This window comes from Equus caballus, chromosome 8, assembly GCF_041296265.1.
Source record: "Equus caballus isolate H_3958 breed thoroughbred chromosome 8, TB-T2T, whole genome shotgun sequence".
Classification (NCBI taxonomy): Eukaryota; Metazoa; Chordata; class Mammalia; order Perissodactyla; family Equidae; genus Equus; species Equus caballus.
This window is the reverse complement of record NC_091691.1, coordinates 7392072-7534309: the sequence shown is the minus strand read 5'-3', so window position 1 is coordinate 7534309 and position 142238 is coordinate 7392072. Positions and strand designations below refer to the sequence as shown.

General features: G+C 48.5%; 2 protein-coding genes and 5 long non-coding RNA genes across 25 annotated transcripts; 4 read left to right on the top strand and 3 right to left on the bottom strand.

Annotated features, from left to right (window-relative positions):
- Positions 1–23547: 23547 nt before the first annotated feature.
- On the bottom strand, positions 23548–28346 carry LOC111774605 (uncharacterized). Of its 2 annotated transcripts, none has more exons than XR_011441735.1 (5): positions 28264–28346; positions 26929–27170; positions 26160–26345; positions 24781–25766; positions 23548–24074 (listed from the first exon to the last, which is right to left on the bottom strand). It is a non-coding gene; the product is annotated as an uncharacterized lncRNA (long non-coding RNA). The 2 variants fall into 2 exon arrangements; XR_002809639.2 differs by having other exon boundaries at positions 23576–24074; positions 24781–24943.
- On the top strand, positions 28199–31416 carry LOC111774606 (uncharacterized). 2 transcript variants are annotated; one of them, XR_011441738.1, is made up of 3 exons: positions 28199–28554; positions 29213–29387; positions 31244–31416. It is a non-coding gene; the product is annotated as an uncharacterized lncRNA (long non-coding RNA). The 2 variants fall into 2 exon arrangements; XR_002809641.2 differs by having other exon boundaries at positions 28254–28554; positions 29213–29415; positions 31244–31381.
- A 2676-nt stretch (positions 31417–34092) lies between these two features.
- LOC102147456 (uncharacterized) lies at positions 34093–73743 on the bottom strand. 14 transcript variants are annotated; one of them, XR_011441727.1, is made up of 6 exons: positions 73322–73743; positions 72024–72249; positions 71269–71460; positions 70795–70955; positions 35905–35988; positions 34093–34681 (listed from the first exon to the last, which is right to left on the bottom strand). It is a non-coding gene; the product is annotated as an uncharacterized lncRNA (long non-coding RNA). The 14 variants fall into 14 exon arrangements; XR_011441726.1 differs by having other exon boundaries at positions 34093–34629; XR_011441734.1 differs by having other exon boundaries at positions 34093–34629; positions 72911–73407.
- Positions 73445–83592, top strand: LOC138925489 (uncharacterized). Its single transcript, XR_011441736.1, has 3 exons — positions 73445–73566; positions 82790–82964; positions 83464–83592. It is a non-coding gene; the product is annotated as an uncharacterized lncRNA (long non-coding RNA).
- On the bottom strand, positions 80469–84801 carry LOC138925490 (uncharacterized). Its single transcript, XR_011441737.1, has 2 exons — positions 84249–84801; positions 80469–81844 (listed from the first exon to the last, which is right to left on the bottom strand). It is a non-coding gene; the product is annotated as an uncharacterized lncRNA (long non-coding RNA).
- Positions 84802–109360: 24559 nt separating this feature from the next.
- TCN2 (transcobalamin 2) lies at positions 109361–130635 on the top strand. Of its 4 annotated transcripts, none has more exons than XM_001494787.5 (10): positions 109361–109489; positions 109840–109997; positions 113409–113601; positions 114402–114562; positions 115581–115742; positions 116999–117171; positions 117305–117491; positions 118371–118542; positions 121254–121369; positions 130056–130635. In XM_001494787.5, the coding sequence occupies exons 2-10, from the start codon at positions 109934–109936 to the stop codon at positions 130115–130117; spliced, it is 1290 nt and encodes a 429-aa protein (XP_001494837.1). In that variant the 5' UTR covers positions 109361–109489; positions 109840–109933; the 3' UTR covers positions 130118–130635. The 4 variants fall into 4 exon arrangements, with proteins under 4 accessions (XP_001494837.1, XP_014597534.1, XP_070132316.1 ...); XM_014742048.3 differs by having other exon boundaries at positions 118344–118542; XM_070276215.1 differs by having other exon boundaries at positions 109382–109489; positions 109747–109997.
- A 4202-nt stretch (positions 130636–134837) lies between these two features.
- SLC35E4 (solute carrier family 35 member E4) lies at positions 134838–141608 on the top strand. The gene is made up of 2 exons (XM_001497797.5): positions 134838–136173; positions 140630–141608. The coding sequence occupies exons 1-2, from the start codon at positions 135555–135557 to the stop codon at positions 141061–141063; spliced, it is 1053 nt and encodes a 350-aa protein (XP_001497847.1). The 5' UTR covers positions 134838–135554; the 3' UTR covers positions 141064–141608.
- Positions 141609–142238: the final 630 nt, after the last annotated feature.

The window sequence follows — 142238 nt, the reverse complement described above, 5'->3', positions numbered from 1 at the left end:
ACATCAGTTAGCTATTGCTGCCTAACAAACTACCCAAAGCAATAAACAATTACGACAGTAAGCAATTATTCTGCTCACTGTCTACAGGTCAGCTGGTGGTTCTTCTGGCCTCAGCAGGGCTCACTTACATGTCTGAGTGCAGCCAGAGTCAGAGAGGTGGCTTTGCTTTCTGAGCTGGGCTGAGCTCTCTCACATATATGGGATCCACTGGCCATGGGAGAATCTGGGATGGCCTTGGCTGACCTGACTGGGCTCTCCTCCGCGAGGTCTCTCGTCCTCTAGCAGACTCACCTGGGCTGATTCTCACGGTGGCTGAGCAAGGTTTGAAACCAGAGAGTAGGAATCATCTAGTCCTCTTGACCCCAGAGCTGGGAGCCATCACAGTTACTTCCAGCATATTCTATAGGCCAAAACCAGGGACAGGGCCAGCCCAGATTCCGGGGCTCTTAGGGAAACAGACTCCACTCCTTAATGGGAGCAGCTGCAGAGTGACGTGGGAAAAGGAGTGCGTCCAGGGAAGGGCAGAGAACCGGGGCCATTTCTGCACCTGTTTATCACACACAGCTCTGAAGTCAGGAGTTAGGAAGGCCCCCCCCCCATCAGGCTTTGCCTGGTAAGAATCCCCAGCTAGCAAACATCCAGAAAAGGCCTTGGCCCTCTCTGCAGGTGTCCCCAGCCTCTCCCTCCGCTGTATTTGCATATTTCGATTGGTTCCCCTACTTATCATACATCCCAGCCTTTCTTGTCGCCAGCCCCTGGAGAGATTAAAATCCTATGGTACTGCCTGGAAATATGATATTCCCGGAGGCGGGAACCTGATTTGCCCTAATTTTGCATAACTAACTTATCAAGACACCTGGGCTGGCTGCTGCTCTCCTCAGGGACTCTCTGGGTTCCCTCAAACTGCCCATGAGTCCCTGCTCCCCTCCTCGCGGGGGAAGGGAGGCTATGTCGATGGAAGAGCCAGTGTGAGTCCCGCCCCAGCGTGGCTGTCCCATGTGAGAATTCACTGCTCCTCGAAACAGCCCTGCCCTGAGGATGGTATGCTTCCCACGTTACACACGAGCTGATGGAGGCACGGAGAGGCGGTCACGTGCCCAGGGACACACATGTGGAAAGTTCCAGAACCCAAATTAATGGTTGCTTATTTATTTAGGGGGCCATACCTGGGCAGAGGCCAAAGAAATTGTGGCTTAAAGCCACTGCAGGATCCTTTCTCTGGGCAAGGCAGCCTCCTCAGTTGATGTGTTTTGACCAGGTTGTCTCTCCTACCGCCTGTCACCATGGCTGGAGCCCCCCATGAATCATTCCTTTCATTGGATATTTCTTTTTCTGCCACCATCACCCAAAATTTAGCACCAGGCAAGGAGACCCTGTTAAAATACAAATACTGTGGATCTACAATTAGTTAAAAGCACAGGTTCTGGAGCCTCCTTCCAGACCTTTTACAACTGACTCTTTAGGAAGGAGGCCCAGGAATCTGCATTTGGATATGCTCCTCCCTAAATTATTCTAACGTACGAGACACTGACTACACCCTGCATGGAAAAAAACCCACATTGTTGTTAAGCGAAAAAACCATGTCGTGTAAAGCCTGACCCCAGATTGATAATGAAAAGAAATCTGGAAAAAAAAGTCTGGAAGAAGATGGGAACGGTGGGGAGTTTCCCCTCAGAGCAGGTTACAGAACTGGATCACGGTTCTCTGTCCTGCCTGAGCATTGTGCACTGAGCCTGTGCTCCCTTGACATCAGAAAAAGCAATAAGGATCTTCCGGTGCAAATATCCTTGAAAGAGAGAGAGGGCATTCGCAGCTGGACAGCAATGCTGAAGAGAGATTTCTGGCCCTTGCAGCTGGCCGAGCACAAAGCCTGGTGGGAAAATGGCTTTCGTCCGGGCACCACGGGGAGCAACGAGGGAGGGGTGACCGTCTCAGCGGTGGGAGGCCCCAAATCCAGGTCTGCTGTTTCCATGACCTGTCAACTTGATTCTCTCCCAGATATTGTGGCCGGCCACAATGAAGGCCCCAATTCTTCATTCCTCCCTGTGCCCCGTCCTTGACCGTGTGACCTCAGTGCTCTCCCTCCCTGAACTGGCTCAACCATGTAACCTGCTTTAGCCAATGAGATCTTAGCACACACACACTCAAATTCCCCAGGACCCTGTACCCACACCAAAGCTTGTGCATAACAGAAATAATTCATTGAACTATAGACCAGGAATCCTGCTCAGCGCTTCAATCCTCACAAGATAGTGCAGTGCGAAGCATTATAAGGAGATAAAATAGAACAAAAGATAGTTCTAGAAAAAAGCCACAGTGTAGGCAAAAGACAAAATCCATACTATATTTGAATAATGTCCATAGTAAAGAGCTCTCATAAATTGACAAGAAAGATGACAAATGACCAATAGAAAAATGAGCAAAGGATAAGAATTCAAAGAAGAAATCTGAGTGGCTCATCAAAAAATATAGGCAAAGATGCTTAAAGTCTCTAGAAGTTAGAGAAATGCAAATTAAAGTAACAATGAAATACCACTTTAGGGGCTGGCCCGGTGGCACAGCGGTTAAGTGCACACGTTCCGCTTCTCCCTGGCTCGGGGTTCGCCAGTTCGGATCCAGGGTGTGGACACGGCACCACTTGGCACACCATGCTGTGGCAGGCATACCACATATAAAGTAGAGGAAGATGGGCATGGATGTTAGCTCAGGGCCAGTCTTCCTCAGCAAAAAGAGGAGGATTGGCAGCAGTTAGCTCAGGGCTAATCTTCCTCAAAAAGAAAGAAAGAAACACCACTTTATATCCATTGAACTGGCAAAAATTAAGAAGAGCTGAAAGACCTCCTGCTGGCAGAGATGAGGGGAGAGGAAACTCCCACGAAGGGCTGGTAGACGATGAGAAATTGGCCCAGGAAGTGATCTGCTTCCCCAAGTTAACTAATATAGTTAATGTCAGTCATCCTTCACATCCGGGTGGGTTGAGCTCTGAAGCCTATGCTCTCAACCACTGAAGAAATGAAGGAACTCAGTGACCTCATCTAGAGGTTTCCAAGCCTTTGTTCTATTTTTAGTTAAAGCAGCAGAAGCCTCTCTTCAAAGAACATCTTACAGAAACCCCATTCCCATGAAAGAAATAACAGAAGAGCTGGTGCGCTTGAAGCCGGGGCGGGGGTTCCAGTCTCTGCTCCTGGGCCCCTTTCTCATTACAGAGCCGAGGGATCTCTAGAGCTCCAGGAAGCAGTTTGAAAACAATTGGCCAAGCCCAACCCCTCCAACTAAACAGCCCAGAGAGGGCAGGAACTGCTTGAGGTCGCACAGCTCATCATGGCAGAGATGGGACTAGGCCCGGGGTCCTCTCGCCATCAGAACAGCACTCGCTCTGCTGTGTGACTCTCAAAGTTCTTAAAAATCCTAACTGACAGAATCATCCTCATGCTGATCATTCACTTCTAAGCGTCCAGCATCTTCTAAGTGTCCAGCAATGTGCACACATCCTGTCCACTGCTCAGAACAAACAGGAGGTAACTGAGACTTAGAGAGGGGACGAGACACACCCGACGTCCCAAAGCTGAAAAGCAGCAGAGACAGGATTTGAACCCGGGTCTGTCCGAATTCAAAACGGAAGTGCTTTCCACTGTACCAGACTGCCCCAGGGAAAGCAGCTGCTGGCTTGGAGAGTGGAGGGATGGGAGAGCCAGGCAGCGGCATGTATGTCCCCCACCCCCCGTCATGTGGTGCTCTCTGGCAGGATCTTCACCATGTTCTCTCTCTTGGGGTATCAGCTCTCAACCTCCTCAGCGCCCAGCACTGACCATGGTGTAAGCTCAACATCTGTTATTTGCTGACTGCACAGTCTCAGATGTCAGCCATCAGTCACCTATGGGGAGAGAGGCTGGAGGCAGAGAGTCCTGGGTTCACAATCTAATTCAGCCAGTTCCCAGCTGTGTGACCCTAGACAAATTAACCGACTTCTCTGTGCCTGCTCCTTTATAGATAAACCAGCGTTCTACAATAAGAGTGCTGCATTGATTAGGATGCTTTGGGATGCTGATAACAGAAACCGCAACCTATACTGGCTGAAACACCGAGGAAATCTGTTACACTACATAACAGGAAGTCCAAGGACAGAGTGGCCTCCAGGGTCAGAGACTTAGCAGCTCAATGATGTCAGCGAGGATGTAGGTCCTCTCATCTTTCCACTCTGCCATTGTCAGAGTTAGCTTCATCTTCTATCTTCTGGCACGTAGTGAGATGGCAGTTGTCACATCTGCACAGACTACAAGCGATGGAGAAGTGACCATCCCCTCCTGTAGTTCCTTCTCCGTCATGGGGAGAAGGTTCTCAAAAGCCACTAACAGATTTTCTCCCCTTCTCATTGGGCAGAACTGGGTTACATGCTAACCCCTAAACCAGTTCTTGCAAGGGAACAGTACTGCTGGCATTCGCTTTTGCCAGCCATCTGCAGTGTGGTGGCTGAGGGGAAGCCGACTGCCTACCTTGAAAAGACGCACTGACTGAGGATCTGGCGTGCTCGATGGTCAGCACGGTGGAACTTCTGCTTCCCTCAACGTTCAATCCCCAGCCCCTAGGACGCGCAGACACTCAGCAACGAGTGAGTGAAGGAACAACTGAGCGAACGAAGGAAGGAAAGAGGCATTTCTTTCCTCTCTCTACTTTCTCCTTTGCCCAACTCCATCATCTCGTGATGACCTCAATGCCCAAATGAAGCCACAAAACATGGTGTATCTGGAACAAATTAGGAAATAATTTGAACTCTCTGGAAAGCGCTACTGAAGAAATCAGAGGGTCTGGGCCAGGCACAAGTTGTCTATATCCAAAAATACTCATCAACTCCTCACCAGGCTCCCCTGGGTGAGAGTGGACACCATGGGACTGACTTGTGGATTTTGTTGTTAGTGTCATTGTTGCTGCTATCGTTTGAAGTGAATTGTTCCTGGTATTGAGATGATTTGGGGAGCCTTGTTTATCAACATGATTAATAATAGCCATTGGCATCCAGAATAAACAGCCAACCTGGTTTTGGCAGTGAAACAATCAAAAATTTCAGCCAGAAGAAATTCAGTGGGTGGTGTCGGCCACTGATAATTGGACTTTCCGCGGTCACTATCCAACATGGGGGCTGTTTCGTTATTTTCCCTCACATGGACCCACAGTGGAGGTGGGAGAGTGGCTGTCTTCGCACTCCAGCAGTAAATAAGGCTTTCCCTGGGAACGCATGCTGGAGGCTACCGATCAGGTCCTCACTGGAATGAAACATCCAGCGTCCTTGTGGCAATTTCCCCATCCCTAAGGCGCTCTGTGACTGGAGACAATCAAAGGAAGGGGCCTAAACCTGTTTCTCCATGAGGTCACCTTCTCTGAGGTCCCTTCCCCAAGCCCCTCCTCTGGGTTGTCTCCTATGAAAGCCCATTTCACTGGCTGTTCTAGATGGAGGTCTGTCTTTCCCACAGGCCGACAGATTTCCCAAGGACAGAGACCATCTGTTGCTCATTTTATATCACTTCTCAGGCCTACACACAGCACAATACCAGGCACTGGGTAGACAATCTATTGGCAAGTGATGCCTTTAATATCGTAGAGCACTTTTTGGTTTATCAAGAGCTTGCCAGTCAGCTCTAGGGTTGAGTGCTGGACCTCACCCCCCCCTTTCTCGCCCCGTGACTGGGGAAGTTGCTCACCTCTCTGGGTACCTGCCGGATAATATTGTTGGAGGATTCCAGGAGATTATCCAGGGAAAGCAACTAGCAGAGTGCCTGGCTCAGAGTCAGCACTCAAGAAATGCAACCTACTCACAGGACTGTTGTCATCTGTCACTCTAGATTTTGGGATAACAGACGATGATTACTCCAGATTCTAGGAGTCAGAAAACTTCTCTCTTAGGACCAGAAAGCAAATATTGTAAGTTTTGTGGGCCATGTGCTGTCTGTTGCACTACTCAACTGTGTTTTTCTAGCGTGAAAGCAGCCATAGACAATGTGTAAATGACTGAGTGTGGCTGCGTGTCAATAAAACTTTATTTAGATAAACTGGCAGTGGTCCACATTTGGACCAGGGGCTGTAGTTCACTGGTCTGTGCCCTAGGAAATCAGAGGAAACCACAGATGGAATGTCCATTGTATCTTTCCAGGACGGCAGTTCCTCAGCTTGGAGCTCATGCTGTTTACATCAGTTGTCAGAGTCACTGCAAAAGGAGAGCTGGGGCAAAGGAGGGAGCATTCCTGACTTGCCAAGTGGAGGAAGAAGTCATAATGCATTGAAACATGGGCTTTGCATTCAGACAGACTTGTGTCCAGAACCCAACTCCATCACCTGCTGTGTGTGACTTTGGGCAAGGGGCTCCTCTCTGTTCAAGCCTCAATTTCCTCATTTATAAGATGCATATAATACCAACCCTCATTTCGCAGAGTTTGGGGAGGATAAATCACATCAAGTGCTTAGCTATCTCGCCAGAATTGGTAGGAGCATCTTCAAAATGCCAAAGGGAGTGTTGACTTGACAAGCCTCCAACGAGTTTATTTGGGAACGGCCCAAAGAATTGCAATCCAGGATGTGCATGCTATGGCAAACCAGAGGCAACAAGCAAAAAGGGGAGCTGCTTTTATAGAGAAAAAGGGGGAGTGGGAAGGGGCTGTTCTAAAGGAAAAGTCCACTGGGGGAAAATAACAGTTCAGGGCAGGAGTGGTTTCTCATTGGCTGAGCTGTTGCTGGGTGCGAGAGAAATCTTCCTTCAGTAGTAAAGCAGTTTTCCTTCCTGTCCAACGTGCAAGAATCCATCTCTTCCTGTTTGGTGTAATTGATTATGTGCGATAGGGCGTGAGAGCTCCCCCTACAGGCCTTCCCGACTCCAATTTAGTTACGGTTTGCTTTATAAAATCCACAGGAGCATTATTACCTAGACCCTGGGCGCAGGAAGGAAAAAAATTGAAATGGAAAATGCTCACCTTCTATTAGCTTCTAGTACATGGAAATTCTCAGCAAGACCTCGTAAGCTGTTTAGCTTTCGGCAAGGCTGACATTTGGGGCATGATAAGCTTGGTGTTGCTTGTGGCTAAGAAGCTTTTTGTACAGGACACTGAGGGTCTCAGTGTGGCAATCCCACACCTCTAATCCCACCCCAAACAGGTGCAGGCAGAGGATGGGGTATGAAGCATAGAATTAAGATGCAGGCACCTCTGGGACTCCAGGGCCCAACCTTCACCGGGGGCTGGGTACCCAGATCCCCCTAGTGTGGTGAGAGATGTAGATGGAAGCCTCATGGGTGGATATTGTTCTCCTAATGACAAAGCAGACAAAAATTCAGGGAGAAAAGCATGGATTGACAGTGGCAAGTAAGAGGATTTAAAAAGACGTGGGGGTGAAGAGGTAGAGAATTTACTAGGCATCACTTCATTCCTTCCCCACCATCCCCGACGCCCTGAGGATCAAAGGCGAGTCAGACAGGGATCTAGCCAAGTTCAGACAGGGATGTAAGTCATAGGCACAGGTCACCTTAATACCAGGCAGACAACAAAACACAACACAAGAGAGCAGCTCAGAAAACAGAGCATTCACTTACAGCAGAGCTTAAAGTTCTGAGGAAGCTCTGGGAAGCTTGTGCAAAATGATGTCCAGGACACTGAAACAGAACAACCTACTCTGAGGGCAAAAAACACATGGATGGAGAAAAATAAGAAGCAATCCTATGAATGTGAAATGAGTTTGCTGACATCATCTTATTCCACTTTTCAAAATTGAAATGGCCTTAGCATGTTTGTGACTAGAAAAGGATGCTACAAAAAAATAGCTGTAAATATTCCACTGTGCGGCTCTAGTGTAATTTACTCAATCAGTCTCATTGGTCGGACATTTGGATTATTTTCAACTATTCACAATTATAACTGACCGTATCATGAATATGTATATTTGTACTTGTCCAATTTTTGCCTTAGGATAAACTCCTAGGAGTGAAATAGTTGGATCAAAGCGGATGTACGTTTCAAGGTTTTCAATATACACTGCAAGATTTCACTACCTGGACCTATTCATACACTGAGGCATGAGAGTGGCCATGAATCCACAATGGCCTGATTACATATTAGCATTCTTCTTAATCTGCTGGCTCTGTGGGGCCATGCCACAGAACCTCATGAGCCACACAATATCAACTTGTCTGTCACCATTCTCTTATTTTCCTCCTTCCACTGAGCTCTGGGGCTCAGATGAAAATGTCCATGCCACACCTGGAAGTGTCCCTGGACTCTCAGTCTCTCCTAGTGACCGAGTGAAAGCAGCCAGCTTATCAGCCCAGCCTGAAAGCAACATCTGCTTTGTCCCTCCCAGGTCAGGTACCGTGTTGAGGAGGCCTGTGTCATGGTGGAGGGAAGACCTGGCCTTTAAGAACAATATTTTATTCCTGCCCCTGGCACATACTGGCATTTCTGCAACTGTGTCTATGTTTTCCCCTCATGCAGGTCACTTAGGGCCCTCGAGATGGAGCTCTGTTATGAGTGTCCCGTCACTCTGGGCACACCTGTCACATCCCGACCATTTGTGAGTCGATGTTTCCACAGCTGGAGGTGGCAGGATGCTGGGAAGCCCTGGGATCCTGGGAGAAGGCTTCGGATGGTGTTCAACACAGAACACGTGTGCAATTTCTAGTTCCAAGTCTCCCTATGCATTGAGTAAACCAGGCTCATTAAGGAGGAAAAGTGAAGCACAGAGAAGGGGAGACACCTGCCTGGGGTCACACAGCAAATCACTCCGCTTACAAGCCTTACGACCCTAAGCCCCTGTCAGACCTCGCTGCCTCCCCCACAGCAAACTCCTGGTTCTGAATCTCAGCACGCTGTGGGTCTCATGCAGAGGGTTGTTCATGACGTTGCACTACCACGTTTTTAAGTCCAGATGGTTCCAGTTGCAAGGGTCTACAGGCCGTAAACTGTCATCCTCACAAGTGAAGGCTCTCTCGCGGTAATGATGTAATCTATCTGCAGAAAAAGCCCCCCAGTCAGGCTGTCCCCAGAGCAGTCACCCCCAGAAGGCCCAGGCGGGGTAGGGAGTGTTCCTGAAGATTCTGTGCAGAGTACCTTTCCTTCGCCTGTGTTCTCCAGCACGTGAGGGCCTGATGTGTCTGAGATCAGGAACCAGAGCTCTGTAGCCATTTCATCTCGTATGTCTCCTCCCCAAGCAGAACTGCAGGCACGCCCCCGGCCCCCTCTGAGCCCTTGCGCAGCCATTTCTGCCCCTGGGAATGCCCTTCCCTACTTCTGGCTTCAAGACCAGCTTAGGGCTGTGGGGGCAAATCTTGCCTCTGAGGTTTTCTAACTCTGACTCAGGACGAGCCACTTCACCTGACAGATAATTTATTTCCTCGTCTCTAAAATGGTGTCAGTAACAGATCCGGCCTCATGGGACTGTTATAAAAAATAAGCAAAATAGCCCTCACGGGCTGAGGTCGAGGATGTTTTGGCCGTAACAAAAACCAACTCAGATCAGCTGACGCTAAATCAAGGGGGGCGAGGATTGACTCAAAATGGGTATAAATGTAATCTTAGATTTAAGAGTGCAAAAAGTCACATCACATTTACATTTCCAAGTGATTGCCCAAGACACCCCCGCAACAGGAAGACCAACCTTTTCCTGTAAAGGCCCACCCGCACCCTCACCCACGCTGACCCTGCTGGAGTGGTTCATGGATCCCTGGCGTAGGGTGTTGACGTAGTGGCTTCCGCAGCAGAGTGAAGGCTGGAGTCCCGACAGGGCACCGCCGCTGGTGTGCTTTGCTGACACACGGACTGCTGTGAAGATGCTGCTGACATGGCAGCAGTGCTGCGGGTCCAGACTCCTCCATGGACCACTGCCTGATGTCAGAGAGCACTGCCCACCCCCAGGTGCCAAGCTGAGCCCCCAAATCCCAGGGCTCAGCTCAGCCTTTTCAGTTACATTCCACTTCCCAAGAATCCGGAGTAAGTTCCATGAGGACAGGAACCGTGTCTGTCTTATTTAGCACTGTGTGGCCAGCATGCAAAACAAGGGCCTGGCACACAGCAGCCATTATATGTTGAATGGATGGATAAACAGATGGACGGATGAATAGATAGATGGCTGTGTGGATGAATGAATGGACAGACAGATGGATGAATATACGGATTAATGAATGGATGGATGGGTAGAGGATGGTGAGGATGGTGGGAAGGAAAGAAAAAAGTAAGAAAAGATGATGCAAGGAAGGAAAGACAGACAAATCATGGTGTGAAATAGGACCCCCAAAGGTTAGGAAATTTTATGAGTGAACACCCTTGGTAATTTAGCATTTTAAAACAGCTAGATATATTATCTTTTTTAAATAGAAAAAGTAAGTCAACATCTTAAAAATCATAGTCTAGGAACTTGTTGATTCAACACGTATTTGCCATCTTCACATTGCATTATGTAATGATCATAATCATACATGTAATTATAAAGGACACAATCTCTAGGTACATGGATGTGATTTTTATTGATGCCTCTGGAAAAGAACTGGATCAAAAGTCACGGGAAAGGGAGTGAGAACAAACATTGATTGAGTATCCACTAAGTGTCAAGTAGTTTTATTAAAGCATTACCCTGTCAGGTCTTCTCAACTCTGCGTTTATAAATACTGTACATCTTTGTCAGGGCACACATTTAGCGACATACTAATTCTTTCATCGTTAAACAATTCTAGTTTTTATTTCTTAAAAATTGCCGAACTATAAAGCTTGATATTTGGTGTGGTACTCCTTCGGTTATATACTCTAAGCATTTTGCGAAAATCAGAAATTGCCTCATTTTTTTTTATTATGGTAAGAACATTTAACATGTGGTGGACCCTCTTAAACAAGTTTTAAGTCCATACTACAGTACTGTGAACTATAGGCACAATGTTGTAAGCAGCCTTCTAGAACTTACTCGTCTTGTATAACCGAAACTTTATGCCTGTTCAACAGCAACTCCCACTTCCCCTCCCCCAGCTCCTGGCAATCACCATGCTACTACTCTCTGTTTCCATAAGTTTGACATTTTTTCCCCCTTTTTTTCAGTTTCATTTGGGGTATGATTGACAAATAAAATTGTTAGCTATTTACAACGTGATGATTGGATACATTGTGAAAGGATTCCCCTCAAGTTAATTAACACATCCATCACCTCACCTGTTTACCTTTTTTTTTGGTGAGAACACTTAAGTACTACTCTCTAGTAAATTTCAATTACACAATGCAGTGTTATCAAATATAACGATTTTAACCATTTTAGATACCTCATATAAGTGGAATTATGCAATATTTGTCCTTCGGTAGCTGGCTTATTTCACTTAGCAATTTCATCTAGCAATCCCACTTGTGGGTACATATCCAAAAGAATCGAAAGGAGAAAAAAGAAAGAATCAGAGATCTCTGCACCCCCGTGTCGGCTGCAGCATCATTCACAACAGCTAAGACATGGAAACGACTTCCTGTCCATCCACAAGTGAATGGATAAAGAAAATGTGGGATATACATGCCATGGAGTATTATTCAGCCTGAAAAGAGAAAGATATCTTGCCATATGCGACAACACGAAGACATTGATTTTAAAAGTGACACTGGACTTCTGGTTGGGCCAAGATGGAGTGAGCCCCACACAACCTCTCTCTCTCAGATGACAGATGAAACTCTGCTCAGAGGACAGAAAGTATGTCCTTGAGAACTCTAAGAAGTGAACACTACCAGGCAGAGGGGGACTGGAGCCCCCTGTAATGGGGTGAGGAGGGGCCTGTTCACCAGGGCAGGGGTCGCCCAGCAGCCTCCGACAGTGAAAACTCTGGGACCAACCCCTTATTTCCAAACCAACTAGTGGGAAAGGGGGCCTTGTGTGTCAGGAGGGAGGGGTCACCCCCCTTTGTTTGGTTTGTCTCTCCCCAGCTTCAGAGTCTCCCCTGCAGCTTCAGTGACGGCAGAGGCACCGAAAGCCCCGAGAACGTCCCCGTGTCTCTGGACAAGGCAGCAGGCGCAGAGACTCCCGGGGTCTGAAGGGTGTGGATAAATCCCTGTCCTTTCTTCTGTCTTTTCTCTGTCTGTTTCACCCAAAAGGTCAACTGAGTCATGTGGGTCTGCATGACATCACGGAGTGAAAACACTCTGAGGAACATGTCAGAGGAGGAGCCCTGAAGCCTGAGAGTGTGGGAGGACCCCGAGGAGGAGGGAGCTGGAGAAGGGACTATTTACGTCTGCGGAGGAACAACAGGAGTCCTGGGATCACCTGAGCCGCATGCACAGAACAGACCAAAGAGGCAGAGCCGAGGCCTGGAGGACAGAGCTGCCACACGCACCCACTCACTGCCCAGACCCACCCCGAGGGGGACGTCACCGTGTGGACACAAACAGCACAGTGATGCCATGACAACTGCCCTGAGACGGGAACAGCTGCCGACAGAAGGCAAGCACAACATGCAGCTCGACCTTCCCTGTATCGATGGCTTCACTGAACAGAAAAAGAACAACGAGCCATCTCCAGAGGATTTTAATAGGAACCAGAGTCTCACAACATAAGGAACAAACTGTCCAGGATACCACCCAAATCACACAACAAAACAGACAACTAGGAAAATCTGTCCAATTCTCAAGGGAAAAGACAATTAACAGATCCAGTCCAGAAATAACCCGCATGCGGGAACGATCGGACAGAGCCTTCATTATAACGATGCTCTAGAGGGAAAAGAAAAAACTCTTGAAACCAACGGAAAGAAACACGTTCTCAGCAGAGAAACAAAAACTGCGGAAAAGAAGCAAAATGGAAATTTTAGAACTTAACATATCCAAAATGAAAAATGCACTGAGTGAGCTCAATAACAGTATGGAGAAAACAGAGGAAGGAGTCAGAAAACTTACATATCAATAGAAATGGCAAATCTGAAGAATAAAGATAAAAAAGACTGAACAAAATTAAGAGACCCTCAGAGATGTGTGAAATAATGTCACAAGTTCTAACTTGCGAGCCACAGCAGAGTCTGAAGGTGAAAGAGGTTGGGGCTGAAGAAAACATTGGAGGAAAAGAATGGTTGCAAACTTCACAAATTTATGAAACACAGATCTAAGCTCAGAAAGCTACATCCTGACATGGAATCAATCTCATAAAAAGCAAAGAAAAGAAAAATCTTGAAAGCAGTCAGGGAAAAGGATATGTCATATATAAGAGAATATCAATTTGATGCGCTTGATTATTCCTCAGAAAACACAAAGGCCAGAAGAGAATGGAATCGCATCTTTAAAGTTCAGAAAGAAAAGATCACCCCAGGACATGACAGGAAGCAAACATATCCTTCAGGAGCAAAAGCCAAAAACCCAAACCAAGAGAAAGGCTGATGGAGATGAGAGAAAACTAGGAGAATTCATCACTTGACAACTGGCTATAAAATACTATAGGAAAGAAACTTCTGCAGGCTGAGATAAAACAACACAAGAGAGAAGCTGGGAATTTCAGGAACAAAGGAAGAGCTACAGAAATGGTCATCTCTGGATAAATGTGGGGGCCTATTTTTCTCTTCTTAAATTATTTAATATATGTATGATTTTTGAATGAAAAAAGGACAGCACAGGCTCAGAGGGTGGTGTTCAAGTCATATAAAGGTGACCCATACAACAACCATAACAGAGTAGAAGGTAAAGAATCCATATGGCTGTAAGGCTTATGACTGGTAGAATGTGAAGTCGTCTTAGACTGTTAAACAATTCATACACACAGCGTTATTCCCAGGACAACTAAAAATCCTTACAAACTCACTCAAGAAATATTGGAAAACCTCCATAGTCCTATATTAGGAAATTTGAATAAGGCAGCAAAAACATTCACACATAGGTTTTGTGAGAACCTAAGTTGTCATTTCTCTAGGTTAACTGCCTAGGAGTCAGTTTGTTGGGTCATACGTTAAGGAGGTCCTGCCCCATGTCCTTGCGTGTCCTCTGCGCACATGCCCTTCCCTCCATGCTTCCCTCACACATTTCAAAGCTGTATCCTAGCAACAGGCCAAATGGTGTGCACTTCACCTTTGGCTTCGTAGGCAGCTGAAGGAGAAAGCTCTGAGTCCAGCTCTCTTGTGAGGGACAGACCTCACCCAGGTGTTCTAAGGCCAGGTACTGGGGGCCAGAACCTACCAAGAGGGCTCGGCCACATCCAGCCTGCTCACCGCACCCACCAACTTCCCTTGGCCAGCTGGGGTCACCCAGCTGTCCATGCCCCTGGGTCAACTCACAGGCCATCTTACAAATATCCAGTGACTTTGCATCCTTGCCCTGGCATAGCAACTCCCAGACCATATGCCATGATCCGGCCCACCCCGTGCTCCTTTCTGGGGTCCTTACCTCCACCTGCAGGCCTGGCCACCAGAAGAAGGCCATGCTGTTTACTCACGCCACCTAGATGTCCTGCAGCTCAGCATCTGCAGTGAGCACAGCCACTCTCTGTGTGGTCCAGGAGCAGGAGACACCCCCATGCGGCCCACAAAACCCAGGCATGCCCAAGACTCCTGCAAAGACAAGGTCATGTCAAGGGCCCTGGGAGAGAGCAGGAAAGAGATGGCCAAGCAGGAGGAAGAACTCAGAGTCACAGAGAGGCAGGACTATCATGGAAGGGACCTGACGACACTAGGGGTACACCTTCCTCACTTAGACCCCTGGGGGTCCAGGAGGACTCTGTTCCTTCGTGCCCAGGCCTGGGCCTCTGCAGAGAAATCTCCATGCCACGAGCTCAGAAGACAGATCCTATTAGAAATCCCAGACATCTTGTATGAGCTCCTGCCACAAAGGAAATCCCATTAGGAGCTCACACAGCTCCACCCTAGGGTCCCCGCCAGGGCAGAGGAGGAGGGGTCCAGCCGCATCCCACACGAGGCTGCCCCAGAGGTCCTCAAGGAAAGTGAGCGAGAGGGCCCTCAGTCTCCCTCTGCGGCTTCAGTGCTTTCCCGGGGGAAGATCCAGCGTGGAAAGGACGCAGAGACAACAACAGGGCGGAAACAAACCCGGAGGAACAAGGCACCCACATCTGACAGTTCCAGGCCCCGAAAACCCAAGATTCCTCTGCTGCCACACAGGCGAGGGGACTCTCTGAGGCTGCCACCACTACCTGAGTTGGGTTTTCAGGTCACTGCGGAAGACCTAGACTCAGAGAAAGCAGCAGCAATACGGTACACCAACAGAGCACTGCGGGGTGAGAGTGAGGCCCTCCGGGACGGTGGCCCCACACAGCCGTCCTGTTCTGTCCCCCTGCCTGCTGCTGAGACTGCTCCTCCCCCAGCTGGCCCGCCAGCCCCCAGCATGACTCCACAGCCGGAGAGACGCAGGGAGACCCAGGACTCCCCGGGCCCAGCGGGCATCCTGGAATCTGCTGCAGTGGCCACTTCTGCCATCTATGTGGCTCCAGCACCTCCAGAGTGGAGTTGCCCCCACCCACCTGTATACACTCTCCTGTGTCCACCCCACAGAGGCCCCTCCCATCACTGATCCTAGTGCCCCTCCCTCTACTGGCCTGCTAATCACTTCTGCTCTCAGTTCCAGCCCCTCAACCAGCACATGTGCAGGCCTGGCTCCCCAGCCAGCTTCTGACACTGAGGTTATTCCCATGGATGCCACTCTACCTTCTCAGCTCTGCTCTTGGAGCCTCTCCCTGGCTCCACTGGGAGCTTCACCCCATCTGTCCAGGTGCTTGAGATGCTCCCCAGTGAGAGCATGGCCTCAGTCACAGTCACCACCAGCCTGCCTGCACTGAGATTCTGCAGCCCTACCCCAACTCTGAAACTTCCTGTGAACCCTGGAGCCACTGCCCAGCCCGTGTTTGGGGCCCCTGATGGGCTGCAGCATGAAGCCACTACCTTCCACAGCTCTCTCCAGTACGAAACACTGGGAGCTCCAGCCCTAGCCTGGGCCCCAACCTCTGCTCCAGGCCAGGGCAGCACCACACAGGCAGCTCTTGGGGGGTTAGGACCCACACCTTCCAGCTTGGGCACCCACAGCAGCACCTGGCCACCCTTTGCTGCCACCCAGCTGTATTCCCCTCTGGCACAGCCACAGCCTCTAGCTTTGCAGCTGCCACCTACATGCCCAGCACTGTGACCAATGCTGGGCCCCACATCTGGTAGCACTGCTTAACATTTGGGGGCACAAGCCTAGCCCCCTGCAGGTTTGGGGTTTCGGCAGCATCTATGGGCTTTGGGAGCAGAGAGGCTGCCTCAGGTCTGAGCTGTTCCTTTGGAGCACTCAGCATTACAGCACAGACAAGCGGGGCCCCAAGTACCACACACCTCTATGGGGGAAGCTTGGGCCTGAACACCTGGGGCACCCCTCACCATAGCGCCCCCATGCTGACCACAGGATCCAGCACTAAGAAGCCTGGTTTGGAGGCCTAATTGCCCCTTCCTTAAGTCACATCCCTGGGGACCCTCCCAGGCAGAGCCACCTTACCTCCAGCCAAGGGCCCAGCCCCTGTGCCATCAAGGCTGCCTTTACGAGCATGTCCGTCTCCACCTCCATTCCTAGCAGCCCTGCCTCTGTGGTGGGCACAGCGAGGAGCAGCCTTGCCATCAGCGCCCCTATATCACCTGTCCAGGGCTTGGTTGCACAGAAAACCATTGGGCCTTCAACCAAGTTATATTCCTCCAGGTTCGAATCTATGCCCTTGGGGTCTAAAAGGTGAAAACTAGCCCGAGTGAACTGCTTCCTCAAGACGCAGCCAGTGTCTACTTCCTCCCAGCCTGGACCTCATTTGTGCCTCGTTTAGATCTGAAATGCAAGTCTAGACCTGAGCTCTGTGATCCCGGAGCAAAGTGGGCACCAGAGACACAGCGTTCCACCCCCACCCCCTGCCCTGCAGTTTTCCCCAAAGGTGGGTGGTCAGAGGCTGTTGTCCATCCCAGGGGGTCAGAGCCCTCAGGACAGTAGACAGAGGTGCCTGGCAGGTTTCCCTCCAGTCTTGGAGCAGGAAGGACACCCCCTGCTGCCTACAGTGGACCATTCCCCTCTCCCCATTTTCCTCCCGGAACCCTTGTGTCTTCCCCATAACTTACAATAAAGCCTGTCTTTGTTCCTTTGCGTAATTCCCATGTGCCTGTGCTCTGGAGATCAAGTGGAAAAGCACTGACTGTGTGAGAGGTGACAGGAGAGGACAGACCTAACTGTTTACAGGTTCCCGTGGCCCAGCTAACGGGGTGTGGAGAGGACACAACTTGATGGCTACAAGGACTGACCCTTGAATATTAAAGGTGTCTATTGAGTTGAAACATTGCAGCTCAGGATAAAATGGGCCCAGGAGAGGGGTCGACAGGGAGGCTCATCCTCGTCAGTTGGTTGGAATGGCTGCTTCCCCCCGAGCTCTCTGACTCGGAGTGGCTGAATCATCCTTAGTGGACACCAGGAATCAACATGTTTAGTCTTTTCTAATGTAGCAAGTTCTTTTGGGACTTTTTTTCTTTTAAAGTCCTAGACAAATCACCTACATACATGGCTAACCTACACTGTATGGACCTGACATCAAAGCTTCTGGGCCGGGGCAAACAAGGAAAGCCTTAATTCTAGGGTGGGACATGTCCCTGAGCAATTTGTGACATCTTGCTTTTAAAAAGCAGGAGGACTCCCTGAAGACATCTCTTCCCTTCTCCAAAAACAGGGATGAAAGGGAAGTATTTGTAGAGGAAACAAGCTACAATTAGTTCATTTTAGTTACAAAGATTAAAAGACTTCTAGTTTGTGGTCCAATATCTATGGGGCTTAGAGATCATCACTCCTGTCATCACAACAAGAGAAAAGCTGAACAAACTGAAAGCAATTCTTCTTAAATCCATTGAATCCAAGAGAACTGAGGTCACAGGGCAAATTATCACCATCAAAATTGTAGAGACAGGTGATTACAGAGAATCACAGCTGAACAGAGCAGAGGCTTCTGCTTGGGCCAGGACCTGGGCAGCAAAACTTAAACTGTAGCTGGTGAACTTCTAGAGACTCAGTGCGGACAAGCCCAAAAGTTAAAAACTCCAGGGGCCCCAGTCTTATGGGGCCTCCACACCTTCATGAGTTTTACCTCCAGTAGCCCCACCACATTCTCAGGGTGAAGATTAAAGAACACTCCTTCACGCTTCCAGCAGAGAGAGAAGAAAACTAACCATTTGGAAACACACCCAGAGCAGCCTGTTCTCCTGGAGAGAGCCTTCCCTCAAGGAAACTGTTTTACCTTGGCTTCTACCAGAGCATCACTGGCCTGGGGAAAGGAAATACCCTAATCTAGTCCCTCCAACTTTCCATGGGGAGGAAGGGAAATACCCAACTCCTGCTCCCTCGAGCAGTCTCTCACCTAATGAGAAAAAAATCTGAGAAGCACTTGTACAGGTCAAATCCCAGGGATTCAGGCTCCCTAAAAGCCTGAGATCCAATCATGGAACAACAAAACACTTCTCCTTTCCCCACACCCTCCCATGGCATCAACAGGGCTCCTGGATCAAAACAGGATTTCAACTAAAAGAACTTCCAGTCTCAGACCCAGTTGAAGAAGAAGTATCAAGGGAAACCCAGAGAGAACAGGGCAGAGAAAATACACAACACAAACCCTGCAAAAATCAAAGGACCCCAGAGGACACAAGAGCTTCTGACACCTGTGGTGAATAGCAAACAGCAAACATGGCTTAACTCCTAGAACATGAAAAACTCACATTAGGGCCGCCCCAGTGACACAGTGGTTAAGTTCGCATGTTCCGCTTCAGCAGCCCGGGGTTTGCCAGTTTGGATCCCAGGTGCGGACCTACACACTGCTTCTCAAGCCATGCTGTGGCAGCTGTCCCACACATAAAGTAGAGGACGATGGGCACGGGTGTTAGCTCAGGGCCAGTCTTCCTCAGCACAAGAGGAGGATTGGTGGCAGATGTTAGCTCAGGGTTAATCTTCCTCAAAAAATAAAAAATAAAAACTCACAAGAAAGGCCTATTTACCTCAGTTGTTTATACTCAGTACATCACATCCATCTTTCAACTAAACATACAAGCCATACTAAAAGGCAAACCCCCCACAGTTTGAAGAGACAGAGCAAGCATCAGAACTGGGCTGCGATATGACAGAGATTTTGGAATTATTAGACTGGGAATTTAAAATAAGTATAATTAATATGCTAAGGGTTCCAATGGAAAAAGTGGACAACATGCAAGAACTGACGGCCAGCGTAAGCAGAGAGATGAAAAGTCTAAGAAAGAATCAAAAGAAAATGGTAGAAGTAAAAAATATTGTAACAGAAATGGAGAATGCTTTTGATGAACTTGTGAACAGACTGGACAAGACTGAGCAGAGAATCAAGCAAGACTGAGCTTGAAGATATGTCAAGGGAAACTTCTCAAACTAAAAAACAAGAGAAAAAAGACTGAAGAAAATAGAAAACAATATCTAAGAACTTTGGGACAATTACAAAAGGTGTAACATCTGGGTAAAGAGAATGTAAGAGTAAGGGAGGAAGGAAGGAGCAGAAGAAATACTTGAAATAATAATGAATGAAAACTTGTATTTAACATACATCAAACCACAGATCTGGGAATCTCAGAGAACACCAAGCAGGATAAATACCAAGTGATCAACACCTTTGTATATCATATTCAAACTTCAGAAACTCAAACACAAAGATAAAACCTTGAAAAAAGACAAAGGGGAAAAAATCATACCCATAGAGAACAAGTACAAGAATTATATGGTATTTTTCCTTAGAAACCATGCAAGCAAGAAGAGAGTAGAGTGAGATATTTAAAGTGTTCAAAGAAAAAAACCCCACTGACCTAGAATTCTGTACCCATTAAATTCCTCCTTAAAAGTGAAGGGAAAATAAAAACTTTCCAAGATAAACAAAAACTGAATTTGTTTCCAGTAGTCCTGCCTTGCAAGAAAGAAGCTCTTCAGAGAAGGAAAATGCTGTAAGTCAGAAACTTAGGTCTAATAAAGAAAGGAAGAATGTAGAGAAGAAATAAATGAGGTAAAATAAAATATTAGGCTTTTATTTTTCTTATTCTTAATTGATCTAACCAATTCATTTTGTTCAAAATAATATTTGCAAAGATACATTTGGTGATAATAGTTGATGGATAAGTGAGATGTACGAGAGCCATTATATAAGGGAGGGAGGGAGGAATTAGGAAGACAGTGTTATAAGGAAAGTGTGCTAACCATGAAGAAACACAGCATTATTCCCAAGTGAACTGAGGTTAGTTGTAAATTTATATTGTAAACTCTAGGGAAACCATCTAAAAACTTTAAACAAGAAATATAACTGATACGCTAAAAGAGGAGCTCAGATGCAATGTTCACCAAATAGACCACATTCTGGGTAAAAAAAAAAAAAAAAAAAAAAACCCAGACTCAACAAATTTAAAACAATAGAAATCATAAAAAGTATGTTGTAGGACAAAAAAGGACTTTAACGTAAAAAACAAAAATAGAAAGATAGCTGGAAAATCTCCAAATATTTGGAGATTAAACAACACATGGATCTGTGGAAATTAATAAAAGAAACCTTAACTAATTTGGAGTTGGGAAGGCCGGTAGGGGGAGCTGCCCTGCCCTATCACACAGTCTCAATTACCCCAAACAGGAAGGGGCATACCCTGGAAGCTTTGAGACAAGAAAACTACTTTACTGCTGAAGGAAGATTTCTCTCCCCACCCAGCAACAGCCCAGCCAATCAGAAATGCCGCAGCTCAGCCAATGAGAAACCACTGCTGCCTTGAACTGTTACTTTCCCCCATTAGAACTTCCTTTAGAACAGCCGCCACCGATTCCCTCTTTTTCTCTATAAAAGCAGCTCCCCTACCGCCTTGTTTTCTGGATTTGCCTATGATTCGCCAAAGCATGGACTTCCCGAATTGCAATTCTTTTGGTTATTCCCCAATAAATTAATTCTGAGGGTAAAATAACTGGTGAATTTGCCTTTTAAGTCGACAGATCAAAAAAAGAAGTTTCAAGAGACGTGCCAAATATTTTCCACTAAATGAAATTGAATATACAACTTATCAAAACGTGTGGAATGCAGTGAAAGCAGTACCTGGAGGGAAGTTTATAGCATTGAATGCACAGATTATAAAAAAGAAAGATCTGAAACAATAACCTAAGCTAAAGAAAGAAGAGCAATGTAAGCCTAAAGCAAACAGAAGGAAATAATAAAAATTACAGCAGAAATTAATGACGTTAAAAATGGGAAATCGATAGAGAAATCAATAAACCCAAAACTAATTCTTTGAAAAGACCAAAAAAAAAAAAAAAAAAAAAAAAAAAAGGATAAACCTCTAGCCAGGATAACTGGAAAAAAAAAGAGAGAGAGAGAGAGAAACACAAATTACTAACACCAGAAATGAGAGAGAGGCTATGATTACTGATCCCCTGAACATTCAAAGAATAATAAAGAAATATTTGAACACAGGAATATCTTCCCTGATGAATTTTTTTGGATTTATAGCAAATCTTGAAATGAACTAACTCAATTCTTTCTCTACACCTTTAACATCTGGCCAAAATGTTAAAATGTTGGCCAAAATATAACCAAAATGTTAATGAGGATATGATTTAGTGTCTAAATCATTTCCAAATAGTAAGATTCTATTATGCATAAATTAGACATCACTAAAATGCAAACTTTGGGGATTCAAAGGACACCATTAAGAATGTGAAAAGATAATCTACAATATAGAGAAAAATTTGCAACTCATATATCAGAAAGAAACATATCTAGAATACAGAAATAACTATAAAAATTTAGCTATAAAAGGACAAATAACCCACTTAAAAAATGGGCAAATAAGCTGTATAGACATTTCTCCAAAGAAGATATACAAATAGCCATTAAACACAGGAAAAAATGTCAACATCATTAGCCACCAGAGAAATACAAATCAAAACCACAATGAGATATCATTTCCCACCCATAGGATGGCTATAGTAAAAAAGACAGATGGTAAGTATTGGTAAGGATGTGGTAAGCTGGAACCCTCACACACTGCTGGCAGGAATGTAAAATGGTGCAGTAACTTTAGAAAAATGTCTTGCAGATATTCAAATAGTGAAACAGTTACCACATGACCCAAAAATTCCACTCCCAGGTGTACACCCAAACGAAACGAAAGCACGTGTCCACACAAAAACTTGTACATGAATGTTCATAGCAGCAATATTCATAAGAGCCAAGAAGTGGAAACAACCCAAATACCCATCAACTGAAGAATGGAGAAATACATTGTGCCACAGCCATCAATGGAATATTATTCAGCAATCAAAAAGAAATGAAGTGCTGACACATGCTGCAACATGGATGGGCCTTTGAAAACACTATGCTCAGTGAAAGAAGCCAGACATAAAAGGACACACATTGTATGATTCCATTTACAGGGAATGTTCAAAATAGGCTAGCCCATAGAAGCAGAAAGTGAATTTGTGTTTGCCTCCACCTTAGGGGTTAGGGGAAATAGGACTGTCTCGTAATAAGGAAGATGTTTCTTTTGGAGGGATGATGGAAAGCTCCTAAAATTGACTATGGTGATGTTGCACAATTCTGTAAATATAATAATAATAAAAAATACTGAATTGCACACCTTAAGGTGTGACTTGTATTGTACGTGAACCATATCTCACTAAAGCTGTTATGATGATTAAAAAACTGAATTGTTGGGGCTGGCCCCGTGGCCGAGTGGTTAAGTTCGCGCGCTCCGCTGCAGGCGGCCCAGTGTTTCGTTGGTTCGAATCCTGGGCGCGGACATGGCACTGCTCATCAGACCACGTTGAGGCAGCGTCCCACATGCCACAACTAGAAGGACCCACAACGAAGAATACACAACTATGTACCGGGGGGCTTTGGGGAGAAAAAGGAAAAAATAAAAATCTTTAAAAAAAACCTGCATTGTTCATCCTTAAAGTAGAAAGTAATCTCCAGAAGGGAGGACAGAATCTTGTTCACTCGCTCGAAAGGATTTGAATTAGGGCAATGAAAATGCAGAGGGATTCTGTTAGTTAACCCTCTAGGTACTAGAACATCCTGAAATATTCATGGGAATTTCCACACTTTAATTAAAAAAAGAAAAAAGGTGGGGCCAGCCCTGTGGCTGAGTGGTTAAGTTCATCTGCTCCACTTCCATGGCCTGGGGTTCGCTGGTTTGGATCCTGGGCGTGGACCAACACACCGCTCATCAAGCCATGCTGTGGCGGCGTCCCACATAGAAGACCAAGAAGAACTAGAACTATGATATACAACTATGTACTGGGGCTTTGGGGAGACAAAAAGAGGAAGACTGGCAACAGATGTCAGCTCAGGGCCAATCTTCCTCACCAAAAAGCATACCTTTAAAAAAAAAAAGGCACCTAAAGTTTGAAAAAAACATATTCACAAGTGTCAGGAAAGAATGACCATCATTCAGGGGGAGGGGAACGCAAGGAAGTCATCAAATGGAAAACAAGTATAAGAGTTTAGATCACATGGATCTGCACCCTGAATATGAAAGTGGACCCACATTTAGTATTGCTCCACCCCCAAAGATGACATTGAAAGCCAAACAGCCCCATTAACAATATCTCTTTCAAAAGCATCGGTTTGTGAAAAACTATTAATAAATATTTTGTAGTCATGAAGAAATGAATCTTCCAGATTCCCAGTTTTAAAACTAAACGTTTCTGAAGATTCCACTTCATAGGCGTTGGAGGGACTCACCTCCTCGTGGTTGGAGTGGATTCCAGAAATAACAGATGCTGTCAGGATAAAACTGGAAAGAATCCAACAGTGGTTTGTTTTTCACACGTTGGGGTCTCTCATTTAAGCCACGTGATCTGGTTTTGCCCTTACCATTTCACTGGAACACACCTGACTGCTCGATCCAGCAGAAACCTCCCACTCTTTCAGTTGACCTCTGACTTGTGACCCTTCACCAATTCTTTCTTCACACCTACTTGCTTCAGTGACGCCTCATTCCCCTGGATTTTCTACCTCCTATCCGACCTCTGGTTCTCGGCCTCCTGTGTAGGCACCTCTGCCCTGCCCGTCCTCACACTTTGACCACCAGTGTTTTGAAAAGGCTGTATGTTGACTCTCTACAAAAGACATAAATGTGGATCAGCACAACCAGCAGGCAAAGTAACGAAGGATCATGAAAAATTCAATACAGCGTGAGGTGATATTTCAGGGCTTGCGTCTATTAAAATTCATCAGGCTTTAAGGTACCTTTCATGAGTGATCAAAAAAAAATACAAAGGCATTTCGGATTTGTCAAAAAGGTGTGTACCTCTTCTTGATGTAAACCTTTGTCGCCCTCTTCAGTTCACATGACCATCACCAACCACAATACACTCCCCTGGGTTCACAGTGCTCACCAGGGCCAAGGTGGCCGAGGTGCTGGTGCCACAGAAATCCTGGCTACTTAAGCAGGGGACATCTCCAACTTCTGCCTCCCCTACTTCTGTCCTGGGCAGGTCAGGAGGACCCCACCCCAGCCCAGCCTAGGGGCTCTCAGGTGGCTGTCATGACCTAGTCAAGGTTTTAAGGACTTTGGGAGCCTAGGATCACCAAGTACAAATGCATAAAGAAGGGACCCTCTATAAACATTATGACCCTATCGAGGAACATCCTTGACACTAAAAAGGAAGGATGTTGTTTCCACAATAAAGGACAGACCATCCCACAGAACAGCATTTGCCAAGCTGCCCCTGACATGTGTGTGTACACAACATAGAAATCACATTCACCTCCACCTTTCTGAGGGGTTTCCTCCTCTCTAAATGGAGATGATGAGAAACTTACCTCCCAGGGGTGTGGTGAGAATTCAACACGGAGAAACTGTTGAATCCAGCCCCAGCACAGAGTGAGAGGGAAGAAGTGTCAGCTGCTGGATTCTCACACACACGCCTCCTCCTGTCCTTGATCTGCTCACTGCCCTCCATCAGGGAAGACTGCACGGGCCAGCCTGGAACAGAGCCTGGCTGTGGGAACCAGGTCTTGGAGAGCCCCAGTGGGCACACTGGGTCACAAGGCAGGGGTATGGCCCTGCATCTGCCACCAGGGGCCCCACGGCTTCATTTGTCCAAGGCAGCTGGGGTCAATTCTGCCCACCCACCTGAGCACTGACCTGCTTCATACCAAGCACAGCGCTGGGCGGCCATGGTCGGGAGCAAGACAGCTCCTGCCACCCAGGAACGTCAGACCCAGGGAAGGGAGAAACCATGATGGCCTCGGATAACCAGTGATCACTGATCTAGAGCTTCTCATAGAGGTTTAAATAGAAATATAAAGAAGCAGGGCATTTGAAACATAGTCAACAGAAACTGGAAAAAAAAAAAAAAGAAATCATCTAGCTAAATGAGCATGGGGGAAGCATCTGCTTGTGGAAATTTTGGCAGGACGCTCATGAGCTGTGAAGGCTGCCGGCTGACTGTGTAGCAGAGGCAGCAGAACAGAGCCACTGTGTGAGGGAACCAAGCGCAGTGGCGGGAAAACTCCACCCAGAGCGGGGCTGTCACTACCAGTCCCTCAAATTACCTGTTGTAGAATCTGACCGTCACCCAACATCTCCCCTGAAGGGTCATTTTATTCACGGAGACCCATGTGAGCAGCACGTGCTTTGAGCTCTGGAACAGCAAGATGTCAACTGGCCCACACCTCTCAGGACCCGGCCTTGGTCCTGATGTCAACTAGGATGCCCACCTTGATCTGCCTAAAGCCCATAGTGACGGTAGCAGTGGAGGTGAAACCTTTAATGATGGGGCAGGAGATGAAGTCCAGCAGGAGCCCTGGGCAGCCAAGAGGGAATACTGAGTTGGTCACAGCTCTGTCTGGTTCCAGAGGACATGGGTGGATGTGGGCTGGGAGAAGTCGTGTGGGTGGGACTGGGGCTAAGGACTGGTGGTGACACGCCCTCTTTGGGCTGGTTTGGAGAGCAGGAAACGCATGCTAGGTTCTGAGGCTCTGGGCATTTCTCCAAGTGTCCTGGCATCTAAGCAGGATAGGGGAGGGCTGAGGGCATGCCCCTCACAACATACACACACACACACACACAGCACTTGGTATGCAAAGAAGGAAATGCTAACAGCAGGGGCATCCCCAGGAGGCAGGGGCCTCGGAACCCCACAAAGAGCAGAAGTGCAGCCCACCTCCCCCACAGCAGGAAGGTCCGAGAGACTCACCCAAGCACAGGAACCCCATGGCTAACTGCACGCAGCCCCACAGGAAGGCAGCAGCTCAGCACAATGGGGCTCATGGGAAGCGTAGGAGACCAGGAGGGACATGATGGCCGTGGGACCCAGTCACACGCCAGGAGGCGACCAGGAAGAAATACATGAAGCACCCGTGAAGGCAGAGTAGAGGTTGTACTGTCGGGGAGAGAGAGTGATGAGCACCCAGGAGGCAGGCAGCACGCCCTTGGTGTCCCTGATGTAGACGTCTGAGCACAGGGGTCTGTGTGTCCACTGTGTACTGTGACCACACCAGCGCACACGGGCAGGGTAACTGCTCACCCTCTGTTATCCACGGGTGTGACCTGCTATGATCAGGGGACCTCTTTTCTACCCACACCCACAGGGGCCTGAGGTGCTACCTGTGGGAGAACAAAGACCTGTGTGCTTCTGTGTGGGTCTGCGAGCCTGAGGAAGTGTTCTTAGGGCTACAGTGAGTCACCCTGGTGGCCCCATCACACAATCCAGAACTAGCCTAGTGCATGAGTGTGACAAGTATGACAAGAGTAGCTACAGGGGTCTGTGTCCACCCAAAGGCAGTCACATGCTCTCGATTGTAAACCAAGGCTTCCTGGTTCCCTTGGGGCTGGATCCCTGGGTGCCCCACTGTCTGGAGGGGATACTGTGAATTTCTGCTCTGCTTCTGGGTAGTCGCTGAGGCCCAGAGAGGGGTCAGGGCCTGGGGAGGGGATGCAGCCAGCAGCAGGGGCAGACATCTCACCTGGGGTGGGAGTCAGGCCACCTCAGCACAGGCCAGTGCCTGGGGGATGACCTGGACACTAACAGAGCCTGAGGATGAAGTCCATCTTCAGCCACTGAAGGGAGGAGTCGGGCAGCCAGGCCAGGATGGGCAGCCTCCTCTGCACAGCCACAGGGGGCAGCATTGGGTTTGTGAGGCCATGAAGACACCTGAGGGCCTGGCCTGACCCACCACCTCCACAGAAGAAGTCACGCAGGGTGGGCCTGGGGGCAACACAGACCAGCAGTCAGGGTCCGGGCTTCAGAGAACCCAGCAATGGGGGGGGGGGGGGGGGGTGAGGGGGAGGTGCAGGGACATCAGGAGATGCACAATATGTTTCCCCTCCAGGAGGTCTTAGCAAGATGGGTTAAATCACTACCCCACCCCCCAGAGTTAGCCAACAACCTGTGCAGAGTGGGCCTCAACTAGAGCTGGAGTTAATGAGTTAATGCCCTACCCCACACTGCTCTCCCTGAATCGCACCTGCCCAAACCCTAGGGGCCTTCTCTCCCTCCATCAGTGCTTGCCAGGAAAAATATGATAAAGGATTTCTCAAGAACAAGTCTAAACAGAGAAGTCTAAACTCATTAGACTCGAGGTTTCTCCTCCCTGGAGAATCTGTTTGCTTTTTTTTTCCTCCTCAGCAAATTTAAGGGGAAGCAGTGCAGAAAGCAGGGTCCAGGGGGCACCCTCATCTGGATGGCCGGGTGTGTGTGTCGGGGGACTGGAGGCCCTGAGGGTCCCGGGGCTTTCTAAGCGCACACCGCGGGGGTGCTCCACCCTCTGAAGGGGAAGCAGCGCTGGAGGGCGGTGTCTCTCATCCTGAGGCCGCGCCTTACCCCAGCTCCCACCTGTGGCATTCACATCCCGAGAGGAGCCCCAGGGGTTCTAGCTGGTTCTGGGAGAATTTCATAAGCACCTCAGTTAATTCAGGGTGCGCAGCACCTTCTAGGATCCTGGCACCCCCTGCGCTGCAGTCGGCCCCAGGTCACCCCTCAGGCCCAGCCCTGGAGAGACTACTCCTGGCAGAACCCAGCCCCACCCCGAAGCCGCTTGCCCCGAATCCTCCTAGGGTCTAAGGGTGGGGACACCACGCCGGCTAACGGTCTGCGGCGGGCCGGCTCCAGCAAGGCCTGGGTCCGAGGTACCGGGTGGGGACGAGCTGCGTGGAGAATGGGGGTCCTCGCGGGAGCGCCCGACCTTCACACCCCGCGGCGCCCCCGGCATCGGCCTCCCCGCCGCCACCCTTCGCGTCCTCAGCAGCCCTCCCGCCCCGGGCCCCAACCCCCCGCCGCCCGCCAACCGCCGCTGACTCACCTGGAGCAACAGCCCCCGGCGTCTTAAGACAGCCGTGGCCGGGCGCACCGAACCTCAGGAGGCGGGGCGAGGGCGGGGCCTGCGCAAACCTGGCCGCGGGGCGGGGCCAGGGCCGAGAGCAGCCTCCGGGCGTCACCTGTGGCCGGCCTGCTAGGCGCGGCGGGCCCTCGGGATCGTGCTGCTGATCCTCGGTGAATGCCACCAGCCCACCCGCCGCCACCCTTGGCACCACCCCTCCACCGCCGCCGTTTCTCGCCCCCAGAAGCGGCCCCAGGTCCCTCTTCACCAGCGGTCAGTGCTAACCCCAGCGTGCCCTGCAGCCCCCACTGCTATTCCCTCCTGGTCTCCCCTCTCTGCTACCCCCAGACTCTTCGTGGTCGGCTTCTTGGAGAGGGAGGCAGGGGCAGCCTCGCCCACCGCGGAATCTACAAGGGTCGGCCTCAGCATTCAGCACCCTACTTGTGCCCTCGGCTCTGAACCTGCACCCCTACTGGTGCCCAGGGCAGCCAGGGCTAACCTTGCAGACCCCCAGCTTGGCAGGTTGGACTTTCCAGAACTCAGGGATCCACAGATCCCAGAGCGGATGCTGGACGAGGGGCTAGTGCCCTAGTCCCAAGAGACCAGCCAGGATCAGGCTCAGGAAAGATCTGAATGACAGCTGGTATTATTTTGGTAGTGGTGGTGGCTATTTCACTGGTAACCGTCCCCCAACCCCACCCCCGCCCCCGCAGCGCCAGAGAGTCATTCTCTATCTTTAAAAGGAATAAGTCATATGTCAAGAGGTGTACATTTTCAGCCCTGGGGGACCACTGGGGAGGAATACAGCAGAGACATAAAGTCACACCGCTGCTACTCAATAGGCAACCCCTACCACATTTTCAAAATGGAAACACTTGCTCAGTCCTTTGCACAACATGTGAAGTAGAACTTTCTTCTCCACACTCTACAGTTGCTGCATTGCTCCAGCAGTGTCAGGGCATCTATGGTATTTGCTCCAATTACCATGGAAACCCAATTTCCAATCCAGAAAATCCAAGACTGTAAAGTCCAGGAATTAAGAGTGCCGGAGTCCCGCCCCGGCTGAGTCCAGGTTCCTGAGGGATGGATGGCGTCGGCGCAATGAGGTGAAAATAAAGAGGACGTGAGACTTGGGTTGGTGTTAGCAAGTCCCACTTTACTGTGCACAAGTGTCGTTTATATATTTTTCAGGATTAGTACAGAAATAGTTCTACAAATATTCTCAGAGAGATAAGGAAGTAAAAAACGAGCACAAGAATATTTATTAGCATTCTATTCTATATAGCATAAGGTTAATGGTAGTCTTCTCCGCAATTAACTAGTGTTTGTTGTCTCTAAGCTAAAAGAGACAGGTACCTAGGCATCGGTTGTAATTCATGGTAAAGTTAAATCAAAGAGAGAAGGTCCAGGCCTCCGGACAGGACAGCAGTCCGTCTGGTTGCATCCTGGTGGAGCCATCCCTGCCTCCCTCAATCATTTACGCCATTAGTGTAGATGGTTAATGGGAACAAAAGGCGACTCCAGGGTGTCTTATCCCCAGGGCTATCTGCATTCTCAGCGGGCAGTTAAACATCTTTACATTTTCGCGCCTTTTAGGGGGTGAAAGCATTCCTTTGTCTTTTAGATTATAGAGCTAACAGTCCCTTAAGCACACTGCCCGGAGAAAATATCATTTTGTTAGTAAAGGGCTGAAAAGCTAAGCTAAACTATATATCTTCAAGAATAAAAAACAAAAATAAGTATAGACATAACCTTGCTAGAAAGCATGCATATAATTCAGAAAGTATCAGGAGTGTCGGCCGGCCATTCTTCACCGAGGGGCATCCCTGCACCCCTCGGCCTTTCTACTCATCAATTATTTATTATTTATTGCTTTTAGGAGAAAACCTCTATAACATTTTAACAGAAAGCAGAAGGTCAAGAATAATATATAGACACTTCTTGATCATCCAATTCACCAGCAAACTTAGAAGGATGATGCATATATATATATTTAGACAAAGAACTGGAGGGAGAAGAAAACATTAACCAGATGGAGGCCATAAACCTAATTCGACATCTTATCTGGGCAGGATTCCTTTCTGCTTGTCTCAAAAGGGACTGTGTGTTCCACCATTAATTAACTGAAAAATATCTTGAAAGTTACCTGCAGGTGGTCACATTCTCTTACTATATCTAATTTTCCCGGGAGGTAGTGCCTCCCAAGCAGCCACCCAAAGGAGTGAAAACTGGAGGTTAAGAAAGGAAAAGGAATGAAGGGCAATTAGAAGCGGCACAGGTTTCAGAACTATGTGAGGGGCTGGTCGGGTATTCTTCACCAAGGGGCGACCCTGCACCCCTCGGCGTTAATCGGCTGGACCCTGTCAAACAGCCGATCAAATGATGCAGCCACGGCTCCCGGCATAAGAGATTCTGATTCATTGAATGTTCCAATCACTTGAGTCCTAATCAGAAAACCTTTTACATTTTCACTCCTCTGGCTGGTTCTCTCTCAGTAAGTGTGGGGTTCACTCTTGTTCAGAATCCTGGCTCTATCACTGAGGAGCTATGTAGCCTTGGGCAGGTTAGTTAATGTCTTAGTTACCTGTTGCCACATCACAAATTATCTCAAACTTAGCAGCTTAAAATAGCACACAATTAACATCTCGCAGTTCCTGTGAGTCAGTATCCAGGCACAGCTTAGCTGGGTCCTCCTCAGGGTCCCACAACACTGCAATCAAGGTCGGTGGGCTGCTTTCTGGGGCTCAGGGTCCCGTTCCAAGCTCACAGGATTGTTGGCAGAATTCAGTTCCTTGTGGTTGCTGGACTGAGGCTCCCATTTGCTTGCTCTCAGTTCCCAGAGGACACTTGTAGTTCTTTGCTAGGTGACCCTCTCCCCACATGATAATTTACTTAACATTAACTTGTTTAGTACTCACTATGACCCTCTGAAGTAGATGCAATTATTATTCCTATTTAGCAGATGAGGAAACTGAGGCTGGATGAAGAGCTGTGATTGGTACAAGGACAACTGTCCAGCAAGTGGCAGAGCCCAAATCAAAGTCAAGTTCATCTGGCTTCAAAGACTACGTGCCTAACCATTACAAGATGCTGCCTCCTGTTTGCTTTGTCTTATTAGAACTTAGTTGAGTGTTATTGTGTCTTTTTATTTTAGAGTATATCTCTTGCACATTGGATAGAGAGGTTCTTGGAAAAGGAGCTATGTCTTAGTCACATGTGTCCCAGGTCCATAACACAAGCCCTGACATGTAAAGTAATTAATAAATGTTTGCTAAATGGATGGATAGGGTGGGTGAGTGGTGGATGTCTGGATAGATGGATGGATGGATGCATGGATGGGATGGATAGTGAATGGATGCGATGGGGGCTGGGTGTGGGTGGTTAGTGGATGGATGGATAGATGAATGAATGAGGTGGGTTGGTTGGTTTGAAAGAGGGATGTGGTGGGTTAAGGAATGGATGGATGGAGAGTGGGGTGGGTATAAAGTGGGATATGGAGTGGGTGGTGGGTGGAGGGATGAGTGGGTGGCTGGGTTGGTGGTGGGTGGGGATGGGTGTGAGATAGGTGAGTGGAAACAGACAATAACTTCTCTCCCATCTGAATAGCTTCCTAGACATTCTCTACTTTTCCTCTGCAGTCATCTTATATTGTACATATTGTTTATCTACAAGATTCAGGCTGGCCTACACTCATCATTGAATTGATACCCATAAATTTATATTCAGATTTAAGAATTCACAAGTCCCTGGATATTACAGGAATTGGCAGATCCTATTTCTCCAGAATGGAGTGAGCTGAATGGCTGCTTAATAAGTGGATGGCACCAGACTATGCAGCTCAGCACCCTGGAAGGCTGAGGGATGCCTCAGCTCCTGCCTGCCTGGAAACGAGAAGAATTTTGCTTTTCCAAGAGCCAATGTATTCCTACTGACAGACCTGTGCATGGCCCTCCCAATACCAGGGATGGGTCACTGAGTGCTGTGGCATCCAATAGAGCATTCTGTGCCCCTAGCCCCATTCTAGAGTGCCAGTCTACCCTGACCTCATTTAGGAAGTGCGGAGCAAGAATAGTTTCATGAGTATTAACAAAGTACTGTGCTCAGGGCATTAATGTCTATCCCATTTAATCCTCAAAGTGGCCCTAGGACCTGGTGCTGATATTATCTCCCCTGGTTCAGGAGTCAGGCGGGGTCATCTGCCCAAGGTCACTAAGCTGCTAAAAGGGCAAGCTGGGCTTTCCCACCACTTGCATCGGACTTCACAACTCTTGCTCTGCACTTTTGTGCTAAACTGCTCCTGTCCAAGGAAAAGGAGACGTGGGGTCTTGACTAACAAGACACTTGGAGAGGACAGGATGGAGCTGGGGCTCTGCGAACAAAACCTTGCAACATGCGATTTTGATAAAGACCTTGGGAGGCAACAGATTCAAACAAACTTCCCCCGCATCTCCCTCTCAACCATGACAATCCCAGGAACACCTCCTGTGTGGCTGATGGACTAGGGAGGGGAAAACTTCTGATGTAACCATAGGATTGTTCGAGGAGGCCCTGCTGGCTCCCTCCACTGAGCTGCAGATCCCAAAGAATGCTCCCAATCACCGGCCAGAACAAAAGAAACCAGGGAAACTGAGGAAAGAGTTAGGGGAGACCCCCAAAGGACTGTATGTTGATGGGGCTCCTTGTGCAAAGCCCTCAGCACAGCGCTGTGTGAATCTGAGAGCCCCCCGTGCCCTCTTTCCTTCTTCATTGTGCTGGGTCATTCCATTGGCCCTCCCACATCCGTTCTCCGCCCTTCTCCACCATGTGTTTGTTGTTCCGTGGGTGCTGGGCTTCAGCAGCTCTAAATGTTGTTTAATTGCCAACATTGAAAAATAGAGCTGACTTCCTGTTTCTTCTCTTGAACATCTGAAAAAACTGGCAATACTGGGCCCTCATTTCTTTCTACCCAACTTAATTGCTAACCAGATCTGTTCTCTCAGGTCAGCTAAGCCTTACAGTGCCGAAGTCCACTCTCAGCATCTTGAGCAAAACAACCAAATTCTGGGATTTTGAGATTGTTTATAATGCCCTGGATCAAATGCCTGAGTGCCCTGGATCAGATGATGCTGACTACCAGCTGTCCCCTCCCTCAACTCCCCATTACATGTGCTTTGTGCTCCTGGTTTACCACAGTCCCCACCACTCCCTGCTGCCCTGCACCTGGCCCACTTCTCTCACTCATCATGCCTGCCTGGCCCCTGTGGGCATCTGAGATTGTGGGATAGACCAGCAACCCCAAGTCTCACATCAAGTCCCTCGGGGATGTACTATTATCATCCCCAGTTCACAGATGTGGAAACAAGGTCAACGAGACAGTGACTTGCCCAAGGTCACACAGTCAACAAGTGTCAGAAGTGGATGTGAATATAAGGGCTCTGTCAACTCAAGACCCTTATGGAGAGCAGAGAGCTTGCATTTGTCTGTTTGTGACCATCACAAAAAGCTTCCCTCGTTTGGTTTGCTGTCCCTTTTTCATTCTTCAGACCTTGTACGAAGGCAGGAGGCAGGGAGGGCGGGGACTGGCAGCGACCTCACCCCCAGCCCCGCCCAGTGGGTGCCAGTGTCAAGGCCACACTGCTGTGTCAGGCGTGTCCTCCGCCCCCCAAACACACACATAAAGCGGCCTCGGCGGCTGGTGCGGGGGTAGGGGGCAGGGGCCAGAGAGATTTCATATTCTCTCCTCTTAGAGAGCTCACAGCTTGGATGGTAGCCTCTAAGGAACAAATTTTCTCAGGGAGACACACAGGCCTGAGCTTTAAATGATTCCATGAATTTTTTTTTTTTTAAAGATTTTATTTTTCCTTTTTCTCCCCAAAACTCCCAGTATATAGTTGTGTATTTTCAGTTGTGGATCCTTCTAGTTGTGGCATGTGGGATGCCGCCTCAGCACAGCCTGATGAGTGGTGCTATGTTCGTGCCCAGGATCCAAACCGGCAAAGCCCTGGGCCGCTGAAGCAGAGCGCGCAAACTTAACCACTCAACCACGGGTCGGCCCTGAATCCATGAATTTTTATGGCTTTTCTCCCTGCTTCTGCCTCACTCTTGGCCATTACACAAGGTCCCCACTCACTGCCTGTGGATGCCTCTTCACTGCTGCGCAGAAGCCGCAGGTCCGTACTCCGAGCACAGAGCCACGAGGGGGCGCTGCCGAGCAGTGAATGAGGGCGAGGTTCCCTCTCCATCAGCCGCTGTAGGTTATGGAGCCCTCCAAGGGCTTCACACAGGTTCCATCATTCCATCCTCACAACGACGCCGAGGAGGAGGCAGTGAGGCACAGACAGGCGAAGGTACTTACCTAAGGTCACACAGCTAGGAAGTAATGGAGACAAATTCAAATCCATAAACCAGTGGCAGAAGATTCCTGCAGCAAAAATGTCAGCATAAGGACACCAGCTGTCCTTGCCTTGGAAGGGCGATGGTTACTTTTTTCTGAAGCTAACATTGTCCTTCCTATTCTTTAGGTGTTAAAATGGTATTTCTTTATGCAATGATGGAAACAGTGGATGTGTGTATGTTGTCTTTTTTCTTGCCCTTAATAACCAAAATTAAACATTTTTTGCTATTCTGTGTCTCCCCCTCCAATCTCCAGACCCAAAATTCCAAGATCTAGGACCATATATCCTGAAGACCAAGACCCAGTGGACTGGCAAATGGCACAATGGGGAGTCACTGAAGGGTTTTCAGCCTCGGGCACTGGAGGAGAGGATCTTGACATCCTATTGGCATTTTTCAAGATCCCCTTGGCTGCAGTGTGGGAAAGAGGACAGAAGGCTCGAGTGGGTGGGGGTAGGGGACAGAGGAGGGCCCATTGGGTGGTGCAAACCAGTCACATCGACTAGGAGCAACATTTGAACCAAGGGTCAAATAATTTCTGGCAACAGAAAGATCATCCAGAATGGAAAAGAATCAGCCCTTCTGGGAGCCGGTGGGCAACTCCATCCACCTGCAAGGGTCTGACCAGCCTGTACCATCTCAGGGAGGGAGACCACTTGCTGTCCCAGTTTGCCCAGGACTTTACCACTGAAAGTCCCAAGTCAGGGGAAGCTCCTCTGTCCCAGGCAAACTGGGACGGTCGGTCGCCCTAATCTCAGAACCAGGTTTGTGTGTCAGTGAGGGCACAGCTGCATCTTGCTCTGTTCAGCCTTTCATTAGAACATGCCAGGCAACCCCAATGCACTGAACTGGAGATTCTGCCTTTACTGTGCCCTGCAGCACTAAATACATTCTCTGTGTCAGGAGTGGGATAAGCAGTCTTCTGAGCAAGATGCTTTGTGACCAATAGCTGTTCCCGTGAACTGGGAATGGGCTGTTTGGACTGGGCAAATATTTGGATTAATATGTATGTCATGCCTTTAAAGGAATCCTATATGCTAAAGTATCTATTACAGTAAAAATGCACTTTTATTTTAAAGAAGGACTTGGCAAAGCCTTGTGATGACACGCTTGAGCTGGGATGCCAGGCTGCCTGGGTTCACTTTCTGCCTCTGTCATTTCTAAGTCTCGTGACCTTGGGCTTGTTACTCACTTAGCCTCTGCGTGTCTCAGTTTTCTCGTGTGTAAAACAGAGATAACAAGAACATCTACCTCCTAGAGCGATGGTGAGAGGAGGCATGGGAAGTGCTGGGCACCACGCATGGCGTACTTCGTGAAGCACTCAGTGAACGTCACCTGTAGGGAGGAGACACGGCACCTTCACCAGACTGCTGTGTGGAACTGACTGCACTGGAGCTGCACTGGAGCTGCCGTTAGCCATCAGCACATGTGGCGAGTGAGCATCTCGAGTGGAACAGAGATGGCTGTCCTGCCAGATATGCTTTGAAGATTTATTAAGAAAGAAGAATGTAAAGTAGCTCCTTGCTTGTATACTGACTAAATATTGAGTTTGAATATATTAGGTAAAATAAAATGTTATTAAAACGAATCTTGCCTGTTTTTAATATGGCCACAAAAATTTTAGAGGTTTAGACTTATGTATGTGCTTTCCATTTGTGGGTGACATTCTCTGTCTCCTGAACAGTGTTGGACAAGAGGTCTGGGGTCCCAGGACAAAAAGAATGAAGATGGGACCTGTGCTACCACTGAGAAATGCTGCTGTGACACCACAGCCTTCGGTGCCCACACCCCACTGTGCAACCAACACTGCACGGTGGTCGCACCCGCCCATTCTGAACAAGGTGGTCCCTCTTTCAGATACCAAATTGCTCCTCAGCCAGGGTGTGGTCACTAGATTCTAGAAAGCACAGGGAGATCAGAATAAAGGACATGACGGCGAAGCACATTCTCCCTCCTGGTTGGTGGAAACAATGCTGTTCTTTTCCCAAAAACACATGTGCCCTTGCCCAGAGAATCCCGTTATGCTCTAAACCCTGGGAGAGTGGGATCTCTCTGCCCTCTTGAGAGAGGAGGAGGTGGGGACCCCCTAGAGGTGGGGGATGCCTCCCAGCCCCTGAGGACCTCAGGAGAAAGGTGCTGGCATGGTTTCCATCTCTTGGTGGGACTCTGAGTCCCAGACATGTGCACTTGAGAACACAGTCTGCTCTATGGGAAGGTAGATGAGGACTGAAGATCTCTGAGCCTCAGTCTCCTCATCTATAAAATGGGACAATTAGAGCACCTGAGGGTCTGATGCTGAAGACTGAATGAGACCAGCTGCGTCACTTGCTTATCACCCTCTCTGGCGAACAGCAGGTGCCCTTTGGGCTCTGACTCCCTCACTCTGTGCCGGTGAGGCTCGTCCACACTGTTGCGTGCAGTTGCAGCTGCTCATTCTCGATGCTGTGCGGTGTCCTCTGGTGTGAATACACCACACTTCATCCATCCAGACGTTAATGAGGATTTGGAGAATTTTATATCTGTGGCTCTTAGGAATCACGGTACTAAGAACATTCTGGTTCATGTGTATCTTGTGTGAACGTAAGTACACATCTGTGTTGAGACTATACAGAGGGCAACTGCGGAGGTCAAGGGTATGCCTGTATTAAGTTTTCCGAGATATTAACACACAGTTCTCCCCAGGGTTATAACAACTTATCCGACCATCAGCAATGCACAGAGTTCCGGTTCCTCCACATCCTCACAACACTCCATATGGACAATTCTCACTGTAGGCGTGCTGCTGACCGTGTTCCAGGAGCACACTGGGTTCTCAAGTTGTATTTCACTGAAGACTAATGAGGCTGAGCATATTTCCGTCTGAGTCTCAGCAATGGATCTCCTCTTCTGGGAAGCATCCATTCACGTTTTTTGCCCATTTTCTCGTTTTCTTTGTAGATACGAGTCCTGCGTTGGATGTGTGGGTTGCAGAAAGCCTTCTCCACCCTGTGGCTTATCTTTCCTCCTCCTTCTGGTGTCTACTGAGGAGCAGAGGTTCTTCGTGTCAAAGGAGTCCATTTTCCTGCCCTGGTCAGCTCCGTTGTACCCTGGTCACGTCCTCTCTGCCCAGCCCAAAGTCAGGAAACTCTCTCCCTTGTTTTCATTTCAACGTTTATTGTTCTACCTCGAAGCAATTAGATCCACAATAAATCCGGAACTGATTTTTGGATATGATTTTGAGGTCGGGTTAAAGATTTCCACAGAAAAAACGGACCCAGCATCATTTCTTGAAAAGGATGGTCAAACTCTCACCAGACATGGACCCTAACCCGCTTCTCTTGTCCTGCCTAGACTCTAACCTTTGTGTTTGACCTGATTCTCCTGTCTCCTTGCAAGGTGCAAGTGTTCCTTCATCTAACACCTGGGGCCTTGAGCTTAAGCAGTTTTCAGCTCTGTTCCAAGAAGAAGCTCCAAGTGACAACCGCCCTGGACCCAGCTGCTCTGAACCAAACCTAACTGGTCCAGGCCACAACCACAAGACTGGCACTGGCACAGACAGGCAGAGAGTCATACTATGTAACCTGTCCTCATCAACACTGTAAATTCCCCTCCTCTAGGGGGTGAAGTAGCCATTTTTAGGTCATGCGATGTATGTAGAAACATGATTTCAAACCACGCATGTGCAAGCTTATGCCCTCCCCTACATATGATGATGAAACTTCCCCTTTGAACATTTGCTTCCTAGCTCAAATAAAGACCCCCACCTCCCTGTGCTCAGGGGGCCATTTGTGAAATGATTTCCTGTGGTCTCCACCTTTTTCTTTGCTGCATGCTGTAAATAAAAACTGGACTTTCTGAAACAACTACTTCCGGTGCAGTTTGGTTCAGCTCCCAAGAAGGAACCCATATTTGGTCTGGTAACAAAACCTGTTTGGGTTTTAATTTCCAAGAGTCAGGAATTTTAGCTGCAATCACCATAAGTGCTTCTTGAACAACCTGCGTCAGCTCATTTGTTTATTCAGCACTAACTGGGGCCCTGCTGTGTGCTGAGCTCTGTGCAGGGCACTGGGACCAGTGGGCTCTGCTCTCGAGGTTCCCAGGGGAGGACAGACCAGAAACTGCCCACAGAATGGGTCTCTCTTATCATTTCTGCATCTCCCAGCCTCTCCCAGAGCCCAGCACATAGTAGGAGCATAACAAACAGCAACTGCCTTGGGCAGCAGGACGACACGATGTCTCTGGCATCTGGACTTCGACAAAAATGTGGTCAAATAACAGCCCGTCCACTTCTGTGCTGTGTGACTCTGGGTAGGTCACATCACCTCTCTGAGACTCCATTTCTTCGTGCAGAGGATGGGAAGTGACATCACAGGCGCCTGTGGGGTTTCAGGAGCTGTTCTGTGAAAAGAGCCTGGCATGCGATGAGTGCTCGACAAGTTACAGCTGTGGGAGTTAATATTGTCACCATGATGTCAACGAGCCTGGTAAACACTCCGGTCTCCACTCACCTTCTGGAAAGTGAGAAGGGTTGACCAGATGACCTCTGTCTTGTCCACACCAGGCCTCTCAGAGTCAGACATGGGGGTGTGGGGGGTGCAGAGCAGCCCCTAGCAGAGGAGAAGGAAACTGACGAAGTGCCACCATGACATTTGGAAGAGAGAGTTTTAAAGGTGGGACAAAGGTTGGCAGAGAAGCCAGGAAGGTGACCTGCACATGTGGTGTCCCCAGCAGGGGAGGTCAGCGAGGTCTCTTCACCAGGACCCAGGATCCCCGAGTGCCTGAGCCCCGAGTACTCATGGAGGAGGAGGCCCCTGCCTCCCCCGAGGCCTCCCTGTGTGGTGGGTCTCCAGGTCCTGTGGGCTCAGTGGCACATCTTCCATGTTCTGCTCCATCTCTTCTGTCTCAGCTAAGGGCACAGCCTCCACTGTCCCCAAGTCCCCAGTGCTCAGGATGCCTTGGGTTTCTGGCCCTGCTGGATTACTAGTCTCAGGTGGCAGAGAAGCTCAGAGAGGTGTAGTGACTGCCCAGGGTCACACAGCCAGTGAGACTGTTCTGGAATCAGCAGTAACTCTGACGAGGACATCTGCTGTCTATAATCACTGCCACCATCTGACACTCATACTCTTTCTTTATCTACTGTTATTTTCCCTCGGTCAAAGAATTCAGTCCCTGAGGTTAAGAAGGAGTTTGCGGCAGATCAGAAGATAAAATTGCTTTATGACCTTTTAAATTACCCAGTCATGCCACGAAAAGATAGAAAAATATAGAAAATGACAAAGCAAGTAACCTTAGTATTCACAAACAAGCACTAACACTTTGTAATGCAGTGTGATTGTATAAAACAGAGATGACTAGGAAACATTTCTTCATGTGCATTTATAAATATTGTACATCTTTTTCAGAGCGCACATTTAATGCGATATTAATTCTTTCATTGTCCAACAATTCTAGTTCTTATTTCTTGGAAATTACCTAATTCTGGAGTTTCATACATGCTGTACGACTCCTTCAGTTATATGCGCCAAGCATTTTGTGATCATCAGACGTTGTGTAAGTTTTTTACTGTGGTGAGAGCACTTAACACGTGGTCGCCCCTCTTAGCAAACATTTGAGTGCACAGGGCAGTCCTGTGAACTACAGGCACAGTGCTGTGGGCAGCTCTCTAGAATTCATTCATCTCACCCCGCTGCCACCTTCTACATGTTGAACAGCAACTCCCATTCCCCTCCCCCAGCCCCCGACAATCTCCATGCTACTCTCTATTTCTACGAGTTTGACATTTTTTTCTTCTTCTTCCTTTTGTTGGGGGTTCTTTTTTTCCACTTTATTGGAGTATAATCAACAGATAAAATTGTTAGCAGTTTACAACCTGATGCATTGTATGAGACGTACTCCCCATGAAGTTAATGAACACATCCTTCACCTCACACATTATTTTTTTTTTTTTGGTGAGAACATTGAAGTTCTACTTACTTAGCAAATTTCAATTACACAACGCAGTGTTATCAACTACAGTAACTTTAACTATTTTAGAGCCCTCATCTAAGCGGAATCACACAATATTTGTCCCTCGGTGACTGGCTTATTTCACTCAGCACGATCCAGCAATCCCACTTGTGGGTACATATCCAAAAGAATCGAAAGGAGAAAAAAGAAAGAATCAAAGAGATCTCTGCACCCCCGTGTCGGCTGCAGCATCATTCACAACAGCCAAGACATGGAAACGACTTCCTGTCCATCCACAGGTGGATGGATAAAGAAAATGTGGGATACACAAGCCATGGAGTATTATTCGGCCTGAAAAGAGAAGAACACCCTGCCATATGCAACAACATGAATACACTGATTTCAAAGTGACTGCAGACGTCCGGTTGCGCCAAGATGGAGTGAGCCCCACACAACCTCTCTCAGACGACAAATGACATTCTGCACAGAGGACAGAAAGTATGTCCTTGAGAACTCTAAGAAGTGAACACTACCAGGCAGAGGGGGACTGGAGCCCCCTGTAATGGGGTGAGGAGGGGGCCTGTTCACCAGGGCAGGGGTCGCCCAGCAGCCTCTGACAGTGAAAACTGGGACCAACCCCTTATTTCCAACCCGACTAGAGGGAGAGCGGGCCTTGTGTGTCAGGAGGGAGGGGTCACCCCTCTTTGTCTGGTCTTTCTCTCCCCAGCTTCAGAGTCTCCCCTGCAGCCTCAGTGACGGCAGAGGCACCGAAAGCCCCGAGAACGTCCCCGTGTCTCTGGACAAGGCAGCAGGCGCAGAGACTCCCGGGGTCTGAAGGGTGTGGATAAACGCCTGTCCTTTCTTCTGTCTTTTCTCTGTCTGTTTCACCCAAAAGGTCAACTGAGTCATGTGGGTCTGCATGACATCACGGAGTGAAAACACTCTGAGGAACATGTCAGAGGAGGAGCCGTGAAGCCTGAGAGTGTGGGAGGACCCCGAGGAGGAGGGAGCTGGAGAAGGGACTATTTACGTCTGCGGAGGAACAACAGGAGTCCTGGGATCACCTGAGCCGCATGCACAGAACGGACCAAAGAGGCAGAGCCGAGGCCTGGAGGACTGAGATGCCGCACGCACCCCACTCACCGCCCAGACCCACTCCGAGGGGGACGTCACCGTGTGGACACAAACAGCACAGTGATGCCATGACAACTGCCCTGAGGCGAAACAGCTGCCGACAGAAGGCAAGCACAACATGCAGCTCGACCTTCCCTGTGTTTTCTTTTCTAAAGATTGGCACCTGAGCTAACATCTGTTGCCAATTTTCTATTTTTCCTCCTCCTTCTCCCCATAGCTCCCCCCAGGACATAGTTGTATATTCTAGTTGTATATTCTAGTTGTGAGTGGACCTTGCCTGTATTGATGACTTCATCAAACAAGAGAAAAAGAACAATGAACCGTTTCCAGAGGATTTTAATAGGAACCAGAGTCTCACAACATAGGAAGCAAACTGTCCAGGACACCACCCAAAATCACACAACAAAACAAAGAACTTCGAAGAGCTGACCAATTCTCAAGGGAAAAGACACTCCACAGACTCTGCCCTGAAATAACCACATGTGGGAACGCTCAAAGAGAGCCTCCACTGTACCCATCCTCAGAGAGGGAAAAGGAAGACTGGAAACTACTGGAAAGAAAGGCCCTCGCAGCAGAGAGATGAAAACTATGAAAAAGAAGCAAATGGAAATTTTATACCTTAACATACAATATCCAAAATCAAAAATTCACTGGATGGGCTCCATAACAAAATGGAGAAAAGAGAGGAAAGAGTCAGAAAACTTATAGAAGAGTAGAAATGGAAAATCTGAAGAACAAAGAGAAGATTGAACAAAAGAAACCAAGCCCCTCAGAGATGTGTGGAACTACATCGAAAGCTCTACCTTGTGAGCATGTGAGGAAGGAAAAGTGAAAGAGGTGAGTGCAGAAGAGAAGATATGAGGAAAAGAATGGTTGAAAACTTCACAGATTTATGACATGCAGATCTAAGCTCAGAAAGCCTCACCCTGACAGAGAATCAGTCTCAGAAAAAGCAAAGATGAAGGGAAATCTTGAAAGCAGCCCGGGAAACGACACGTCATATATAAGAGGACATCAGTTTGAAGGGTTGTGATTACTCCTCAGAAAACATAGAGGCAGAAAAGAGAGAATCACATCTTTAAAGAGCCGACAGGAAGGATCAACGCAGGACGTGACAGGGAGTGAAGGTGGCCTTCAGGATCGAAAGCCAAACAAACCAAACGCAAACCAAAGGCTGACAGAGCTGAGAGAAAACTACGAGAACTCATCACCGGACAACTGGCTATAAAATATTATGTAAAAGGAACTTATTCGGGCTGAGGTGAAACGACCCAAGAGAGGAGCTCGGAACTTCAGGAACAAAGGAAGAGCAACATTTCTGGAAATACGTGGTGGCTTATGATTCTCCTCTTAAAGTTTTTAATACACCTATGACTTTGAATAAAAAAGGACACCGCAGTCTCAGAGGGTGGCATTCAAGTCATATAAAAGTGACCCATGTGACAACTGTGAGAGTGGAAGGTAGAAAAGTCCGTATGGCTATAAGCCTTCTACATTTTATTTCACTGTTAAAATGTGATGTCCAATTAGATTGTGAAACAATTTGTACACATCGTGTTATTCCCAGAACAACTAAAAATCATTACAAACTCACTCAAGAAAAACTGGAAAAACCTCAATAGTCCTATATGAGGAAATCTGAATAAGGCAGCGAAAACATTCACCATGCACAGGATTCTGTGAGAACCTAAGTTGAGATTTCTATTGGTTAACTGCCTAGGCAGAGGTTTGGTGGGTCATATGTTAAGTATGTTCCACCCCAGGTCCTCGCAGATCCTGTGCACATGCGTCCTTCCGTCTAGAATCTTCACGCACATCCATTCTTCCCACAAGCGTTCCAAAGCCCATTTCATCTTTCATACAATCAGCACCTGAAGGAGAAAACTCAGAACCTAGCTCTGTACTGAGGGACAGACCTCACTCACGTGCACTATGGGCGGTTCCCTGGGCAGGTTGTGCCCCTCACGCCCACCCGGGACACCATGGGGCCAGCACCTGCCAAGAGGGCTTCGTCATCTCCAGCCCGCTCACCGTGCCCACCAATTTCCATTGGCTGGCCAGGGTCACCCAGGTGTCCAAGCTCTGCTATCCACTTGCAGGCCATCCTACAGGAATCCAGTGACTTGACACCCACGATTCCTCACTCTCAGACGGTGTGCCATGATCCGGAAGACCTTGCACTCCTTTCTGGAAGTCCTCACCTCCATCTGCAGGCCTGGCCATCAGAGGAAGGCCATGCTACCTGCTCTCACCTCCAAGATGTCCTGCAGCTCAGCATTTGCTGAGGGCAAAGTCACCCTCTGTGAGGCCCAGGAGCAGGGAGTCACCCCGATGCCACCCACAACGAGGTGTGCCCAAGACTCCTGCCCAAAGAAGATGGTATTGAGGACCCCAGGAGAGAGCAGGAAAGAGATGGCCAAGCAGGAGGAAGACCCGCCCCCCCCCCCCCCCCCCCAGTTGTAGAAAGGCAGGACAATCAGGGAAGGGACCCTGAAAACCATGGGGAGGCATCGTCTGCATTTAGGCCCCTGGGGGTCCAAGGAGGCCTCTGTTCCTTCGTGGCCAGGCCTGGGCCTCTGCAGAGAAACCACCACACCATGAGATCAGAAGATAGATCCACCTGGAAATCCCAGACTTCATGTATGAGCTCCTGCCCCAGACGAAATGCCATCACAAGCTCATATAGCTCCACCCGACGGTTCCCACCAGTACACAGGAGAAAGAGGGGTCCAGCTACATCCCACGCCTGGATGCCCCAAAGGTTCTCCAAGAAAGTGAGCGAGGAGGGCCCTGGGTCTCCCTCTGCAGCCTCGGTGCTTTCCCCGAGGAAGACCCAGCATGGGAAGGACGCAGAGGCAACAACAGGGCGGAAACAAACCCGGAGGAACTGCTCGCCCATGTTAGACAGTTCCAGGCCCCGAAAACGCAAGATGCCTTTACTGCCACACAGGTGAGGGGACCTCTGAGTCTGCCACTACCCCCTGAGGTGGGTTTTCGAGTCACTGTGGAAGACCTGGGCTTGGAGAAGGAAGCAGCACTGCGGACCATCAACAGTGCCCTGCGGGGTGAGACTGAGGCCATGAGGGACTGTGGCCCCCCATGGCCTTCCTGTTCTGTCCCCGCGCCTGCTGCAGGGACTGCTCCTCCACCAGCTGTCCCTCCCATCACTGATCCTGGTGCCCCTCCCTCCACCGGCCTGCCAATCACTTTGGCTGTCAATTCCAGCTCTTCAGCTGGTATATCTGCAGGCCTGGCTTCCCACCCAGCTTCTGACACTGTCACCCCCATGGACATCACTCCAGCTCCCCAGCCTGTCCTCCTGGGGTCAGGCCCTGGCTCTAGTGGGAGCATCTTCCCAGGCCCTTCAGATGTCCCCCAGTGACAGCACAGCCTCAGTCACTACTAGCCTGTCTGCACTGAGGTTCTGCAGCCTCACCCCAACTCCCAAACTTCCCATGAACCCTGGAGCCACTGCCCAGCCCGTATCTGGGACCCATGATGCACAGCAGCACGGAGCCACCGCCTTACACAGCTCTCTCCAGGATGGATCTCTGGCAGCTTCAGCCCCAGCCTAGGCCCCAATCTCTGCTCCAGGTCAGCCAGCCTTGGGCAGCACCACCCGGGCAGCCTTTGGGGGGGCATTACCCACACCTTCCATCTTGGGCACCCATACCAGCACCTGGCCAGCCTTTGCTGCCACCCCAGCTGTATTCCCCCCTGGCACAGCCCACGCCTCTAGCTTTGCAGCTGCCTCCTAAATATGGAGCACTATGACCAATACTGGGCCCAGCATCAGGCAGCCACAGTCACCATTTGGCAGGACAAGCTGAGTGCCCTTCAGGCTGCAGGTCTTAGCAGCACCCAAGGGCTTTGGGAGCAATAACGCTGTGTCAGATCTGACCCATTCCTTTAGAGCACTCAGCATGACAGCACAGACGACTGGGGCCCCAAGCACCACACACCGCTATGGGGGCAGCTTGGGCCCAAACACCTGGGGTCCCCCTCCCCAGAGCACTCCCATGGTGACCACAGGACCCAGCACCAGGAAGAACGCTGGGTTTGGAGGCACTACTGCCCCTTCCTCAAGTCACATCCCTGGGGGCCCACCCGGGAAAAGACACCTTACTTCCAGCTGAGGGCCCAACACCACCCCCAGCAAGGCACCTTTAGGGGTGCATCTGTCCCCCCTCCACTCCAGGCAGCCCTGCCTTTGCAGGGGGCACAGCCTTGCCATTTGGACCCCTCCATCCCCTGTCCCCATGGTCAGATTCCTCAGGACAGTAGACAGGGGCACTTGGCCATTTTCCCTCCAGTCCTGGAGCAGGCAGGACACCCCCTGCCACCTAGAGTTGAAAATTCCCCTCTCCTTTCTTCCTCCCAGAACTCTCATATCTTCCCCATAACTTATAACAAAGCCTTGTCCTTGTTCCCTTGCATAATTCTCCTGCATCTGTCTCTGGAGACCAAGTGTGGAAAGCACTGACTGTGTAAGTGGTAACACGGGAGGCCAGACCTAACTGTGTACAGGTAGGTTCCTGTGGCCCAGCTAATGGGTGTGGAGAGGACATGACTTGATGGCTACAAGGACCGACTCCTAAATATTAAAGGTGTGTTTTGAGTTGAAATGATGCGGCCCAGGATAACAGGGGCCCGGGTGGGGACAGACAAGGAGGCTCATCCTTGCTGGTGGAACTGCTGCTCCCCCACCTCTCTGACCTGGAGTGGGCTGGTCATCCCTAGTGGACACCAGGAGTCCACACCTACACGTTTCGTCTCTTCTAATGGAGCAATTTACTTTAGAACTATTTGCTTTTAAAGTCCAGGACGAATCACCTACACAACATGTCTCACCTGGAGAGCATGCTCCTGGCACCCAAGTTTCTGGGCCTGAACACACAAGGAGCTTTAATTCTAGGATGGGACATGACCCTGAGCAGTTTGTGACATCTTCCTTAAGACTTTCAGTTTGTGGTCCAATATGTATGGAGCTTAGAGACCATCACTCTTGTCATCAGAACAAGAAAAAAGATGAACAAACTGAAAACCAACAATTCTTCTTAAATCCATCAGAGATTTGAGGTCAGAGGGCAAACTATCACCACCAAAACTGCAGACACAGCCGAATGCAGAGAATCACAGCTGAACAGAGCAGAGGCCTCTGCTGGAGGCAGGAGGCAGGATCTGGGCAGCAAATCTTAAACTGTAGCTGGTGAATTCTTCTAGAGGCTCAGTGTGGACCAGCTTGAGAGGGAAAAACTCCAGGGGGCCCAGTCTTATGGGGCCTCCACACCTTCATGAGTTTTACCTCCAGTAGCCCCACCACATTCTCAGGGTGAAGATCAAAGAAGACTCCTTCATGCTTCCAGCAGAGAGAGAAGAAAACTAACCATTTGGAAACACACCCAGAGCAGCCTGTTCTCCTGGAGACCGCTTTCCCTCAAGGAAACTGTTTTCCCAGAGCAAACACCTTGGCTTCTACCAGAGCATCACTGGCCTGGGGAAAGGAAATACCCTTGTCTAGTCCCTCCAACTTTCCATGGGGAGGAAGGGAAATACCCAACTCCTGCTCCCTCGAGCAGTCTCTCACCTAATGAGGAAAAAATCTGAGAAGCACTTGTACAGGTCAAATCCCAGGGACTCAGGCCCCCTAAAAGCCTGAGATATAATCATACAACTATAGGACACTCCTCCTCCCCCTACACCTTCCCACGGCATCAACAGGGCTCCTGGATCAAAACGGGATTTTTTTTTTTAATTTTTTTTTATTGAGTTATTGATAGCTTACAATCTTGTGAAATTTCAGTTGTACATTAATGTTTGTCAGTCATGTTGTAGGTGCACCACTTCACCCTTTGTGCCCACCCCCCACCCCACCTTTCCCCTGGTATCCACTAAACTGCTCTTAGTCCATAATTTTAAATTCCTCATATGAGTGGAGTCATACACAGATTATCCTTCTCTCGCTGGCTTATTTCACTTAACATAATTCTCTCAAGGTCCATCCATGTTATTGCAAATGGAATGATTTTGTTCTGTTTTGCAGCTGAGTAGTATTCCATTGTATATATGTACCACATCTTCTTTATCCATTCGTCTGTTGATGGGCACTTAGGTTGCTTCCCTGTCTTGACTATTGTAAATAATGCTGCAATGAACATTGGGGTGCATAGGACTTTTGGGATTGCCGACTTCAAGCTCTTTGGATAAATACCCAGTAGTGGGATGGCTGGATCGTATGGTAGTTCTATTTTTAGTTTTTTGAGGAATCTCCATACTGTTTTCCATAGTGGCTGCACCAGTTTGCATTCCCACCAGCAGTGTATGAGGGTTCCTTTTTCTCCGCAACCTCTCCAACATTTGTTGCTATTAGTTTTAGATATTTTTGTCATTCTAACGGGTGGAAGGTGATATCTTAGTGTAGTTTTGATTTGCATTTCCCTGATGATCAGCGATGATGAGCATCTTTTCATGTGCCTATTGGCCATCCGTATATCTTCTTTGGAGAAATGTCTGTTCAGGTCTCCAGCCCATTTTTTGATTGGGTTGTTTGATGTTTTGTTGTTGAGTTGCAAGATTTCTTTATATATTAAGGATATTAAGCCTTTGTCAGATATATGACTTGCAAATATTTTTTCCCAGTTAGTGGGTTGTTTTTTTGTTTCAATCCTGTTTTCATTTGCCTTGAAGAAGCTCTTTAATCTGATGAAGTCCCATTTGTTTACAAAATGGGATTTCAATGGGAAGAACTTCCAGTCTCAGATCTGACAGAAGAAGTATCAAGGGAAACCCAGAGAGAACAGGGCGGAGAAAATACACAACACAAACCCTGCAAAAATCAAAGGACCTCAGAGGAAATCAGAGCTTCTGAAACCTGATGGAGCAGCAAACAGTAAACATGGTTTAACTCCTAGAACATCAAAAGTTCATGCTTAAGGCCTATTTACCTCTGTTGTTCATACTCAATGCATCATGTCCAGCTTTGAGCCAAAAATTACAAGGTATACTAAAAGGCAAAAAAACAGTTTGAAGAGACAGAGCAAGCATCAGAAGCAGACTGGGATGTGACAGAGATTTTGTAATTATTAGACTGGGAATTTAAAATAGGTATAGTGAATATGCTAAGGGTTCCAATGGAAAAAGTGGACGACATGCAAGAACTGACGGCCAGTGTAAACAAAGAGAAGGGAATTCTAAAAAAGAATCCACAGGAAATGGTAGAAATAAAAAACAATGCAACAGAAATGGAGAACATTTTTGATGAGCTCATGAATAGACTGGACACGACCGAGTAAAGAATCAGTGAGCTTGAAGATATGTCTACACAAACTTCTCAAAATAAAAAACAAGAGAAAAAAAGACTGAAGAACATACACAAAAATATCCAGGAACAGTGGGACAATTATAAAAGGTGTAACATCTGTGGAAAGGGAATACAAGAGGGAGGGAGGGAAGGAAGGAAAGAAAGAAGGAAGGAGGGAAGGAGCGGAAGAATATTTGAAGAATAATGGATGAAAATTTTTATTTAATATCAAATCACAGATCCAGGAATCTCAGAGAATACCAAGCAGGATAAATACCAAGCGATCAACATCTTTCTAAGTCTTATCCAACCTTTAGAAAATCAAAGACAAAAAGAAAATCTTGAAAGAAGACAGAGGGAAGAAAATCTTACCTGTAGAGAAACTAGTATAAGGATTATATTGAATCTCCCTTCACAAACCATGCAGACTAGAGAGTGGAAATACTTAAAGTGTTGAAAGAAAAAACTCCACCAACAAAAACTCCCAACATGGGGTTTTTACTCATCAAATCTCTCCTTCAAAATGATGAGAAATAAAGACTTTCTAAGATAAATAAAAACTGAATTTATCCCCAGCTGACCTGGCTTGTAAGAAATGTTAAAAGAAGTTCTTCAGAGAAGGAATATGATGCAGGTCAGGAACTTAGATCTAATGAAGGAAGGGTCCAGAGAAGGAATAAATGAAGGTAAAATAAAACAGTATTCAGTTTTTATTTTTCTTATTCTCATCTAACAGATTCAGTTTGTTCAAAATAATAATTGTAAAAATACCTTTTGTGAGAATAGTTCATGGACAAGTAAAGTGTAGGAGAGCCATTTTATATGGGAAGCCTGTTATAAGGGATCTGCACTAACCATGAAGAAACACAGTGTCATTTCAAGGTGAACTGAGGTTAGTTGTAAATTTATATTGTAAGCTCTAGAGAAACCATTTAAAAACTTTAAAAGCAGTATTACTGATACACTAAAAGAAAAGAAAAAATGGAATCATATAAAATGCTCAATAAAAACCAGAGAAGGCAAAAAATAATTTAAAAAGTGGAAGACAGAAAAAAGAAAGAACAAGGACAATGAATAGAAAACAGTTGCAAATATGGTGGATATTAATCCAACTATATCAATCATCTCCTTAATTAAGAATGGTCTAAATACAGCCATTAAGAGACCGAGACCATCAGAATACATAAAAAAAAATAAGACCCAACTATACGCTGTCTACAGAAACCCACTTTAATTATAAAGACAGATAGGTTGGGAGTAAAGGGAAAGAACAAGATAAGCCAGGCTAACACACATCCAAAGAAAGGTATTAATTTCAGACAAAGCTGACTTCGGAACAAGGAAAATTCTAAGGAACAAAGAGAGGCAGCCCATAATGTTAAAGGGGTCGATTCTACAAGAAGACAACAGTCCTCAACATACATGCATCTAACAACAGAACATCAAAATATGTGAAGAAAAACTGATCAAACTGCAAGGAGAAATAGACAAATCCACCACTATAGCACTAAACACTGCTCCAGCAGTAACTGATAGATGCAGCAGGCGGAAAATCAGTAAGGATGAACTGAATGATGTCATCCATCTACTGGATCTAATTAACATTGATAAAACACTGCATCCAATGAAAGCAGAATACACAGTCTTCAAAAGCTCACACGCAACATTCACCACACAGATGACACCACCCAGCTAAAAAAAAACATCCCACACCTCAGCAAATTTAAAACAATATAAATCAAATAGAGTACGTTCTCAGACCAAAAAGGACTTTAAAGTAGGAAACCAAAATAGAAAGATAGCGGGACAATCCCAAAATATCTGCAGATTAAACACCACATGGAGCAAAAAAAACAGTCTCAAGAGAAACTGCAAATATCTTCCACTAAATGAAAATGAATATACGACCAATCAAAATGTGTGGAATGCAGTGAAAGCAGGACCCAGAGGGAAATTCATAGCATAGAATGCACATATTAGAAAAAAGAAAGATCTGAAACAACAAGCTAGAGGATGAAGAACAAAGGAAGAACAAAAGAGAGGAAATAATAAAAATTACAGCAAAAATCAATGACACTGAAAAACAGTAATTCAATAGAGAAATCGATAAAACCAAGACTAGTTCTTTGAAAAGATCAAAAGACTGGATAAACCTCTATCCAGGCTAACTGAAAAAAAAGAGAGAGAAATGTAAATTGCTAATATTAGAAATGAGAGCGGGACTATGATTACTGATCCATGAACATTAAAAGGATAATAAATATTTGAACAGGAAAATCATATCTTCCCTGATGAGTTCTTTTGGATCTATAGCAAATCTTGAAATGAACATTTCAAGATTCAAATCTTTCCCCGACCCTTTCATATTTGCCTTTTAATTTATATAATCAAAATATTGATGAGGATATGATTTAATGTCTAAATGATTTCCAACTCGTAAGACTCTATTGTGCATAAATTGGACACCACTAAAATGTAAAACTTTCTGGATCCATCGGACACCGTTAAGAATGTGAAAAGACAATCCACAATAAAGAGAAAAATTTGCAACTGATATACCCAATAAGAAATATACCTAGAATATATAAAGAAGTGTTACAACTCAGTTATTTTTTTAAAAATCCAATTTAAAAATGGGCCAATGAGCTGAACAGACATTTCTCCAGAGAAGATATACAAATGGTCGTTAAGCACAGGAAAAGATGTCCAACATCATGAGCCATCAGAGAAATATCAATCCAAACCACAGCGAGATATCATTTCCCACCCATAGGACGGCTATGATCAAAAAGACAGATGGTAAGTGGAGAAACTGGAACCCTCACACACGGCTGGCAGGAAGGTAAAATGGTGCAGTCACTTTAGAAAAAAGTCTTCTGAGTATTCAAATAGTGAAACGGAGAGTTACCATCTGACCCAGCAATTCCACTCTTAGTTATAAACCCAAAGAAATGAAAGCAGATGTCTGTGCAAAGACTTATACAACAATGTTCACAGCAGCATTATTCATAATAGCCAAAAAGTGGCCACAATCCAAATGTTCCTCAACTGAGGAAAGGAGAAATACACTGTGCTACAGCCGTACAATGGATATTATTCAGCAATCAAAAAGAAAGAAAAGGCTGACACATGCCACAACATGGACAGACCTGGAAACCATTATGCTCAGTGAAGGAAGCCAGACGCAAAAGGTCACATTTTATATGGTTCCATTTATATGGAATGTTCAAAATAGGCCCGCCCATAGAAATGTAAAGTGAATTTGTGTTTGTCTAGGCCTTAGAAGTGAAGGGAAATGGGACTGTCTCCTAATGAGGAAGGTGTTTCTTTTGGAGGGATGACAGAAAGCTTCCAGAATCGATTGTGGTGACATTGCACAATTCTGTGAATACACTAAAAAACCCTGAATTGCACACCTTCAAGTGTGGCTTGTATTGTATGTGAACTACATCTTACTCAAGCTGTTACAATGAATAAGACTGAATTATGCACGGTCAACATAGAAAGTAACCCTCAGAAGGGAGTATAGAATCTTGCTTACTCACTTTAAAGGATCTGAACTAGGGCAAGAAAAACCCAGAGGAATTCCATTAGTTAACCTTCTAGGTATCAGGACATCCTGAAATATTCATGAGGATTTCCATGTTTTAATTTGAAGAAAAAAGGCATCTAAGGCTTAAAAACACATATTCACAAGTGTCAAAAAGAATCATCATCACCCAGGGGGAGGGGAACACAGGGGAGTCATCAAACAGAAAGAGGTGTAAGAGTCTGGGTCACATGGATGTGCACCCTGAATATGAAAGTGGACCCAAATCCATCACTGCTCCACCCCCAAAGATGACGTCAAAGTCAAACAGCCCAGTAAACAATATCTCTTTCAAAAGCATCAGTTCGTGAAAAACTAAAATATTAAGAAATAAATACTTTGCAATAACAAGGAATTGATTCTTCCAGATTCCCAGTTTGAAAACTAAAAATTTCTGAAGATTCCATTTCACAGGCATTGGAGTGACTCTCCTCCTTGTGGCTGGAGTGGATTCCAGAAGAGACAGATGCCTTCAGGCTAAAACTGAAAAGAATCCAACAGTGTTTGCAAAAGGCTATTTGTTGCCCCTGAATCTAATGCTAAACTCTACATAAGAAGATAGACATAAACATGGTTCAGCGCAACCAGCAGGCAGAGCAACGAAGGATCATGAAAACTTCAATACTTCTGCAGTGACATTTCAGGGCTTGTGTCTATTAAAATTCATCAGGCTTTAATGTACTTTTCATGAGTGATCAAAAACAAAGACATTCACATTTGTCAAAAAGGTGTGTTCCTTGATGCCAATCTTTGTCCCCCTTCCGATCACATGACCATCACCGACCACAATACACTCCCCTGGGTGCACACCTCTCACCAGGACCAAGGTGCCTGAGGTGCTGGTGCCACAGAAGTTGCAGCTACTTAGCCAGGGGACACCTCCAACCACGGCCTCCTCCACTTTTGTCCTGGCAGGTCAGGAGGGCCCCCAACCCCAATCCAGCCTTGGGGCTCTCAGGTGGCTGTCATGACAAAGTCAAGGTTTAATGACTTTGGGGGCCTAGAGTCACCAAGTATGAATGCATAAAGAAGCTGCCCTCTACTCACATTATGATCATATCAAAGGACATTCTTGACATTAAAAAGGAAGGATGCTGTTTCTAGAATAAAGGACAGACTATCCCGCGAAATAGCATTTGTCAAGCTTCTCCTGACACGTGTGTGTACATAACATATAAATCACACTCATCCCCACATTTCTGAGGGGTTTCCTCCTCTCTAAATGGAGAGACGAGAAACCTCCCTCCCAGGGGTGTGGTAAGAATTCAACACAGAGAAAGTGTTGGATCCAGCCCCAGCACAGAGTGAGAGGGAAGAAGTGTCAGCTGCTTGATTCTCACACACACGCCTCCTCCGGGCCTTGATCTGGTCATTGCCCTTCATCAGGGAAGACTGCATGGGCCAGCCTGAAGCAGAGCCCGGCCGTGGGAACCAAGCCTTGGAGAGAGCAAGGTGGGGATACCAGGTCACCAGGCAGGGGGGTGCTCCTGGATCTGCAACTCAGGGGCCCCAAGGCCTCATTTGTACAAGGCAGCTCGGGTCCATTGTGCACACCCACCTGAGCGCTGACCTGCTTTGTACCAAGCACAGCGCTGGGGGCCATGATTGGGAGCAAGACAGCTCCTGCCCCCAGCAACGTCAAACCCAGGGAAAGGAGAACCAATGACGTCCTCAGATAACCAGTGATCGCTGACCTAGTGCTTCTTATAGAGGTTTAAATAGAAACATGAAGCAGGGCATTTGAAACATATTCAAAAGGAATTGGAAAAACCATAAAAAGGAAATCATCTAGCTAAGTGAGCATTTCAGATGCTCATTCAACTTGCAGACATTGTTGCTGTGACCGTTGCTAGGAGGAGGCAAAACCCTGCGAAGAAGCTGGAACAGCAGCATGTGCTTTATCTCCTGAAGCGGGGGAAGCATTTGCTTGTGGAAATCTTGGCAGGACACTCGTGACCTGTGAAGGCTGCCGGCTGAGTGTGCAGTAGAGGCAGCAGAACAGAACCACTGCGTGAGGGAACCAAGCGCACTGGCAGGAAACTCCACCCAGAGCGGGGGCCGTCATTACCTCTCCCCAAACTACCTGTTACACAATCTGACCTTCACCCAACAGCTCCCCTGAGGGGTCACTTTATTTATGGAGATGCATGCGAGCACCACGTGCTTCCAGTTCTGGAACAGCAAGATGTCGACTGACCCACACATATCAGGACCCAGCCTTGGTCCTGCTACCCTGCAGGTGCCCTGGTGCTCAACAGTGTGCCTACCTTGATCTGCCGGAAGCCAGTGGTGACAGTAGCAGCTCCTGAGTGGTGTGTGTGACATGTGGACACAAACAGTTCAGCAAATGGCATGAAAACTGCACTGAGACTAGAACTGTTCACAAAAGGCAGGACAGAATGTGCAGCGTGACATTCACTGTGCTGATCACCCAATAAAACGAGAAAAAGAAAAATGAACATTCTTTAGAGGATTTTAATAGAAACCAGGGTCTCATAACATAATGAGTAAACTGTCCAGCATTCCATCCAAAATTATACAACATAACACACAAAGAACAAGAAAATCAGACTGTTTCTCAAGAGAAAAGACAATCAACTGATCCAGCCCTGAAATGAAGGAATTATCAGACAAAGCAGCTGTTATAATCATGCTCAATGTAGCAAGGGCAAATATCCTTGAAATTCACGGAAAGAAACAAGTTCTCAGCAGAGCAATACACAATAGGCAAAAGCAGCAAGTGGAAATTTTAGAACTTAACATTCACTATTGAAAGTAAAAATTCACTAGATAGGCTCAATAACAGGAGGCAGAAAACAGAGGAAAGATTCGTGAACTTAAAGACAGAGCAACAGAAATGGGACAATCTGAAAAACAGAGAAAAAAGATTAAATAAAAATTCACAGGGCCTCAGAAATGTGCAGGACATCAAAAGTTTTAATTTCCATGCCACTGGAGTTCCTGGATGAAGGAGAATGGTGCAGAAGAAAACATAAGGGGTCGGCCCCGTGGCCAAGTGGTTAAGTTCACACACTCTACTTCGGCAGCCCAGGGTTTCACTGGTTCGGATCCTGGGCACGGACATGGGACCACTCATCAAGGCATGCTGAGGCGGCATCCCACATGCCACCACTAGAAGGACCCACAACTAAAAACATATAACTATGTACCGGGGGTGCTTTGGGGAAAAAAAGAAAAAATAAAAATCTAAAAAAAAAAAAACCTTTAAAAAAAAAAGAAGAAAACATAAGAGGGGAAAAGGGCTGAAAACTTCACAAATTTGTGAAACACATCTAAGAAGCTCAGAAAACCCTCAACCTGACACATCATTATCAATCTGCTAAAAATCAAAGACAAAGAAAAATCTTGAAGACAGTCAGAGAAAAATGACATATACAAAAATACATCAATTTCAAGGTCTATGATTTCTCTTCAGAAAACAGAGCATAGAAGAGACTGGAGTAACATCTTTAAAGGACTGAAAGAAAAGATCTATCAACCCAAGATACTATGTGCAGAAAAGATATTCTTAAAGATTGAAGGCAAAACAAAAATGAAAACAAAACAAAGGTTGATGAAGATGAAAGGAAACTAGGAATAAAATGATGGGAAAGGAGCTTCTTCAGGCTACAGGGAAATGATACCAGAGGGAAGCTGGGAACTTCAGGAACAAAGGAGGAGCCACAGAAGGGGAAGGATGGGGATGGAGGAGACAGCCGATTTCCTCTTCCGACAGTCTTTTGATATACGCGTGACTTTAGAAGGAACAAATTCTACCACAGGCTCGGGGAGTGCCATTCAATTCATGTTGACGTGATTCATACGACAACTCCAACAGGAGAAACAGAGGGGAGAAGAACATATATTGCCGAAAGGCTTCTATATTTTACTTTTGTCAAAGCAAAACTTGCACCCAATGAAGTTAAACAGGCAAGGACCTTGTTATTCAAGACTGTTGCAGGGCTGGCCTGGTGGTGCAGCAGTTGAGTGCACATATTCAGCTTCAGCGGCCCGGGGTTCACGGGTTCAGATCCTGGGTGCAGACATGGCACTGCTTGGCACACCATTCTGTGGTAGGCGCCCCACATATAAAGTAGAGGGAGATGGGCATGGATATTAGCTCAGGGCCAGGCTTCCTCAGCAAAAAGAGGAGGATTAGCGCAGTTAGCTCAGGGCTAATCTTCCTCAAAAAAAAAAAAAAAGACTGTTGCCATAAGGACTCAGTCTGAGCTCAACTTCACTGAAGCAAAAGGTAGGAGAGTTTGCAAATGCTGAGGGGAGGCTGATCTCTGGGGCGTGCGCCGCACATGCAGTCACTCCTGAGGTGGCCGTGGTCTTTCTGTGACTAGGACATCTGTGCTGGCTATTCAGTACCCATCAGGGTTAAGCTCCTGCCCTCCGACAAGACAGGGAGTTGGGACACCATCTTCCATGATGATTCCACCTCAAAGGGATGGCTCCCAGCTCCTTGAGACAGACATCCCTGGGTTGTAAAACTGGCCAAAAGTTTTTTAAATATTTACATCTCAAAGGGGCAGAGAAAGTATTTACAACGACAAATTTGTTTTTCTTTAATCACAGCCCCCCCGACACACATAGTTGTATATTCTAGCTGTGTAATTCTAAGTGCCTCTGGTTGTGCTATGTGGGACGCCACCTCAGCAGGGCCTGATGAGCAGTCTCATGTCCGTGCCCAGGATCCGAACCAGTGAAACCCTGGGCCGCCGAACTGGAGCATGCAAACTTAACCACTTGGCCATGGGGCCAGCCCCACAAATTTCCTAAAGTAAATGCTTTAAGAAAAAGGAGGGCAGGTGCCTGGAGCCAGGAAGAAGTCTGACTAAAGTTGAGTCAAGCTGAGGGGAAACTTAAGGTCATCTTGTCACTTGAATTGGCACAATATTAACTCTAGTTAGACCATGAAACAATTAATACACAGTGTTCTTTCCAGAACACAACTAAAAGAGAATTAAAGCTTACCCATGAAAAATTAGAAAACCTCAATAGTCCTATATTTAGAAAATATGAATGAGGCAGCCAAAACATTTCACATATAGGTTTTTGTGAGAACATAAGTTTTGTTTCTCTTGGTTAATTTCTTAGGAGTGGGACTGTTGGGTCATTAGAATGTCCCTCCAGGCCTCCCCTGGCCTCCCCTTGTGTCACCCCTGCAGGATATGGGCGGTGTGGGCACTTCGTTCTTAGCGGCTCTCCTCTCCAGTGTTCCCAGGGGAAAGGGCAGGAGAACGCACAGGTGCTGATCCCAAAGCTGCCACCTGGAGCAGGGGCTGCTGAACCAGAAGCACTGCTCCCTAGAAGTTCCCTCTCTGCTGGATAGAGAAACGCGTCCTGGACTGCTCCCTGACAGTTCTGGGGTCCCGCCAAAGGTAAAGGGGCCAATGCCTTGCCAGTAAACTCATTACCCACGAGGTAAATACCTCCAACACTCAGCCCCCAGGAGATCCAGAAGTGCCCGAGGCTCCGGTGTGGATCCTCACCTTTGCTCGCCCCAGAAACTCGCGCATTCTCTGCGCATGCGTCCTTCCCTCCAGAATCTTTGCGCGCGCGCCCACCCCTCGCGGCCCCGTGCACGCGCAACCGTCCCTCGCGGCCCCGCGCACGCGCGCCCGATCGTCCCTAACGCCTTCCAAAGCCGCACCTCAGCAAAAGGCCAAACGGTGCGCACTTGGCCTTTGGCCCAGTAGCCAGCTGAAGGAGAAGGCTCCGAGCCCAGGTCTCTGTCGAGGGGCAGAGCTCGCCCAAGTGCTCTATGGGCGGTTACCTGGGCAGACTGTGCCCCTCCCTCGCTTCCCGGGCATCAGGGGACAGCACCTACCAAGAGGACTCCGCCGCATCCAGCGCCTTCACCGCGCCCACCAACTTCCCTCGGCCAACCTGGGTCACCCAGCTGTCCATGCCCGGCCATCCACTCACAGGCCATCCTACAGGTATCCAGAGACTTCGCATCTGTGCTTTTTCAAAGCAACTCCCAGACAATCTGCCATGATCCGGCAAGGCCTGTGCTCCTTTCTGGGGGTCCTTACATCAATCTGTAGGCATGGCCATCAGAGGAAGGCAGAGCTGTCCGCTGACACCTCCAAGATGTCTTGCAGCTCAGAATCTGCGGTGGGCAAAGACTCTCTGTGTGGTCTGGGAGCAGGGAGACCAACCCATGCCGCCCATGACACCCAGGTGTGTGCAAGACTCCTGCACAAAGAAGACTGTGTCAGGACCCTGGAAGAGAGCAGGAAAGGGATGGCCAAGCAGGAGGAAGACCCCACAGTCACAGAGAGGTAGGACGATCAGGGGAGGGGCCCTGATGACTCTAGGGGTGCACCGTCTGCATTTAGGCCCCTTGGGGTCCAGGGAGGCCTCTCTTCCTACATGCCCAAGCCTGGACCTCTGCAGAGAAACCTCCACACCATGAGCTCAGAAGATGGATCCAACCAGAAACCCCAGACCTCTTGTATGAGCTCCTGCTACGAAGGAAATCCCATCAGAAGCTCACACAGCTCCTGTGGGTTCCTGCCAGGGCAGAGGAGGAGGAGTCCGGCCACATCCCACACCCGGCTGCCCCAGAGGTCCTCAAAGAAAGTGAGCGAGAAGCCCCCTCAGTCTCCCTCTGCGGCTTCGGTGCTTTCCCAGGGGAAGACCCAGCATGGAAAGGACGCAGAGACAACAACAGGGCGGAAACAAACCCGGAGGTACTGCTCACCCACATCTGACAGTTCCAGGCCCCGAAAACACAAGATTCCTCTGCTGTCACATAGAAGAGGGGACCCTCTGAGGCTGCCACCACCCCAAGTTGGGTTTTTGAGTCGCTGCTGCAGACACAGACTCGCAGAAAGAAACAGCACTCCAGTGCATAGAGAGCATTGCAGGGTGAGAGTGAGGCCCTCCGGGACGGTGGCCCCACACAGCCGTCCTGTTCTGTCCCCCTGCCTGCTGCTGAGACTGCTCCTCCCCCAGCTGGCCCGCCAGCCCCCAGCATGACTCCACAGCCGGAGAAACGCAGGGAGACCCAGGTCTCCCTGGGCCCAGTGGGCATCCTGGAATCTGCTGGTGTGGCTACCTTCGTGCATCCTTTGACTTGGAGGAAGCGCAGTTCACCAAGCCCCCCCCTGCTCCCTGTCAGAGCCCCTCCCAGGCTCCTCTTCACACTCGCTGCCCTCAGCCCGGTTCTTGCTGACCCCTACCTCCTCCCCAGGATCAGGCAGGGCTGACCTGTCTGCTAGGCCCCCAAACCCCTGGGCCCCTGTTCCCTCCCCTGAACCAGGCTTGCAGTATGCAGTCAGAAGCCCAACTTCTGAATGGCCCGCCCTACAGCTGCTGCAGGGTCCCCTCCCCGCTTCATGTTGAAGCCCATCTGGGGGCCCCCTCTGAATGGGGGGGAGGCCATTTGCAACCCAAGACCTGGGTCCCAGCTGCAGCAGATGCCAGTTCTGCCTTCCCTGCAGCTCCCACCACCTCCAGAATGGAGTGCCCCCCACCCACGTGTATAGACTCTCCTGTCTCCACCTCACAGAGCCCCCCTCCCATCACTGATGCTAGTGCCCTTCCCTCCATGGGCCCGCCAATCACTTCTGCTGTCAATTCCAGCCCCTCAACGAACACATGTACAGGCCTGGCTCCCCAGCTAGCTTCTGACACTGAGGTCACCCCCCTGGCTACCTTCTCAGCTCTCATCTTGGGGCCTCCCCCTGGCTCCACTGGGAGCTTCTTCCCATCCTTCCAGGTCCTTGAGATGCTCCCCAGTGACAGCACGGCCTCAGTCACAGTCAGCACCAGCCTGCCTGCACTGATGTTCTGGGGTCCCACCCCAACTCTGAAACTTTCCATTAACCCTGGCGCCACTGCCCAGCCCATGTTTGGGGCCCCTGATGGGCAGCAGCACAGAGCTGCCACCTTCCACAGCTCTCTCCAGTATGGAAAAGGGGAAGCTCCAGCCCCAGCCCGGGCCCCAACCTCTGCTCCAGGCCAGCCAGCCTTGAGCAGCAGCACACGGGCAGCTTTTGGGGGTTCATTATGCACACCTTCCAGCTTGGGCACCCACAGGAGCACCTGGCCACCCTTTGCTGCCACCCCAGCTATCTTCCCCTCTGGCACAGCTATTGCCTCTGGCTTTGCAGCTGCCACCTACATGCCCAGTGCTGTGACCCAGTGCTGTGACCAATGCTGGGCCCCACATTTGGCAGCACTGTTCAACCTTTAACAGCATCAGCCTAGCCCCCTTCAGGTTGCAGGTTTCAGCAGCACCTATGGGTTTTGGGAGCAGAGAGGCTATCTGTCTCAGGTCTGAGCTGTTCCTTTGGAGCACTCAGCATTACAGCACAGACAAGTGGGGCCCCAAGTACCACATACCACTACGGGGGAAGCTTGGGCCTGAACACCTGGGGCGCCCCTCACCAGAGTGACCCCATGGTGACCACAGGACCCAGCACTAAGAAGAACCCTGGGTTTTACTACTGCTCCTCCTTAAGTCACATCCCCAGGGGCCCCCACCAGGCAGAGCCCCATTACTTCCAGCCGAGGGCCCAGCCCCAGTGCCAGCAAGGCTGCCTTTAGGGGGGCGTCCACCCCCACCCCTACTCCCAGCAGCCCTACCTCTGTGGCGGGCATAGTGAGGAGCAGCCTTGCTGTTACGGTCACCTCATCACCTGCCCAGGGCTTGGCTGGACAGAAAACTTTTGGGCCACTAACCGACTCATTTTCCTCCAGGATCCACTCCCTTGGGGTGTAAGAGGTGAAGCAGCCAGCGTCCACCCTCTTCCCAGGCTGGACTGTATGTGCACTTGTTCATGTGAGAAACCAAATCTAAACCTAACCTCTGTGATCCCGGAGCAAAGTGGGCACCAGAGACGCAGCGTTCCACCCCCACCCCCTGCCCTGCAGTTTTCCCCAAAGTTGGGTGGTCAGAGGCTGCTGTCCATCCCAGGGGTCAGAGCCCTCAGGACAGTAGACAGAGGTGCCTGGCAGGTTTCCCTCCAGTCTTGGAGCAGGAAGGACACCCCCTGCTGCCTACAGTGGGCCATTCCCCTCTCCCCATTTTCCTCCTGGAACCCTTGTGTCCTCCCCATAACTTACAATAAAGCCTGTCCTTGTTCCTTTGCGTAATTCCCATGTGCCTGTGCTCTGGAGATCAAGTGGAAAAGCACTGACTGTGTGAGTGGTGACAGGGGAGGACAGACCTAACTGTTTACAGGTTCCCGTGGCCCAGCTAACGGGGTGTGGAGAGGACACAACTTGATGGCTACAAGGGCCGACCTCAGATTATTAAAGGTGTGTTTTGAGTTGAAACGTTGCATCTCAGGATAAAATGGGCCCAGGGGAGGGGTCGACAGGGAGACATCTTTGCTGGTTGGAACTGCTGCTTCCCCCCCGACCAAGTCTCTGACCTGAAGTGGCTGGATTATCCCTACTGGACACCAGGAATCAACACATTTAGTCTTTTCTAATGTAGCAATTTCTTTTCGGACGTTTTTCTTTTAGAGTCCTAGACAAACCACCCACATACATGTCTAACCTACACTGTATGGACCTGACATCAAAGCTTCTGGGCCGGGGCAAACAAGGAAAGCTTTAATTCTAGGGTGGGACATGTCCCTGAGCATTTTGTGACATCTTGCTTTAAAAAAGCAGAAGGACTGCCTGAAGACATCTCTTCCCTTTTCCAAAAATAGGAATGAAAAGGAAATATCTGTGGAGGAAACAAGCTACAATTAGTTCATTTTAGTTATAAAGATTAAAAGACTTCTACTTTGTGGGTCCAAGATGTATGGGCTTAGAGATCATCATCCTGCCATCACAACAAGAGAAAAGCTAAACAAACTAAAAGTCAACAATTCTTCTTAAATCCCTCAGAGAATTGAAGTCACAGGGCAAACTATCACCACAAAAATTGAACAGACAGGTGAATACGGAGAATTACAGCTTCATGGAGCAGAGGCCTCTGCTGGAGCCAGGACCTGGACAGCAAAACTGTAATTGATGACTACTGGAAGCTCAGTGTGGACAAGCTTGAAAGTTAAAAACTCCAGGGGGCCCAGTCTTACGGGGCCTCCACACTTTCATGAGTTTCACCTCCAGTAGCCCCACCACACTCTCAGGGTGAAGATCAAAGAAAACTCCTTCATGCTTCTGGCAGGGAGAAAAGAGCAACCATTTTGAAATACTCCCAAAGCAGTCTGTTCTCCCGGAGAAAGCCTTCCCTCAAGGAAACTGTTTTCCCAGAGCAAACACCTTGGCTTCCACCAGAGCATCACTGGCCTGGGGAAGGGAAATAGACAAATCCAGCCCTTCTAGCTTTCCATGTGGAGGAAAAGAGGTACCCAACTCCAGCTCCCCTGAGCATTCTCTCGCCTAACAGGGAAAAAACATCTCAAAAGCACTCGTAAAGTCAAATCCCAGGGACACAGGCTCAGTGATGGATTGGGATCTAATAGTAGAACTCCAGAACACTCTTCCTCCCTCACACCCTCCCACGGCATCAACAGGGCTCTTGGGTCACCATGGCATTTCAACTCAGAGAGCTTCCAGTCTCAGATCTGACTGAAAAAGAAGTATCAACAGAAACTCAAAGAGAACCGGGGAGACAAAATACAGAACAAAAAACCTCGTAGAACCAGAGGACGCCAGAGGAAATCCGAGTTTATGACACCTGTGGTGAGCAGCAAACAGTAAACATGGCTTAACTCCTAGAACATCAAAACCTCACATTAAAGGCTGTATGGGAGGAAGACAATTCCTCTACCCTCTAGGTCCTTCTGGCTGGGCTAAGAATTAAATTGACATGAGACAGAATAACAGGAGAAAAACAAACAAAGCTTTATAACATATATACGTGGGAGAAACCCAGGAAAACCGAGTAACTTGCTAGAATGGCCAAAGCCGTCACCTTAAATACTATTTTTAGCTAAAGACAAAGGAGGATGTTGGAGGTAGTGGTTTGGGACTTCAAGGGAGAAGAAGGCAACTTGCATGGAGATGGAAATGCAAATAGGCCAACCATAGGCAATGTGACCTGAGAGACACATTTTACATCACGTTACAGTTATCTTATTATTAGCTCCTTCCTGGAACAGGCCTTCTATCTTAAATCCTTTTAGGCAGTTGGGGGGAAGGTCAAAGTTTCTTTCAGAGTCTTTTTGTTCTTAAAAATAATTAAGCCATGGCGCTGGCCCTATGGCTGAGTGGTTGGGTTTGAGCGCTCCACTGCAGCGGCCCAGGGTTCCACAGGTCCTGGGTGCACACATGGCGCTGCTTATTGGGCAGTGCTGGGGCGGCATCCCACATGCTGCAGCTGGAAGGACCCACAACTAAAGATATACAGCTGTGTGCCGGGGGACTTTGGGGAGAAAAAGGAAAAAAAATTTTTAAATCTTAAAAAAAAAATTTTTTTTAAATAATTAAGCCAAAGAGACACATTTGGGGTGGCCAGTTCTGATCCCCTAAAAGGCCTATTTACCTCAGGTGTTTAGACATAATACATCATGTCCAGCTTTCAACCAAAAATTACAAAGCATACAAAAAGGCAAAAAGCACAGTTTGAAGAGACAGAGCAAGCAGTAGAATCAGACTGAAATATGACAGAGATTTTGGAATTACTAGACTGAGAACTTAAAATAGGTATAATTAATATGCTAAGGGCTCCAAAGGAGTAAGTGACAAGATGCAAGAGCTGATGGCCAGTCTAAGCAGAGAAATGAAAATTCTAAGAACAAATCAAAAGAAAATGGTAGAAATAAAAAACACTGTAACAAAAACGGAGACTGCTTTCGATGAGCTCATGAAGAGACTGGACATGACTGAGCAAAGAATCAGTGAGCTTGAAGACCTGTCAACAGAAACTTCTCAAACTAAATCAAGGGAAAAATTCTGAATAGAAAACAATACCCAGGAATTGTGGTATAATTACAAAAGGTGTAACATCCAGGTAAAGGGATACAAAAGGAAGAAAGGAAGGGAGGGAGGGAGGAATGAAAGGTATAGAAGAAATATTTGCAGTAAGAATGAATGAAAATTTTTATTTAATATACATCAAACCACAGTCCCAGGAATCTCAGAGAACACCAAGCAGGATAAATACCAAGTGTTCAACACATTTGTATATCACATTCAAACTTGAGAAAATCAGGGACAAAGAGAAAACCTTGAAAGAAGGCAGGGGGAGGGTGGGAATCTTATCTGTAGCGGAACGAGTAAAGCATTATATTGAATTCCTCTTTACAAACCGTGCAAGCAAGAAGAGAGTGGAGTGAAATATTTAGTGTTGAAAGAAAAAACCCCACCAACCTAGAATTCTGTACCCATCAAATTCCTCCTTCAAAAGTAAAGGATAAATAGAGACATTCTAAGATAAATAAAAACTAAATTTGTCTCCAACAGATCTGCCTTGCAAGAAATGTTAAAAAGAAGTGCTTCACAGAAGGAAAATGATGTAGGTCAGAAACTCAGGTCTAATAAAGAAAGGAAGAATGCAGAGAAGGAATAAATGAAGGTAAAATAAAATATTGTTTAGTTTTTTTTTTTTTTTTGAGGAAGATTAGCCCTGAGCTAACATCTGTAGCCAATCCTCCACTTTTTGCTGAGGAAGACTGGCCCTGAGCGAACATCCGTGCCCTTCTTCCTCTGCTTTATATGTGGGACGCCTACCATAGCATGGCATGCCAAGTGGTGCCACGACCGCACCTGGGATCCCAACCGACGACCCCTGGCCACCTAAGCGGAAGGTGCACACTTAACCACTGCACCGCCGGGCCGGCCACTATTGTTTAGTTTTCATTTTTCCTATTCTTAACTGATCTAACAGATACATTTTCTCAAAATAATAATTGCAAAAAACATATTACATTTAGTGATAATGGTTTATGGATAAGTGAAAGGTGCGGGAGCCATTTTATAAGGGACGGGAGGAAGGAACTGGGAAGACTCTAAGGCACCTGTACTAACATGAGGAAACAGAATGTTATTTCAAAGTGAAATAAAGTTAGTTGTAAATTTATGTTGTAAACTCTAAGGAAACCACGTAAAAACTTTTTAAAAAGTATACTTCATATGCTAAAAGAGAAGAAAAAATGGAATTGTATAAAATGCTCAGTTAAAACCAGAAAAGGCATGAGGCCGACCCCATGGCCGAGTGGTTAAGTTTGCACGCTCCGCTTCAGTGGCCCAGGGTTTTGCTGGTTTGGATCCTGGGCGTGGACATGGCACCGCTAGTCAGGCCACACTGAGGTGGCGTCCCACATGCCACAACTAGAAGGACTCACAATTAAAAATATATATATACACACACAACTATGTACTGGGGGGATTGGGGGAGAAAAAGCAGAAAAAAAAAAAAGAGAAGATTGGCAACAGTTGTTAGCTCAGGTGCCAATCTTTAAAAAAAAACAAAAGAGAGAAGGCAATAGAAAAAAAGCACAAGAGCAATGGACAGAAAACAGTTACAAATATGGTGGATATTAATCCATCTATATCAGGAGTCCTTTAAATAGGAATGGTCTAAATATGACACAGAGACCCTAAGAATGGATTAAAAATAAGACCCAACTATATGCTGTCTATAAGAAATCCACTTTAATAATAAAGACACAGATAGGTTAGAAGTAAAGGGACAGAATAAGATAAGGCAGGCTAACACAAATCCAAAGAAAGCTAGAATAGCTATATTAATTTCAGACAAAGCAGACATCAGAACAAGGAAAATTCTAAGGGCTAGAAAGACATCCCATAATGTTAAAGGGGTCAATTCTCCAAGAAGATATAACAATCCTTAACATACATCATCTAACAACAGAACGTCAAAACATGTGAGGCAAAACCTGATAAAACTGCAAGGAGAAATAGACAAATCCACTATTAGTGGATAGATATAGAAATAGACAAATCTAATATCACAGCGGACAGATATAGAAATAGACAAATCCATTATCATAGTGGATAGATACAGAAATGGACAAATCCACTGCTCCAGCACTGAACACTGCTCTTTCAGTAACTGACAGATGCAGCAGGCAGAAACTCAGTAAGGATGAACTGAAGAGTGTCATCCATCAACTGGATCTAAATAACATTTATAAAATATCGCATCCAACAAAAGCAGAATTTGGACCACAATTTGGGTGAAAAAATCCCCACACCTCAACAAATTTAAAACAGAAACCATACAAAGTATGTTCTCAGACCACAAAGAACGTTAAAGGAGAAAACAAGAGCAGAAAAATAGCTGGAAAATCCCAAAGGATTTGGAGATTAAACAACACATGGATAAAAAAAGGAGTCTCAAGAAATATTTCAACTATTTTCCACTAAATGAAAATGAATACACAACTTATCAAAATGTGCGGAATGAAATGAAAGAAGTAGAGGGAAATTTACAGCACTGAATGCACAGATTAGAAAATAGAAAGATCTGAAACAATAATTTAAACTAAAGCAAACAGAAGCCTAAAGTAAACAGTAAGCCTAAAGCAAACAGAAGAAAGGAAATAATAAAATTTACAGCAGAAATTAATGACATTGAAAATGAGAAATCAATATAACCAAAACTAGTTATTTAAAAAGATTTTTTTTAAATGGATAAATCTCTAATCAGGCTAAGGAAAAAAGAAAGAAACACAAATTACTAATATCAGATATGAGAGAGGGGCTATGATTACTGATTCCATCCCACTAAGAGGATAATTAAGAAATATCTGACCAGGGGAATGATATCTTCCCTGATGTGGTCGTTTGGATCTATAGCAAATCTTGAAATGAACTGATTGAAATCTTTACCTGACCCTTTCATGTTGGATTTTAATTTATACAACCAAAATATTGATGAGGATATGATTTAATGTTTAAATCATTTCCAATAGTAAGATTCTATTATGCATAGACATCATTAAAATGCAAAACTTTGGGGATTCAAAGGACACCATTAAGAACGTCATGAAAAGACAATCCACAATATAGAGAAAAAATTGCAACCTATATATCTGATAAGAAACATCTAGAATATATAAAGAACTATGACAGCTCAGTTATAAAAAGACAAATAATCCAATTAAAAAATGGGTCAATGAGTTGAACAGTCATTTCTCCAAAGAAGACATGCAGATGGCCATTAAGCACATGAAAAAATGGCCAACATCATGAGCCATCAGAGAATTACAAATCAAAACTGCAGTGAGGGGACAGCCTGGTGGTACAGCGGTTAAGTGCACATGTTCTGCTTCCCAGCGGCCCAGGGTTCACAGGTTCAGATCCTGGGTGCAGACATGGCACCACTTGGCAAAAGCCATGCTGTGGTAGGCATCCCACGTATAAAGTAGAGGAAGATGAGCAGGGATGTAGCTCTGGGCCAGTCTTCCTCAGCAAAAAGAGGAGGATTGGCAGTAGTTTGCTCAGAGCTCATCTTCTTCTTAAAAAAAAAAAAAACACACAGTGAGATATCATTTCACACTCATAGGATGGCTAAAATCAAAAGACCGCTGAGGGGCCAGCCCAGTGGCACACAGGTTAAGTTCACACGGTCCGCTTTGGTCACCAGAGGTTCACCAGTTCGGATCCCGGGTGTGGACGTGGCACCACTTGACGAGCCGTGCTGTGGTAGACATCCCACATATAAAGTATAGGAAGATGGGGATGGATGTTAGCTCAGGGCCAGTCTTCCTCAGCAAGAAGAGGAGGATTGGTGGCAGATGTTAGCTCAGGGCTAATCTTCCTCAAAAAAAAAAAAAAAGACCGATGATAAGTATTGGTGAGGATGTGGAGAAACTGGAACCCTCAGACACGGCTGGCAGGAATGTGAAATGGTGCAGTCACTTTGGGAAAAAGTCTTGCAGGTATTCAAATAGTGAAATAGAGAGTTTCCATATGACCCAGCAATTCCACTCCTAGGTATACACCCAAAAGAAATGAAAGTAGAGTTTCAAGGAAAAACTGGGGGAGAGGGGAGCACAGGGAAGTCATCAAACAGAAAAGAAGTGTAAGAATTTAGATCACATGGATCTGCACCCTGAGTACGAAAGTGGACCCACATTTATTACTGCTCCACCCCCAAAGACGACGTCAAAGTCAAATAGCCCAATTAACGATATCTCCTTCAAAAGCATCAGTTGGTGAAAAACCAAAGTATTAATAAATAAATATTTGCCATCACGAAGAATGAATCTTCCAGATTCCCAGTTTTAAAACTAAAAACTTCTGAGGGTTCTGTTTCACCAGCACTGGAATGACTCTCCTCCTTGTCATTGGAGTGGATTCCAGAAGTGACAGATGCCTTAAGAATAAAACTGAAAAGAATCCGACAGTGTTTTTAAAAGGCTGCTGTTGACCCTGAGTCTAATCCCACACTATGAATCAGATAACAGACATAAATGTGGATCAGCGCAACCAACAGGCAAAGTAAGAAGGATCGTGAAAAATTCAGTATTTTTGCAGTAATATTTCAGGGTATGTGTCTATTAAAATTCATCAGGCTTTAAGGTACCTTTCACGAGTGATCAAACACAAAGATATTCCGGATTTGTCAAAAAGGTGTGTACCTGTTCTTGATACCAATCTTCCCCTGTCCCCTTCAGTTTACGTGACCTTCACCAACCACAATACACTCCCCTAGGTGCACACGCTGCTCACCAGGACCAAGGTGGCCGAGGTGCTGGTGCCACAGAAGTCCCAGCTACTTAGCCAGGTGACACTTCCAACCACCACCTCCTCCACTTCTGTCCTGGGCAGATGAGGAGGACCCCACCCCAGTCTAGGGGCTCTGAGGTGGCTGTCATGACCTAGTCAAGGTTTTAATGACTTTGGGGGCCTACGGTCACCAAGTATGAACGCATAAAGAAAGGACCCTCTATGAACATTATGATCTTATCAAGGAACATTCTCGACACTAAAAAGGAAAGATGTTGTTTCCAGAATAAAGGACAAACCATCCCACGAAACAGCATTTGCCAAGTTGGCCCTGACATCTGTGAATACAAAATATATAAATTGCATTCACCCACACATGTCCAAGGGGTTTCCTCCTCTCTAAATGGAAATGATGATGCAAAACCTCCCTGCCAGGGGTGTGGTGAGATATGAACACAGAGAAAGTGTGAATCCAGTCCCAGCACAGAGTGAGAGGGAAGACGTGTCAGCTACTTGATTCTCACACACACGTCTCCTCCTGCTTTGATCTGGTCACTGCCCTCCATCAGGGAAGACTGTCACAGGCCAGCCTGGAGCAGAGCCTGGACGTGGGAACCACACCTTGGAGAGGCCCAGGTGCGGACACCAGGTCATGAGGTAGGGCTGTGCCCAGGCATCTGCCACCAGAGGCCCCACGGCTTCATTTGTCCAATGCAGCTCGGGTCCTTTCTGCCCACCCACCTGAGCACTGACCTGCTTCATAGCAAGCACAGCGCTGGGCGGGCATGATGGGGAGCAAGACAGCTCCTGGCCCCCAGGAACGTGAAACCCAGGGGAAGGAGATTAAATGACGTCCTCAGATAAGCAATGATCATTGATGTAGTACTCCTTATACAGGTTTAAACAGAAACATAGGGGCCGGCCCTGTGGCCCAGTGGTTAAGTTCTCGCGCTCTGCTTCAGTGGCCCAGGGTTTCGCTGGTTTGGATCCTGGGTGTGGACATGGCACTACTCATCAGGCCACACTGAGGCGGCGTCCCACATGCCACTCTAAACTAGAAGGACCCACAACTAAAAATACACAACTATGTACTGGCGGCTTTGGGAAGAAAAAGGAAAAACAAAATTTTTAAATAGAAACATAAAGAAGCATGGTATCTGAAATATATTCGACAGAAATTGGAAAAAACATAAAAATGAAATCATCTAGCTAAATGAGTACAGGACAATCACTTGTTTGTCAAAGTTTTGGCAGGATGCTCATGAGCTGTGAAGGCTGCCGCTGAGTGCGTAGTAGAGGCAGCAGAACAGAACCATTGTGTGAGGGAACCAAGCGCAGTGGCGGGAAAACTACAACAAAAGCAGGGGCTGTCATTACTGGTCCCTCAAATTACCTGTTGTACAATCTGCCCCTCACCCATCAACTCCCCCGAGAGGTCATTTTATTAATGGAGACCATTCGAGCACTGCGTGCTTCGAGCTGCGGAACAGCAAGACATCGACTGACCGGCACATATCAGGACCCAGTCTTAGTCCCGCTACACGGCAGGTGCCCTGGTGCCAACTAGCGAGCCTACCTGGATCTGCCTGAAGCCCATGGTGATGGGAGCAGCAGAGGTGAAACCTTTAATGACTGATGGGGCAGGAGATGAAGTCCAGCAGGAACCCTGGCCGGCCAAGGGGAATGCCGAGGTGGTCACAGCTTTGCCTCATCCCAGAGGACATGGGTGGACGTGGGCTGGGAGAGTGGTATGGGTAGAATTAGGGCTAAAGACTGGTGGATCACACACCCTGCTTGGGCTGGTTTGGGAAGCAGGAAATGGAGGCTAGGGCCTGAGGCCATGAGCACTTCTCCAAGTGTCCTGGCCTCTCAGGAGAATAGGGTAGGCATGAGGGCCCCCCCCCCCCCACACACACACACAGGGACAGCCCTTGGAATGCAAAGAAGGAAATGCTGACATCAGGGACATCCCCAAGAGGCAAGTGCCTTGGGACCCCAGGAAGAGCAGAACTCCAGCCCCCACCATGGCAGGAAGGCCCGAGAGTCTTACCCAAGAGCAGGAGCCCCAGGGCTCACTGCACGCAGCCCCATAAGCAGGCCAGCAGCACAGCACAGGCGGGCTCAGGAAAGGTGTATCAGGAGACCAGGAGGGACATGACAGCTGTGGGGCCCAGAGTCACATCCCAGGAGATGTCCAGGACAAACTACAGGAAGCACCCATGAAGGCAGAGTAGAGGCTGTACTGTTGGGGAGAGAGGCATGAGCACCCAGGAGGCAGGCAGCACCCTTAGTGTCGATGTTGAGCACAGGGGTCTGTGGTGTCCATTGTATACTTTGGGCACAACAGCGCACACAGGCAGGGTAACTGCTCACCCTCTATTATCCATGAGTCTGACCTGCAGGGATCAGGGGACCTCTTTTCTACCCACACCCAACTGGGGCCTCGGGTGCTACCTTCGGGAGAACAAAAGACTGTGTTCTGATGTGCGAGTCTGAGAAAGTGTTCTCAGGGCTATGGTGAGTTGTCTTGCTGGCTCCATCACACAATCCACAACTAGCTCAATGCCTGTGTGTGACAAGTATGACAAGAGTAGTGACAGATTTGTGTGTCCACCCAAAGGTAGTCACATGCTCGAGAGTGTAAACCAAGGCTCCTTGGCTCCCATGGGGCTGGATCCCTGGGCGCCCCACTTGTCTAGAGGGGATATTGCACATTTCTACTCTGCTTCTGGGTGGGTACTGAGGCCCGCAGTGGAGTCAGGGCCTGGGGAGGGATGCAGCCAGCAGCAGGGGCAGACATCTCACCTGGGGCGGGAGTCAGGCCACCTCAGCACAGGCCAGCACCTGGGGGATGACCTTGAGCCTGACCGAGAGCCCAGCAATGAAGTTCATCTTCAGCCACTGCACAGAAGAGTCCAGCAGCCAGTCCAGGATGGTCAGCCTCCTCTGCACAGCCTCAGGGGACCATCAGCCAGCTTGCAGGAGTCTGAGGGTCTGGCCTGACCCAGCACCTTCACAGAAGAGGACATGCCTGGGGTGGGCATGGGGGTGACACACATCAGCAGTCAGGGTCCGGGCCTCAGAGAACCCAGCAATAGGGCGCGGGTCCAGAGGCATCAAGACAGGCACAATCTGTCTCCCTTCCAGGGGTTCTGAGCCAGATGGGTTCAATACCCGCCCCTCCTCCCTCGCCCCTCGCCCCTGCCTTGGTGCTCTGAGAAAGGAAGCCAACAAACTGTGTAGAGGGGGCCTCAACCAAAGGTGGAGTGCACCTCCACTACCACTCTCACCCCACCCCTACCCCGCCGTCCCCTGCTCACCGCTCTCCCGCAATCCCACCTGTCCAAACCCTAGACTCCTCTCCCTCCATCTACGCTGGCCCAGAAGAATATGTTGAACGATTTCTCAGTGAGAAGCCTAAACACTAACTAGACTCAAGGTTGCTGCTCCGGGGAGAATTCGTTTGGGTTTTTTTTTTCCTCCCCAGGGAATTTAACGGGGAGCAGTGCAGAGAGAAGCAGGGTCCAGGGGCACCCTCATCTGGCTGGCGGGGAGTGGGTGGGGGAACCGGAGGTCCTGAGGGATCAGAAGCTTTCCCAGTGTGCACTATGGGGGGCTCCACCCACTGAGGCGGACTGCAGTGCTGTGCGGGGCGTCTCCCAACTGAGGTCCCGCCTTAGCCCAACCCCCACCTGCGGCATTCGCTTTCCTAGAGAGGCCCCAGGGGTTCTAGCTGGTTCTCAGAGAAAGTCTTGGTTAATTCAGGGTGCGCAGCATCCTCTAGGCTCCTGGCGCCCCCTGCCGCAGAACCGGCCCCAGACCACCCCTCACCACGGCCCGGGAGAGACAGCTCTGGGCAGAACTTGGCCCCACCCCCGAAGCCGCTTGTCCCGAATTCGGGGGTCTGAGGGAGGGGACGCCACACCGGCTGACAGTCCGCGGCCCGCTGGCCCTAGCAAGACCGAGGGCAGCGGCGACCTTGGTGGGACGCAGTGGATGGGGAGCGGGGGTCCCTGCTGGACGCTCGCGACCCTCAGACCCCGCACCGCCCCTCGCGTTGGCTCCCCCCAGGGACCACGCCCCATCCCTGGCCGCTCGCCCACCGCCCCGGACTCAGCCGTCGCCGCAGCTTGGGGTCTCCGGCTGTCCCGGTGTCACTGTCCGCAGGAATCCGAGAAAGAGTGGGGACGAGGGGCGGGACCGGGACGAGGAGATACAGGGGCGAAGGCCGACGCCCACGGACCTCGGGGCGGGGCCTGTAACGAACTTCCCCGCTGGGCGGGCCCAGGACCCGGAGCCGCCTCCGGGCCCCTGCAGGCCCCTCCTCGGGAAGTGCTGCAGATCCTTGGTGAGTGCGACCCCGGCGACCACCGCCACCCCGGGCACCGCCCTCCATGGCCTCCTGTGTCGCTCCTAGAAGCGGCCACTCGCCCCTCCCCACCAGCTGCTGCCATGCAGCTTCCACTGCCGTTCCTGTCCTGTCTCCCCTGTCTGCTGCCGCCAGACTCTTCGTGGTCGGCTCCTTGTAGAGGCAGGCAGGGGCGGCCTCACCCACTGCGGGGTCTGCAGATGTAGGCCCTCAGCATTGAGCACTCTACTTCTGTCCCCTGCTCTGACCCTGCACTACCTTTAGCAGCCTGGGTTAACCCTGCGGACCCCCGGCTCGGGAGGCGTGTGGCTTTGCAGAACTCGGGGATCCACAGATCCCAGAAGAGATGCCACAAGAGGGGCTGGTGCCCAAGTCCCCAGAGACCAGCCAGGGTGCCATGGGGCTGTCATCTCCTCCCCAGCGGTTTTTCAGATCCCAGAGCGCTGTGGCTCAGATCTCCTCTTGGCTAAAGTGCGCAGCCCCCACAACCCACCCGTCCTCTCCCCCAACCCTATCTCCTCACAGAAACCTCAAGTTCCTCCAGAGCCTTGCTGCTCACGAGACTTCCGCTGATGGGGATGTTTCCAGGGGCAGCAGGGCCCCAAGTGACGGTGGCAGCAGAGGCAGCAGCAGTTACAGCCTTAGGAGAGGAGGGCCTCTGCATGGGGGTGTGCCAGGACCCGCGGAGGGAGGCTGGCTAGTCTGTCTGTCCCAGGAGACTGTCCCCGTGGCATCTGCACAAATACAGATGTTCAACCAGAATGCCAGGACACGACCTGTGATACTCAGGAGGCAAACATAATCAGTAAATTCCTGCAAAATGAAAGTGGATACTGGGTATTGCCATAAATCCTATCAGGGAGAATTCAAGAATATTAGAATTCTTCCATGAGTTTAGTATTTCTGGCTCGAAAACTGCTGCCGCATTAGAAAGTAAATATCCACAAACTTAGAAATAGTAAATTTAATTTAAAGATCATTGCGGTGGGCAGAAAACACTTTTTTCATATGAAGCTTCAGAGGAGCCATAGTTAATGAGGAAGACAATTTTAAAATTAATATTCCATGTAATTGAAGAAACAGTGATAAGACGAATAAAAAGGCATTTTGAAGTATATACAAATGTGGAGTCCACTTTCAGTTATTTATACAACCTCCGCAAGTTATGGGAAATGTCGGGGGAAACGTGAAAATGCCAAAGTATAAATTTACATTTAAAATTAAATTCAGATGACATGAAATTGATTTGTTTGAAAAGTTAGATCCTTTTAGAAAAATTGTTCCACAAGGATCATCAGCTCTAGTTGAAATAAAATTTACATTTTGAAATAATTTATCAGAAATCCATCCAGTGTTGTCATAGCCTATAAAACACTCTTCATGGCTCCACTGGTGTTTGTACCAGCAAAAGATCCTTCTCATCGTCATAAATTAACGTGATTTGCAATCTTGCATTTGCCAAGAGCAACTGATATTGCTTTCAACTACATCAATTAACAATAGAAGTTGTTAAAAGTATACATTTTCATGATGTAGGGGAGGAAGACATTTCCTCTACTCTCTCTGGGTTCGTCTGGCTGGAGAACAAATTAAATTCACATGAGACAGAACAGCAGGAGAAAATTAAACAAAGCTTTATCTAAAATTTGAGGACCATGGTCCAGGGCCTTTCCCGAAGGAAGAAAGGGCACTGAAGAAGTGGGGTGCACAGAGTGCTTATATACCCCCAAACAGGATGTTTCACATAGGATTGAAATGTCCCTTTTACAATAGTTGCGAGGCTGCTCTGTCGGCACAGCGATTGATGGAAACAGCAGGTAGGTCTGCTGTCTTGGTGAACACAGCAGGGTGGCAGGTCTGTTCTCTCGAGCTGGGTGGTCACAGGTGAGCTGGGTGGTCAAAGGTGAGTGCAGCAATCAGTTCCTAGCCTAAGGAAAGATGCTTATCCCTAAGGAAATGCCAATGGGGGGGGGCAATTTGCATCTTTCTCTTAAGGTCATTTGTTCTTGCCATAGTAAATGTTTAAAGCAGATATACAGTGTGTGCTCAATGGCCACAGTCAGGCCCTTTTGGAAAAAAGCAAAGTCAGGCCGGATTAGGTTTATACCAAATGGCTTCCTCATGTACTCCAATATATCCTATTGCTTGCCATTTCTATTTGTCAATGTACACATGGGAGTTGCTCAGGCAGCTGAGCAACTCACCAAGATGGCTGAAACCACCACCCCAACCATCATATCCAGCTAAAGACAAAGGAGGATGTTGGGAGTGGGCAGAGTCAGTTACAGGAGGTTACCAGACAAGCACAATAAACAAATGCAGATTTAAGTCCTTGCCTTCCCCATTAATTAAGAGTTTCTAGAGATAAGGTCATCTCCCCTTCTTCCTGGTACAGAGAGGGAGATATCTTTAGAGACGGAGATTTCCTTTACAATGTAAATGTCTCTTACAAAGGGTAAGTAAATTCTACTTTTCAGTTGCTTTCCTGTCTGAAAAGTAACCAGCCTCAAATAATCATGCCACAGAGACATATCTTGGGGTGGCCAATTCCAGGCCCCCACAATGACATAATAAATTAATTTGCATAAAAGTGATCTATTTAGATATAATATGATCTATTTAGATATAATATTATGATCTTATTTAGATATAATATTGAGATCTATTTAGATATAATATTGAGAAAGCGTCATGTATTATATAAAGTAAGACACTGAAAATAAATTTGTTGTTCCTCGTGTCTTTTTCACTCATTATCTTTTATAAGTAATAAAATATTTTAAAAGAAAATGCTTTATATTTTAGTAACTTTGCTTATTTCCCTCTGCTTTTTGCATAAAGGGTTCTGAATTTTCATTTTGCAATGGACCCCACAAAATATGCAGCCAGCCCTGCAGCTGTGTGAAAGGTTTCCATCCCTCCTATAAGACAGCTTTAATGAGTGGACAAAGGCTGTAGCCAGCAGAGGGGCCTTGGGTCCAACCACATGCAGTGACACAGACTAACCTGAGCCATTGAGTGGGGTCCTGCCCTGCTGCACCCTCGCTCATCTGAGGAGTCCATGCCAGGATACCCCTGCCAAGGGCAGCATGGACCTGTGACTGGCAGGCCTGCCAAGGCAAGCCACACCCAGCAGTGGGAAGACACACTGTCCACAGCAAACTGCCCTCCTTTATCCCTGGAGGGCAGGATGGAGGGCAGAGGAGACGTGGCGACGGCAGAGGGGCCTTTTAAACCTGAAATGCCTAAGAAATCCCAGTGTTCAGTAGATTATTTTTTTGCCTTAAGCACAAATAGAAACTTGAAATAGGGATTAACGGAATTTACTAGAAAATGAAGGAAGATATGTTTGCATACTTAGTTTTGCCGCAGAGGCAATCCATGTGTAATACAATGTTTCTAATTGTGCTCCTTGTACCATGGGATCTTGTGGGAGGCAGGGTAGCCCTGGGGAGAGGGGAGGAGGAAAGAGGTCATTATAAAAGGGGAGGGGAGGTGGAAGGAGTTTATAATAAAAGGCTTATAGTCCAGAAGGATGTAAAATGAAAATTTATGTCTCCCCTGTCCCTACCCAGAGGTATTGTCTAAAAGCATTTCCTTGGGCACAATTCCATAAATTTTCAAGGCACATTCAAAGATATCTGTATCTCTAGTTGTGCTATGTGGGACATGGCCTCAGCGTGGCCTCATGAGTGATGCCATGTCCACACCCAGGATCCAAAGCGTGGAAACCCTGGGCCGCTGAAGTGGAGTGCATGAACCCAACTACTTGGCCATGGGGCTGGTCCCTCTTTTTTGTTGTTGTTTAATACTTTTAACCCCACTGGGGATTTTGCTATGTGGAGTTCTTCAACTTGCTCCATTGACTTAGTAAGGCATCTTGGACGGCTTCCAATGTCCCTCCATTTGGGAGATCCTCACTGGGTCATTGACTTCCCAATTGAGTTCCTTCTTGACAGCTGTTCATGTTTCCTTATGTCAATTTAAAAGGCAAATTTGCCAGTTACTTTACCCTTGTAGGGAGGAAGACAATTCCTCTACCCTCTAGGTCCTTCTGGCTGTCTAAGAATTAAATTGACATGAGACAGAATAACAGGAGAAAAACAAAAAAAGCTTTATAACATGTATACGTGGGAGAAACCCAGGAAAACTGAGTAACTTGCCAGAATGGCCAAAGCCACCAACTTAAATATCATTTTTAGCTAACGACAACGGAGGATGTTGTGGGTAGTGGTTTGGGACTTCAAGGGGGAGGAAGTCAGTTTACATGGAGGTGGAAATGCAAATGGGCCAACTATAGACAATGTGACCTGAGAGACACATTTTAAATCACACTACAGTCCTCTTACTATTAGCTCCTTCCTGGAACAGGCCTTCTATCTTAAATTCTTTTAGGCAGTTGGGGGGAAGGTCAAAGTTTCTTTCAGAGTCTTTTTGTCCTTGAAAAATACTCAAGCCAAAGAGACATTTCGGGGTGGCCAATTCTGATTTCCCACACCCTCAAAACATGTTTACTCAGGAACAGCCCAAAGAATTCCAATTCCTGATGTGCATGCTGTAGCGAAACACAAACAAATCTGGAAAACAAAGGAGGGGAACTTGTTTTTATAAAGAAAAGGGGCAGTGCAGGAGCTGTTCTAAACTAAAGGCAGTTGGGGGAAAGTAGCAATTCAGGGTGGGGGCTTCTCACTGGCTGGGCTGTTGCCTGGCCGGGAGAGAAATCTTTCAACAGTAAAGTAGTTTTACTTCCTGTGGGAAATGCAAGCATGTGTCTCTTCCTGTTTGGAGTAATTGATGATGTGTGATAGGGTGTGAGGGCTCCCCCTACAGGCCTTCCTGACTCCAATTTAGTTAAGGTTTCTTTTATTAATTTCCACACTAACGTTTTATGTTTTGGGCAAGGGTAAAATGAAACTAGATCTTTGATCTCCTTTGCCAGTGTATTTGCAGGAAACACCGTAAGTCATGAAATCCCTGGGCCCTTGGGAGCATGCAGGTCCAGTGCTGACACACCGGGCCAATGGCATTTCAGAGAGACTGGCCGCTCTGATGCCCATTCAGGCAGGACGTTTGTCACCACAGCAACTGGGACTTGCCTGTGCCTTCTGCAGAGAGAGGAAGGGCCTCCATCCCTGAGCACCTCCTCTGGTGGCTCCCCCTGCATCATGTCATCTCAACACTTGCATGTCCTCTCTACATCCCTCTCCTTGCCAGCTCCACTTGGTCCCCTCCCCTCCCTGCCTGCACTGTCACAGCACCACTGGCTGCCTCCCTGGCTCCACTCTCCTACCCTTCAGGACCACCAGGCCCTTACCCGTGTGGGACCAGCTCCTGGTCCAGGTGTCATCCAGACCATGGCCGCCTCCTTCAACGCTTTCAGTGGCCCCATGTTGAGTGTGGGCTCCTCTCTCTGCATCAATTTTAGCCACTTGTGTATTAGGAGAAATTAACCTTCTCATCTATCTTTCCAAGTTCACTGGCACAAAGTTATTTACAATAAAATCTCATATAAATTTTTAACATCTGTAATTATTGACCCTTTTTCCCCTAACTTAATTTATGCCTTTTTTCTCTTGATATTTTTGCTAGAGATTTGTTCATGTCATTCGTTTAGCTGAGGCCCTTCATTTTATTTTCCTCTTTCATAAATATCTGATCTTTATTCTCCTTTCACTAGCTTTAGGATAATGTAAAATGTGACCACTTAAATAATGCAAATTCCATTCTTATTATTTACTGAACATGTTTAAAACTATATCCAAATTTCAAAAACCTCAAATTAAGGTTCCTAATGGATCCCTCTGTAACAGAGTGTTTCATCTTGAGGTCACACGGAAATCAAAGTCAAAAGCAGAGAATGCCTTCAAAGAAAAGTCTTTTATTTTTTTCCTTAGTTTATTCTATTGTGAGAGGAAAAGGAAGAGAGATGAGGAAGGAGCAACGAGGGGCTTTTGACCTTCTGTTTCTGGAGCGCTGAGATCAACTGGAGAATCAGGAAGGACCATGGGTGACAAACAAGTTCACAGTACACAGGGTCTCCCAGAGATGTCTCAGGTTTGATCCCCTGAGGTCAGCTTGCCCCAGGAGTTGATTTCCTCAGCTGCATGGAGTCCTGGATCTGGTATGAAAATCTCTCTGGCACAGGCTTTGGATCCTCAGCCAGGGGGCGACTCTCCTGGGAGGGCTGAAGCCCGTCCTTGGGGAGGGGCCCCGACAAGCGTTTCCCTCCTGGGGTCCCCTCCCTGAGCCCAGGCTCCCTTCAGAGTTCTCCTGGCATCTGAGAGTTGCTCTCCCAGCAGAGCTGACTCATGCTTTAGAGCAAACCTGCCCTGTTTAAAATACGTGTGGCTTCTGTCGCCTGAACTTTTTCTCCTTCATGCTGATCTCTATGTTGTGACTTTTCTGCAAAGATTTTATGGTATTCTTGTGATATATTTAAAGATCTCATTCTAACACCACCTCTTTCTCGGCACTTTTCCTGATTTTCTCCAGTTTGGTTAGTTATTTCCTTGTACATGTTGCTTTAATGTGCTTTTTTTTTTTTGAGGAAGATTAGCCCTGAGCTAACTGCTGCCAATCCTCCTCATTTTTTGCTGAGGAAGACTGGCCCTGAGCTAACATCCATGCCCATCTCCCTCTACTTTATATGTGGGACGCCTACCACAGCATGGTGTGCCAAGCAGTGCCATGTCCGCACCCGGGATCCGAACCGGCGAACCTGGGCCGCCGAAGCAGAACGAGTGCACTTAACCACTGTGCCACCGGGCTGGCCCCTTAATGTGCTTTTTGAAATATGCTAATAATTGTAACATTGGTGGTGGAAATTGATGCGGGATCGGTGAGCCGAGGAGTCGAAAGAAAGATTTCTTAGACTCTCAAGATCTGGCAGTAGTGCTCTTTTATTTAGAGAATAGTGTGGAATAGCATGGGGACAGGACCCATGGGCAGGCAGAGCTTCTGCTGCTGCTGCCGCCTCTGCTGCCCTCACTGGCATGGGGACAGGGCCCATGGGCAGGCAGAGCAGCTGCTGCTGTCCCCGCTGGCATGGGGACAGGACCCATGGGCAGGCAGAGCTGGTGCGTGGGGACAGGACCCACGGGCAGTCAGAGCTCCTGCTGCTGCCGCTGCTGCTGCCCCCGCTGGCATGGGGACAGGACCCATGGGCAGGCAGAGCTGGTGCGTGGGGACAGGACCCACGGGCAGTCAGAGCTCCTGCTGCTGCCCCCGCTGGCATGGGGACAGGACCCATGGGCAGGCAGAGCTGGTGCGTGGGGACAAGACCCACGGGCAGTCAGATCTCCTGCTGCTGCCCCCGCTGGCATGGGGACAGGACCCATGGGCAGGCAGAGCTGGTGCATGGGGACAAGACCCATGGGCAGTCAGAGCTCCTGCTGCTGCCCCCGCTGGCATGGGGACAGGACCCATGGGCAGGCAGAGCTGGTGCGTGGGGACAAGACCCACGGGCAGTCAGAGCTCCTGCTGCTGCCTCTGCATGGGGACAGGACCCATGGGCAGGCAGAGCTAGTGTGTGGGGACAAGACCCACAGGCAGTCAGAGCTCCTGCTGCTGCCCCCGCTGGCATGGGGACAAGACCCATGGGCAGGCAGAGCTGGTGTGTGGGGACAGGACCCACAGGCAGTCAGAGCTCTTGCTGCTGCCCTGAGTTGAGGGTTAGGGCTAATTTTATAAGGCATGGGTACGTGACTTATTTTTACTGGAAAAAAAGAAAAGATGATGTAAAAAGTCATTAAATGATTTCAGTGCAGATGGGGTCTGGTTATTGTGCGGTCATATAACTTTAGATACAAATCTGGCCATATAGATCGGCATGCAGGTGAGGATGCCCCGGGCTTCTCTCCCTGGGGCAGTCCTAATTCATACCATAAAAAAAGTCCACTGGGTCGTATAGTTTGGCACGTAGGCCAGGTCACCTTGGGCTTCTCTAGCTGGGGCAGCCTTAATCCACATCATAAATAATAACAATACCTGTGCGTTACTGAAGCCTCTTCCTGGGCCGGGCCCTGTGCTGTGATCCAGGTGTTCACCTGTGAAATCTTCATGATCCTCTGAAGTAGGTACAATTATTATCCCCACTGAGCCGACGAGGACACTGAGGCTTAGAGAAGTGCAGTGGCTGTGCAAGGACATCCACCGGGTAAGAGTCCAAGCCTGAGTCGGAGTCCGGTTGGTCTCTGGGTGGAGCCACTAGCAGACACGGTGCCAGGTGCTAGGAATACGGGGTCAAGGGAAACACACCCTGGAGAAGTTAAGAAGAATGTGCACCTGAAGAAGCATATTCTCAAGCAAATTCCCTGGAAAAGACAATCCCTCAGGAACCAATCCACAGAAATTCATTCATTTCTTCAGCCAATACTCACTGAGGCCCTACTGTATGCCAGGCTCTGTGCTGGGTGCTAGGGACACAGGGCTCTACCCTCAAAGTTCCCAGTGGAGAGGACACATGACAAACCAACAGAGAATGGGTCTGTCTTATCATCTCTGTATCTCCAAGTCCCACCCAGTGCCCAGCACATAGTAAGAGCTCAATAATTAGCACCTGCCTTGGGCAGTGGGACAGTGTGACAGTGTGGTTGGTGGTCATATCTTTGGCATTTGGAATCTGGGAAGCCATGATTTGAACCCAGCTTGTCCACTTCTGTGCTGTGTGACTCTGGGCAGGTCACACCATCTCTCTGAGACTCAATTTCCTTGTGCATAGGATGGAAACTTACATCACAGGGGTCTGTGCGGGTTTCAGGAGCTAATCTGTGAAGAGAGCTTGGTACACACTGAGTGTTCAACAATTTACAGCTATTCGAGTGAATGTTGTCACTATGATGTCAAAGAGCCTGGCAAACACTCCAGTCTCCATGCACCTCCTGGAAAATGAGAAGGACTGACCAGATGACCTCTCTATCTTGTCTGCACTAGCATCCGGGAATCAGAGATGGTGGTGCCTTAGGCAAGTGTAGAGCAGCCCCCAGCTCCTAACATCTGTGAGTCTGTTCAGCCTCTATCCTAAGGGCAGGCTTTGGAGGTTGAGTGACTGGTCACACTCAGATGCCGCTGAGTCCTAGGTCTCTTAAACACTAAATTACATCACCTCCTGGGATTTTGAAAATCTCATCCTTGACAGTCGCTCAGGGCCATGCGCTTCTGAACTGGGACATCTGAGGATATATGAAATCTCTTTATTTTACAGAAGCACCACCTGGGGCCCAGAGAGGTCTAGTGATTTGCCCAAAGTCACACAGCAAATTGAAGACAGACTTGAAGCTCAACCTCCTGACCCAGGACATCAAGCCCCAGCCTCTGACACCCTGGAGGAATCCCTGGATCTTGGCAGCCTAAGGAAGCAGCTCCCAGCCTGGCCCCAGGTCAGAATCTCAAGCAAAGGCAGGAGGTTCTCAGACTCCCACCTCATGCTCCAAGCGCTGTCCAAGAGCCACACAGCAATGCTGTTCCCCAGGGGCAGACACCCAGCCCAAGCAGGCAATTACAGGCCAGGGGAACATGTCCCACCTTCAGGTCATGGCCAGAAGCACCTCCACACCTGCTTCACTGACCAACCCGTCCATCCAGATGACCCAGCCCTACGCTGGAACTCCAGTGAGGCAACATGATGCCACTAGGGGGCTGTGACCACAGGGGTGGCTCCAAAATGATTCTCAGAGACCAGGTGGCCTCTTTGGATCATGCTTTTCATTAGAAGGAAAAATAATCTGGCTAAACTCACGAGCTATGTGCTGAGCTTGGCAGAGCCTCTGGGGGCCTGGAGTGTGGGGGGACCCCCACATCCTCAGAGCTGGGGATGAGAATGCCAAGAGCCCCGACCTGACTGTCCATCCCAGTCCCTTTTCTGCACAAAGTTTGTAGCTCCCCAGGCTCTGATCCGAATCGTCTCATGGAGCAGCCCAGAAAACTTCCCCCAAATCTTATGCTCATCTAAGGAGCCACAAGGAATGGGAAGTGATACCTGCCTCTCCTAGTGTCTCCGCCAAGGAGGTGAGTGGCTCCTGAGATGATACCGGGGCTGCTGGAAGGGCTTGTATCGAGGTGATCTGGCTGAGTGTGTCTCCCGCCCCCAGTTCTCTCTCCTTCTCCTTACACACATACACACACACACACACATAGGCACACACATGCCAGAATGGACATGAGCAAGCCTGCAAAGCACTCTGCACAAAGCCCATCACTTGTGCAGCCCTGGATGCTGCCAGGTGACAGGAAACCTCTTTCACCAGAGAATCACCCCGACAAACACCTTGTAAAGTCAACTTGAACGTATGACCAGCTCCTTCTCCCTGGGAACTTTCAACTGGCCAAGAAGGGGGTGAATCATGAATCAAATTAAAGGGGCCCACTGCCTTCCCCTGGCCCCCTCAGCCTGAGAAGGCCTGGAGTGCTTCCCTATGGAGTTCCAGTGGGATGCCTGGAGGAAGGACTCCGGGATGAGCCAGAAAGTCCTCTGCCAGAGGAGAGAAAGTTTGTCAGTTACCCAGAGCTGGGCTGTCCGCACTCTGGGTTCTTTACTCTCCTGGTTCTGGTTGCTGAACTCCCAGCCTGCAGAGAAGCGGCTGGAAACTGGATGCCCAGATAGGGGTCAGGAATACTTTCACTTATGCAGCCCTCTTACCAGGTCCAGGCCCCTCAGCCCTTACCTGGGGAGGTCTCAGCCGCTTGCAAACTGACAGCAGAGCCCAGCAGGCTCCTGGTGTCTCTCTCTGCAACTCCTGCGTCCCACTCGGCCCGCCTGCTCTGTGGCCGCCTTCCCAGCTGCCAGCTGCTGCAGGGACAAGGAAAGCGGAGTCTTGATTTCCTTTCTAGCCACCCAGGCTCCTCCAGCCAGGCCGGGGCTATTTCTCTGGCTCTGATGCAAGGGGCATCCTCCGCGCCTCCAGCGGGAAAGTGAAAGAGTGTGCGTCCTGGATCGCAGCAGCGGCAACAGCGGTGACTGGAACTAGGAGGCGGTGGCGATGCCGGCTGGAGAGCCAGGGAGGAGTGGGAGGCGAGAGGAAGTGAAAGCCGGGCACCTGGGAGCCTGGTGCTCCGGGCAGACTAGCGGGCGGGCAGCACTGTGGATGCCCCGTGACGCGGGTAGGCCCCACGCACACACCCGGAGATGCCCGGACACCGTGAGCTCCGGGCGCGAGCTGCGGCTGGGCACCGGGCTCAGGCCGCCTCGCCTCTCCCTCGCTCGCTGACTCCCTCGCTGCCTCCGTCGCTGCCTCTCTCCCTCCCCCGGACTTCTCATCTCGGGCCCCCACCGCCAGTAGTCTCAGCCCTGCTCGTCTCTCACACTCACTGCCAGGCACTGCCTACAGCTTTCCTCCTTGCAAGCCACCTGTCCCTCCCTCTGGCCCCCCGGGGAGCTGGGCAGACAGGGTGCCAGGCCCGCTGCGGAGTTTTCTCATCTGTAAAACAGGCTTGGGAGACCCACATCACAGGGTTATTTGGAGAACTAACTGAGACGATTGTGCGAAGTGCTGAGCTGCCTGTCATTGAGTGAGCGCTCAATAAATGAATGGCAGTTTGGTGTTTTGGTATTCAGTTTGTTTTAACAGGCAGTAGGTTTAAGCTGTGTGGCCTCTGGCTGATGGACAGCCTCTGGCGTGCAACGCTTAGTTCCCTCTTGTCCGTCTTGTGGAAACTTGCGTGACTCCAGGACTATGTGAGGCAGATTTTAGTTCCATAAATGGAAGACGTTTTTAACCATTATAGCCGGCCACTCATACAAAGCTTTGTGAACTACCAAGGCTCTGTCACCCTTTTGGGGAAGAGCCCAGACTCTGCAGGCAGACGTATCTGGCTTTATCTCCAAGCTCTGGACAAGCCACTTTACCTCACTGTAACTCTCTTGCTCATTTGTAAAATGGGGACAACACCAAGTATGTAGAGTAGTTATCAGCTTAAATATTTTTAAATTATTTTAAAAAATGGATCATAGTGGTACGGCCACTTTGGAAGACAGTTTGGCAGTTTCTTCCAAAGTTGAATGTGGTCTTGCCAGTCAATCCAACAATGGCACTTCTAGGTATATACTCAACTGTTGTGAACACTAAATGTCCACAGAAAACTTGCGTGTGAATGTTTATAGAGGCTTTATTCATAATTACCAAAATCTAGAAGCAAGCAAGATGTCCTTCTATAGGCGAATGAATAAACACACTGTGGTACATCCATACAAGGGAATATTATTCAGCAATAAAAAGAAATGAGTTATCAAGCCATAAAAATACACAGATAATTCTTAAATGCATATTGCTAAATGAAAGAAGGCAATCTGAAAACGCTATATCTTGTAAGATAGCAATTTTATGACATTCTGGAAAAGGAAAACTGTAGACAGAAGATCAATGGTCAACAGAGGTTCAATGGCAGGGGGAAGGGCGGGTGGATGAAACACAAGGGGTGTTTTAGGGTGGTGAAACTATTCTGTACGATACTGTACTGAAGGATATATGACTATGCATTTGTCAAACCCATATAATGTCACAGCACAAAGAGTGAATTGTATGCAAATTAACAAAAAATCCCTTAGGAGGTCAATGGAATCCCAGGATGGAATGCAGACTGTGACACAACACAATCTAACAGTTTTACAAATGTGGGAAACAACCTCACTGAAGAGGGTGGGAGAAAAAGGTGATGCTATGAGTAACTTGTCAACGATCAATTGGCCATATATGTCAGAGTTTATTTTTGGTCTCTTAATTCCAATCTATTGCTTTATATGTGTATCTTATGTCCCACTGTTTTGCTCACAGTCACCTCATAGTAAGTTTCAAAGTCAGGAAGTGTGGAGGCCTGCCCCATGGCGTAGTGGTTAAGTTCAGAGAGCTCCACTTTGGTGGCCTGGGTTCACAGGTTCAGATCCCAGGCACAGACCTATACGACTTATCAGCCATGCTGTGGCAGCGACCCACATACAAAATAGAGGAAGAATGGCACAGATGTTAGCTCAGGTGAATCTGCCTCAAAAAAAAAAATGCTTTGGAAACCATAAAGCGCTGGAAAAATTAAGATGTTGGGATTATAACTGAGGTGATAATAACGAAGAATGAAGCCTCTAGACGTTCATCACACAATATGCCAGCCACCAGCCACATGTGACTATTTAAATTTAAAATAAAATCAGATAAAAATTAAGTCCCAAGCCAGCCCCGATGGCCTGGTGGTTAAAGTTCAGCGCTCTCGTGGCCTCAGTGGCCCGAGTTCATTTCCTGGATGCAGAACCACACCACCCGTCTGTCAGCTGCCATGGTGCAGCAGTGGCTCACATAGAAGAATTAGAAGGACTTACAGCTAGGATATACGACTTTGCACTGGGGCTTTGGGGAGAAAAAAAAGAGGAAGATTGGCAACAGATGTTAGCTCAGGGCGAATCTTTCCCTAAAATAAAAAAAATTAAGTTCCTCAGTCACAGTAGCCACATTTCAAGGGAAGAGGAAGTGAGAGAACCCACGTGAAGCGCCGGGCATCTCAAGGACCCTTAGGCTCTACCTATGACCAAAAGTCTAAGTTTGTTCATGGTTTATTCTAATCATTTTTCATCTTATTGATTTTGAAAATCTTTTTGTTGAAATATAACAGACATACAGAAAAGTGGACAAATGTGGTGGCTGTGAAATATACCTCTTGGGCCTCCTATAGAGAGCACAGGTGTCAGAACGACATTGCTGACTGCTGCTCTCCCAGCTTCCCAGTTCCCTTCCATTTTCTCTCACAGGCATTTTCCCAATAAGTCTTGCGCATCCAATCCTGTCTTGGCATCTGCTTCCTGCAGGACCCAGGTAACACAAACGGTACGAGTAATGGTCCTTAGAGCACTAAACATGTGAAAAGGTGGGGATATGGGACTGGCTCACTTACTGCTTGGCAAGCAAGGAGGGTGCCAGCCTAGTTGGTAGGTTGGGCATAGAGAGTCTGTGGCTCAAGGTGGCAGCTCGATTGCAAAAGATTTCATTGCTGGTGACCTGGGGAAATATCTGAGGGGATGGAAGTGCTGTGGCAGATAAACGGATTACAGCGTTTGAAAGATGTGAAGGAAGGTTGAACAATACCTGCAAAGACAAGAAAGTGGGCTGGTTGTTGCCCAGTTGTGCGGAAGCCCTGTGGAGGGATAAGGAGAGACTAGGGCTTGTTAGCAAGCCATGATTGGCCAGTTGTGAAAGCCAGAGGGCCCCTGGGTTACCTTACAAGGTAGACTTTATCTCCTGCAGTGGCAGAGCAGACGCAGCTGAGCAGCTTACTGACAACCTAATTGTTAGAGCAGCAGAGATCCCTGAATGCTTGAATCCTTGAGACTTGAATGCTCACCTTAGGCAAGTCTGTTATGCTAAGATCAGGGCCCAGGTGGGGAAAACCTGGGACCCTGAAATACAGGATGAGGGTATTTACATATTGATTCTGCAGACCCCTCTAAACCCTCTGGGCTTGCAGAGGTGGTCCATTCCTGGTAAGAACCGGTCTTCCATGGTAAGAACTTATGCTGTGCTGGAAGAAGCTGTAGAAATATCCCCTACACACACACACACACACACACACACACACACACAGATAACAGGCGTCTTTGTCAGGAATTGCCACTCTGTTCTCTCCTGGGTGCCAAGCCAAAAGCTAGGGCTGACGTTAGGAGAGTGGTTACAAAGCTGGGCTCCTTAGTACCCATGGGAATGACACCCCCTTCCCCCTGTCTCCAGAGTAATAGGTCAGGTGGTCCAACAAGCGTGATGCTTAACATCTTTAACAACAAAACAGAGGCAAGAAAGGAGGAGCATCAGGCTGAGTGCAGTTGCCCCTATAAAAAGTCATGATTCTTTGCTCAGTTCCAAGACCTGAACCCGTGTTCAGTTGTGCAACCTGTTGACTCAAGAGTGGCTGGGTCCCTAGGAGACAGGACCCTTCAATACCATGACATGTATGAATTGTGATGATTCCTCCAGTCCTTCCCCAAAGGGACCTATGGCCATTTACTCAGGTGACTAGACACTGGGGAAAGGGAAATACCCAGACATTTTGAGGACTATTGGACAAAGGGCCTGAGATGATATTGATAGTCAGAGACCCAGTGGCCACCATGGACTCCCTGTTAGAGTAGGGGCTTGCAGAGGCCAGGTGATAAATGGAATCCAGCTCACAGTGGGCCCACTGGGTCTGCAGACCCACCCAGTAGTCATTTCCCAAGTCCTGAGCATATAATTGGCATTGATATACTAGTCAGGAGTAATCCCATACCGGGTCCCTGGTCTGCGGGGTGAAAGATCTCATAGTGGGGAAGACCAAATAGACACCTCTGAAACTGCCCTTGGCCTCAGCCAAGATGGTAAGTCAAAAACAATACTACAGAATTAAAATACAGGCTAAGGACTGGGAAAAAATATTTCCAAATAACGTATCTGATAAAGGTCTTGTATCCAGAACTCTTAAAATGCAATCATAAGAAAATAGTACAGAGGTATGAATAGACACTTTCCAGATGACAAACAAGCACCTGAAAAAATGCTCAACATCCCATGTCATATCAATTAAAAGCACAATGAGCTATCACTACACACCTATTAGAATGGCTAAAATTAAAAAGACTGACGATATCCAGTGTTGATGAGGATGTGGATAAGCTGGAACTCTCATACACTGCTGACCGGAATGTAACATGGTATCAGCACTTTGGGAAACAGTCAGGCAGTTTCTTTAACATATTTATTTATATATACCTAGTCACTCCATTATTAGATGTTTATCAAAATAAATGATAGTATATGTCCACACAAAGACTTGTAAATGAATGTTCTTGACAGCTTTATTTGTAATAGTCAAAAAGTGGAAAAAAAACAAATGTCCATCAATAGGTGAATGATAAATTGTGGTATATCCATACAATAGAATATTACTCAGCAGTAAAAAAGAACAAACTATTGCTATATAGGGCAACATTGGATGAACATCAAACAATTATGCTGAATGAAAGAAGCCAGAAAAAAACCACATTACGTAGTGGGCCCATGGCCATGGGATCCAGTGATTGTATCACTACCACACCATCCAGAGGCAGCCAGCATCACAGAATGCTGAAACGGCCTTCTAAAAGCATAACTGAAGTGCCAGCTTGGAGGAAATACTCTGCAACAATGGGAAGTCATCCCACTTACTCCCAAACATCCACGGAGGTGATATTATGCTTCCTATTCCTGCAACTCTGGGCTCTGCAGGGTTGGAGATCCTGGTCCTCAAAGGGGACGTGCTTTTTCCAGGGGCCGCAGAAAGGGACCCACTGAACTATAAGTTATGGCTGCCACCTGGGTGCTTTGACGTCTTTGTGTCCAGGGACCAACAGGCTGGAACAGGAGTCACTCTACTAGGAGGAATAATTGACACTGACCAGCTGGAAGAGGTCAGGCTGCTTTACACAATGGGGATGGGCCAACATGTGCAGAACACAGGGGCGCTGCTGGGGAGCCTCCTGGTATTCCATTGCCCATTGCAACTGTGAATGGGCACATGAAATACCCCTGGCATGAAAAGAGTTAGCATACCAAGGGTTCAGGGCCCTCAGGAATAAGGTTTGGGTTACACCACCAAGTAAGCCATCAAGACGGCTGAGGTGAGAGTGAAACCGGCAGAGAATCAGCCATTGATGATTAAGTAGCTAGGAACTAAAGTTGTTTTCCCTTTTGCAATTACTGATTATAGCTTTTAGCTGTTTAACCCATACATCGTTAACTGTGCTGCTTAGGCAGTATGCTATCTGACTCCCAGTAGGCTCCTATAGATAACATCTCCCTGGAGCCTGGGTCTCCATGGTGATGGGTGTATGAGCTGTTTTTCAGGAATTAGAACTCCTTATCCACTTCAGGCTGGTTGAGAACACCAACCCATCAACTGGGCCCACACAGATGTCCAGTAGGTGACCTTGTGATGTCAAGAAGCTGAAAAGTCCACCCTCAGATCACGCTAACGCTGCCATTTTGTGAACATGGGTCCTGTGAAGAGGCATGGAGTCTGACTACGACTGCACAGATCATCAATGACCTCACCTCTCCCCACCTCCCATCACCTCTCTCCACATTTCAGACCACCTTACCCCCATCCCATAAATATCCCTGAGTCTCTGTTTTCAAGGAAGCAAATTTGAGCCTCGTGCTCTCGCTTCCTCATGTGGCTGCCTCGTGAGTACACTCTGTCTGCTACAATCTCGTCATCTGGGTGTCTGGCTTTCTGGGTGGCAGGCAAAAACAAGCGTGGTTCGGTAACAAGAGCCTAGGGTCAGGTAAATTTAGAACGGATAGTGGAAGAGGGGAGGATGAGTACCAGTTGCAGCCCTGAGATGAAGTGAAGCAATAGGGGTTGTAATTTATTCCACTAACTTCCCTTTTTTAAGGTTCCACTCATGAAAAGAGGCCCATGGAGCTACTCCTCAACCCCGTATGGAGAAGTAAATATATATATATGGTGTGACGGATAGACTGTAGTGGCCACAAAACATGCTTCTCAGATCTCCTACTGCGGGGAGCACAATTGCCCAACCACCCAGCTGTGCCCTGAAATCCATCGCATGTTCGTGCCAAGGCTACGCTTCCCACGGCCTGCTCCCAGCCATTGCCTGAGCATAGCAGGGATACTGAAGCAGGCCTGTTCCTTGGAGTCACAGGACTCCTCTATTAGGTGGCTGTTTTGTGTCCATCTCAGCCTGTTGATAGTGATATTATCAGTTAGGAATGCCTAGGGCGCTCGCCTGGGCTCATACTGCTTGCGGCAAGCCCCCACAGACATTTCCCTGACTGAAGCCAATGCTGAGTCTGGACTGGTCCTTGTGGCTCTTATTATGATTGTGAGACATCTCAGGAGCATCAGGGAACTTTGGGAAAAAAAGTTTTATTACTCACAGCTCTGGAGGGTACGTGGCACACCCAGGGCCACACGGCAGGGTCACAGGTAGAGAGAGAGACAGAGAACTCACCTGAGGTTCTGCCTTTATTGGGGTTGGGGGGGGGTGCCTATGGTTTTGTCGATTCATTCTTTATTGGCAACTTTAAAAGATATGAGCAGGAATTAGGGTGTGGGAAGGGAAAAGCGGGGTCACTTAAAGGGTCAGTTTTGTAGGTTACCTGGGGCTTTCTAAAAGGGGAGCTTCACGGGTGGGGGCGGCCTGGCTCCTTATCTATTTGTCTAGCGAGTAACCATGTCACACAGATGGCGATATGTTTATTCGATGTGGACGTCTTTGAAATGGATGACTTGGCAATCAAAAGCTTAATATCAAGCACTTACATTAAAATAAAAAAATGCTTGTTGTCAGGCACTTACATTATGATGACTCTGATTTGAAGGCTCACCATCAGCCTTACTGAAACTTTCTTAGCAGACTAAGACCTGCCTTGCTTATTTCCTCCCTTCCCTCTCTGCTTCACAGGGGTCACGCTCGCACCACAGTCTGATGGGTCCCCTGGCCTCCTAGTCCCATCTAATCCCACCTCGGCCTCTGCTGTTGGGGGACCCGGACTAAGGCAACCAGTCATAGATCTACAGCTCAATGATTTTTCACAAACCAAACATACCCCTATAACCGGCACCCAGATCAGGAAATAGAGCGTGACCAGCATCCCAGAAGCCCTCCCTACTGTGCTCCCTTCCGGCTCCTACCCCTCAAAAAGAATCACTAATATGACTTCCCAAATCATGCCTTAGTTTTGCCTATTTTTGAACTTTATGTCAATTGACTCTCATAGCATGTTTTGTCAAGAACCCCAAGATGTTACCCAATTCACACAGCTATGTAATTTTTATATATGAATACTGCAAAAACAGGAGGCTTCTGAGTCAGGGGAAAATGTTCTTTCTTGATACTCACAACCAGATTAACAGCCAGATAACACTGCAGCTTCCATTCCCCACAACCAGCCCCACAGGCAATGCAAGGACAGCCTGGAATGGAATGCAGTGGAAACTTCCTGTGTGAGTGCCCGGTTACATCCCATAAATGAGGGACGGAGAACAATGATTTTCTCCATTTCTACACACAGGAGAAAAGCAGCTGCGTTCTCCTCTCAGGAAAGGAGAGAGAGAAACTTCTGCTCCTTGCAGACTGAATGGAAAGTATTGTAGTTACTTACTCTAACCTGTCAGAATGTAAATACATCACTCCAAGAGCTGGATAAGCCCTAGTGTCTGGTTTTTATGGCATAGAGATGTTCAGAATGTCTGGGCTTCATTCCTTTTGACAAGTAAACACCTCGGGAGATAGTGGTGGCCTAGTCCTCTGGAACCTTGGGAACTGAACCCAGGGGCCTACTTGGCCCTCTCCAGGAGATAAGAGAAGTTTTATTATCTTTTTGGATAAGACCGATTAACTAGACAAATGGCTACAAGCTAAAGTTTCATAGTGTCTGAAAAGTTAAATGTTTTTAGGCAAAGTGAAAGCAAACACATCACCTATCTTCATATTGTACACATTTCCACGTTCAGAAGGCTAGAGCTTTTTACAGGAGCACTGAGACATCCATGGAAGTTTTATTTCCCTACATGCTGTGTTTTCTTTTTTGTCTGGGTTCTTTCCTTCAACATCATGTTTGTGAAATTTATCCTTATTGTTGTGCGAATGTTCATTCATTTGCGTTGCTGTAAAGAATATACTATACTTTATCCATTCTATTTGCGGTAGAGATTAGGTAGTGCAAAACTTCACCAACTGTGAAGATAGGGAATAGTCCAGACTTCTGACACCAGTTACACATATGGGGTTCCCAAGATCATCCTCAGGTTTGCCAATGCACTAGAAGGACTTTTAGAACTCAATGAAAGCTGTTATGCCCATGGTTACAGTTTATTACAAGGAAAGGGTACAGATTAAAATTAGCCAAGGGAAGAGACATATGGGATAGACTCTAGGAAAGTACCAAATGTGGAGCTTCCAGTCATCTTCTCTCTATAGACTGAGGACAGTGTTCCTTTCCTGGCATCAATGTGTGACAATATGCATGGAGTATTGCCAACCAGGGAAGCTCACCCAAGCCTTGGTGTCCAGAGTCTTTTTTTTTTTTTTAAAGATTTGCACCTGAGCTAATAACTGTTGCCAATCTTTTTTTTTTTTTCTGCTTTATCTCCCCAAACCCCACCCCGTACATAGTCGTATATCTTAGTTGTGGGTCCTTCTAGTTGGGGCAGTGTCCAGAGTCTTTATTGGGGATCCATCGTGTAGGCAGGGTTGACTACCCATAAGGCTGATATCAATTTCCAGCCCTCAGGAGGTCGAGATGGTATCACATGAACCAAAGACGCCACCCTAAATCATATTATTATGTGGCAGGCCAAAGCCCCACAGGCAAACAAAGACACTCCTATCAGGTGTGATACTCCAAGGGCTTAGAGATGACCTCCCAGAAGCCAAAGGCAAAGGCAGACCTCTGTTTGGGCAAAGTTCAATTCGTTACTATGCAGATCGTTCCTGATTTTTACCTGTTATGAATAGTACTGTTATGGCCATTCTTGCACATCTTATTGATTTGTCTGTTTGAGCTATCCATCACTGAGAAAGATGAGTTAAAATCTCCCTCTTTGAGGGGCTGGCCCCGTGGCCAAGTGGTGAAGTTCGTGCACTCTGGTTTGGCGGCCTGGGGTTTTGCAGGTTAGGATTCAGAGCCAGACATGACACCACTCATCAGGCCATGCTGAGGCGGTGTCCCACATACCACAGCTAGAAGGAACCACAACTAGAATATACAACTATGTACTGGGGAGCTTTGGGGAGAAGAAGAAGAAGAAGAGGGGAAAAAAAGATTGGTGACAGATGTTAGCTCAAGCGCTAATCTTTAAAAAAAAATCTCCCACTTTGATAGCGGATTTGTATATTTCTCCTTATAGTTTTATCAAAATTCATCTTTTGTCTTGTAGCTATATTATTAGATTTAGAACGGTTGAAAAATCTTAGTAAGTTGAATTTTTTATCAGTATGTAGTAACTACCTGTTTCAGTCACTATTGCTGTATAACAAATCACTGCAAAATTTAGGGGCTTAAAACAAGAATCATTTTATTATCTCATGGTTTCTGTGGGTTAAAAATCAAGGATGGGCTCCGTTGAGTGGTTCTGTCTTTAGGTCTTTCACGCAGTTGCAGTCGTGAAAGCTGGAAGAGTCTAGGGGCCGGAGAAGCTGGAAGCTGGCTGGATATCCTTCTCTCTCTTTAGGTGATCTCAGGGCTTCTTAAGGTAATCGTGTGGATTACCTTTGTGGGGCTGTTTGGGCTTCCTCCCTGGGTAGCAGCCTCAGGGTGCTTGGGCTGCTTACACGACAGCTCAGGACGCCAGCTCAAGTGTTGCCACAAGCAAGGTGGAAGTACATTTTCTTTTCTGACCTGGAGTCATCTGTTATCACTTCTGCATTCTGCGCTTACAAGCAAGTACCAAACCCACCCAGATTCAAAGGGAGGGGAATGAGACTTGCAGAAGACCATGTGGGACAGGGGATGCTGCTGCAGCCATCTTTCTAAAATACAATCTGATACGCCCTCTTTGTCTCTACTAATGCTTTCTGCTTAAGACTATTTGACTTGATATTAATATAGCTAAGCCAAAATTACTTTGGTTTGCACTTATGTAATACATCTTTTTCTGACCCTTTACCTTCAATCCATTCATATCCTTATGTTATAGTGATGCGGGGTCAGTGAGCCGAGGAGTTGAAAGAAAGATTTCTTGGACTCTCACGGTCTGGCAGTAGTGCTCTTTTATTTAGAGAATAGTATGGAATAGCATGGGGACAGGACCCACGGGCAGTCAGAGCTGCTACTGCTGCTGCAAACATGGGTTGAGAGTAGGGCTAAATTTAAGGCATAGGTATGTGAGTCATCTCTTTACAAGACAAAGGAAAGAATATGTAAAAATGTGTTTAAAATGGTATCAGTGCAGGTGGGGTCTGGTTATTGGGTGGTCTTATAACTTTTAGATAAGAATCAAACCAGATTAAGTAAATGGCAGAAGCCACCACCTTGAATATTATCTTCAGCTAAAGACAAAGGAGGATGTTGGTGGGGGGAGTCAGCTACATGAGGTTACCAGACAAGCACAATAAACAAGACTTAAGTCCTTGCCATCCCCATTAAGAGTTTCTAGAGATAAGGTCATCCCCCCTGCTTCTTCCTGGTGCAGAGAGGGAGACACCCCCCACAGATGGAGACTTCCTTCAAAAATGCAAATGTCTCTCATCAAAGGGCAAGAAAATTCCACTCCTCAGAGCCTCCTTCTCATCTGCAGTTTTTAACAGGAACCAGCCTAAAATAATCCTCGTCAATAGGAGTGCCTTGTGAAAACAGAATATAGCTGGATATTTTTTTAAACCAATCTGATAGTCTTTGTCCTTTAACTGGACAGTGTAATCCATTTACATGGTCTGTGATGGCTGATATATTTGGGTTTATGTCTTCTGCCTAATTTTTCTTCTATTGATTCGCTTTTTTTAGGTTTCTTTCTTCTCCCCTTCCCCTTTTTTTTCTTTTGAATTAAATTCTCCATGCTAATTCTGTTTTCCCTTTCAGTAGTTTATGTATTCTGTTTCTGTTCTTTTAACCATTATCTGGAAATTTTAACCTACATATGTGGTTTAGCAGATACCAAATTTAATCATTATTTTAGTCTCCTCAGGAACAGTACAAGGGTCTTAGTACATTTTAACTCCAATCTGATCTCTCTAGACTTACGTACAATTGTATTTTATTTGTATCTTGATTTTTTTTTTTAAGGAAGTTTAGCCCTGAGCTAACATCCACTGCCAGTCCTCTTTTTGCTGAGGAAGATGGGCCCTCTGTGCCTATCTTCCTCTACTTTATATATGGGACACTTGCTACAGCATGGCTTGACACGTGGTGAGTACGTCCATATCTGGGATCCAAACCAGCGAACTCTGTGCCGCTGAAGCAGAACATGTGAACTTAACTGCTGTGCCCCATCTTGATTTTACATCCTTCGTTGGGTATTGCTTTATGTAGTCAATATTTGTTTATATTTTTCCTCAGCCTTGACATTTTCTTTGCTCACGTTCTTTCTTACGTCATAGATTTTCCTTCTGGGGTCATTTTCTTTCTTCTGGAGGTGTGTTAGTAAGGTGCTGTTGCAAGTAAACTCTCGGGTTTTGGTTGTCTTAAAATGTCTTTATTTTACTCTTTTCTTTCCACCGAGGAAGAGCTGCCCTGAGCTAATATCTGTTGCCAATCTTCCTCTTTTTGCATGTGGCTCACTGCCACAGCCTGGCCACTGACAGATGAGTGGTATAGGTCCTTGCTCAGGAAAAAACCTAGGCCACCAAAGCAGAATGTCTCAGGGCTGGCCCTTAATTTTTGTTTTTGAGTGATAATGTTATTGAACCTCTTAATCTCAAGTTCTTGTGCCCAGTGCCCAATAAACCAATCACTGAGACATCTCTGCTTGAAAATAGACAAAGATTTATTCAAATTGACCAAAACAAGAAGGCAGGAGGATAGGTTCTCTCAAATCTGCCTTTGTAAAAAAAAATTTTTTTTTTGAGGAAGATTTGCCCTGAGCTAACATCTGCTGCCAATCCTCCTCTTTTTGCTGAGGAAGACTGGCCCTGAGCTAACGTCCGTGCCCATCTTCCTCTACTTTTTATGTGGGACGCCTACCACAGCATGGCTTGCCAAGCAGTGCCATGTCTGCAGCCAGGATCTGAACCGGTGAACCCCGGGCCACCAAAGCTGAATGTGCAAACTTAACCACTTGCACCACGGGGCCAGCCCTCAAATCCACCCTAATGAAAGAAGAAAGCAGGGGGGTTTTATAGAGCTATGGGGTGTGGGAGATAGAGTATCAGAGAAACAAAGGGAAAGTCTGTGTTCCTTTCCCTCCAAGTAAGCCCTGGGACAACCAGACTTCTAGGCATCACTGGCAGCTGGGGGCTGGTTATCTGATGGTCATAGCTTCCTTAAAGGCATTCTTTTTCTTCTGCAAAACAAGCTCATCAATCCTTGGGACCCTTGAGTCGTCCCTCAGGTTAAACAAGAAAACAGCAAATTATCAAGATCAACTTCTTTTCATCTGAGTCTGTGCTGGGAACAAGGTTGAAGGATAATCATGCTCTTATTGAATATTTACAGTAACCCTCATGTACCTGCCTTCAATAATCCCACTAGGTATAGAATTCCAGGTTGGGGGCCGGCCCCATGGCCAAGCGGTTAAGTTTGCACGCTCCTCTTCAGCAGCCCAGGGTTTCCCCAGTTTGGATCCTGGGTGCGGACGTGGCACTGCTCATCAAGCCATGCTGGGGTGGTGTCCCATGTAGCACAACCAGGAGGATGTACAACTAGAATATATACAACTATGTACTGGGGCCTTTGGGGAGGAGAAGAAGAAGAAGGAAAAAGAAAAGAAGATTGGGAGATTGGCAACAGATGTTAGCTCAGGTGCCAATCTTTAAAAAAAAAAAGGAATTCCAGGTGGCTAGTATATTCACTCAACACAATGAAGAGATCATTCTAGTGTGTTCTGGCTTCCACTGCTACTATTGAGAAATTTTCTGTCAGTAGACTTATTGTCTTTTTGTAGATAACTTGTCTTTTTTGGCTTCTTTTAGGATATTCTCTTTATCTTTGATGTTTTTAGTTTTGTTATGATGCACCTAGGTTTGGATTTGTTTTTATTTATCTGGCTTGAGATGCACTGGTATTTCTCATTCTGAGGATGCATATCTTTTCTCAATTCTGGAAAATTCTCAGCCATTATCTTTTCAAATGTTGCCTCTTCTTCATTATCACCATTTTCTTCTCCTGCAGTTTCCATTAGACTTATGTTGGACCACCTTACACTACCTTCCATGCCTCTTAACTGCTCCCATTTTTTTGAAATCACATTTTAATTTATTTAACTTGCAAAAAGAGGCATAAAATTAGTATGGATGGACTGACTGAGACAAAATTGAAGTCAACTAACTATGATATTTGATAAACTATCAAAAAAGATGATACTAAATTTTTAGTTTCTACTATGGACAAAGTCAAGATGTGTGTCCTTGAGCACTTAGTTAAAATATGGTTCTCCTAAAACACATCATTTTTTTACCTAGTCTTAAGAAAAACCCCATCCTCCACAAGTCACTGAAAATCAGTAGACTCTCTGAGCATGGGATTATCTATTTAGGAACACCAGCAAAAGTACCTTCAAAGTCCACGTGGCATGATGTGAACTTTAAAACATGAGGTGATCATTTTTAAGGAAACTCTTCCTTTTTAAAAAAATAGACTTTATCTTTTAGAACGGTTTTAGTTTTACATGAAAATTGAGTAGAGGGACCCGCCCGGTGGTGCAGCAGTTAAGTTTGTGCCTTCCGCTTTGGCGGCCTGGGGCTCACCAGTTTGGATCCTGGGCACGGACCTACCCACCACTTCTCAAGCCATGCTGTGACAGGCGTCCCACATATAAAATAGAGGGAGCTGGGCACAGATGTTAGCTCAGGGCCAATCTTCCTCAACGAAAAGAGGGGGATTGGCGATGGATATTAGCTCAGGGCTGGTCTTCCTCAGGAAAAAGAAAAAACTGGGTAGATAATACAGAATTCCCCTGAGAAACCTATCTTCCATCATCTGTCGTCCATTTACTTGATTATTCAATTCCAGTACATAAGTCTAATAGTATCAAAATTATTAACCTATACCCTCGTGAGATACAACTTTGTCAATTAGAGTGCAGTGCTTATGTGCAGGTCCTTTTGCCTTTACTCATACAGACTCCACTCATTATCAAAGTAACTTAGGTCAGCACCTTTCCCCCCACCTTTCCCATCCCCCTTCAGTGAGGTTGTTTCATACATTCGTAATACAGCTAGATTGTTTGTCACATTCTGCCTTTCATCCTGAGATTCCCTGATCTCCTAAACGATTTTTAAAAATTTGCATGCATTAAGATTCATTCTATGTGTTGTAAAGTTCTATAGGTTTTGAGAAACACATAGTACTAGGATACACCATTATACCATCATACAGAGTCGTTTTCCCATGCTGAAAAACCCCCTGTGCTTGCTTCACCTGTTCAGCCTCCACTCTCCCCGTCCCTTCCCCTCAACCTCTGGCAACTACTGAGCTTCTTACTATCTCTATAGTTTTGCCTTTTCCAGAATGTTAGATAATTGGAGTCATATGGTATGTAGACTTTTCAGTCTCACTTCTTTCTCCACTCAGCAACACGCATGTCTTTTTGTGGCTTGATAGCTCATTTCCTTTGGTTGCTATTTTTATTCAGACAATATTTCCTTGTGTACATGTACCAGAATTTGTTTATCCATTCACCTATTGAAGGACACTTTGGTTGTTTCCAGTTTTTGGCAATTATGAAGAAAGTTATTATAAACTTTCACATGCAGACTTTTGTGTGGACAGAAGTCTTCAAATCTGTTGGGTAAACAGCTGGGAACATGACTGAGGATCTGAGAGAAGACTATGTTTTGTTTTGTAAGAAACTGCCAAACTCTGTTCCAAAGTGGCTGTACCATGTTGCATTCCTACCAGCAAGGAATGAGAGTTCCTGTTGCTCTGCATTCCTTTTTTTTTTTTTTTGAGGAAGACTAGCCCTGAGCTAACTGCTGCCAATCCTCCTCTTTTGCTGAGGAAGACTGGCCATCAGCTAACATTCATGGCCTATCTTCCTCTACTTTATATATATGGGACGCCTACCACAGCATGGCTTTTGCCAAGCAGTGCCATGTCTGCACCCAGGATCCGAATCTATGAACCCTGGGCCGCCGAGAAGCCAAACGAGAAGCGAACTTAATCGCTGAGCCACTGGGCCAGCCCCAGTTCTGCATTCTTAACAGCATTTGGTGTTGTCAGTGTTTTGGATTTGGGCTATTCTCATAGGTGTCTAGTGGCATCGTTATTGCTTTAATTTGCAATTACCTATTGACATATGATGTGGAGCGTCTTTTCATATGCTTATTTGCCATGTATTTATCATCTTTGGGGAGATGTCTGTTCAAGCCTTTTGCCCATTTTTTAATCTAGTTGTTTGTTTTCTTATTGTCGAGTTTTAAGATTTCTTTGTATATTTTGGATGTCTTTTATCAGATATGTCTCTTGCAAATACTTTCTCCTACTCTCTGGTTTGTCTTCTCATTCTCTTGACAGTGTCCTTAACAGAGCAGAAGTTGTTAATTTCAATGAAGTCCAGCTTATCAATCATTTCTTTCACAGACCATGCCTATGGTGTTGTAGCTAAAAAGTCATCACCTTTCCTAGAAGTTTTATAGTTTTGCCTTTTACATTTACGTCCACTTTTAACTAGCTTTTTGTGAAAGCTATGAGATATTTTTAGGTTGAATTTTTCTTTTTTCTTTTTTTTTGCATACAGACATCCTATTGTTCTAGCACCATTTGTTGAAATGACTATCCTTTCTCTGTTGTCGGTTGCCTTTTTTTTTTTTTGAGGAAGATTAGCCCTGAGCTAACATCCGCTGCCAATCCTCCTCTTTTTGCTGAGGAAGACTGGCCCTGAGCTAACATCCGTGCCCATCTTCCTCTACTTTGTATGTGGGACAACTGCCACAGCATGGCGTGCCAAGCGGTGCCATGTCCACACCCAGGATCCAACCAGGGAACCCCAGGCCACTGAAGCAGAACGTGCACACTTAACCACTGTGTCACCAGGCTGTCCCCATCAGTTGCCTTTGCTCCTTTGTTAAAATATCAGTTGACAGGGCCAGCCCAGCGGCATAGTGGCTAAGTTTGTGCACTCTGGTTTAGCAGCCCTGTGGTTCGGATCCTGGGCACAGACCTACACACTGCCTGTTAACCCATGCTGTGGCAGGCATCCCACATATAAAACAGAGGAAAATGGGCCCGGATATTAGCTCAGGGCCAATCTTTCTCAGCAAAAAGAGGAGGATTGGCAGCGGATGTTAGCTCAGGGCTAACCTTAAAAACAAAAACAAAAACAAAAACCGTGGGGCCAGCCCGGTGGCACAGTGGTTAAGTGCGCACGTTCTGCTTCTTGGCAGCCCGGGGTTCGCCGGTTCAGATCCCGGGTGTGGACATGACACTGCCTTGGCAAGCCGTGCTGTGGTAGGCGTCCCACATATAAAGTACAGGAAGATGGGAATGGATGTGAGCTTAGGGCCAGTCTTCCTTAGCAAAAAGAGGAGGATTGGCAGCAGATGTTACTCAGGGCTAATCTTCCTAAATATATATATATATATATATATATATATATATATATATATCAGTTGACTATTTTTGTGTGGGTCGGTTTCTTGGGCTCTCTAGTCTATCCCGTTGGTCAATCTGTTGACTCTCACCAATACTACAGTGTCTTGATTATTGTAGCTTTACAGTAAATCTTGAAGCCAGGTAGTATCAGTCCTCCAACTTTGTTCTTCTTCAGCATTTTGTTGATTATCGTAGGTCTTTTGCCTTTCCATATAAGCTTTAGAATCAGTTTGTCAATATCCACAAAATAGCTCACTGGGATTTTGATTGGGATCATTTGAATCCATAGATCACACTGGGAAGAATTGGCATCTGAACAACACCGAGTCTTCCAATCCATGAGCACGGAATCTCTCTCCATTTATTTAGATCTTTGATTTACCTTATCAGCATTTTATAGTTTCCTGCATATAGATTCCATACATATTTTGTTAAATTCACCGCTCACATTGTTTTACCTCTCTGTCTTTTGGAATTCTTTGAGGCCCAGGTTTGAAGTACATTCCAAAAGAGGTATCATTTTCTTCCGCCGTGTACTGGGCTGTCTTTAAAAAAGTATTTATAATAACAATAGTAATAATAATTAGTCACTTTTAGCTTTTTTTTTTTAATTGAGGAAGACTAGCCCTGAGCTAATGTCACCACCAATCCTCCTCTTTTTGCTGAGCAAGACTGGCCCTGAGCTAACATCCGTGCCCATCTTCCTCTACTTTATATGTGGGACGCCTACCACAGCATGGCTTGATAAGGGGTGCGTAGGTCTGCACCTCGGATCCGAACCGGCAAACCTCGGGCCACCAAAGCAGAACGTGAAAACTTAAATGCCGCGCCACCAGGCTGACCCAATCACTTTCAGTCTTAATTTTATTATTATGGTCTTAACAGCAGGACTGGAAGCACTCCTAGAAAGGCAGCGTGCAGCAGAGGAAGGTGCCTCCGCCACTGCCTGTTGTGACCTCAGGATAGTCGGTTGTGCCCTCCAAGCCTCAGTTTCTTCATTAGCAAGCTGGAGGATGATGGAGTGGTCCTGAGGACTGATTGAAAAAAAATATATGTCCATTGCTTGGCACACGGGGAGCCCTCAGTTGATATATCTTGACACTGCTTCATGAGCACAGACTGTCGGCCAGTTACCTGACCTACTTTAATCTTCATAAAAACTCTCCCCGACGTGGGTATTGATTGTTATGACCCCATTAGAGAGAAGGAAACTGAGGCAGAGAAAGTAATGTGTCCAAATCCACACAGAAGTAGGTGGCATAGTCTGAGCCGAGCTGGTCCGATACTGGGTCCATGTCCTTCCAGCTATGCCATTTCGGATCACCAGGACCTGGAGGCGTTGTCTCTTCCACTGTTTGCCTGATGGCCCCCTTTCCTCATCTACCTCCAGGAAGGCACTGTTCTCTCTACCTGCAACACTCTTCTTGGCTAGAGAAGTGGCCAAAGGTGAAGGAAGATGGGCCCAATATTTACTTTGGAGCCGGATCCAGAGCTCCGCAGAGGAGCCCGTTGATGCGAAACAGTTCTGAGAATATGTCTGAGCAGCTCTCCTGGGACTCGCCTGCAGGAACGCAGTGAGTGCCCTCCAGGGGTCCTGGTCAGGACAGCCAGCCTTGGAGGAGGGAGGGTGGCGCAGGGGACAGAAAGGAGGGCTGTCAGACAAGATTACTCAGGCCCTGTCACAGCATCGTCCGAGGTTTCCCAGCAGTGCATGCCTTAACATTCGTGTGTCACACCCGGGCTGTTTTCCCTTACTTGGCTGGAATCCAGACCCTCAGAATGGAGAAATTCGCTGAGCGCTCACTTACGCTTCCCTGCCGCACTTCCCTGGACTTTGACGCTTAGCTATTAACAAGCGCTGAAATTCCATGAGCTTGAACCGTGTGCCAGTCACTGTGCTCAGAGCACTTTATAAGCATTCTCATTTGGTCCTGATGAGAAACCTTTGAGCATGGGTTACAGTCCTATTTTACAAGAAACAGGCTTAGAAGGGTGAGGTGACTTGCTGAAGGCCACAGACACAGGGTGGAGTCCAGGTCTGTAGGATGACCCTTTTCTGCTGTTGAGGTTTCATAAATTAACTTTTTTGCCTTATCAAGGACAATCTTAAGTGAAACTAGCTTGTTTTTCCCCCTGGAATGCGTGGAGGTAAAGAATAAAATGACTGCTAGTCCGGTTTGGTGGCACTGCCTTGATTCCTGCTAAGGTACCAGCACTTTTCGACACTGCTTTGCACCATCAGTGCAAATGCCCAAACAGTGGAAAAAGCAACTAATATCTTAATATTATTTTTGAAAGTAATTTTGAACTCACAGACCCCTTAACAGAGTCTTGGAGACGCCCAGGGATTCACAGACCACACTTTGAGAAGCACTCTGTAGGTTATGGGACTATTGATTTTTTTTCCTTTTGTTTCTCTTTCTCCTCTTCCTCCTCCTTTTCCTCCTTCTTTTTCTCCCTTAACAAATCTGTATTTTCTAATTTTTTTGTGCAATCAATGTGTATTACTTCCGTAACTTTTTAAAGTTAAGATTGTGAACATCTTTCCGTGTTAAATGGCCCCTAAAACACGGTAGTTATGTATTTGTTACCGAGCCCCAAGGGACTGGTGACCCGCAAGTGGGTCCTTTTGCCCGGAGCCGCCCACGCCAACAGAACAAGACCGGGTTGGGAATAGCAGAGCAGAAATGTTATTCATTGATCAGTGAATGGAGGAGGCAGAGCTCGTGCTCTGAAATCCCTTCTCCCTGAAAGGGAAGGTGAGCAGGGTTCTCACGGGGTGTGAAGGAGGAGGGGTCTCCGTGTCATCGCTCTGGGCCGGGACTCGTGTGGCATGCGCAGATCCTCCCTTCTTGCACACGGCACCTTTTGCACACATTTCCTTTTGCACATGGCACCCCATCGCCATTTTGGACCTTTCTGGTTTGGACTGGTTCTGCGGTTTGGCCATCTGGCGATATTCTGCCTTGGTTCCTCTACGCAAGCACAACTTAAAAACCAAGCATTAGACATGGAAAATGTTCTTAGGGACTTCTCTGGGTGACATATTTGCATTTTTAATTAATAAAATGGGGGGCCAGCCCTGTGGCCTAGTGGTTAAGTTCGCGCACTCTGCTTCAGCAGCCCAGGGTTTCACCGGTTCGGATCCTGGGCACGGACGTGGCACCACTCATCAGGCCACGTTGAGGCGGCGTCCCACATGCCACAACTAGAAGGATCCACACCTAAAATATACAACTATATACTGGGGGGATCTGGGGAGAAAAAAGCAGAAAAAAAAACCGATTGGCAACGGTTTTTAGCTCAGGTGCCAATCTTTAAAGATTTTATTTTTTTCCTTTTTCTCCCCAAAGTCCCCCAGTACATAGTTGTATGTTCTTCGTTGTGGGTCCTTCTGGTTGTGGCATGTGGGACGCTGCCTCAGCATGGTTTGATGAGCAGTGCCATGTCCGCGCCCAGGATTCAAACCAACGAAACACTGGGCCGCCTGCAGTGGAGCACGCGAACTTAACCACTCGGCCACGGGGCCAGCCCCAGGTGCCAATCTTTAAAAAAAAAAAAATTTAATAAAATGGATAGTCCATCTATGACCATATAGTCACGTATTTGCCATATCCAGGCTCTTCTGCCGTCTTCATGTGTAGAACTTTGCTTTCGAGTCTTTCTTTGGCTCTGTCCTAGCCCAACTCTCCTAGGAGTGATGCGGGGTCGGTGAGCCGAGGAGTTGAAAGAAAGATTTCTTAGACTCTCAAGATCTGGCAGTAGTGCTCTTTTATTTAGAGAATAGTGTAGCATGGGGACAGGACCCATGGGCAGTCAGAGCTTCTGCTGCCGCCGCTTCTGCTGCCCCCGCTGGCATGGGGACAGAGCCCATGGGCAGGCAGAGCTGTTGCTGCTGCCCCTGCTGGCATGGGGACAGGACCCATGGGCAGGCAGAGCTGGTGTGTGGGGACAGGACCCACGAGCAGTCAGAGCTCCTGCTGCTGCCCTGAGTTGTGGGTTAGGGCTAAATTTAAGGCATAGGTATATGATTCATCTCTTTACAAGACAAAGGAAAGAACATGAAAAAAAGTTAAAATGGTATCAGTGCAGGTGGGGTCTGGTCATTGGGTGATCCCATGACTTTTAGACAAGAATCAAATCGGATTAAGTAAAGGTTAGAAAGGTTAGACGCCACCATCCTAAACCAGTTACATGAGATTGCCAGACAGCAACCAACTTAAATTCTTGCCTTCCCCATTAAGAATTTCTAGGGATAAGGTCATCTCTCTTCTTCTTCCTGGTACAGAGAGGGAGGCACCTTTTACAGATAGAGATTTACCTTACAAATGTAAATGTGTCCCAACAAGGGCAAGTTCCATTCCCCAGAGCCTCCTTCCCTGTCCCAGTTTATTGAAAGCAATCAGCCCCAAACAATCCTGATGCCAAAGAGGCATATCCTGGGGTGGCCAATTTCAGGTCCCTACAAGGTCATCCCCCCTTCCTTCACAAACGCAAATGTCTCAAAAGGGCAAGCAAAATTCCAGTCCTCGGAGCCTGCTTCTCATCTGCAGTTTTAAAAGTAACCAGCCTAAAAGTCCTCATCAGGACCACCAGGAGCAAACCTTTAGTGTGACAAAGTCAGCTTCGTTGACCATTGCGATGCGGGAGAGCACCCAGCACAGGGCCTGTGGGCTGATGACCACACAAAGGGAGAGGCTATGGCAGGATTTGGGGGCAGGGTAGACTTAGGTGAAATGTAAACCAAGCAGTGTTTTGACAGGCTCGATGCAATGCAGAGCTGCAGGAGAGGGGTCAACCTCAGGTCTGGACAGCAAATTGGACCTGTTACCGAAACCAAAGTGGGTTCACCTCCTGGCGAGTTAAATCAGATTCTCCACCACAAGTAGTTGTCTCACAAAGTAAAGTATATTTGCAGCAAATAGGCCATGCGGAATCATTTCCAAATTCATGGCGTCTGTGCACAAAGGGAAGCAGGGACTTTTATTTGGGATGAGGAATGAAGATTCAAAAGGGAGAGGTGTGTATTCGCTTGCGCAGGCGCAGTTGGAAAACATGCTTCCACGTCCGCTGCAGGTGATGGTAATAAGGCCAAAGCTCCTCCTGGAGAGATCTTAGCGTTAAAAATGAGGCAAAGGTCCTAGGTGTCACTCTTTGGTGAGGCTTGGTCTGGTTCAGGCTGGTTGGTGATTGCATCTCCCGCATAACAAAAGGAAAAAACGATTTGGAAAAGCAGTTAAATTCTTTCAAACCCACCCTTGAGTTCCTTGGGGCAACTAGTTGGTGACAGACCCGCCCAGAGTCCTCTTCCTTTGGAAACTACAAAGTTAAGATAGGCCTGAGATGTTGAGTCCAGAAACTCCTTATTTGAGGCTGCTTCCCTGTGACAAGGTGACAGCTCCTCCAGGAATGTTTCATTCTTCCTAGTATGATTTCAAACAGCAAATTTCTGATAGTTTGTAATTTTAGGAAAAAAAATCTCAGTAAAAAAGTAACAGTCACTCAAAGAACATGGCTATTAGGACACTTTACAGCTGTAACATGACCTTGGGAGAAATAACGTTTCCTATTAACGCTACAGGCTCAACACAAAGATGACATAAAGGAAGCCATATTGAAGAAAAGAAACCATATTGTAACTTTGAATGACCTGTGATTAACTAACCCAGACATGCTCTGTAGGTTTTATGGCCTCTCCCAGCTGCTTTCAGTTGATAACTTTGCTCTTTTGAGTTCCTTAGGAATGTGATGACCGCCAGGCAGAGAGCCTACGCTGATAGCCATCATCAATGACAACTGAAAGAGCAGGGTATAGGCCTTGCTCCGCTCTCTGATGCATATCCAGTAAAACAAAAGACTATCTATCGGGAACTAAGACCAAATGTCTGCCCCACCCGGGAACTAAGACCAAATGTCTGCCCCACCCGTAGACCAGCTGCCTCTCTGACCTGGAGACCAGCCCCCTATACAACTCGCCTGTGGTCTTTGTTCTGTAAGATGGTTCATTCGGACATTAGTCGGCCATTTTCCCCCTTGCTAACAAGCTGTAACAAAGTCCTGTCTCTCTTACCACCTTTCCTCCTGACTATTGGCATGTCTTTTTTTTTTTTTTTTTTTTGAGGAAGATTAGCCCTGAGCTAACTACTGCCAATCCTCTTCTTTTTGCTGAGGAAGACTGGCCCCGAGCTAACATCCATGCCCATATTCCTCTACTTTATACGTGGGATGCCTACTACAGCATGGCGTGCCAAGCAGTGCCATGTCCGCACCCTGGATCCGAACTGGCAACCCCGGGCCGCCAAGAAGCAGAACGTGCGCACTTAAACACTGCGCTACTGGGCCTGCCCCTGGCATGTCTCACGGTGGGCAGATGACGCCCATTGGGCAGTAACGTTAACAACACAGTTGGCTTTATCCTCACCTGTCCCGATGCATGGACAGGCAGACTTTTACTTGCTCATTCCAATCTAATTTTTACTTTCTCAGCTAAAGTCCTCCAAAGGGAAATCCCAAACCAGAAGATTTAGTCATCTTTCTTTTTTACTTTCCCTAACTGAGTTTCTAAAACAGCCCAGCCCCACCCCCAATCAGTCAGTCTATTGCTGATAGCTTTGGGAAATGCACATCCTCCCTGCTCAGGGGTGAGTCCAAGCCTGCAGGCAGGGGGGCTGTCTGTTTCCTTCCCTGCGGTACCTTCGTGTCCTCAGAGATCAGAGGTAACTATCCCAAAGGAAGCGGCTTCTCGCCAGAGGTGGGGCTATGGAGAGCCCCTCCACCAGGGCACCTCCTCCATGCTGCCCTCCTGAAGGTGGCAGGAACCAGAATCACCACCACCCGCCAAGGGCAGAGGGTTAGGGGGCTGGGGCAGTCCTGTGCCCAACCAAGGCGGCTCCATTGCACGTAGATTGCTGAATCTCCCCTGGAGGTCCCAGCCCAAGGATCTGCAGAAGCTGGGCCTCCAGCTGGCCTCCTTCCTTCCCCCGAACCCCTCCCTGATGGGCCATGCCTAGCCTCCCTGCACTGGACAGTCTAATTTTAAATTCCGTAAACGGATGCACATCTCTTTATTTATCTATGTCAAGAGCTTGACTTGTGATAAGTCAGGCGCAAAACCAGATTATCTTGAAAGCATGAACCTTGGCAATTTGCCATAAAATGATTGCAATAAAAATCTTATTTGGAAGTGATTAGAGGTGTTTTAAGGTCATAATGTCTTTACAAATTGAGCCGGAAAGCAGCTTAGTTAGAAGGATCTTGTCCACTCCTCTCATCTCACACAGGAGAAACGATTTCAAACTCTGAGAGGTTAAGCAACCGGGCCAAGGTCACACAGCACCACCGCACAGTTAAGTCTTATACCTTGATTCCCCTGTGGGGCTGGGCGGATGAGGAGCCCTTTGCTCTCTGTGCAGAGATTTTTTAGGTTACTTCCCTAGTCCTGACAAGTAGCCCTGCTACCCATGGCTTTACATCTTAAATGATTAAATCCTGGTCCTTGTTTTGTTTTGTCTCCGGGAGGCCCTGAGCTTTCCAGATGATTGAGAAAACTGGCCTGTCTGGTCCAGGTCCTGCTGCCCCGCCCCTCTGGGCGGGTAAGCAGAGAACAGCTGACTCCCCAGTCTCGCTCATGTGACCACCACAGCTCCCTGTTCTACTCCCGTCCCAGGCCAGGCACTTTGAGGGGCTCCTTCTGTGAGAAGCATCAGGTAGGCACCCCAGCCCTGCCTGTCCACCGCTGGAACAGCTAGGTGGAGACCACACAGTCTCAGGCAGACAGACTTGGGCAGATCAGATGTCCGGCCTTCTGCGCTGGTCCAGGGCTCTTCAGGCAGCGGGGACGAAAGTGGCTGGCCTCAGACGTCTCACACCGTCCCTACTCGCCCTCCCCTCCCCTCACCCCCTACCTCCAGGAAGGCTGCCAGCCCCTTCCTTCCTCTGTTCTTTGAACTTCCTCTCCCTGCAGCTCCAGACCTTTTCCCCTTTCTCTCTGCTGACTTAGCAGCGTGCCAGGCAGGCATGGAGAGATTAATCAGTGACAGGAAGCTGCCTCTTTCAGAGTAGTGACCGGCTGTGGTCAGGAGAGTCTCTGCAACGCCAGCCCCAGGAGTCGGTCCTGCTTCCTGCCTGCTGCTCAGCCACCTGCTCCTGCCATGGGGTCACTTGGGGCCCTCCTCTTCCTGCTGGGGAGCCTGGGGGCTCTCGCTGACGTCTGCGGTGAGTAATCTGATCTACCCCGTACCTCTTTCCTCCTGGGTCCTTAGGAGGGAGAGCCATCTTGTCCAAGCCCCTCTTATATAGCTGGGGAAACTGAGGCTCAGACGGTGGGGGGGAAAGGTATGACTTATCTGCCCTTCTGAGCTCCCACAGCAGTTTGGGTGTAGCTGGACTTCAGCATTTAGTGCACTGTATTAAGTATATATCTGACTCCCCACAGGACACGATTGCCTCCGTTAATTCAGTCATTTGTACATTTATTCCTTCAACATACATCAACTGAGCCTTCTCGGTGCCAGGCACTGGGTTAGGCTTTGGGGAAAGAACAAAGAGCAAGACAGGTCCAGTCCCTGCCCTCCTAGAGCTTTCATTCTAGCGAAGGGGACAGACCACAGAAGTCAAAGACATGTCAGGGCTGTGTTTGGGGGCTGTGGTGAGTGCCAAGGAAGCCAGCCAGGCGCAGAGGGAGAGAGGTGGGGAAGGATTTCCAAGGACCAGGGGGCAACACGGGAACTGAGCCCTGAAGGAAGAAAAGCAGCTGACAAGGAAAGGAGTGGGGGACAGGCATGCCAGGCAGAGGGAGGTGAGTGTGCAGAGACCCTGGTGGGAGAGGAGTCCGAGAGGGACGGGGGTGTCCTGGCAAGGCATTTGCACTGTGTGTATTCCAAGCACAGGGGACTGGATGCCTGGCTCTGTGTCCCAGCGGCCTCTTGGGACCTGTCTGTGAGTCTGAGCCCACAGGCTTGGGGATACTTGTGCAGTGGAGCCAGGCAGAAAGCAAAAGGCAGGAAGGGAAGGCTCCCGGGGCCGCCCACATCTCTCCTTCTCTCTTCAAACCCTCAAACACTGCCCACAGCGTTAGGCTCTGCTTTCTCCACCAGGGTATCTCATGATCCTTGGAGAAACCAAGAGGCAGGTGCAGTCATGTCCAGGTGACACATGAAGAAGTCAAAGGTCGGAGGGCCCGGGTGACCTGTCCAAGGGTCTCCAGCTTTCCAAGGCTTTGCCAGATTCATTTCTCGGAGCTCCAGGCCAGGGTCTTCCCTGAGCACCAGAAGCCTCCAGCCTGTGTTCCACAAGTGCAACCAGACCCCTCAGCCCTGGGCCCTTGGTTCCTGTCCAGATAATCCCCGGGGGAGACCTAGGGTCCGGTCTTTACCCTCACTCGGCATGAAACTTTCAACACTTGGCCCAGAGGCCTGACCCCATAAGAGCCCTGGACTGGCTTTGGGGTGCAGTCTGCTGCTGCTGAGCCACTTTGTTCCTCCCATCCTCATTCCCTCACCTGTAAAATGGGCTAAAAATGCTCCCCTGGCTTCCTCCTTGGTGTGGTACAGGGGTCCCATGGCACCTGCTCTGCTAGCTTACAGCTCTCGGTGGCTGTGAAACTGACAGAGATGCCCCATGCGCGCTAGTGCAGGGTGGGCTCCTGGGCTTCCGAAGGTCAGTGCCAGTCCGTCCTCAGTTGGCAGAGCTGGGCAGTCCTGTTTGCAGGGCCCCGGTGGGGAGGAAGCTCCCCCAGGGCCACTTTCATTACCCTGAGTGAATCTGCCTGGCTTCTTCCTTCTAAGGAGCCTGAACTGTGGCTATCAGCCTCTCTTCACGGCTCCAGCTCCTCTTATCACTTCAAAAGCCAGGGCTGACTCACCGGCTGGAGGTCAGAGCCCAGGTAGGGGCAGGGCTCCATCATCCCTTTGAACAAAAGGGAGAGGGGAAGAGAGGTTTGGAAGGACAGATGTCCAGAGAGACAGGCTGAGAGATGTAGAGACTGAGACAGATCCAGAGAGAGAGAAAGAAATCACTATAGAAATGGAAGCCGTGGGCCCGGCCCGGTGGTGCAGTGGTTAAGTGCGCACATTCCGCTTCAGCAGCCCAGGCTTTGCTGGTTTGGATCCCGGGTGTGGACATGGCGCCGCTTGGCAAGCCATGCTGTGGCAGGCGTTCCACGTATAAAGTAGAGGAAGATGGGCACGAATGTTCACTCAGGGCCAGTCTTCCTCAGCAAAAGAAAGAGTAGGATTGGCAGCAGATGTTAGCTCAGGGCTAATCTTCCTCAAAAAAAAGGAAAGAAAGAAATGGAGGCCAAGACGCAGAAAAGCATTGGGAGAAAGGGAAAGAAAAGCAACTGACCCCCTCCCCCCCATCTGTCATAACAACAGACATCTGTGACTTTGGGGAAAACAGGCATAAGATGGTGGGATCTAAACTGGGAGAGAGGGGGCCGTGTGAGAGGAACCTTGGTCCTCATGCTGGAGGCCCAGGAGGTTGGTGAAATGCTCTGCATGCAGCTTTTTTTTGCTGGGTCCCCTGAAAGGGGCGGCTGGCCCAGCATCCAGGGACATGGCACAGCGGAGGCAGGTGGAGCCCTGCAGCAAGTGGGAGGCAGTAAACAGGGAAAAGTCTGAAGTACCTCCAAGGCCACCCCCTCAGCTCGCGCTCCTTCCCTAAGGGAGGAAGGCGCCAGTCAGCTGGAGCTGGGAAATATCCCCGAGGCTTCTGCTTCCCAGGTTTTTCTGCATTTTGGTTACAGAAGATCTGGTGAATCCCAAAGCACACAGGTAAATGGTTGCAAATGATGGTGGCTTTCTAACAATTTGCCTCACCACCCAGGTCCTCTTTGCCTAAACAGAGGTGGCCAGAAAAGTGTCATTTTGAGATCTGCCCAGAGGAAGTACACCAGGCAGCCCCAGTTAGCCTGTGGGCAGTCTATAGTGTTTTATTTTATTTTATTTTATTTTATTTTATTTGCTGAGGAAGATTCACCCTGAGCTAACACATGTTGCCAATCCTCCTCTACTTTACATGTGGGTCACCGCCACAGCATGGCTATCAAGTAGTGTAGGTCCGTGCTCAGGATCCAAACCCACGAACCCAGGCTGCCAAAGTAGAACGCACTGAACTTAACCACTATGCCACGGGGCCGGCCACAAGTAGTGTTTTAAAATTGGATGTGGAACATGTTCTGCATGTGGGTTGAAGTTTTTGTAAACAGGTAGAACATGCAGTCAGCAGAGCTCCAAAGAGCAGGGGCTTTGTAGGCAGGTCCATCCTTGGCTCTGCAGCCTCATGGAAGATATGACACAAGTTTGAACTTCTGTTTCCTCTTTTGTGCGAAGCAGTGATGACAGTATCTACATCAGAGGGCTGGCGGGAGGCCCAAGTGAGAATGGTGTGGTGCCCGGGAGACACCATCAGGCTTGGCCTCCAGTCTCTCTCTCACTCCTGATGTCAGAGTGGTTGCCTGGCACCAGGCAGGGATGACAGCCAGGTTTCCCCATACTAGTGGGGTGTGAGCTGGGTGGAGGTGAGTTGGGGATGTTTATTCCCTAGAGAATGCCCTGGGAAGGTAAAATCAGTTCCTTGCTGGTAGCCTGGCCCTGCGACCTCACTTGGCCTGTTCTCTTTCCTAAGAAATACCGCATGTGGACAGCCAGCTGGTAGAGAGGATGGGCCAGCACCTCTTGCCTTGGATGAATCAGATTTCCCAGGAGCAACTGAACCCCAGTATCTATGTGGGCCTGCGCCTCTCCAGTGTGCAGGCTGGGGACATGGAGGCCTTCTACCTTCACAGCCTCAAGCTCAAGTACCAGCAGAACATCCTGGGGTATTGCTGCTCTCTCTCTTCTCCTTTCCCCATGTCTTGCTCCACATCCTAAGAGACAAGAGACCTGCATTCTGGTTTGGGCCTTTACTGCTTTGTTGGGAGATCTTAGGCAAGTTTTAGCTCTTCTAGGCCTTTCTTCATCCGTAGAATGGGGTTGGTTTGACTAGGTTGGAGATGCCAGGACGAGGCTCTTGTGCTGCTACTGCACCCTCCTGTACCCGAGGCAGACATCACTAATCTATGACTTGTACTCTTCCACACTGAGCCCAGAGGCAGCATCTGAATATCTTTGCTTCTCTCCCGTGCCTGAGGCAGACATCACTAATCCATGACCGATACTCTTCCATACTGAGCCCACAGGCAGCATGTGACTCTGTGCTCCCTTTCCAGGGGGCATTAAAGGGACGCTTGTTCTGAGGTCCAGCATGGAAGTTTGAATGAAAGGTGAAGGATCAGGAGCAGCCATGGAGCATCTCCTGCTTGGACTCCCTCTTGAGAACGGATGCAGGGCAGGGAAAGGAAAGAAAGGAGAGAATGCATGGGTGAAGAGGGGAAGGCACAGGTCATTTGGATGCGAGATCCCTCAGAGTTTGTCCCTGAGTCTAATTTTTCATCTTTAGAAAACATGTGTGGTGTGTACCTCACAACTTACACAGCTGACTATATCTGCTTTTGGTGGTTTTACAGTTTCCAACGTTTCACACTTTTTCCACTTTGTGATGTTGTTTAGGGGTGCCCCAAGCCAGGCTTACTGGGGTGGCACTTTCTTATGGAAGTGCTGTTAATTGGTCTTATCCTAGGTGTACCAGCAGCGATGACTGCAAAACCAAGCCCCCCATGGGCCAGCTGGCCCTCTACATGCTCGCTCTCAGGGCCAACTGCGAGTTTGCCAGGGGCCACAAAGGGGACAGGCTGGTCTCACAGCTGAAGCGGTTCCTGGAGGACGAGAAGAAGGCCATTGGTGAGAGGACAGGGTGTGCTGGAGGGAGGGAGCTGCTGGAAGAGTGGATCAGACAACAGTCTCTGGTGAAGCATCTATGTTAGAACTTTGGGTTTTCTTCCCAGGCCTCTTTCCTGCCCTCTGTTCTGCCTGTCTTACTATCCACCTAAAGGCTTGGGCCTGTCCCAGCAGCCATCCTTGATCAAGCCTTTCCTGCACCCTGCATGCACTCCATCAGCAAGTCCTGCCGCTCAGCCACCAAGATTGACCTAACTATCTACCACTGGGACAACTTCACAGCCTCCTTGACACTCACTCCTCAGCCTCTCTCTGCTAACTTTCCTGCTTCCTGACTGGACCCAGTGCTCAACAGCTAGAACAAGCATTTTAAAAATAAAGTTGGTCTTGTCAACATGACTTATACCCTGCAGGAGCTGCTCACCACCGTGTTCACAGCCTTCAGGCCCAGCCTACTGCCCTTGTCTCCTCTCCAGGCTCAGCTCACCCACTCACCTGTCCCTCTGTGGGCTCCAACCACACTGGCCTTCTCTCAGCTCACAAACTGGGGTCTTTGTATCTATCTGGAAGGTTTTCCTCCCCTTCTAGCTCACTCCTGCTCCATCTTGAGCTCTCCCCTGCCTCACCTCCCCAGCATCACTTCCTTAGAGAATCCTGCCATGACTCTACAACTACTCAAAGACCTCTGTTGCGTGGCCCCCCGGACCTTGATCCGTATTTCATTTCTACTCATGAGCTTGTGAGCATGGGTTGTGTTATTGTCAGAGCCACTGGCTGCACTGTGTCTGGCCTCTCATCACTATTCCTACCTCCAAGCACAGCACCTGACACATGGTGGGCCCTCAGCAAGCATGGGTGGAGAGGATGAAGGAGTGAATGATCCCACAACCCAAAGGAAGGCGTCAGGAAGTGCAGGCAGCGGGGTCCTGTGCGCTGGCGGGGCTGGTTGCTGGGAGGGGGCAGAGGGGCAACCCTTCAGGCCCAGTGTAAAGCCCCTGCCCTGTGGTTTTCTCCCTTCCAGGCCACAATCACAAGGACTATCCCTATGTCAGCTACTACCAGTATGGCTTGAGCATCCTGGCCCTGTGCGTCCACCAGAAGCGGGTCCATGACAGCGTGGTGAAAAAGCTCCTATATGCCGTGGAACATGACCAGCATTTCTACCAGGGCACCCTCTCTGTAGGTGAGTGGGCCAGGCCCTGCCCAGGCCAGGCTGGCACTCCTCCAGCCCCAAGCCCCAAAGGAAGGCCTCCACCCCTGGCCCCAGGCTCACCTTTCTTTGGGACCCCTTCTTAGCAAGTCCCTTAGGAGTGAAATGGCGACAACTCGTGTGTTGTGCAGTGGCTGTGAGCCAAGGCTGGACTGGGGTCCCAAGCCCAGCTCCATTGCACCCTCATTGTAGGACACTCCGGGCAAGTCAGATAGCCTTTGCTGGTTCAGTTTCTCCTGTAAAATAAATTCCCAGCAGCATCTCGAGAAAGGATGCCATATAAGTAAAGGACTTAGCACAGTGCCTGGCATGGAGAAAGTTCTAGATGCGTGGCTCTGACCATATCATCAGATGAGCTGGTAAGCCTGAGACCTGGCTTCTGGATCTGCTTCCTCACCATGTGGACTTGGGTCTCCAGTGCCCTTTCTTGTCATTGTGATCCAAGGTCTCTTCTAGGCCTGGCTATGTTCTGTGAGTGAGTGCACGTGCCACGAATAGGGTGGGGGTAGGATGGAATAGGTTGGGGGAGGTAGATGCCCAGAGAGAGGAAGGCAGCAGATCCCCTGCCAGCAGGGAGCTTGTTCTGGCTCGGATGCTTGTAGAAAAACCACTGTAGACACATTAAATGACCTGAGGGTGGGGGAAGAGTAGTGGGGCCTTAAAAACCCCCAGGGCCCAGGCAGCTCCCTGGACCTATTAAATCAGACCATCTGGGAGTGGACCCAGGCATGTTCTGTTTAAAATGCCCCTGGTTAGAGGAAGATGGGCATGGATGTTAGCTCAGGACCAATCTTCCTCAGCAAAAAAAAAAAAAAAAAAAAAGGAGGATTGACAGCAGATGTTAGCTCAGAGCTAATCTTCCTCAAAAAAGAAATAAATAAAAAAATAAATAAAATGCCCCTGGTGATTCCAAAGTACAGGCAGGTTTGGGAATGAATGGTGTAGGAGAAAGTCATCTTGGGCCTCTAACCCCCAAGCGGTAGACAGGGGTAAGGTGACCAACCATTCCAGTGTGCCCAAGGACTGAGGGGTTTCTTGAGACAATGGGCTTTTAGTACCCAAACCGAGAAAGTTCTGGACAAACTGGGCTGAGCTGGTCCTCCTAGCTGGTGGAAACTTTCTAAAATGCTGATCTGACCATATTGCCCCCCTTCTTCAAGCCCTCTTGTGGCCGCCCATTGTCCCAAGGCCCTGGCTGGGCTGACCCCACTTGGCTCTGTCCCCTGCAGACACAGAGGCCATGGCAGGCTTGGCCTTCGCATGTCTGGAGCGTTCCAACCTGAACCCCAATCTGAGGAACAGAATCACCCTGGCTATCAGGACAGCGATAGGGAAGATCCTGAAGACCCAGACCTCAGAGGGGCACTTTGGGCATGTCTACAGCAGCCCTCTGGCACTGCAGGTGGGAAAGAGACCTTGGGGCCATGGTCCACCCTCGTGGTTGGCAGGAGGTGGGCTGGTCAGGGGCTGGAAAACTTGTCTCCTCCCCACCGGCTGACCCCACTCTGTCACTCTCTTCCTCACTCTGTCGCCAGTTCCTGATGACCTCTCCCATGCGCGACATGGAGCTGGGCACAGCGTGCCTCAAGGCGGGGGCTGCTCTGTTGGCCATTCTGAAGGATAGGGGCTTCCAGAATGTTCTCATGATTTCCACGCTGCTGCCTGTCCTGAACCACAAAAGCTATGTGGATCTCATCTCCCCAGACTGCCAGGCACCAAGAGGTGGGTGGCCCTTTCACAGAAGCCCAGCTCTTTTCAGTCTGAGGAGCGTGCACTGACGTCTGCATGTCTTCATGCGGGGAGGTTGCTTGGTCCTGAGTTGCTGAGTCAACAGGGGTTTGTAGGTGTGTGGGGGACACACTGGCAGCTAAGATGCAGTCGCGGCTTCTCAAAGGTCACAATGTGGAGAGGGAGATGCCAAATGGAGAGCTCTGGGCAGGCCATGAATCTCCAGCCCCTTGGGTGATACCCAGTACAGAAATCTTTGAATGAATTAATGAATTAATGGGGAGAGACATATTCTGGTTGGCTTGGAGACATCATAATGAGTCCCAATTAGCAGCTTGATTCAGGGCTTCATCTGAGAGAGGGACTTGAGCTGGTGAGTGGGATTTACCAGTGGAGAAGGGAGAAGGAAGGCAGAGCAGAGGAGGCAGCAAGAACAAAGGCACAGAGGTACAAAAGAGTGGAACTTGGGGGAAAGGTCTTACTAAAGAGGGGGGTCTGGGAGAATGAGCTGGAGTGGCAGACAGGAGGATGAAAAGGAGGGGAGACCCTCAGAGGTAACGAGGGAGTGATATGAACAAATGTATGTTCTAGAAAGAGCCCTCTGGGATGCTATGTGGCAGAAAGGTGGGAGGGGGGATAGTGGAGGCAGAGAAACCAGTGAGGGATGGCTGGGGAGCTGGGGGCTGAGGGATAGTAGAGGCTAGGACGGCAGCCAGGTTTCAGCTGCCCACGTGGTGGTGGTGTTGACTGAGATGGGACCATGGGGAAGGGGGAGGTCCCGATAGGCCACGGTGTCTTCGAGGGAAGAATGGAAGACTAACACCCAGCCCCGTGCCCTCATGCCAGCGGCCCCTTCCTCTCTCCTTGGCACAGTCGTGTTGGAACCAGCTATGGAGATTCCTTCACAGACTCAAAGCTCAGATGTCATCAGGGTCACATTGAAGGTCCCCAGTGTCTTGCCGCCGTACAGACACGTCATCTTTGTCCCTGCCGGCTCCTCCTTGGAAGATGTCCTGAAGAAGGCCCAGGAGCTCTGGGGATTCACGTGAGACCCCCTACCTCCCAGCCCTCACCCTACCTGACCCCACATCCCTGACATGGGAGGGACGGAGGATGGAGGAGAGAGTTCCCTTGGGAGAGGTGCCGCCCAGGCTCTGCTTCCTCCTTCTCCACTCCTGAGTCGCCCACGCTGTAGAGGAAACAGGCAGCTGTGGGCCAGCGTGGTTATTAGGAGAGGAGATTCTAGAAGCAACCCCTCACACTGGAATCCAGCTCTGCCACTCTCCACCTAGGAACCCAGAACCAGTTATTTACCCGAAACTCGAGGAGAACACCAGTGTGCTCCCCTCCTCACAGGGCCCATGCGCAGGGTCTGAGAATTAGTGCACAGAGGAGTGGCACATGCTTTTTAGATGTGTGGGGTCCCGCATGTAGTCACTGCTTGATACAGGTTAGCTTTCCTGAGAACAGCAATTTTTATTATCAAATGGTCTTGGGCTCATCCCTGTGATGACTTACACGGGGGGGAGCCCTCTGTAGAATGTGGGGCTTGGGCAACCTCCTTAAACCTGCTTCTCACCCTGAGACCTGACAAGTCTGAAGATGAGCATGTCCGGAGCCCTGCTCTATGCCCGGCCGTGTCAAGGCCCTAAATAAGATGGGTGTGATTCTCCTGTTACCAATGGGGAATCTGGCCCAGAGAAGTTGAGTGCCTTCCACCAAGTCACCCAGACCCCAGACTTCCCTTCTAGAAAGATATGTCTCAGTTTGAGAGGGCCCACAGCTGGCGCCTTGGGGGTCATCTGGGCCAGCGAATTTCAGGCCAGAGATATGCAAAGACCCTTTGAAAGGGCAAAAATTCTCCCAGACCCCAGGTTGCTATTTCTGTTATAATATGACTTAAATGTGTACTAACATGTTTGCTATGAAAAGTCCTTTCTCTTTCTGGCTCTAGACAGCTATGAATCCTAAACAACTTTGCAAATTAAATACTATAAAGAAATACTATAAAGAAAACTATCAAACTGATAACATTCAAATAGGACTCTCTGCTGAGGAGCAGGTGTGTGCTGCCAGGCGCCGCGTGAGCCCAATGCTCCCAGCATCCCCTGGATCTGAGCCACTGTCAAGTCTGTACGGGCAGCTGCAGCTCTGTGGGCTGGTCCCCGGGCCCGAACACTCCATTCACTGCTAAGCCCCCCTGGCTTCTCTTCCCGGTCGCCCGCAGCACATCCAGCAGTCCTGCTTGGGGCCGACACAGTCCCGCCGGCCTCACACACTGAGCATCCTTGCAGGCCTCAGTCTAGTGGACATCGATGTTGCCCAGAACCTGCTGGCATTCATGTTTGGATATTGTCATCCAAATGAAAATAATAGAACTTAACATTTTTGTTCAGAACTCCAGGATTTCTGAGAAGACATCAGGGCCACCAAGCCGAGAAATCATTCTCTTGTTAGTGGAGGTGGGGCCTGCACTGGGCTCAGAGGCCGGGCAGGAAGGGCACGTCTGAGGCATGTGAATGCACAGCAGAGACAGCTAGGCTGCAGAAATAGACAGACAGAGAGAAAGAGAGACACTGAGGAGAGAGAGAAACAGAGAGAGGCAGATGTGGAGAGAGGGGCCGGCCCGGTTGTGCAGTGGTTAAGTTTGCACATTCCACTTCTCGGCGGCCTGGGGTTCGCCAGTTCGGATCCTGGGTGCAGACATGGCACCACTTGGCAAGCCATGCTGTGGTAGGCATCCCACATATAAAGCAGAGGAAGATGGGCACAGATGTTAGCTCAAGGCCAGTCTTCCTCAGCAAAAAGAGGAGGATTAGCAGTAGTTAGCTCAGGGCTAATATTCCTCAAAAAAAAAAAAAAATACAGATGTGCAGAGAGAAGTGCTCTGAGCAGCCACGTGGCCCCACAGAGTTAGGGAATGACTGGGGACAAGGAACCTCTCCATGATATTCCCTAAAATAACACTTTCCCTTTGCCTAGCTCATCCTGGGTGGGTTTCTGTTTCTTAAAACTATAAAAATACTCCCTCTCTAAGACCAAAACCATTGGCAAGCCTTTTGGAGAGAGGAAGGACATGACCCCTGGAGTTTTAAGAGGATCCCTTTGGCAGTGGTGTCCAGACGGTTGGAAAAACACAAAGCCCGAGGCGAGGAGCTCAGGGAGGGGGGTGTGAGGAAGGAGTCTCTTGGTTGCAAAGGCCAGAACTCTAACTCCAGCCCCCTCTGGTAACGGGGAGCATAGGGTAGGTAGAACCAGAAGACTGAGCAACCCTCCACAAGAAGGGAGTGGCACTGAGCCACAGAAATTTCTGGCACCAGAGACTCAGTACCACCACCAGGTGTCTCTGTCTCTGTCTCCCACGTTCCTGCCTCTCTCTGGACGCTGGCTTCACCCTCTCTCACTGGGCATTGGCATCTTTTATGTGATGCTAGCAGTTCTGATTCTCACGCCCTGACAACATCAGCCCCTAGAGAGGGGGCACCTGCTGACTTGATAACGTAACAGGTGTCCCTTCCTACAGGCTGTGCTCATGGTCAATGCAGAGGCGATGATGTCCCCTGAGTGGGCAGCGTCAGTGGGGCTGGAGAGGAAGGGTGGAGGTGAGACCCATAGCAGGTGGCCTGGAAAGGGTTTGGCTAGCCCTCACCCTGAGGGTGAGGACAGGACTCTCCTGATGTGGCTAGTTCCACTTCTGCCCTTGGGTTGATGGGATCAAAAGTCACCTTTTCTCCCTCTTTGCCTGTCCCTTGGTAGGTATGGAACAAAGGCCACCTTGTCAGGCCCCTATCTGACCTCCGTGATGGGGAAAGAAGCCGGGGAACGTGAGTTCTGGCAACTCCTCCGAGCCCCCGACACCCGTCTGCTGCAGGGTGAGTCTGGTGGCTGGCCACCTCCAGCTGTGTCCACCACCCCAGCCCTGTCCCAGCAGCAAGGCTGCGTCAACTCAGCCCAGCTTTCCCCCAAAACCCTCCTGGGCCTCAGCTTCACATAATCACCGATGCTCCAGGTTGCATATAATTTATATAATGGAACTCTTAAGAATTTTATGTAAGTTATTGTGGCAACTCTAGGAAATCAGGCAAAGAAGAAGAAAATTAAAATCACCCATAATTCGCTACCCAGATATAACTTCTTTTAATTTGTGGTATATTTTCTTCCAGATAATTTTTTAAGTATGTAACTTTGTTTTTTCGTAAAAATGGAGCCATAATCTGTAGCAATGCCATCCAATAGAAGTAAAATGTGAGCCAGGTGTGTAATTCTAAATTTGGTAGTTGTGAGACTAATATGAATAATATATCTTTTTTTAATTGAGTTAATGATAGGTTATAATCTTGTGAAATTTCAGTTGTACATTAATGTTTGTCATTCGTGTTGTAGGTGCACCACTTCACCCTTTGTGCCCACCCCACACCCCACCTTTCCCCTGGTAGCCACTAATCTGTTCTCTTAGTCCACATTTTTAAATTCCTCATATGAGTGGAGTCATACAGAGATTGTCCTTCTCTAGCTGGCTTATTTCACTTAACATAATTCCCTCAAGGTCCATCCATGTTATTGCAAATGGAATGATTTTGTTCTGTTTTACAGCTGAGTAGTATTCCATTGTATATATATACCACATCTTCTTTATCCATTCATCTGTTGATGGGCACTTAGGTTGCTTCCATGTCTTGGCTATTGTAAATAATGCTGCAATGAACATTGGGGTACATAGGACTTTGGGGATTGCTGGATAGATACCCAGTAGTGGAATGGCTGGATCGTATGGTAGTTCTATTTTTAATTTTTTGAGGAATCTTCATACTGTTTTCCATAGTGGCTGCACCAGTTTGCATTCCCACCAGCAGTGTATGAGGGTTCCTTTTCTCTACAACCTCTCCAACATTTGTTACTATTAGTTTTAGATATTTTTGTCATTCTAATGGGTGTAAGGTGATATCTTAGTGTAGTTTTGATTTGCATTTCCCTGATGATCAGCGATGATGAGCATCTTTTCATGTGCCTAGTGGCCATCCATATATCTTCTTTGGAGAAATGTCTGTTCATGTCTCCAGCCCATTTTTTGATTGAGTTGTTTGATTTTTTGTTGTTGAGTTGTGAGAGTTCTTTATATATTATAGATATTAAGCCTTTGTCAGATATATGACTTGCAAATATTTTTTCCCAGTTAGTGGGTTGTTTTTTTGTTTCAATCCTGTTTTCATTTGCCTTGAAGAAGCTCTTTAGTCTGATGAAGTCCCATTTGTTTATTCTTTCTATTGTTTCCCTTCTCTGAGAAGGTATGGTGTCTGTAAAGATCCATTTAATACTGATGTCAAAGAGTGTACTGCCTATGTTTTCTTCTAGAAGCCTTATCGTTTCAGGTCTCACTTTTAGGTCTTTGATCCATTTTGAGTTTAATTTGATGAATGGTGAAAAAGAATGGTCAATTTTCATTCTTTTACATATGGCTTTCCAGTTTTCCCAGCACCATGTGTTGAAAAGACTTTCTTTTCTCCATTGTATGCCCTCAGCTCCTTTGTCGAAGATTGGCTGTCCATAGATGTGTGGTTTTATCTCTGGGCTTTCAATTCTGTTCCATTGATCTGTGCACCTGTTTTTGTACCAGTACCATGCTGTTTTGATTACTGTAGCTTTGTAGTATGTTTTGAAGTCAGGGATTGTGATGCCTCCCGTTTTGTTCTTTTTTCTCAGGATTACTTTAGCAATTCTGGGTCTTTTGTTGCCCCATATGAATTTTAGGATTCTTTGTTCTAATTCTGTAAAGAATGTCATTGGGATTCTGATTGTGATGGCATTGAATCTGTAGATTGCTTTAGGTAGAATGGACATTTTAACTATGTTTATTCTTCCAAACCATGTACATTGAATGTCTTTCCATCTCCTTATGTCATCATCCAATTCTCTCAGAAAGGCCTTGTAATTTTCATTATACAAGTCCTTCACTTCCTTAATTAAATTTACCCCAAGGTATTTTATTCTTTTTGTTGCAATTGTGAATGGCATTGTGTTCTTGAGTTCTTTTTCTGTTAGTTCGTTATTAGAACATAGAAATGCTACTGATTTATACAAATTGATTTTGTACCCTGCAACTTTCCTGTAGTTGTTGATTACTCCTAAGAGTTTTCCAATGGATTCTTTGGGGTTTTCTATATATAAGATCATGTCGTCTGCAAACAGCGAGAGTTTCACTTCTTCCCTCCCTATTTGGATTCCTTTTATTCCTTTTTCTTGCCTGATTGCTCTGGCCAGGACCTCCAGTACTATGTTAAATAAGAGTGGTGATAGAGGGCATCCTTGTCTCATTCCTGTTTTCAGGGGGATGGTGCTCAGATTTTGCCCATTGAGTATGATGTTGGCTGTGGGTTTGTCATATATGGCCTTTATTATGTTGAGGTAGTTCCCTTCTATGCCCATTTTGTTCAGAGTTTTTATCATAAATGGCTGTTGGATCTTGTCAAATGCTTTCTCTGCATCCATTGAGATGATAATGTGGTTTTTATTCCTCAGTTTGTTGATGTGGTGTATCACGTTGATTTATTTGAGGATGTTGAACCATCCCTGTGTCCCTGGTATGAATCCCACCTGATCATGATGTATGATCCTTTTGATGAATTGCTGAATTCTGGTTGCCAAAATTTTGTTTAGAATTTTTGCATCTATGTTCATCAGTGATATTGGCCTGTAGTTCTCTTTTTTTGTGGTGTCCTTGTCAGGCTTGGGTATCAGCGTGATGTTGGCCTCATAGAATGTGTTAGGAAGTGTTCCATCCTCCCTAATTTTTTCGAATAGCTTGAAAAGGATAGGTATTAAATCTTCTCTGAAAGTTTGGTACAATTCCCCAGGAAAGCCATCTGGTCCTGGGGTTTTATTCTTTGGGATATTTTTGATTGCTGTTTCAATCTCTTTCTTTGTGATTGGTCTGTTCAAATTATCTGCTTCTTCTTGAGTGAGCTTTGGGAGATTGTAGGAGTCCAAGAATTTATCCATTTCCTCTAGGTTATCCATTCTGTTGGCATATAGTTTTTTGTAGTATTCTCTTATAATCTGTTGTATTTCTGCAGAGTCTGTTGTTATTTCTCCTCTTTCATTTCTGATTTTGTTTATTTGAGCTTTCTCCCTTTTTTTCTTTGTAAGTCTGGCTAGGGGTTTGTCAATTTTATTTATCTTCTCAAAGAACCAGCTCTTTGTTTCATCGATCCTTTCTACTGCCTTTTTCGTTTCGATAGTATTTATTTCTGTTCTGATTTTTGTTATTTCTCTCCTTCTGCTGACTTTGGGCTTTATTTGTTCTTTTTTCTCTAGTTCAGTTAGGTGTAGTTTAAGATGGCTTATTTGGGATTTTTCTTGTTTGTTAAGATGTGCCTGTATTGCAATGAATTTTCCTCTTAATACAGCTTTTGCTGTATCCCATATGAGTTGGTATGGCATGTTATCATTTTCATTTGTTTCCGGGTATTTTTTGATTTCTTTAATTTCTTCAATGATCCATTGCTTGTTCAGTAGTGTGTTGTTTAGTCTCCACATCTTTGTGCCTTTCTCAGCTTTTTTCTTGTAATTAATTTCTAGGTTTATAGCATTATGATCGGAGAAGATGCTTGTTATTATTTCAATTTTTTTTAATTTGTAGAGGCTTGCCTTGTTTCCCAAAATATGGTCTATCCTTGAGAATGTTCCATGTGCACTTGAAAAGAATGTGTATTCTGCTGTATTAGGATGAAGTGATCTATATATGTCTCTTAAGTCCAATTAGTTTAGTTTTTCATTTAGCTCCACTATTTCCTTGTTGATTTTCTGTCTGGATGATCTGTCCATTGATGTGAGTGGGGTGTGGAGGTCCCCTACTATTATTGTGTTGTTTTTATATCTTCCTTTAGGTCTGTTAATAGTTGCTTTATGAATCTTGGTGCTCCTATGTTGGGTGCATAGATATTTATAAGCATTATTTTTTCTTGATGAAGTCTCCCTTTGATCATTATATATTGTCCCTCTGTGTCTCTCTTTACCTGTCTTATTTTGAAATCCACTTTGTCTGATATAAGAATTGCAACACTTGCCTCTTTTTGCTTGCTATTTGCTTAAGTATTGTCCTCCACCCCTTCACTCTGAACCTGTGTTTGTCTTTGGGGCTGAGGTGTGTTTCCTGGAGGCAACAAATTGTTGGATCTTGTTCTTTAATCCATTTTGCCACTCTGTGTCTTTTTATTGGAGAGTTCAATCCGTTCACATTGAGAGTGATTATTGATGCATGTGGACTTAATGCTGTCAATCTGTCGCTCATTATCTTGTTTTCCTGTGTTTCTTTTCCTGTGTGCTTTAGCCTACACATTTAATACTGCAATTTCTTATGCTGGGTTTCTTAGATTTTTCCTTATTTATGTTTTGTGGCTCTGTTCTGTTTTTTAGTTTAGTGGCTACCCTGAAGTTTGTATTTAGAATCTCGTATATAATATAGTCTATTCTCTGGTGGTCTCTTACTTACTTGGCCTAGACTGATTTAGACCCTTTGCTCTTCCCCTCCTAAATAATTATTTTCATTTCTTATTCCAACTTGTGTTATGAATTTGTAGTTAGAGTGATAAGATCGTCTTTGCTTTGGTAGTTTCCTTACCTTTATCCTAATGCTGTAGTTGAATATTTGCTATCCTGTCCTGGTTCCATCCATCTGTCTCCCTACTCTGTGGTTTGTGACCCCTTTCTCCCTTTTTTCTCTTTTCAGGTATGACAGCCTTCTTGAGGATTTCTTGTAGTGGAGGACTTTTAGTTACAAATTCCCTTAACTTTTGTTTGTCTGGAAAAGATTTAATTTCTCCCTCGTATCTGAAGGATATTCTTGCTGGATAGAGTATTCTTGGCTGAAGATTTTTATCTTTTGAATCTTTGAATATGTCACTCCATTCTCTCCTAGCTTGTAAGGTTTCTGTAGAGAAATCCACTGAGATTCTGATAGGAGTTCCTTTGTAGGTTATTTTCTTCTGTCTTGCTGCCCTGAGTATTCTTTCTTTGTCTTTCTTTTTTGCCATTTGTACTACTATGTGCCTTGCAGTAGGTCTCTTTACATTGACAAATCTAGGAGATCTGAAAGCTTCCTCTACACGCATTTCTCCGTCAATCCCTAGATTTGGGAAGTTCTCTTCTATAATTTCATTAAGTACACTTTCTGCTCCATTTTCCTTTTCCACGTTCTCGGGAATTCCTACGATCCTTAAGTTCTTTCTCCTCATTGAATCCACTATCTCTCGGAGATTTTCCTCATTTTTTAAAATTCTTAGTTCTCTTTCTTCCTCTTTCTGGAGCCATTCAGCCTGTCTATCTTCGATTATGTTAATTTGCTCTTCTATGGTGTCTACACGGGCATTCAGAGAATCTGTATTCTGTTTTATCTGGTCCACTGTGTTTTTCATCTCTAGTAATTCTGTTTGATTCTTCTTTATAATTTCAATCTCTTTTGTGAAGTAACTCCAGAACTCGTTGGCTTGTTTCTCTGTCTTTCTCTCTACCTCACTGAGTTTTTTGATTATAACTGCTCTGAACTCATTTTCACTTAGTTTACCTAATTCCAAGTCCTCAGGACTTAATTCTGTGTTTTTATTGTTTTCCTTCTGGTCTGGGGCTTTTATAAATTGCTGGATGGTAGAGGAGCGGTTTTTCCGCGTGGTGGTAGAATTCGGTTGCAGTTACAGCCTGTCGCCACTAGATGGGGGTCAAGAGCCGCATGTTCTGAGCTCTCCACCTTCGGGCAAGATGGCAGCGCCCGGTGGCTTTGCTGGGGGGAGGGGCAGTTTCTCTCGCGCGCCGATCTGGATTCGGATCAGCTCTGTTCTCTGGTCTCCCAGGGCCCTGGGTTTATGGGGTCCCCGTGCACCGAAGCTGTCCCTCGTCAGCGGGTTTCCACTGTACCAGCGGTGGGAGTCCTGGATGATCCCCCCATCACACGGCTCCTCCCCCGCGCCTTCCCGGACCTGCTAAGCGATCTTGGTCTCTAGGGGAGGGAGCGAAGTTCTCTCCTACCCCGTTCCAGCTCCTCTGAGGCCTGCTGCAAGGTCTCCGTCCTCCATCTTCTTGGTACTGTAGGTCTCTGACGTGTTGGCATTCGATTTATTATCTGAAATTCAGCTTTTCCAATCCTTTGTAGCGGTTTGGAGGGGAGAGAGTCCTGGGTCAGCTCACCCCACCATTTTGCTCCCTGAATAATATATCTTATTTAGCCCAGTATATCCAAAATATTATCATTCCAAGATGTAATCAGCGTAAAATTATCAATGACATACTTTGCATGTTTTTTTGGTACTAAGGTTTCAAGTGCTCAGTAGGTGCATGTGGCTAATGCTGGCATATTGGACAGCATAGTTCTATATACTGTTTTGCAACTTATTTTTTTCACTTTTAATGTATTGTAGACATCTTTCTATGTCAGTATATGTAGATCTCCCCCTTTCTTTGTACGCTAGTCCCCCCTTATCTGTGGGGATATGTTCCAAGACCCCCAGTGGAGGCCTGAAACCATGGATAGTACTGAACCCTATATGTACTATGGTTTCTCCTACACATACATACATACTCATGATAAAGTTTAATTTATAAACTAGGCACAGTAAGAGATTAACAACAATAAGTAACAATAAAATAGAACAATAACAATATACTGTAATAAAAGTTACCATAGATCTTAGCAACCTCAACATATGATTTTTTTTTCTTTCCTTATTAAGTCGAGAACTTTCACCTTTTCAATTAAAGGAAACTCTTTATGGCATCTCTTTGGCATATCCAAATTGCCAGGATCATTGCTCTTGCACTTTGGGGTCATTATTAAGTAAAATAAGGGTGACTTGAACACAAGCACTGTGATAACAAGACAGTCTATTTGATAACCGAGACAGCCCCTAAGTGACTAACAGGTGGGGAGTGTATACAGCATGGACACACTGCACAAAGGGATGAGTCACATCCCAGGAAGGATGGAGTGGGATGGTATGAGGTTTCATCACGCTACTCAGAACAGTGGGCAGTTTAAAACTTATGAATTGTTTATTTCTGGAATTTTCCATTTAATATTTTTGGACCATGGTTGATGTGAGTAACTGAAACAGTGGAAAGCAAAACCACAGAAAAGGGGTGGCTACTGTAATAGCCACATAGAATATATCACCCACTAGGGTGCTTTGGGTTGCAAGTAACAAGAAGCACAATGCAAACAAGCTTCCACAACATGACATCCATTGGCTTGTGCGACCAGAAGGAGTGAGGACTTCAGGACTAGTGTAACCTGGGCTCCAGCCCTGCTTCCCTGTGACTCCATACTCCTCTCTTTGTTGGCTTCCTCCTCCTTCTGTGTCTTTCCAGAGCTGCTCCCTTTTATGACTGAGGAAACTTTTCTCTGAATCCCTCAGCAAACAAAGGCGGAACTGGGACACGGGTGCATTCCTGGACCCATCCCTGTTGCTAGGAGATGGCCCAGGTTCTGTGCCCACCATTGGCTAAAGAGAAGGGATCACCAATTAGGACCCACTCCCGGGGCTGGTGCTACACACGGGGTGGCGAGTGGGATGCGTGGACTGCGGGTATCTACTCCTGCTGGACCATTAAGGTGTCTCCAGTTTTAACTCTTACTCTCCAAGCTGTCATAAGCATCTGTGCATCAGAGATGACCTCTTAAAGGTCACGTGTCCCTACTTCCACTACCTGGAACTTCCACTGGGCACTTACCATGTGCCAGGCGTTGGGCCAAGCGCTTTCCAGAAGGTGGGACTTTCTGAGGGAGCCCAGTAAAAAGCATTCTCTTTCCCTGCCTGGCTTCTGAACAAGTTGAAAAATTGAACAAAGGGGTGGCAGATGGAGACCCCAGATCCGGTCTCTATCACTGACAAAGGCTGGACTGGAGGATGAAGCCTAGGGGAAAAGCCGATGGACTTAGCATGAGGCAGGTGTGGGTGGCTGTGTCCTCTACCTCCCGCCCCTGGTCCAGCAGGAAGCCCACTCCCATGGGAGAAAAGGAAGGCCTGGTTGTTGATGTCGTTATGATCCGCATTTCAGAAATGGGAACAGCAGCACTTGCAGAGGTTAAATAACTTGTGCAAAGTCACACTGCTGGTGAGCGCAGAGCTGGGGCCGGAAGCCAGGTGTCCTGCTGGAGCCTAATCGGTGAAGGCTGGCTGCCAGGAGACTTCACTCGAGGTCCTGGTTGTCCTCCAGACCACACTGATCAAGTCTGTCTTCCCCATGGCCCCTTGAGGGACTGTGAAGACAGTGACCCTGCCCACCAAGTGTTGTGAGGGTCTCTGGTTCCTTTCGCCCGTGTTGGTTATCCAGCCTGCTGTCCCGTACCCCTCCCCTTCTGAGGGCTCCCCCACTACAAAATGCACCTGTAGGCCTCAGGGACCCTGAGGTCAGAGCCAAGTTCAGACTCTCCAGACTGGCTCTGGACAGCTGCCAGTGTCCCAGCACCAAGCACATCTTACAGACTCTGGCCTCAGGATAGGGGACCAGAAGATGAAGTTGGGGGTCAGGATACACTGCCTTGTTAACCCCCCGCTCGATCTGTTTCTGCAGGTATTGCTGAATACACACCCAAGGATGGAGAAACCATTGAGCTGAGGCTGGTGAGCTGGTAGCCTTCAGGCTCACCCACCCCAGCAGCCTTGCACACTCCCTGGGCAATCTGTAACAGGTATGCGCCTGATCCGGCTGCCACCTCATGTGCACTTGGAGCAATGACCCCCGGATGACCCTAGCCACCACCCCTGTGAAGGTCCTAAGCCACTGCCCACCCCGAAGCAGGGAGCCAAGCACTTTCCCTGGCAGGTCTGTCTGCCTGGGTCTGGCCCAGCCTGGCCCCGCGGGTGTCCCATGAAGGCCACTCATAGACTGAAGGGCATGAAGCCTCTCAGACTCCTCTGCACAGAGAGAGGAGGTCCACTGGCCGCTGGCCTTGTGAGGACCATCTGCTCTGGGATCGGGGTCCTACAAGGAGACTTCTGTGGCACAGGAGCTGTGGCGCTGACCCCAGCTCTCCACTCTGTTGTCAGGGCAGTGACCCCAGAGCTGGCTGTGGCATAATAGCTGGCGAGGACTCTGCAGGGCTGCTCAAAGCCCACCTTCCAAATGATTAAAGCGTTGATTGTGCACCTGCCCCAGTGTCCTGATGCCTCACACTCGTGAGCAAGTGCAGGGGCGGGAGCAAAGAAAGGGGAGATGCCTCCGGGGGGAGCAGAGGAGGGTGGGTGAGCATTCTCTCCTGGGTACTGGGGGAACGGCCAGCAGTGGCCAGGTTGATTACTGTTTGGGGAGCTTGGACTCGCTAGACACTTTCTCGCACAATTCTGAGGTTGCTGATATTTTCGTTTTCATCTCTGCTTTACAGATAAGGAAAGCGGTGCTCTAAGAGGGAAAGTGACTCCCCCACTTTCAGTGGGTTTCAGGCAGACAGATGCGGCTTAGGAGACAGATAAACCTGGCCTGGGGTGGCCTCCTGGCTCCCCCACTCAAATACCTAAAAGTAGGGGCTTCAATGATTGTTACGATTACGTGGCAGAGCCCACTCGACTGGAGGCCCAGGACCCTCAAGCTAGGGCTCTCCCCCTTGTCTTCCCCAATGCAGTGAGGGCAGCTCCCCAGGCCTCAGCAGCCATGGTGCTGGGACCCTGCCTCCCAAGGCTCTGGGCTGCCCTCTGGGAGGTGGGGTTCAGGCCAAGGAACCCAACCCCACGCCCCACCCCATCAAGCTTAGGAAGGGTGCCTGGAGGGGCGTGCTGAGAGACAGCACATCAAGTTTTACAGAGATGCACACAAGAGTCCTTGAAGCCACACATTAAACATATACCTCTTCCTGGAGCGCCAGTTACAAATATTTAGGGTCTGGACAGGTAGGGGAAGTAGGCAATTTAAAAATTGTTTCACACTGAAACAAACATGAAAGTATCAGAAAGTCAAATGAAAAAGCAGCCTCCATTTTGAAGGTGAAACGTCTATGCCCAGAACCCAGAGTGCTAGCTCTCTCATCCTTCCTTCATCACGGTCGGGGCACTCCCGGGAGGACTCAAGACCTGCTCCGGGACTCTCCCCTTCACTGTGTTGTCACTGAAGGGTGGAGACTCAGGTCACAGAGCCTGGAGGCGGCAAAGCCAAGATCTTCACCCATTGACCCAAGCCCTCAGGCAGTTGCCACTGCACAGACCTGCTGCCTCCCCAGCCCCTGAGACACCAGCTGAAGAAGCCACAGACCCCTCTCATATAGGGGAGATGTGGCTGTGGCAAGTCTCAGGCCAGGCAAGAAAGAGGGTGGATGGTAACCACGGGGAGGACCCCTGCACTGGGCTTTCAAGGGTCCATGGGCGGGATGTGAGCCTACCTCCAGAGGAACAGTCTTAGGGTGTATTTGGCTCTGAGGAGCCGGAAGATACTGAATCCTGCTCAAATCAAAGGATGTTTGCTGAAAAGACCCAGCGCACCAACTCGGGGGCAGCCAAGGGCAGTAGGGAAATGGAAGGTGGGGCTCAGGGCTCCGTCACCTCCACTACCCACCAGCCTTCTCTGCGTCTTCCTGCTTAGCTTCATCTGAGTGTGGACCTGCCAGTGACTCTGCCACTTTCCAGTTTGTGTCCCCAGCCCCCTCTTACTTTCTCAGCCTTTGTCCTAAAGTCTGGAGAGGGGTCTGACCAGCATAGCCCACCTATGCATGCTGGGTCTGGTGTCTAGTCTTGTGTAATCAGTAGGGGCCCTGAGAAGGGGTGTAGGACAGTCATGTCCAGTGCCGGGCCCCACAGTAAGAGTCTGGTAATCAGAGGCCCTCCCTTGGGGACTGGGGACCAGGTTTGTGTCTAGCCTGTGTTTAGATCTATGTGAGTCCAGACGAGCCACTTCCCCTCTCTCAGCCTGCTTCCAAACTCACAGCTATGGATGGTGCCTTGGGTTCCATCACATGTTCATGGCTGTGAGCTAGCTCATCATAGATCACAGATAGGGAAACTGAGGCCCCAGCAGCAAAGTGAGTTGTCTAGGGACATGCAGCAACAAGAGGAGAGGCCCATCCCACAGCTTCCGCAGCCCAGTTGCTGGAAATGGGTTCTCCCCTCCTGGTGCCTCCCAGGGCCCCCTCCCTGCATCAATTGCTTCCCTCAGCAGAGGCCTGAGTCCCTGAAGGGTAGCGCTCAGATCTGAGGGATTTGGGGAGCCTGTGGGCCAGGGCAGGCTGCTCTGGGCTTCTGGATGGAGCCAAGGAGCCCGCTGCTGCCCTCCATGAAGCTGGGCGCCCCGCCCTCCACTCTCCCTCAAGGGAATATCCTGTGGAGAGCCTTACTGCCTGAAGGTCAAGGCCAGTTAGAAACTGGCCCTCTGGAGCCAGATAAACCTGGTCCAAATCCCCTGCCACTCCTCAAGTCACACAACTCTGGGCACTTTGCTTCCTCCCCTGGCCGAGCTCTCTGTCGGCACCCACCTCCAGGGGTAACCGAGTAGAGTGGATGGGATGGAGCCCTCAGTCCCTGGCAGCCAGTGGTGTTAGGTCTTTCTGCACCCTGGCCCTTCTGGGTTCCTATCTGGGATCACCTGCTGGGTCACCTGCTTTGGGCTCCGCCCTCAGCCTGCCCTCCACCCCAGCCCTCTCCATCCCACCAAGGCCCACCCTGCCCTCATCCTGGTTAATCCGCATTCCTCATAGTCCACCCCTCACCAGGTGGGGCAGGTGGGAGCCGCTTTGTGACAGTCTTGGAAGAAGTGTAGACACATTTTCACTGCCCAATACTCCCCGCCAGCTTAGCTCTGAAAAGGTCAGGGTGTTTACTACATTTTAAAATTATTATTGTTTTTTTATTAAAGGGAACACTGGAAAACTGACAAAATCCCACAAAGAATATACCCTTAGGCGGCCCTGATTCCTCCTCTTCAGGAAACGCGGACGGAAGGGGGCTGTTCTCTTGGCTGGCTCAGTTTCCCTCCCCTAACCTCTCCTGGAGAAACTCTGTCTAAATACCCCCGTATTTTGGTCCTTGGCCTGGAAATCCCCTGCCATACAGTTTGGGTTTTGCAGCAGTGATATGCATGCTCCAGCGGGTGTCAGAATCACCAGAGACAAATGTAAAAATGCAGATTCCCGGGCCCACCGGAGCGCGTCTCATTCAGCGGGTCTCGGGTGAAGCTGGGAGTATTTCATCCGCGTGCAATGATTGTGGTGCGAGTTGGGAGGCACTTGCAGCCATTCCGTAGTTTGACCACCAGAGGGCGCCTCGAACAGGGCTAATTGGTCGCCCTTTGAGGTCTTCTTCCTCCAAACGGGTTGCTGTCATCAAGGACTTGTTGGTCAGACAACAGGCTAGGGGTGAGCCGTGCCCTAGTGGGCAGGAGCTTCCGCAGGGAAGAAAGCTCAACGTCAGGAAAGACGCTCGCAGCCGGCACTGAGCACCTGGCTGGGGTGGGCATTCTGCCTTGGTTCTTGCGCACTTGGACTCCAGAGCTAAGAAGCCAGGGCCCAGTTGGAATCCGGATCAGCCTGTCCTGCTCTGGAGCTCGTTGTTTACGCAAACCTGAGCTCAGAGAGCATCCTGTTGATCAGATGGGAAAGCCTAGACCCAGGCAAGGGCAAAGGCTTAGTGGCGGCTGCCTTACCTCCCAGCCCACGTAGGGCTCTTTGTCCTGCTAGGGCTGGGGACTGGGGTCAGAGGGTGGACCCTAGGAATTCCAGCTATGAGTCAGCTCTGAGTGCCCAGGGAATGGGACAGGGGCTGCTGGCCCGGGAGTGGATGTTGGTAGGCAGTACCCTGTTTCCGCAGCTGTGGGTGGCCCTGGTGATTCAGCTTCCCTCTGCCCGCCCAGAGGGGGCCCGCCCTGGGCTGGGAGAGGGGGGAGGTGCTGAGACTAGGGAGGGGCGATGGAGGGGCCTTTAAGCGACCCGGTAGTCCAACTCTTCTGGGTGCTGAGGTCTCACGGGATAACTGTGGCCAGAGACCAGGTGGTCCCGAGACTGGTCCTGGGTTGGGGGCTCCCAAGGGGCGAGGTCCTTGAAGATGGAGTGAGCCTCCTGTGAGGCTGGGAGTTTTCATTGGGCTCTCTCAGAAAGACACTCCAGAATCTCCCGCCCTGTGTTGGTCTCTATTCGGGGTTGGCCTTGGCGCTGGGTAGGGAGGGGCCTGATCCCCTGCTGGGGGAAGTGGGGGACAGAGAGGCTGACCACTCCAGCTAGGGGGGCTCTGCTGCTGGAGGGAAGGCTAAGCCGATGGAGGAGGGGCTGCGAGCGGGCGGCGTGGGGGCGGGGCGAGACATGCCTCCGGGCTCTGGGGGTGGGCGGGGCCTGGCCAGGGGCGGTGCCCGGGGCTCAGCCCAGCTTTCCGGGTGGGGCGCGGGCGGCGGCGGCGGAGGCGGGGCTGAGCGCGCGGGGCCTCGCCCGCCGGCCCGGCTCGGGCTGGAGCTGGGCGGGAGCAGCTGCCGGAGCCGCAGCGGCAGCCGGAGACGCAGCCTAAACCGCTGGGAGCTGGAGCCGGAGCCGGAGCGCAGGCCCTGCCGGAGCTGAGCCGAGCCGAGCCGAGCCGAGCTCGCCGCCTGATAGCGACTGCAGCGCGGGCCGATGTGTCATCCAGCCGCAGGGCCTGGGCACTGTCGGAGGAAGCGAGCCGCGACCGCCGGGCACCACTGGGCGCGGGAACCCGCATCGCCCCTGCCAGGTCTGGGCACGGCCTGAACACGCAGAAGGTCCGAAGAGAAAAAGGAAGGAGGATTCCATCTCAGCGCGGCGTGGGCACTGGGCAGTGAGAAGAGTGGAGATTTCACCTGGCACTGGGCAGAGGTGCCCGGAGCTTACTAGGCCAGGCTCGAGCATCAGAGCCTGGCATCCCCGCGGCCACGACCTGGGCTCTGCCCTGCTTGAGCCGGGAACCCAGTCAGCATAGCTCCTGGACCTCTGCTGGCACAGGCCTGGCACAAGAAGCAGTGCCCTCACCTGTCTGAGACCTGGCCAGGATCTGAGGGCCCAGGATCTGGCCTAGCCCAAACTGGGGCTCTCTGGTGGCCCAGAGCTGGTCACTGGAGGGCACACCTCCTGCCCCAGCCCCTCTGGTACGGATGTGCCGCTGCTGGCTGGAGCACCATGATGGCAGGATGACCTCAGCTGAGGCAGTGGCAGTGGCTGACAATGCTCGGGTGGCTGGTTCCCCCGAGTGGCCCCTTGATGCCCCCCAGGCCCTTGGGCAGCCTGGCCGGGCCCGGGTGGCCATGGCAGCACTAGTGTGGCTGCTGGCGGGAGCCAGCATGTCGAGCCTCAACAAGTGGATTTTCACAGTGCATGGCTTCGGGCAGCCCCTGCTGCTCTCGGCGCTGCACATGCTGGCGGCAGCATTGGCATGCCACTGGGGGGCACAGCGCCCCATGCCCGGCCGCACCCGCCGCCAAGTGCTGCTGCTCAGCCTCACCTTCGGCACCTCGATGGCCTGCGGCAATGTGGGCCTGAGCGCGGTGCCCCTGGACCTGGCACAGCTGGCCACCACCACCACGCCACTGATCACGCTGGCCCTGTCGGCGCTGCTGCTTGGCCGCCGCCATCACCCACTGCAGTTTGCCGCCATGGGCCCACTCTGCCTGGGGGCTGCCTGCAGCCTGGCTGGTGAGCTCCGGACACCCCCTGCTGGCTGTGGCTTCCTGCTGGCAGCCACCTGCCTCCGTGGCCTCAAGTCCATTCAGCAGAGTAAGTGCCCCAGTCGCTGGCTGAGGTGGGGATCGGGGTGGGTATGTGGCTGGATGGTCCTGTGAGGGGTATGGCTGTCATCCCATTTTACAGAAGAAGAAACGGAGGCTCATGGCTTTGGAAGAGGCAGAAACTGAGGCTCAGAAAGAGCCAGTAGGTCAGGGAGTTCCAGGCCCCAAACTTAGGCTCTAGAGGCCCAACCAATATTTAATAACAGTCGCCATTGATAGGTGTTGCATGTTTTGTCAAGCCCCTTATCTCACTGGATCTCCGTACTGCCCTGATCAAGGAAGTCACTATATTGTCCCCATCTGACAGGTAGAGGGGCTTGCCCTGGGTCATGTGGCCAGTGAGCAGCAGAGGCAAGATTTGAACCCAGGCAGTCAGACTCCATGCTGTCCAAGTGATGTGGCTTAAGGCTGTGGACCCAGAGGGAGGCCTGATAGCGGGGACCAGGGAGAGAGCAAGAGGGCAAGGCCTTGAGCTGGGATTTGGAAGCCCGGGAGTTTGGCTAAGTCTAGGAAGGGCTGATGTTTGCTAGGAGTTGCAGTGTAACAGGCCCTGTGCTAAGTGTTGACCTTGAGTCACCGTGGCAACCACCATCATCACCCCCATTTTACAGATGATGTAATTGAGGCCCAGAGGGGTTCGTGATTTGCCCAGGGTCACGTGGCTTCTGAGGACTGGAATCCTGGTCTCTGTGATTCTGGACCTTGGCTCTGATGAAAGGGGATGCGGGCTCTGGGCAGAGGGTGGGGTGGAGGTTCCAGGCCTGGATCCTGGTAAATTACTCTGCCTGAGGGTGGAGGCCACCTTCCTGCCTGTCCTACTGAGGCATCTGAGTCACAGTCCCCATCCCTGCCCTCTTAGCCTCAACCCAAGGTAGACGTGGGGGAGGCCAGGGTGCCCACTCGGGGTGGGGAGGCCTGGGTTTAAGCCACATCTTTGCTCATACTTGCTGGGTGACCTTGGGCAGGTCCAGGTCTTGTCTGGGCCTCAGTCTCCCCATCTGTTCAGTGGAGGAGGGTTGGAGCTGATGGAGTTCCAGGGACCTCTTGCTCTCCCTGCCTTCCAGCTCTGAGATCCTGTGACCCAGGCCTGGGAGAAGGAAGGTGCTCTCCAAGTGTGCCGGGCTGGGGTTGGGGCACCCTGCAGCCAGGGAAGGTTGAAGTCAGAGCTCAGCCCTGCCCTGGCCTCTTCAGAGCCAGGACCCAGAGGCCCTGTCCCCATCCTCCTGGGCCCTGTGGCAGGGCCAAAGCCCGGTTCTATTTTTGCCCTCAGGTTACATGAGAGCTAGAGCCTGAGCTTGGACCTGGGCTCTGGGCATGAGTTGGCAGCGGGAAACCTGACCTCACAGGCCCCCTGCCCCCCACCTCCCCTGGCAGGGCCACAGGGCTGGGAAGGGCCCAGCCTCAAGGCCCACACCATGCCTGCTGAGGCCCAGTGCTCCTCACCTAGGAGGAGCCCTGGCCTGCAGGACAACTGAGAGCAGCCAGGCTTCAGGCACACAGGCACGGAGCAGCAGGTGCCTGGCTTCAGGCTACGTCTTGACCTCTGCCAGCTCCCTCCTTCTCTCCCAAATGTCAACTGCCTGGCCCCTGAGGCATGTTGGGTGCTTGCTCCAGACTCCCACAGTGCCCTCTGCTTCCCCCAGCATGACTCCAAATGCCCTGTATTATGACCACTTGGTTCCCAGCAGACAGGAACTCTTAGAGGGCATGGACTGGCTTTGGGGTCTCTTCATGTCCCCAGCACCTGGCCTGGGACCTGGCACAGGGCAGTACTCCTTAAGTGGTGGATTTATTAATGGCTCTGACTGCAGGATTGGCAGGCTGATGAGGCTCCATGGCTCAGTGTACTAAGGAGGGAGCTTAGGAGGCTGGAGGCCCCACCAACAGAGATAGGAGCCTGGCAGAGGTGGGGAGGAGCAGACTGGAGCCAGGGGCTGAGATGGGTTTTGCATCTGAGGAGGTTTCCACTTCCACAGGTTCCAGGAAAGGCATCAGGGCCAGATTCAGACTAGAGTGTAAATGGCCAGCTCCTTTCCTGAGAGCAGACTCCATGGGATCAGGGGATGAGAATCCAGGAAGAGGAAGGCCCAGGCACCCAGGGCCAGCAGCTTCCTTCCTACCTGGGCCAATTGCAGGCCCAGGGGGTCTACGTGGGGAAAGAGGTGATGCCAGCTTGCTGAACTTGTCCTGAGCTGTACCCACCTGCATCAGGGAGCAGCCTGACCGATCCCTGTCCTCTGAGCTCTCAGGCTCGTGGGGAGATGCACTCAGAAGTAGAAATCACAATGGCTGGGGAGAAAGTCTAGAGCCAAAGTGGGCACAGGTACAGTTGGGGCGGATACTTCTTCCTGGGGAGCCCGGAGAAGGCTGCCTGGGGAGGAGGCACGCAGCATTGATAGTAATATAATCATAGTAGTGAACCCTTGCTGAGCCCTCACTGTGTGCCCACGCCGTGCCCAGCACTTCATAGACCAGAGCAGAAGGGCGTTCTGGGAGCAGGAAACAGGCCACGCCAGGGCACGGGGTGTCAGCCAGCAGGAGCAGAGTGGGAGGGATCGTGACAGCTGCCGTGGTGAGCAGTTACCACTGGGCACCAGGCCCTGTGCTCAGCACCTTACACACCCCTAAGGGGGGGTGTTGTCACCTTCCCATGCTACACACAAGGAGATAGGCATAGAGAAAGCGTGACTCGGCTGATATCACACAGCTAGTGAAGGAGTGAAGACGGGCTACACCAGTAGCCAGTGGAGCAGCGTCTAGAGAACATGTTTGTCTGTGTGTGACAGAAGCTTGGGTGTATTCAGATGCTGAAACGAAAATCTCTTTGGAGAAGGCAAGGTTGAAATGGAGGGTTTGGGGGGCTGGCAGAGGATGGGGTCGCTGAGGAGGCAGGATGACAGGCTGGCATTTTGGGGGCCCCGAGTGGGGGGCGTCTCCTCTGGCAGATCACTACCCTTTCTCTGGGCTGCAGGGAGGGGAGGCAGAGGGCTGGCTGGGATGCAGAACAGGCACAAGGGACTGGGTGGGCAGGTTAGGACCTTCCTGCCTGGCTGCCTCACAGAGGGTGAAATTCACCTGAAATCCTGAACCCCTTCCAGTGATCGGACACTTAACAGGCAGGCCACAGGCAGCTCGGAACAGCGCTAAATTTGGAGTGAATGAGCAGGAGGCATTCCAATTATCTGTTCATTTCTAGAAATGCTTGAGCTGGAGGGACTGTTGCCTAGAGAACAAAGCCAAATATCAGAATGAAATTGAGAGAAATATAAGATTCCCTGTTCTAAGCATAGCCTATGAGTAAGCACCTCTGTGGCTCTTTGGAAAATGTGTGTCAGAAAGCGCATAGCGGCTCAGGGAGCCCTGGGAGGGGGGCCTGGATCCATTACTCATCTCTCGCCACTAAAACTTGGAGAAGGCCCCAAACCGTCATTGTCCTCATGCAAATCTTGTCATTTCACCCGAGCTGTGTCTGACGTTGATGACGGGCACCACTTCCTTTGTGAACCTGCCTGGTGGTAACGTGTGTACACACATACATAGAGGCACACACTCACACATATGCAAGGCGTTAGGATCCTCTCTTTCCTTACGAAGCTAAAAGGTTTCCTCTTAGTCCTGGGTTCATCTCAACAAGCCCCGGTGCTGGTAGCAAAAGATGTTGATTATCAGTTATAAACAGGGAGTGACAGCCAATTGCAAACAATGACTTTCTTGTTGTTCCCTTGTCATCCCAATGGTCATAAGTGAATGAACATTTGACTCAAAGAATTTATTATTTTAAAACTCATTTTTTTTTTTTTCCAATGGAAAGCCCACGTAGCTAGTAAATGGCAGAGCTGGGACTTCTGTGGCCTGCCCCCTCTATGGTGGGGTAATGGGTGTGATGAGGGCTGAGGCCAGGGCAGGTGGGTGGGGGCCACTTGGTGCAGAACCTTCAAAGCCGGTTAAGAACCTGGAATATTTTTCTCCAGAGCCTGGGGCGCCCCCAAAGATTATATTTCTGAGCCACATTTCATGTTTTCTGATCATGTGGATATCACAAGCAGAGTATTGTTTCAGCCTGTGGAAGGTGTTTTGAAGTGGGTGATAACAGGCTTATTTATTTTGTCTTTTTATATTGACTGAGCACTTACCTTATAAAGGCTTTATGTACGTTATCTATTTTAATCTTTACAACAACCCTCCGTATTATGTTTTATTACCACCCAACTTTGCAGGTGAGGAAAGCTAGACCTGCACAGGTTAAGTGCCAGGTCACGGCTAGTAAGGAGGGGACACAGGTCACAATCCAGGCAGTCTGACTGGATTCTGGATTGTCACGCTACACAGGGGGAGCCACTAACTCTCCCCAAGGGGTTGGGGCAGACTTCCTGGAGGTCATCCTGGGTCGGCTGAGTGGGGGTTGTCTCCCCACTGGGTGCTGATGGCCACTGTCCTGGTTACAGGTGCCCTGCTGCAAGAGGAGAGGCTGGACGCGGTGACCCTGTTGTACGCCACCTCGCTGCCCAGCTTCTGCCTGCTGGCGGGTGCGGCCCTTGTGCTGGAGGCTGGTGTGGCACCGCCACCCGCTCCCACTGACTCCCGCCTCTGGGCCTGCATCCTGCTCAGCTGCCTCCTGTCTGTGCTCTACAACCTGGCCAGCTTCTCCCTGCTGGCTCTCACCTCTGCCCTCACTGTTCACGTCCTGGGCAACCTCACTGTTGTGGGCAACCTCGTCCTGTCCCGGCTCCTGTTTGGCAGCCGCCTCAGCACCCTCAGCTACGTGGGCATTGCACTCACTCTTTCAGGAATGTTCCTTTACCACAACTGCGAGTTCGTGGCCTCCTGGGCTGTCCGCCGGGGCTTCTGGAGGAGGGACCAACCTGGCAAGGGTCTTTGAGACCTGGGGGAGGGCAGGAGCCTCCTGGGGCAGCCCCAGCCTGAATCCAGCCTCGGCCAGTGGCCATGGGAAAAATGGAGAGCAGGTAGCTGCTGGGGCCAGCGAGGGAGAGGGGCCTTCTGGAAGGGCCACCTTGGAAGCTGGAATGGGACTCCCAGAGAGACCCACCTCCTGTCCCTGCCCTGTCTCTCCTTATCACAGACCCTACTCACCACTGGATGGTGGGTCCAAGCCTGGCACAGTCACTGTGCTTGTCGGAGTAATTATTATGATTACTATCAACTACTACACTGAAAATTGCCGGCCAAACTTTGGAAACCTCACCGTGTTCTGATGGCGACAACGATGATTCTTGGCGGTTGCACAATCCTTCCTCCAGGAAGTGGGGGAGGCAGCTAGGGGGCCCAGGGAAGGGCTTCTTTGCTTCTGGGTTCCCTCCCGGGAATTGGGGTCATCTGGGCCAACTCCAGGCAGCTGCTGTGACCTAACCCCTGGGCCCCCCAATTTTGGGTCTTCCGTCCTCAAATAAACTATTTTTGCTTGTATACTTGTGTCATTCCTCGGGGTTCCAGCCAAGGAAATACAGGGCGAGCAGTGGACCCACTGGCTGCTGGCCACCCACACAGAAACGAGGACCATCCTCCCTTACCCACTGTGGCTTGTCCAGGTCCCCAACCTAGCCCCATTCTCTGAAGTCTCTCCACTGGCCAGGCCACCTTTGCCCATCTTTTGAATGGCAGCAATGGCTTCCTCTCTACTCTGCTCTGGCCCCACTCTATCTTCCTTTGCAGCCCTATGTGTTTCCAAAACACATACCTTCTGTGGCTCCCTGCTGCTTTCCTGCCCCAGACCACAAGGCCCTCAGGATCTGGCCCCTCTGGTCTCACCAGGCTCCCTGTCTCAATTCTCCCTTGGGCTCCACCTTCTAGCCTCACCTACTTCCTTCAGGTCCCCCATGATACCATGCCTGCTCACCGGAGCCTTTCCACATGCTGTTCTCTCTGTCTAGTTTCTTCTTCCTATATGTCCTCCCTTCTCATGACTAAACCCATGCCTGGGAGAGAAAACGCAAACGTGCAGCTTTCCTTTAAAAGAAAAACCAAAAAAGGAAGGCTGATGAAGGAAGAAGCTTGACAAGGTCTGTGCTCAGGGCTGTGGGTACAGAGGACAAGGAA

Coding starts and splice junctions, on each gene's coding strand:
- TCN2 (XM_014742048.3), top strand. CDS start 109,934: ATGGGGTCACTTGGGGCCCTCCTCTTCCTGCTGGGGAGCCTGGGGGCT. Junction 113,602..114,401: donor TACCAGCAGAACATCCTGGG/GTATTGCTGCTC, acceptor GTCTTATCCTAG/GTGTACCAGCAGCGATGACT. Junction 121,370..130,055: donor CGACACCCGTCTGCTGCAGG/GTGAGTCTGGTG, acceptor CTGTTTCTGCAG/GTATTGCTGAATACACACCC.
- SLC35E4 (XM_001497797.5), top strand. CDS start 135,555: ATGTGCCGCTGCTGGCTGGAGCACCATGATGGCAGGATGACCTCAGCT. Junction 136,174..140,629: donor CCTCAAGTCCATTCAGCAGA/GTAAGTGCCCCA, acceptor TCCTGGTTACAG/GTGCCCTGCTGCAAGAGGAG.